Below are 138,922 nucleotides of genomic sequence, written 5' to 3'. Positions count from 1 at the left end.
TTGGCGACACTATTTGCTACCGCAAGAATTTGTCCTGTATTCAGACCATGAGGCTTTAAAGTATCTCAATTTCCAAAAGAAACTAAACCTTCGACACGGCCGATGGATTGAGTTTCTGCAAGCCTATACTTTTGTACTGAAACATAAAGCTGGAGTTGAGAACAAGGCTGCTGATGCGCTCAATCGATGGATCTTTCTCCTATCCGTGATGAGCATTGAAGTAATTGGTTTTGAAAGGATCAGGGAACAATATACCACATGTCCCGATTTTAGTGATGTATACCTGACCTTACGAGATGGAGTAGAGAGAGAACAAGATGATTTCTTTTTACAAGATGATTATCTCTTTCGCTCCGACTGATTGTGTATTCCTCGAACCTCATTGAGAGATTTTCTAGTACGGAAAGTACACACTGGAGGACTATCTGGGCATTTCGGAAGAGACAAAACCATTGAAATGGTGGAAAGACATTTCTTCTGGCCGAGTCTCAAGAGAGACGTGGCCAAAATTGTCGGTCAGTGTCGCACATGTCAACTAGTCAAACAACGTAAACAGAACACTGGTCTTTACACTCCACTATCTGTTCCTGATTGTCCGTGGTAAGATGTTAGCATGGATTTTGTGTTAGGGCTTCCACGTACCTCGACCAAACACGATTCCATTTTTGTAGTGGTGGACTGATTCTCTAAAATGGCTCATTTTCTTCCATGTTCTAAGACTTCCGATGCTTCTAGGATTGTGAAACTCTATTTTGACGAAGTCGTTAGACTCCATGGCCTTCCAAAATCTATTGTGTCCGATAGGGATGTTAAATTTATGAGCTATTTTTGGAAAACTCTTTGGCACATGATGGGTACCAAATTAAAATTTTTCTCGGCCTATCATCCCCAAACTGATGGCCAGACAGAAGTTGTCAACCGAAGTCTAGGAATCTTTTAAGATGTCTGGTAGGTGAGCATGCTAGAACTTGGGATCTTGTTTTACCAACCGCCGAGTTTGCATATAATAGTTCGGTTAATGGGACCTTAGGCATGAGTCCTTTCGAAGTGGTGAACGGATATAAACCTAAGCAACCCATAGACTTGATTTTCATGTCTCATCAACATAGAGTCTCTGAGTCTGCACATTCATTTGCTTCACACCTGCATTCATTGCATCAAGAGATCAGCTAACATATTCACTCTAATAACTTAAAATATAAATTTCTTGCTGATTTGCACAGACATTATAAAGAATTGAATGTAGGCGATTATGTCATGGTAAGTGTTGCTGGTGGTCCAAACCGTGAACGATTGGCACTGCGGTGTGAACGGGGTTCCGTCTGAGTTGTCTTGGTTGGTGTTGGCTGCGCTCCACCTTCCGCCAAGAAACCTGCAAACAAGCCTTGCACCACCACCAGGGTGGTGATGGCCCTCCGACGGTCAAGTCAGAGGAGATTGGAGGAGGAGGAGAGGTGATAATCGCAAGTAAGAGAGTGCTCTGGGAGATATTGCTCACCTCCCCCCTTTCTCCCCCCAGCCGCATATATACCTGGCTGGGGGGTCTCTCAGGGGGGTTCGTTATCGTGGGGCACGATGGTGTGGCCACTGACATGGCCGTCACAGGGCGTCGTGGAGCAGCACCGGGTACGGCCACGTCAGGGCATAGTGGGGCTCCGCTTTGTACGGCTGATGCAGGAGATCGTGGAGCAGCATCAGATACAGCCGTTGCAGGGAGTAGTGGAGCAGGAGGCCGCGGCGTGCCTCTGGGGAATAGCCTGTCGTTATCAAGAGATCTCCGACTCGGGGTCGGAGCGCTGGATCAAGGGGCAGCCGACTCGGGGTCGGGCTGCGGAGCCGAGGATATCCGACTCGGGGTCGGATCGCTGGATCAAAGGGCAGCCGACTCGGGGTCGGGCTGCGGAGCCGAGGATATCCGACTCGGGGTCGGATTGCTGGATCAAAGGGCAGCCGACTCGGGGTCGGGCTGCGGAGCCGAGGATATCCGACTCGGGGTCGGATTGCTGGATCAAAGGGCAGCCATAGTCTTCCTGGGCGCGCGTGCCGGTCACGTGGGGCATGGCGGCTTATTTCCCCCGTAACAGTAGCCCCCCACTTCCGAGCCTGGAACCAGAAGGGGAACAGGTGAAGGGAGTGATGTTTCGGGATTGCCGCCGTTCCTCGGAGAGGCGCGCGCGCTTCGAGCTCCCCGCCCTTTTTATGGCGTATGGCGGTTATTGCTGACCCGGCAGTCTGAGGATTTCGGCGGACATCCTTCCTTAATGGTGTCGATTCGCCTTTGGGGCGCGAGCGACCCTTCGGCAGCCAGGCGTCCTCTGGCGTCATTGAGGCGTCACTTGCCTTTCCGCCTATTTAATCGGGGGCCTTTCCCCATCCGTCTTCTTCTTTACAGATATTTTCAAGTTTTCCCTTTGCGCCGCTGTTGCTGCCGTCGGACTGTTCACTCGTTTCTCCTCTGGCGCTCTCGGAGCCGCTCTTACCTCTTTTCCGGTGAGTTTTCCCCATTCTTCAGCTTAGGACTCTCCATACTTTCCCCTCTTATACTAGTGTACTCCAGTCGCTCCGGTCTTTCCCCCCTTCCTGTCCCCGTCCTGACCGTAGGTTTATTGGCCATTAGGAATGGGCGAAGTGAGGGCAGACCAAATTAAGTCGGAGCTGGTCGCCACAGACTTAGACAGACTCGTGGCTCGGTACCACCTTCCCGAGGCCTGCAACGCCACGCTCCCGGGGCCTGAGGAGAGGATGTCCCATCCTCCTCCAGGGAAGATCGCCATCAATGAGGGCATTCTCCAGGCCGGGTTCCGCTTTCCCCCTTCGGACTTGGTCATGCAGGTGCTACGGGGTTTAAGAGTGGCACCGACGCAACTGGTGCCGAACTCGTGGTGGGCCCTGACGGTCTTCCAGGTTCTCTGCCGTATGCACGAGATCCCCGCCACCCTGAATGTTTTTTGGGAGTTCTACAGCCTGAGCGGCCACCCCCAGGACAAAGGGTGGTGGTGCTTCGCAGCGCGGCGAGGATGCGGCCTTGTCAAGGAGGCTCCTACCTCCATTCACAAATGGAAGGAGCGCTTCTTTTTTGTTGATGCAGATCCCTCTTGGGAAATCAGGGCGACCTGGGAGACCCCGATGAAGTCTCCGATCGGCCTATCGAGACTGTCAAGGGAGGAGTCCGATGGCTTGGCCGCCTTGAAGGGGTTGGTTGCCGAGGGCCAGCTCCCCCCGGTGGCCCGCCTTATTTCCGAGGATACTTTGGTGAATGTCGGTCTGAGCTCGGTCCCCACCGACCGTGAGTCCGCCACCGATTCTTTCTTGACTTTTTCCCTTCTTTCGTCCCGTTCTTTCCTTTGGTTTCTCCATCTCCGACTATCCCGTCCTTTTTGCAGAGATCGACGACGTCATGCGGTCGGTGAAGACAAAGGCTGTTGGTAGGGCGTCCCTGCTGGAAGCAGCCCAGAGGAGGAAACGAGCTCTTCCGAGCGGGGCCCCACCGGCGAAGAAGTCCCGTAAGGAGGTGCCTCCGACGCCGACCGACGAGTCCGGGCCCACCGATCAGGGAGACGTCGTGGGCACGGACCGGCAGCTGACGCTGTATCAGCCCTCCGGTGGTAAGATTGCCGCTACTCCGGAGGTATCACCCGAGCCTGCCCGAGACGGACGGGTCGGACGTGATCGGTCCCCGACCCGGCCTTCGACTCGGTCGGCTCCTGATGACTCGAGGAGGGACGCGCCGAGGCCCCGACCGAGCGGGACCCTATCAATTCCTGGGGTGACCCCCGCCCCGAGCGCGATCGGCCGGACTCTTCCCCAGGCGATGGATAGGGGTAAGGCTGCAGAACCACCGTCCGGCTCTGGGGAGAAATCGGGGTCTGCCTTCACTACCGATGGCGCCCGAAATCTCATCGAAACAGTGCTGCTGGAGAAGGACCGTCGGCGGGTCCGGGAGTTGGAGGTCTCTGACGTTGGGGCTGCCAGCTGTGTCTGTCTTATGTCGGTGAGTGTTCTTCTGGCCGCTTTTCACTATTTATTGGCTCTGTTGTTCTCCGCCTGACTCCCTTATTTTTCCTATTTCTTAGCTCGCCCAGTACATGATCCGTCTGGAGGAGTGCTACAAGGAACAGGCGGGGCTTCTGGCGAAGGCCGAGGACCGGCTGAAAGCAGTGGAAAAGGGAGGCCAGGCTGTGGCAGGCAGGACAACCGGGGACTTCGAGGCGAGGCTCCGGGAGGCCGAAGAGCGGGCACTCGGCTTTGCTGCCCTCGAGAGGCAGCTGTTGGAGGCTCAGGAGCTTGCCTCGGGTCTCGAGGGCGAGGTCAAGAAGGCGGATGAGCGGGCCGAGAAGCAGTCCCGGAAGGCTGCCGACTACCGGGAGAGGTGGGAGAAGGCCCAGTGGTCAGCCGACAACGCCCGCGACCGAATTCGGTCTCTTGAAGCTAAGCTGGGCGAATTGGAGTCGGCCTTGGAGAAGTCCCATGCGAGCGATCAGGAGCTTCATTCGCGCCTGACGGAGGCTGAGGCTGCTCGCATTGCTGCCGAAGCGAAGCACAAGGAGGCTCGGGCTGAGCTGCTGAGGGTCTCCACCGAGGCGGAAGGCCGGATTGTGGCGAAGGTCTTGGAGGCGAAAGCCCAGATTATGGAGCGGGCAGAGGCGGCACTGGCCGAGAGGAGTGCGGAAATCGGGCGTCAGGCGGTAGAGGCTTATCGCCAGTCCGCCGAGTTCGCTCATGATATGTCGGAGGCAGTACAGACCTATCGTCAGTCCGACGAGTTTGTCCGTGACGCGTCGGACGCGGGGGCCGAAGCCTTTATCTTAGGCTTCGAGGAGGGCCTGGCAAGGGTGTCGGCTAAGTACCCCGAAGTTGACCTGAGCGAGATTTCCCTTCTCGACTCCTCTCCGGCGCCGTTGCCTGCTGGTTCTCCTGCTGCTTCCCTACCTCCTGCGGACGAGCCCGACGTTCCCGACCCGGGAGTTCCTCCAAGCTGACCTCTTGTACCTTTCGTTGTCTTCTCTTTTTTTTTTGTATACCGGGGTTTTGCCAAATTGTATGGGCCTCGGCCTTGAAACAATGAAAATTAATGCAAGTTGAATGTTTCTTCATCTCGGCTTCGTCCTTCTTTTTCTTTTAACTCTCGGTAGCGTCTTGCTGACTCCTGGCTCCCGAAATTCTTCCGGCGCTAGGCCAGGCATCCGAGGGTTAGGCCTCAGGAAACTCTTCCGGCGCTAAGCCAGGCATCCGAGGGTTGGGCCTCGGGAAATTCTTCCGGCGCTAAGCCAGGCATCCGAGGGTTAGGCCTCGGGAAATTCTTCCGGCGCTAAGCCAGGCATCCGAGGGTTAGGCCTCAGGAAACTCTTCCGGCGCTAAGCCAGGCATCCGAGGGTTAGGCCTCGGAAAATTCTTCCGGCGCTAAGCCAGGCATCCGAGGGTTAGGCCTCAGGAAACTCTTCCGGCGCTAAGCCAGGCATCCGAGGGTTAGGCCTCGGGAAATTCTTCCGGCGCTAAGCCAGGCATCCGAGGGTTGGGCCTCGGGAAATTCTTCCGGCGCTAAGCCAGGCATCCGAGGGTTAGGCCTCGGGAAATTCTTCCGGCGCTAAGCCAGGCATCCGAGGGTTAGGCCTCAGGAAACTCTTCCGGCGCTAAGCCAGGCATCCGAGGGTTAGGCCTCGGGAAATTCTTCCGGCGCTAAGCCAGGCATCCGAGGGTTAGGCCTCGGAAAATTCTTCCGGCGCTAAGCCAGGCATCCGAGGGTTAGGCCTCAGGAAACTCTTCCGGCGCTAAGCCAGGCATCCGAGGGTTAGGCCTCAGGAAATTCTTCCGGCGCTAAGCCAGGCATCCGAGGGTTAGGCCTCAGGAAACTCTTCCGGCGCTAAGCCAGGCATCCGAGGGTTAGGCCTCAGGAAATTCTTCCGGCGCTAAGCCAGGCATCCGAGGGTTAGGCCTCAGGAAATCCTTCCGGCGCCAAGCCAGGCATCCGAGGGTTAGGCCTCAGGAAATTCCACTCGTTGGTCGACCAAGGCTGACGCATGCCGAGGCAACTGGTCGGGGCTTCAGGCTAGTCTGCTCCCGGGATGGTCATCGGGTTAGCCTGGCATCCGAGGGCCGAGCCTCGGGACCTTCCACTCGTTGGTCGGCCAAGGCTGGCGCAAGCCGAGGCGACCGGTCGGGGTTTCCGGCTAGTCTGCTCCCGGGATGATCATCGGGCTAGCCAGGCATCCGAGGGCCGTCAAGCCTCAGGAAATTCCGCTCGTTGGTCGGCCAAGGCTGGCGCAAGCCGAGGCGACCGGTCGGGGCTTCAGGCTAGTCTGCTCCCGGGATGATCGTCGGGTTAGCCTGGCATCCGAGGGTTGTCAAGCCTCAGGAAATTCCGCTCGTTGGTCGGCCAAGGCTGACGCATGCCGAGGCAACTGGTCGGGGCTTCAGGCTAGTCTGCTCCCGGGATGGTCATCGGGTTAGCCTGGCATCCGAGGGCCGAGCCTCGGGACCTTCCACTCGTTGGTCGGCCAAGGCTGGCGCAAGCCGAGGCGACCGGTCGGGGTTTCCGGCTAGTCTGCTCCCGGGATGATCATCGGGCTAGCCAGGCATCCGAGGGCCGTCAAGCCTCAGGAAATTCCGCTCGTTGGTCGGCCAAGGCTGGCGCAAGCCGAGGCGACCGGTCGGGGCTTCAGGCTAGTCTGCTCCCGGGATGATCGTCGGGTTAGCCTGGCATCCGAGGGTTGTCAAGCCTCAGGAAATTCCGCTCGTTGGTCGGCCAAGGCTGGCGCAAGCCGAGGCGACCGGTCGGGGCTTCAGGCTAGTCTGCTCCCGGGATGATCGTCGGGTTAGCCTGGCATCCGAGGGTTGTCAATCCTCAGGAAATTCCGCTCGTTGGTCGGCCAAGGCTGGCGCAAGCCGAGGCGACCGGTCGGGGCTTCAGGCTAGTCTGCTCCCGGGATGATCATCGGGTTAGCCTGGCATCCGAGGGTTGTCAATCCTCAGGAGATTCCGCTCGTTGGTCGGCCAAGGCTGGCGCAAGCCGAGGCGACCGGTCGGGGCTTCAGGCTAGTCTGCTCCCGGGATGATCATCGGGTTAGCCTGGCATCCGAGGGCCGAGCCTCGGGGCATTCCACTCGTTGGTCGGCCAAGGCTGGCGCAAGCCGAGGCGACCGGTCGGGGCTTCCGGCTAGTCTGCTCCCGGGATGATCATCGGGCTAGCCAGGCATCCGAGGGCCGAGCCTCGGGGCATTCCACTCGTTGGTCGGCCAAGGCTGGCGCAAGCCGAGGCGACCGGTCGGGGCTTCAGGCTAGTCTGCTCCCGGGATGATCATCGGGTTAGCCTGGCATCCGAGGGTTGTCAATCCTCAGGAGATTCCGCTCGTTGGTCGGCCAAGGCTGGCGCAAGCCGAGGCGACCGGTCGGGGCTTCAGGCTAGTCTGCTCCCGGGATGATCATCGGGTTAGCCTGGCATCCGAGGGCCGAGCCTCGGGGCATTCCACTCGTTGGTCGGCCAAGGCTGGCGCAAGCCGAGGCGACCGGTCGGGGCTTCCGGCTAGTCTGCTCCCGGGATGATCATCGGGCTAGCCAGGCATCCGAGGGCCGAGCCTCGGGGCATTCCACTCGTTGGTCGGCCAAGGCTGGCGCAAGCCGAGGCGACCGGTCGGGGCTTCCGGCTAGTCTGCTCCCGGGATGATCATCGGGCTAGCCAGGCATCCGAGGGCCGTGCCTCGGGAAATTCCGCTCGCTGGTCGGCCAAGGCTGGCGCAAGCCGAGGCGACCGGTCGGGGCTTCAGGCTAGTCTGCTCCCGGGATGATCATCGGGTTAGCCTGGCATCCGAGGGCCGAGCCTCGGGGCATTCCACTCGTTGGTCGGCCAAGGCTGGCGCAAGCCGAGGCGACCGGTCGGGGCTTCCGGCTAGTCTGCTCCCGGGATGATCATCGGGCTAGCCAGGCATCCGAGGGCCGAGCCTCGGGGCATTCCACTCGTTGGTCGGCCAAGGCTGGCGCAAGCCGAGGCGACCGGTCGGGGCTTCCGGCTAGTCTGCTCCCGGGATGATCATCGGGCTAGCCAGGCATCCGAGGGCCGTGCCTCGGGAAATTCCGCTCGCTGGTCGTGCGCTTGTCGCTCGCTGCCCGACGGGGTTTCTCCGTGGCCAGCCGCGATCATGTTTCTCCTTTTCTCTAAGCGTTGCCTGGGGGAACACGAGAAGGGCATTAAACGCTAATTAATGCGTTACCTGGGAAATCGGATCACCAGCTGCTGCTTGCGAGGAGTGTTAGTTGAGCGGCCGCGATACGCGGGTTCTTCGAGGAGGATACGGCCTGGGCGCGAGCGGAGATATGTGGACCTAGGGGTACATGACACCCGGATTGTCCTGCACAAAGAATGCGGTTTAAGGAGAATGACGCTTAGGAAATCGCGGGGAGATACGCCTCGGGAGTCGGAACGGCTCCGGTTTCAATGCGCCTGCATTTATTGGAGCCACCCGCATCGGAACGACCAGGGGGCCGCAGTTTCGGCTATAAATACAGGTGCAGGTACGATGGAGTTTGCCAAGCCGGAGCTGTTCAGGTTGCCATGGATCGCGGACCTCCTCCTTGGCATATGACTGAGAGACTCCTGTTGAAGGAAAGGGGAGACGCTCCCCTTGCGACTTCAGCCAACTAGCCGTTTCATCTGGGATCAACAAGGAGGGTCTTCCCGGCGGAGCTCCGCTCTAGGCGTTTCATCCGGGATCAGATCTCCCCTCCTTGAAGTTCAGCCTCCCGATTGAGCTCTGCACCAGACGCTCAGTCCGGGACCGCGCCTCCATATGCTCTTCCCCCTCGTATTCCTTCTCTTTCCTACCACTGGGGAGGATGGGAATATCCTTTGGAGGCGGCGTTCCCCTGGGGGCAGCGGGAGCTTCTTCTGCGGCGGCTCCTCGTCTTTTTGGTGAGGTGCTGGATGGCGCCTCCGGTTAGAAGCACCCACTTCCGGTGGGATTGCAGCTGCTTTGGGTTGAGGGTTTGGGATCCTCGGTCCTCAGCTCCACAGATTCTCCACCTCTTCTTTGCTTTCTTTACTCCCTAATTTCCCTCTGGGAATTCCTTGTAATCACACGAGCATGCCATTGTAACCAGAAATTATTGAAATGAAAAGTGTTGCACCTTTTCAAATTGTCTTTCTGGCCTTGTTGTTCTATTGGTAATACATCCGCAGGTTAGCGGAATTCCAGCCCCTTGGAATTTCTCGGCCGTCTAGGGCTTCCAACTGGTAGGAGCCAGGTCGGTTTACCCAACGAACTTTATACGGGCCTTCCCAATTCGGCGCTAGCTTCCCACCTTCCGTAGGTTGAGATGCCTTAGCTCGCCTCAGCACCAGATCTCCAATTCTGAAAAGCTTCGGTCGGACTTTGGAGTTGTAATATCGGGCCACCCTCCGCTGATACATTGCCATCCGAACCTGCGCCATTTCCCTTGCTTCTTCCAAGAGATCCAGGTTCCCTCGGAGTTGCTCCGAGTTGGCCTCGGGTCGGTGTGCGGCTACCCGAGGTGAGGGAAGTCCGAGCTCTACGGGGACAACGGCTTCCGTGCCATAGGTTAGGCTGAAAGGCGTCTCCCCGGTAGGAGTCCGATGCGTGGTCCGATACGCCCAAAGGACATTCTCGAGTTCCTCGACCCAAGCTTGCCCCGTCCGTCCGATCCGCGCTTTGATACCTTGGAGGATTGTCCGATTTGTGACCTCGGCCTCGCCGTTGGTTTGGGGATGCGACACGGACGTGAACCGATGTTCGATCCCGAACTCCTCGCAGAAGTCTCGGAAATGCTTGTTATCAAACTGTCGACCGTTATCCGAGATGAGGACCCGAGGTACCCCAAATCGGACGATGATGTTCTTCTTTACGAACTTCCGGACTTGCGCCTCCGTGATGGTGGCCAGTGGCTCTGCCTCCACCCACTTGGTGAAGTAGTCGATGGCGACAATCAAAAATTTCCGCTGGGCCGAAGCGATGGGGAATGGTCCGAGGATATCCATTCCCCACTGTGCAAAGGGCCAGGGGGCGGTGATTGGCGCCAAGGGAACAGAGGGGACTCTCTGGATGTTGGCGTGGCGCTGGCAGGCGTCGCATTTCCGTACGTGATCCTTTGAGTCTTCCAATAAGGTCGGCCAATAGTAGCCTTGCCTCATGATCTTATGTGCCAGGGACCTAGCCCCTAGGTGCGATCCGCAGATGCCTTCGTGGACTTCGCTGAGGGCGTAAGCCGCTTCCGAAGGGCGGAGGCACCTTAAGAGGGGGGCGGTGAACGAGGTCCGATACAGCCTCCCTTCGTAGAGTACGTAGTGGGCGGACTTCATAACAAGTCGCCGAGCTTGATCTTCATCTTCGGGGAGGATCCCTTCGGCGAGGTAAGCTACAAGCGGGTCCATCCAAGATGGTTCCGGATCAATTGCCATTACCGCTTCAGCCTCGCCGATGCTCGGGGCATCTAGGGTCTTCAGGTATATCGCCCTTGACAAGTTGTGTGCCTCAGCGCCCACCAAGCGGGACAACCTGTCGGCCCTAGCATTTTCGCTCCTTGGGACCTGCTGAATGTCAATACTGCCGAGGTCGGGAATGAGTGCTTGCACCTTCCGGACGTAGCTCTGCATGGTCGGGCTCCGTGCCTCGAACTCCCCTCGAACCTGCCCGACCACCAGCTGGGAGTCGGTGAAGACCTTCAGACGCCGGATGCCGAGCTCCTTGGCGAGTTTGAGTCCCGTGACTAGGGCCTCGTACTCCGCCTCATTGTTGGTCACTGGAAATCCGAACCTCAAGGCATACTCGGCTATCACTCCATCGGGATTGGTAAGGACCAGCCCAGCCCCTCCACCTTCAGGGTTCGACGACCCGTCAATGTGGAGCGTCCAGATCGGGAGATCGAGGCTGGGTGTTTCCGGCGGCCTAGGTTCCGTCTCCTGCACAGTGCACTCAGCGAGAAAGTCCGCGAGCACCTGGGCCTTGATGGCGGGCCGGGGCTGGTAGCGGATGTCGAACTCACCAAGTTCTACTGCCCACTTCACCAGCCGTCCCGCATTCTCAGGATTGCTGAGGATCTGCCGCAGTGGTTGATCGGTCAAAAGGGTGACAGAATGAGCCTGGAAATAGGGGCGAAGCCTCCTGGTCGCAGTCAGCAGCGCGAAGGCGATCTTTTCAGCCTTCGTGTACCGCGTCTCGGCATCCCGGAGGATTCGGCTGGTGTAGTACACGGGCTTCTGAAGTTTTGCCTCTTCCCGAACCAGTACTGCGCTGACTGCGGTTGGGGAGACCGCCAAGTAAAGGTAGAGCATCTCCCCCTCTTGCGGCTTGGACAGCAGGGGAGGAGACGCCATGTACTCCTTGAGCTGGTCGAACGCCACTTGACATTCAGCCGTCCAGAGGAAGTCTTTCGGGCGCTTCAACACCTTGAAGAACGGTTGGCAGCGTTCGGCCGATTTTGCCACAAATCGTCCGAGCGCGGCGACCCTCCCAGCGAGCTCCTGAACCTCCTTCACTTTGGTCGGAGGGGACATATCTTGGATGGCCTTGATTTTGTCCGGGTTGGCCTCGATCCCCCGCTGGTTGACAATGAAGCCGAGGAACCTCCCGGCCGAAGCACCAAAGGCGCACTTCGCTGGGTTTAGCTTCATACGAAACTTCCGCAAGGTGGCGAAGGTCTCCTCCAGATCCGCAATGTGCTGATCCGCATGGCGGCTCTTTACCAGCATATCGTCCACGTACACCTCCATGTTCCGGCCGATCTGCTCCTTGAAGATTTTATTGACGAGGCGCTGGTAAGTAGCGCCAGCGTTCTTCAGACCGAAGGGCATTACCTTGTAACAGTACAGCCCCCTGTCTGTTATGAAGGCCGTTTTCTCCTCGTCCTGTGGAGCCATCATTATTTGGTTGTAGCCGGAGAAGGCGTCCATGAAAGACAGCAGCTGATATCCGGAAGTCGCGTCGACCAGTTGGTCTATTCGCGGGAGCGGAAAGCTATCCTTGGGGCACGCCTTGTTCAGGTCGGTGTAGTCGACGCACATCTTCCACTTCCCGCTCGCCTTCCGGACAAGTACGACGTTTGCCAGCCACTCGGGGTAGCTCACTTCCCTTATGAAACCTGCCTCCAAGAGTTTGTCTACCTCCTGGTCGACCACCCGGATCCGATCCGGGGCACAGTGTCTCTTCTTTTGCTTTACTGGTCGATGGGTCGGGTCGACGTTGAGGGCGTGAGAAATGACCTCCGGGTCGATTCCAGGTACATCGGCCGCCGACCAGGCAAACACATCAGCATTGGCTCGGAGGAATTCCACTAACCGGAGCCGAGCTTCCAAGTCGAGGTTGGCACCGACCCGGACCGTGCGGTCCGGGCGGCCTTCTTCGAGGGGAACTTCGATTACGCCCTCGGCCGGCTCCCCGTGCCGCAAGGCCACTTCGTCTCTGGCGTCAAGGGACTCGACGCTTAGGGCCTCCATGGGCTTCTTCCCTTTGAGAGTTGCTAGGAAACACTGCCGTGCGGTTGGTTGGTCACCTCGGACCTCTCCAATCCCGGCCGCCGTGGGGAACCGCATGAGCAAATGGTAGGTAGAAACCACCGCGCGAAGGGCGTTCAGTCCGGGTCGTCCGAGGATAGCGTTGTAGGCCGAGGGGACACGGACGACCAAGAACCCGAGTCGCACCGTGGCTTCTGCGGGTGCAACGCCCGCAGTCACAGGCAGCTCAATGACACCTTCGGCCGAGATAGCGTCTCCAGTGAATCCTATGAGGGGGGTGGATGTTTTGTGCAACAATTGTCGGGACAAGCTCATCTTTTGGAAGGCCTCGTAATACAAAATATCAGCTGAGCTTCCACTATCCACAAGAACACGCCTTACATCATAGTTCGCCATAGTGAGAGAGATTACCATGGCGTCATCGTGGGGAGTCTGAACCCCCTTTACATCTTCATCGCGAAAAGTGATTACATTTCCGACCCGCTGCCTCTTCGCGACGGCCACTCCTGATGCTTCCGCCGAGCCCCCTGCGTTCCTCACGGGCCGAGAGCAGCCCCCAGTGATGGTGTGGATCACTCCCGCAACGGGTCGATTCTGCTCCCGAGGCTCCTGAGGGGCCGGGTCGACCGGACGCGGGCCTGCCGGGGGACGTCGGTCGTTTACATATCGACCGAGACGCCCTCGGCGAATGAGAGCCTCGATCTCGTCCCGAAGCTGGAAGCAGTCTTCGGTATCGTGGCCGTGGTCTCGGTGGTACTCACAGTACGCCCGAGAAGGCCTCCTCCCAGGGATCTTCTTCATCTGCCTCGGGACCGGGAGGTCCTCCCGCCCCTTGACCTCCATGAGGATCTGGGCCCGGGGGGCCAGGAGTGGGGTGTACCGGTTGAAGCGTCGGTGCGGAGAACGAGGGCGTGTGGCGCCGTGGTTCCTTGCTGGTGACGGGCTTCTGCGCCGGCGTTGAGGCGTCGGGCTCCTCCTCTGGGGTGCCTCTTTTCGCCTTTTCTTCCCGGGCTTTAGAGGGGCCTCGGCGGCCTCCTTGTTCCGGTGGGATGCTGCCTCCTCGGCGTCTGCATACTGGTTTGCCCGAGATAACAGCTCCGGGAAGCTCCGCGGCAGGCGTTTGTCCAGGGAGAAGGTGAGTCTGCCCTTCCGGAAGCCACGCTTCAGGGCTGAGAGAGCCACTTCCTGGCTCAGGTTCCGGACCTCCAGTGTAGCCTTGTTGAAGCGGGTGAGATAATCCCGCAGGCTTTCTCCCTCGTTTTGCCGGACATCAAAGAGGGAGTCGGAGACCAGTCGCCGCCTGCTACTAACGGCGAAATGGCTGATGAAGAAGCGGGTGAACTGGTCGAAGGACTGGATGGAGTTAGCCTCCAGGCCGGCGAACCATGCCCTTGCCGGGCCACGGAGGGTCGCCGGGAAGGCCTTGCAGAGGAGCGGATCCGATGCTCCATGGAGGAGCATAAGAGTCCTGAAACTCTCCACGTGGTCCCGCGGGTCCGCCGCCCCGTCGTAGGGTTCGATCGCCGGCATTTTGAACCCCGGCGGGTTCGGGGTCCGCAGGATCCTCGAGGCAAGCGCCGGCTGGGAGGAGATCTCCAAGTCAGCGAAGGGATCTTTGGAGTGGCCCTTCAGGACCTGGAGTTGTCTGTGGAGATCGTCCACCCGCCGGTCCAGAGAGCGCGACCGGTGGGTGGGGGACAAGGAGCGGCGCGAGGGGGACCGACTGGAGTGCGGGCCCCTCGAGGACTGGGGTGTCTGAGAACGCGCCCGGGTCCGCCTCTCGTACCCCGCACAGCTCCGATGAGAAGGTCCTGGCAGAATGGACCGTACTCGAGAATCCTCCTCGCGCCGGCGCTCCTCTCCATGGGAGAGGAAGGAGCGCGGGTTGTGAGGAAGAGGCGAGTGCTCGGGGGGCAGCGGCTCCTGAGCCCGTTGCGGCACCCGAGAGATCACACCCTGCAGATTCTGCACTGCCTCCGCGAGGGTGCGAACCTGCTGGGCTAGCTGGTTGAACTGAGCAGCTTCGACCGTCTGAATGGGAGAAGGGGCGGTGGAGTGCTGCTGAGAGTGCGTTGGGGACGCAGCAGCCTCTCGGCCGGAGGCGCGAGAGGCTCTGCGACCGGAAGCATTGGAAGCTCCACGACCACCTCGCCGTGCCATTACGATCGTTCTAAGATTCGGGCCCTCCTTCTAGCGCCAACTGTTGCTGGTGGTCCAAACCGTGAACGATTGGCACTGCGGTATGAACGGGGTTCCGTCTGAGTTGTCTTGGTTGGTGTTGGCTGCGCTCCACCTTCCGCCAAGAAACCTGCAAACAAGCCTTGCACCACCACCAGGGTGGTGATGGCCCTCCGACGGTCAAGTCAGAGGAGATTGGAGGAGGAGGAGAGGTGATAATCGCAAGTAAGAGAGTGCTCTGGGAGATATTGCTCACCTCCCCCCTTTCTCCCCCCAGCCGCATATATACCTGGCTGGGGGGTCTCTCAGGGGGGTTCGTTATCGTGGGGCACGATGGTGTGGCCACTGACATGGCCGTCACAGGGCGTCGTGGAGCAGCACCGGGTACGGCCACGTCAGGGCATAGTGGGGCTCCGCTTTGTACGGCTGATGCAGGAGATCGTGGAGCAGCATCAGATACAGCCGTTGCAGGGAGTAGTGGAGCAGGAGGCCGCGGCGTGCCTCTGGGGAATAGCCTGTCGTTATCAAGAGATCTCCGACTCGGGGTCGGAGCGCTGGATCAAGGGGCAGCCGACTCGGGGTCGGGCTGCGGAGCCGAGGATATCCGACTCGGGGTTGGATCGCTGGATCAAAGGGCAGCCGACTCGGGGTCGGGCTGCGGAGCCGAGGATATCCGACTCGGGGTCGGATTGCTGGATCAAAGGGCAGCCGACTCGGGGTCGGGCTGCGGAGCCGAGGATATCCGACTCGGGGTCGGATTGCTGGATCAAAGGGCAGCCATAGTCTTCCTGGGCGCGCGTGCCGGTCACGTGGGGCATGGCGGCTTATTTCTCCCGTAACAGTAAGAATTAGACCTGAACGACTCCCTTCGGAAACGTTCAAAAAGTTGCAATCTCGTAGTGCGGGACCGTTCAAAGTTTTAAAGAAAATCAGTTCGAATGCTTATGTTATAGATCTTCCTGAAGACTATGGAATTAGTGCGACATTTAATATTGAAGATTTAGTCCCATATAAGAAGTCCACATTCATTCCTTCTGATCCTTTTGTTGATACACCCGTTGTTGTTGATCACTCTGACCCAGCACATAAAACATATATTAGATGACCCGTTGTTGTTGATCACTCTGACCCGTTGTTGTTGATCACTCTAACCTGCTATTGAGCCTCCACTTCCAAAGTTTCATGCACGCAGAGAACACATAAAACATATATTAGATGAGCAGATTATTTCTACCAGGAGAGAAAGCTACCAACGTTACCTTGTTAGGTAGAAAGGTTGACTCGAATCAGATGTGATATGAATTTCGCGAGCCGAGTTGCAGCGCCTTGACCCTGATCTTCTGGGGCAGTACGACAGCCGACCAGGTCTGCACTCAACGGGTTCGAGTTTTTTCCATCCGGAAGGAGTTGATGGGAACATCAGCTAGGCCACCATTTTATTTGCATGTTTATTTTATTATTTTATTTTTGGGTTTAATTGCATTTTAGGGTTTATGTGTGATTTATTTGTGCTATTTGTGGACTTATTAGAATTTATTTCTGTGTAAGGGGATTTATGCAAATTGTGTATTTGGGCCCTATATATAGGGACCTATTTTCATGATTAGGGTTTAATGAAGGTTTAACAATTTTTTCCCCACATCTTCTCCTCCTCTCTTTCTCCTTCTTTTCTTCTCTTTCTCTTCCTCTTCCTCATTCTTTTCTCCCTCTTCTTCTGTTTCCATCTTAAAGCTACAATGTACAGCAATTCCAACAGTACATTCTCATCACTGCAGCCATTTCTCCCTTCCGGTTCGGCATCACAACATTAAAGTAGTCTGCAGACTATTGCTTTAATGTTGCATGGCTTTTGCTAGTGTTTGGATTTTTTTTTTTTTTTAAGTAGATGGCTCATATGATGGATTGCTTAACTTTAATGAATTATAAATCATACCTTGAGTCGCTATATCCATCTTGGATTGAACTCTGAGAGGCGTGCGCAGCCTCGATCAACCGAGATTGCTCTGATCTGGACAAAGATTAGCGAGAGATTTTATGAAGAGAGAGCTCTTAATGCGTACATTAGAGAAGGGGTCTAACAGGCTATCTATAGCCCTCTCCAGGGACCAAACGCCGTGATTAGTTGCACCCGTGAAGAGTCACCCCCCATCAAGGCAACCTTTCACTGTCATGTAATTACCTCAATGCCCTTATGATTATCAGGATTTACAAGTGACACTTGTCAAGATGTGGGTTCTAATTAAATGGGATCAGGGTTTAATTAAACGGGATCCAACATCATACACACCTAGATGCATCTAAAGACGTAAAAAAAATGCAAATCTCGAAGTGCTCTAGATAGCCCCCTTTTTCCAACCCATAGAGCCCTCTAGAGTGGTCGAGCCATGTACGAAGCTACCCAATCCGCAATCCTGTTAGCCTCTTTATAAATATGTTTGGCCTAGAAATCAACATTGCCACTCACCATGGCTCGGATGCTCCAGAGCAGTGGGTGGTATCCATCCGCGCCATCGGTGCCTCCTATATTTAGCCAATCACCGTGGTTGAGTTGTCCTCAAGAAGAACTGTTCTGGCTCACAAAATATGCAGTGCATAGTCCAAACCATCCCATGCCATTTTCGGCTCCGTTCTTTGAATAGAAATGTCAAAGATCTGCCGCCCCCGAGTAGTAATCATCCTAGAATTCGGATGTCCATGACAAAGTCTACACCCTTGAGCATGCGTTGACTTTGAAGAAGCACGAAAATACTGTTTTGGACCTTAAATGCCAGAAACGAGAGAGTAAAATGGAGAAATTAGTGGAGCTCGGATTCCGATGGCAAGGAGGCAGGCGAAAAAGGTGATGACAATGGGGTCTCGTGAATCGGGCTCCCCTAGTTATGAACGGGGCAGCATTTCACGTGGGCTGCTAGGATTTTGCTCCTGGCCCTTGTGGCGCCCCATGTGAGCGCGTCAGCATGCGAAAGGAACTATTCCTCCCACTACAATCGCGTGTGGACGGCAAAAAACACCCGGTCCAACAAAACTCCTTTGATCGTCCTTCTGCAGCCATGAAAATATACTCTGTGTATTACATAAAAATAAGAAAGCTATGGAATACAGGCGAGTTTGGGCCACCTACAACCATATGATGATCCTGTGATGCTATCATTCAGTTCTCTCCTTAGCCTTAGGAAAAAGAAAAGAAAAGAAACGCGACTCTCAAATAGTTCATGGCATCGTTTCACTGGCCATCCATCTGGAATCTGGATTCGGGGCAATGGACCCTAACACCAGACCAAGCTCTTCTTTAGCGAGACTGCTGTAAGTAAGACTGGTGTTGGAAACATAAAAGCCCAGGGCCTATCAATCTAAGGCCTCAAGCCATAATGATATGGGCCAAGCTGCATATATACCATATAATATCTATGTTCCCAAAGCGTAATGGAAATGATTGAAAAAAAAGAAGAGAGAGAGCAGGCATTTCGATCCCGAACCAACACGCGATCCATCTGAACATACACACACACACACGCACACACCAAAAACAGTGTTCAAGGCAACCTTTTTATTTCCTTGGGGGCCAACCCAGAAGCGACGTTCTTCGAAGGAACGTAGATTACGCGCCACAGAAATTTTATTATCTTCTCTAATCTCAGCATTTTTTATGCTAATTACGGGGTAACCCAACCTTAATTGAATCGGAGGGGTTACCTTCTCCGATCGAGAAGAAAAGGTCCACCACTCCAACTAAAATCCTGCCGGGTACAAGGTATTTGTCGTTTCTTCTCATACTTGGACATGCGCCTATTGATTTGGAAGGAAAAGAAAAGAAAAATGTGTGATGAAGAAGAAAATAAATAAAAATCTTTTGTTTGATTGCAAATGTTATAGGAGAGCGATAAAAAAATAAAATTTTTATATTTTATGAGAAAGAAAAATTTATAGTTATAAAAAAACTATTTTTCTACTGGTTGGAAATTGAAATCTTACTATTAAGCCATCGAAATTTATGAATTTTTTTTTCATAAATCAAACTGAGTCCTCGTAGATACATGCGTACACGCGATCTCGTGCTTTTGAGCGACAATGGTAGTTGCATTGATTTATATCACGGGACAAGTCGGCGTATACGATAAGTTGTATGGTTGGGGTTGAGCCTCCCGGACTCGCGAATGAGAGGTAGCGCAGGATCTCTTTATTAGATCGCAGCTACGTGTTGACTAATTCTCGCTCCCACCAAAAGCTACAAATCTCTCTCTCTCTCTCTCTTCTATCGGTCCCATGGATATTGATCTTTCCATGATTCGGAAATAGCAGTATTCAGTTAAGATCTTCCTATATTGGCGGCTGAGATCTTCATAATAGCAGCTATTACCTCCGTGGATGCGAACCAATGCGAGATGGACATCTCTTCGTATTCTTTATGTTATCTATCTCACATGTCTTTCTCTTTGGCGTGGTCCGGATCTAGATTCTATAGAATTTGGCGACATTCTTTGCATATTGCTTGCCCATTCCTTCACCGTCACCATGGGACGGTGCTGTTTATCTTCCCCATCTTCCTTCTTCCCTGCATTTATCCGACATTGTTTTTATTAAAGAATGGTTATCTTCTTTTCGAGGTCTGTTTCTAAGCCAGCAGTCAAGCAGCGATTAGACTTCGTTTAGAGGCAACCACAGCATGGATAGCAACCTCTCATAAATACTTGCATTTCGAGGTGAGTTAGCCAAAGAGACGCGTCTCCTCCGGTTACCCAGCAGCAGGGGCATGTGCATACTAGTGAGCTGTGTTTCCTGTTTCCGGACGCTTCTCTCCTCTGCAACTACTACTGCTCTCTGTTTCACACGGACATGCTCTCTCTCTCCTCTGCCCTTTATATAGGAGCCGGTGCAAGAACCAGAACCTGGGGAGGAGGAGTGGAATCCGAAGAGGCCAGCGAGTGAAGAGTGAAGCAAGAAAGGTACCATCTTTACCGCTCCGGTGGGTTTCCTTTCCTTCCCTTTCCTTTTCTTTGCGCTTTTTCTTGGGCGTTCGAGCGAGGGAAGCTGCAAGCGATCCTTGGATTTTTTGGAGTCAACTGAATCCTAAATCGCGTGGGTCGGTCGGCTTGTAGGTGTATCGCCCATGGCGGTGGCGCTGCCCATGCACACTCTGGCGCTCGGGTCGGGCGGCGGCGATCACTGCTTGCCGAGCCTCCCTCGGCTTCGGGGCAGAGATCTGGGGTCTGCTGGGTTGTCATCCTTCCTTGGACGGAGAGTTTGCTGCCCGGGAGGGTCGCCCAGGAATCATGGAGCTGGTCGACTCAGAAGGGACCTTGGCAAGCCGCCCGCTGCCGCCATCAACTCTGTTCTTGCTGACGTTGCCAAAAATTTCAAGGTAACTCTCTCTCCTCCTCATCTTTTTTAGTGCTTGATATCTAGTGGCTACTCCATTTTAAGACAGATCCTGCGCTGGAAACATCTTATTTTGGGTCGGTTTGCTCCTTTGCACGATTAAAGTTGAGTCAGTGAACTCTCCTTGTATATGTGTTATAAATCAGTGTTTATACTGTTTCTTTCCTTCGATGTTTCCGCAGGAAAGATTGGATTCTTATGCATTTTTGATACAAAACCAGCCACATGGTGCTTAATGGGGTCTCAATCCCTTGAATATTTATTAGTTGGTAGAAGATTTACTTTGTTCTTTCTTGAATCAGGCACAGCCCCTTGAGGCACCGGCGTTCGAAAGGCCGTTAGCTGATCCGGGAACCGTTGCCTCAATCATATTAGGTGGAGGAGCCGGAACTCGACTTTTTCCTCTCACTCGAAGAAGGGCCAAACCAGCTGTAAGCATTCTTGAGAAAGTGAAGAATTTTATTGTTTCTTATGCTGACTGGAGCATAAAATGTTGCTTCATTTAGTATTTTTGTTTTTTTTTTCTTTCATTATTTCATGAGCTCATTGGATTCGAATCACTTATCTAGCGTCGAAGTCATGGTCTATTTAAATTGCTATCAGATATTATTCTCTGTTCCTGCTATATTTCCGGAGATTTTAGACCTTGACTCTCTGATTTATGTCTGTCAAGGAATTATCAGAAGAGAAAGCCAGAGATAGGATAAATTAACATAAGCCTGGAAATCTATAAAAATTGTCAAGCTTTGATTGGCATGAATTTGCCTTTATTTTGGCTTTTTGCTGATAATTGCAGAAACTTGGCCCCTTGTTTCCTTAATTATAAACCTATTGATTTGGAACAGCACAGACTTTATCGATTTCTGTTGGAGAAACAACCAAGAACTAGTTTTCATGGGACACTTAGACTGGAATCTATCTATTTCTTCTGTATGCATTATTGTAGCAAACGTGGCAATGCAAATTATGCATATGTATCTCTTTTATAACATGTGTTTATGGCACTCAGGTACCGATTGGAGGTTGTTACAGGCTTATTGATGTTCCAATGAGCAATTGCATCAACAGTGGAATAAATAAAATTTATGTTCTAACTCAATTTAACTCTCAGTCTCTGAATCGCCATCTTGCTCGGACATATAACTTGGGTAATGGCGTAAACTTTGGTGATGGATTTGTAGAGGTATGCTGCATCATATCAAGAATTTGAAGCTAGCTTCTTTTCTCTTTGCCAGACTAGGGTTGAGTTGCTAAATTAACCTTTGTTTCCTTTGTCTCTGTTTAGGTACTAGCAGCAACACAAACACCTGGAGAATTTGGGAAGAGGTGGTTTCAGGGAACAGCAGATGCTGTTAGGCAATTCGGATGGCTATTTGAGGTTTGCAATTTGAGTATGCCACCTTATTTAATTTTTACTTTTTCGTGCTATTTTAGTTTCCTCTCATGCTCTAAATCCAGTATGCAACCAACACCTCTAAAGCAGATGCCATACGACCGGTTTTGCATGCTCGCACATAATGCTGTTGCCATCATTTAGTTCTTAGTTTTCATGTTATTGAGTGTCCCCTCATGCTCTAAATCAAGCATGAAACCAACAACTCTAAACCAGATGTCTTATGACTGGTTATGAATGCCTGCACATAATGCTATTGCCAACTTTATTTATGTTTTTCTGCTTCCATGCAGGATGCCAAACTTAGACATATAGAGAACATGCTGATTTTGTCTGGCGATCATCTGTATCGAATGAACTACATGGACTTCGTGCAGGTCAGATTTAAGTTTCTAACTGAATACAACATTGGTATATGGCATGTAAATCTGCATGATTGGGCACTGATTCAGAATTTGTACTCTTTTGCAGAAACACATTAACTCTGGGGCTGATATATCCGTTTCTTGTGTCCCAGTGGATGACAGGTAGCTTAATCTGAGCTTCAGGTTTACTTTAGTCACTAACATTTTGAATAATTTGGTCTTTGTCAATAACAATGCACCTATTGGAATAGGTCCTTTCTCTGGGGGCACGAATCTGACATCATACATGAAATTTTGTGCACTTCTCAAACCATATCCACACAAAAAATCTAGTTTCTATTGGCAATCACAAAGCTTATACCTTTGTTTCTGCACCACCTTGCTTCTACATGTGTATATTAACTGTATATCTAGGTCTGCGCATGATAGCATGCATGTACTCCAAATGCAATTTTTTATATGAAGTTGCCTCTCTTTCTCTCTCTCTCTCTTTCTTTCTTTCTTTCTTTCTTTCTAATTGAGCAGTCAACTGTCAAACTTGTATGGGCGACATTTCATATGACAAGCCTGTCTTGTACATATTTCCCTCATCTTCTAATAAAAATTGGATGGTGTAGCCTCCACTTGTCTCAAAAAAAGGGGCCTGTCTTGATTTTCCTTTTTATTTCACCCCTGCAGTCGTGCTTCGGATTTTGGATTGATGAAGGTTGACAAAATGGGGCGCATCCATCAGTTTCTTGAAAAGCCAAAGGGTGAAAATCTGAGGACTATGGTATATTCCTTTCATCTGCATAAGTTTTTTGCTTTTATATTCTAATTCACCAATTGATAATTCAACTTTCCAACTAAAATATAGGAAACTAATCTTAAAAATATTTTGGCGAGTATATTGTTGTATTAGGGAACTCATGTTTAACTGAGTCTTCAATGTTGCAGCAAGTGGACACAACAGTCTTAGGATTGCCTCCTGAAGACGCAAAAATGCATAAATACATCGCATCAATGGGAATATACGTGTTCAAGACAGATGTTCTTCTGAAGCTATTAAGGTAATTCTTAGTCATACTTGCTCATTTAACAGAAAATGCTGAGTGTTTCACCATTCGATCATGCTGTCAAAAATATGCACTTTTTGAGCACCAGGAATGACAAGAAACATGAAAGTGCGGACAATTTAAAGTATAGAAATGGAACTTAGTAATAGGTTATTCCCGAACTAGGATATGGTCTGTAGTTTCCTTAAAGGTTGTCTCTAAGATGCCTGAGAATGGTTTTATTGATGTCAATAAATTTCTGCAATTATACCAAACACACAATGAGACACAGAAATATCATAAATGCAGTGAGAGTGCAAAGAATCAGATAATCAGATTTAACGAGGATTCTTATTTAACATATTAATTTCTGTTTGAGATTTGATTTAAAGTATTAATTTCTTTCATGGTTGAATGACGATGTTTCTCATCTCTTCTAACACTTCTTTTTTCCTTTCCTTCAGATGGCGCTATCCTTCTGCTAATGATTTTGGCTCCGAGATCATACCAATGGCAGCTAAAGACTACAATGTGCAGGTATTTAACATCCCAAAGTCATGATCCTGAATGTGGATATGCTTACTATAAACCTTCAGCTGGTTTGGTGCATGATAGTGATTCTGTCAAATACAAATTTCTATGCGAAAAGGGGCTGAATTTTTTTCAATAAATGAAACCCAGCTGAGTATCCTCTAACTAACAAAGCGGGGCATCTGTCTTTGATAGGCATATCTATTCGATGGATACTGGGAGGATATTGGAACTATCAAATCATTTTTTGATGCAAATTTGGCTCTCACCGATCAGGTATATCTCAAGATAGCTAATCTTGGTATAACTTTAACTTAGTCTACTAAATAATGATCTTAATATCTTTTTCTAACTGATTGTGCAATGTTCTTTGAAGCCTCCCAAGTTTCATTTTCATGATCCTAAGAAGCCAATCTTTACATCACCACGGTTTTTACCACCAACCAAGATAGAAAAATGCAGGGTATGAGACTCCAATCAGTTGAGTTTTTGGCTGCAAGAGCTTTATATGGAATTTCTTTGACCATGATTATGTATGTTCTCTACAGGTTGTAGACTCTATAATTTCACATGGATGCTTCTTGACACAATGCAGTGTCAAACATTCCATTGTTGGTGTTCGCTCAAGATTAGAGTATGGGGCAGAGCTTAAGGTAACTTCTTTCTCATGCATAAAATTCAGATCCTTTGTAGATGTGGAGCTTGTTACCATCTATACTTGTAATCTGTGCTATTAATCAAGTTAAGCATGCGGTCAGAACAATTATTTAGGAGGGTTTTACGACATTAATATGTTAATTTCCTGAAAAACACAACTCATTCTGTAAGTGAGAAAATTAAAAAATCAGACAGGATTCTGTCTAACCAATCTTGTAGGAATTATCCTACTAGTGCAATTTTAGGTAGATTTGATATGATGCTCTTTAAATCTTTGACATTCTGATTTTGTTTTTATGTAATTTTTCACTTTTCTTCTGTTCCTGAATGTAGAGATTTTATTATTCTTTTCTTCTATTCTTGAAAGGGTTGCATGAAAGTGTTTTTTTAATTGTTCTTTAGTCAATACAATCTGTTCTGATACTTAGCAGTGATCATGAAGATTTGATCTCCTGTTTGAGGAATAGAATTATTTTCTTTATCTTCATGTTAGGATAGTTTTGTAAGTTTTGTTTTCATAATATTTCGAATTTCTTTGTTGGAAATTGAGAGTTGGAATCTGTTTTGTCAGGATACCATGATGATGGGTGCAGACTATTATCAGACTGAGGCAGAGAGAGCATCTTTCTTGGCTGAGGGGAAGGTTCCAGTTGGTGTTGGAGAGAACACTAGGATTAGGTAGGCTTTGTGATAGACTTCATTCTGTAGTCTGATTCAGATAACCTTGACATCTGCCTAATCTTCTCCTTTGCAATAGGAACTGCATCATCGACAAAAATGCCAGGATCGGAAAGGATGTGATCATCGCAAATGCAGATGTAAGATTCTCTCGAGCACACTATATATGCTTTAGTCATGCAGAAAACAGTTAATTCATTGCATTGTGATGTTAAACCCAAACTTTCGATCTCATCCAGATACATTGTCATGCACTGTTTAGATTTGATAAGAATCAGTTATATGAAGCAAGGTTTTAGGCCAGCTCCTCTGGGCAAGCACCAGCACTGGCACACATTAAGTCCTTCCAAAATATAAATCAATTAAATATAGTTTTTGTAATTTTTAAGCTTTTCTTTTTTTGGTTCAGCACCGAGAATGAAACTGAACTGCTAATGTTGGGTTGGTTTGGTTAGGTTTCTGACAAGGATTGGGTCGGCTGCAGTTTTGATCTTTTATGGGGGTTGGGGAACCTGACTCGACCCAACCCAATCCATATATAGTATATACATATTTATAGTATATATAATATATAGTTATAATTGTATATTGTGCATTAAACGTTTGATCCTTGTGTTCTCTCTCTACCCCCTTCGTTAGTCTTTACTCTCTCTCTCTTGATGATTGGTATGTATAAGATATTCAGGGTTAAATTTGGACTTAAATTTTTATTTTCGTTTGTTAGATTTTAATATATTTTTAATAAAATTAATATTTTAATTATTTTTTTCCAAAATTTTGAATAATAATCACTGAACAAACATTAATTGGGTCGGGTTCGGTTGGTTTGAATATTGATCGGTCTAATTCTAGTTCTAAAAATTGAGAACTGATTAGAATTGGGTCGCTTCTGTATTAGATTCCTAACCCGAACCAACCCAACCTATGTGCACCCCTTCCTTCTTGTGCATATAATATAGGAGCAGACATTATGATATCGTTCCTTCTGAGTATCAGGCTAGCATTGGCCCCCGATAGGATTTTTTGATATCTTGGTGGTCAACTCATGGGGAGTTGTTTATTTAAAAGAACTTCAGAATGATGTGATACTTTGCAAGGAAGATGCTCTGCTATAAGGTGGTAGTATAGTAGATAGAGAATTTCCTCTCAGTTTAACATTGCCAATTGAAATGACGATCACTTTATGCACCCATCTTTGACATTTTGAAATATGGTAAGTAGTATTTCAGTATGATATAAGTACATGACTGATGGATTCCATGTGGATAAGAAGGCATCTGAGCAACATAACATAGTGGTATCCATGGAAAGGCGCTTGTCAGCCTGTACGTTCAAAACAATGCCCTTTTTCTTAGCCTTGAAATGAAGAGAATTTTGAAGTAAACATTTTATCTGGTTGGTGAGCAGCAACAAATGAAATCGTTGCCTAGATAACATCAAACTGGCTTGAAGCTTGAAAAAGAGAAGAAACTCAAGCTAAGTGGATGATGGTCAAAAGAGAGCATTAGTTGATAATGTTACTGATATGCTGACTAGTTCAAACGAACACATCATAACAACTTAGAAGGAAAAGCAATGATGAATCAGGCTGCCACATATCTGATGTAGGAAAATTCTGTTTTGAAAGAAGGCAGTAAATCGTTGGCAGGAGGATTGTAGCAAGTATAATCTGTGGAAGGCTTGTCATCATGCATCGAAATTTCAGATGAAGCAGAGTAATTTGATGAGAAGTTTCAGTGTCTGTATTGCAAGTCAAGAATACCAATTCAAATCATACACTTCTACCTAGATGCTTATGTGTCCGCAAGTAGGTTTCACAATGGTTTTGCTAACTGAAGGCGTCAAGACACTACAAAGTCAGTGATCTATATTATTATTATCTGAATCTGTTTGCAGTGTTCGGGATTAAGACCTTGAGATGCTTGTGCGCAGATAGCATGGCATTTTGCAGTCATCCATTGCTCTGTTGAGGATTGAACATAGTAAATGTTATTACTTCTGAATACATGTTGGATGCAAGTCATTGTCACACTCTGCTGGATGTTGAACTCTTTGTAGCTTCCTCTTAAACAAGAGAATAAAAATAAATCTTTGCAGCTAGAGCGGTTTGTAGAGGGGCTAACTTAACTGCAGGAAAGCAGGGGTCAACAAAAAAAGTTTAACTGCAGGAAAATAAACACTTTTTCGAGCTTTATTTTTATAGAGTCTCCATAAGAGTTTGGATTTTGTTCTCATTTCTTGTTTAAAGATGTCATCAAAACATTTATAGCATAAACAGGGAAGAAGTTATGGTACACCATGTATTCAGTCAGATATGCATAAAACAAAGTGCCTATGGTTTTAATTGTTGTTTCCCTTATATGTTTAGTTCCCTTTTCTTCCACTTATCTGATTGGAAGCGAACTTCGCATGCTAACCTGCTGTATGTTTTATCATATTTATGATACCAGAATGTGGAGGAAGCTGATAAACCATCAGATGGTTTCTACATTCGTTCTGGAATCACTGTGGTGCTGAAGAATTCTGTTATTCCAGATGGGACCATTATCTAGAGGTTTTTTGCAGCAATGGTCAGCGAATTAGAGATACATGTAAATATCCATCGTCAGCTATTCATAACGCGTGACATGATGGAGGCTCATGGATTTACTATGCTAAGCTAATAGTAACCTTTTTTACCATTTTCAGATGGAACAACAGCAAATAAGAACTCCACTGCTGTACCATCAACATAGCAGCAGCTATATCTCCAGCTATGGCAAATTGGAAACGACCGCATTCTGCTCAGTTTGTGGGAATGCGGTATCTAATCACCACCCATGGATCTTTTTCCCATGCATATACCTTGATGAATAAACCATCCATGTAATGGTGATTCCAGGCGTATCCTAAATAAATGAAAATGTGTAAGAACGACAGACATCAAGGCTAACCCATTTGCTAGGGTATCATGCCTGAGAACAAAATAATGAAATTTTGCATTACGGTTTTTCTTGCTGTTGGTTTGCAATTTTTCTTTTTCTTTTTTGCATTATTATTATCTCTGCCCAGAACATATGCAATGGAAACACAATTAAATCTGCATACGTATATGTGATGCAATTGTTGTTACATAAGTATCATAATTTGTAAAGTCTATGTTATCTCGAATTATTTGATTATGGAAGTTAGAAACATAGGGAAATATGAGAGAGACTGTTTTTGATAAGGTTTAGTTGGACTGCGTCTTCCACCAAAAAGAAAATAAAGATGGATTGCATCAGAGAAATCATGCAAATGGTCAAGGGAGCTAAAAACTATTTTAGTTTTAAATGGAATTTGGATACATTAATACCAAGCAAAAATAATAGATTCAACGTCATCGCAATAGGTACACGAGGAAGGAAGCTTATACTTTCCCTCCTTATTTTCTCACAGCACCCCTGTAATCCTTCTTTTATTCCGAACAATAAATTCGTGGAAGCTTACACCTCCCTCATTTACACTCGAAAAAAAAAAACATCGGAATAGGTATACCCTCAATAATATATTATTTCCGATGTCAAGATCAAAAAGATTTGATAAATAAACGAAATAAAAAAATAAAAGTGAACCCTAACCTGATCCTTGCATAGTAGAATGTGATGCTCAGTCCCAGAGCAACTGATTCAAATGCTTAGAGCAGGCAACAAATCTCTAAACTCTCTATCCTTGCAGTCAGCGAGGACTGGTTTCTCACATGTACACCTTAAAAAAAAAAAAAGGGAGGCAGAAGTTTCTCACGTGGTCTGCTCATTTGCTGCTACTAACAGCTCCCTTGCTGTCGTTTCTGAATGAAATATTCCCGTCTTTGATATATGGTGTGTTTATTAGGCTTGAGATCCTACGGGAGTGCCGAGAAATGATATTTTCGATCAGTGGGGATTCAGAAAATATGATCTCGTAGCCATCTCTGAAGCCATCCATCCCCTGAGCCAGCAGCTGCCAGAATAGGCCACCTCTGCAGGGGCCGCCGCTGCTGGCTGATGCATGGATTGCGCTGTACACAGTCCGATACATGGCGTCTCTCTTGCAAACGGTGTAGCCTGAAAGCCTGGAGGACTTGCCGAACTCCGTAATGACTAATGGTTTCCTCAGAACTGCATCTGCATCTCCAATGTGGGATTGCATCCAACGCTGGAGGAAAACCAGCTGAGCTAGCTCGCTTGATCCTGGGATCCTGCATGCAAGTAGTGCAACAACTCATGAATCTCTCTCTTTTTTCGTCATCCTCCGTGGCCAAAGTCCGAAGAGTTGAATTTTCGACATAAGATTGACTTCTTTTAGATTTGACAGCGAAAGAAACTTGGAGGAGCCAAGAGGGCTCGAATGGAAATGGGTAGAGTAGGTTGAGGATTTGCTTGATCAAGTAGGCTGAGGATTTTCTTTTAGAGTTGGTGTGTTTGTTGGCTGGAGGACTGGTGCTGGGGTTTGGGGTTGCTCGTGGTGTGCTTCTACGGGACGAGAATACCATCTATTCATAACCAGGCAACCCATCTACACCCTACGGTCTGTCTTCATTCCATTCTAGCTAGTGATCATATGGTCAGGATCGGCTTATCGATTGTGGATGACATATATGTATCTATTCAACGTATGAAGCAAGTAGAAGCTCTGGCCAAGAAGAGTGAGATTTACCACTGATCAGGGTACGCATGAATGGTGGCGAAATCAATCTCGGGGATCTCATTGTTGGCGATGAAATCTGTACCAGCCTCGTAACCCCCAGGGTTGAATTGCTTCCTTTCAGAAATCGAATCTCCATAGAACCCTTCAGTTCCGACTTCAAGCAGGTGTCGGCTGTCTATGGACTTGACGTAAGCAGCCATCTCGGTAATCCAAGCCTGTGGAGGCAGTCTAATTATCGAATGCTCGACATTCATCTCTAATGAGATAGTTATGTGCTAATGCCCCCAGTACATCTTTTGCTATCTTTCGATCGGCATATATTGACAAGCTATGAATGAGTCGAGAAATGATGCATTAAACTCAAACCTGTAGGATTCTGCCAGAGAGATCACTTTGGCACCGGGGCTCGTTCATGAGTTCCCATGCGAAGATGGTTGGATCATCCCTGTACACTATTCCTGTCATTGTGTTGTTCCTAGTGAGGATTGTCTGATTCGAGCAAGGGGAATCCAATAGTCAGACTTATAATTAACAGTGCAGGCAAATTTATAACAGCAACACGATCTTGCATTATAAAAACGTAGATATTCACGAATTCAGTAAAATATTTTGGCCATACAAAAAGAGAGCGTTACTGATTCAGCTATATGTGGACGTTTTGATATTACGTGCATGGTATTGTATGAAAATTTTAGGCGTAGAAACTCAGCATATACATGTGGGTACATGTGTGCATAAATAACTTATATATGTTTTATGTATATGTGAACACTGGTATTCTATGTGTAAATGCATATGATATTTCGTGGTATTGTATGAAAATTATGGGCGTAGAAACTCAGCATATACATGTGGATACATGCGTGCGTAAATAACTTATATATGTTTTATGCATATGCTGGTATTCTGTGTGTAAATGTATATAAATATATATATGTATGCATGCATGTATAGATCTATATATTATGCATGTTTTTTATTGACATATATACATACATACATTATATAAATATGTTAGACATATTTTTTGGTAAGAACTGCAAATAGGTTTCTGAAATTGGAAGCCTCAAATTCTATGAAGCAGGTGGAATATTAATGCTCGCTCCTTTTCTCAAGAGAATAGTCTTAAAACCTTAAATAATGATTCTGAGCAATATATCAAGTCGATATCATCCAAAAAGATTGTTAAACAGATGATACATATATTATTGCTTAAGTTTCATAAATATGCCCGGCCAACATTTTCGAGTGTTGCTAATCACATGCATGATACTAATATTTTGCATCAACTGACTATTTATGAGAAAATTCGCATTGGATACCAAAGGTACGTACGTCCCATAGAACAGTAAGGCTACAATATTTGAAGAGGATCGACGAGAGCACTACAAATACAGGACAAAGATGAATGCAGTAGTAGCATTTACCTTGACGTGGCTTCTGTAGAACGTCTTGACGACATCATTCCAGAAGAAGTCATCATCAGAACCCGCAGCCTGGCCCATGTCCCTCGCCCACTGCACGTACTGTTTCTTCCCCCCATAATCTTCATGGTTATTGACCAAACTCAGTATCAGATAGACCCCGTACTTTCTGGCCTCAGAAATCACAAAGTCTAATCCCTGAAACAGCATTCAAGGAAAGAAATAAGGATGGAATTAAGAAATCCTTTCATTGATGTACTATAACAATATCCGCCACATACATGCTCGCAAACACGTTTCCCTACCTATGCATGCATGTGTGCATGATCAAGACGTATATATGAAGCATTAATTCACGGGACGGGTAGATGCATACCTCGAACATATCGTCATCGTAAGAGCCAGGAGAGCGCTGCAGGGCTTGATGCCCGCCATCGCTAAAAGCCCAAGTCCTAACCACGGTCATCCCATGGCTGGAGGCCTGTTGGAAAGCAGAGGACACCTTACTCCTTCCCGCCGGCTCGGACGCCATGTCCATTAACCAATAAGCATTGAAGCCATTCGCGTAGAACGGCCGCCCGTTCACGACGAAGCCTGTTCCGTTGGTTGTCACGAAACCTCCATCACCATGAGCTATACCATGTCGAAAAGCTAGCAGAATCAGGAGAAAGACGCTGCAGAAGAATCGGTTTCCCTGCATCGCCGGAACCAGAGCTAGCCAAGGAACCGAGATATGAATCGCCTGCTATTGGCGTGGATGGAATTTTTTGCAAGGGAAATTTATTCAGGGCCTAGAAGGCATGCTATACCACGGAGAATCTTCCTGATTAGCAGCCAATTAAGATTGGATGCAATGAATCATGTAAACATGAACAGAGAGAGAGATAGCGATGTATTCCTGAAATCAAGGGATTTCGTTAAAACATGGCTTTATATATAGCTTTCCTTAACCTGCGATCCTTCTTCGGGTCTGACTGATACACGTACTTTTCAGCGGTGGCCGGTTCCGTTGCGTGCCACGGAGTCTATCCGAAAGCTAATAATAATCAGCGAAACGGAATGCGTTGGCGAAGCCTCCGCTGGCCGACGCTCGCGCGAATTCCCTTGCCGGGTGGGACAAGGAATTTATTCGGACCTGGCATGGCGGAATTAGTCCATCACGCTATCTTGAATTAATCATGTACATGTGTTTGACTTCCCTTTCTTTACCCGTTCAAAATATTAGTTTTTGGACGATACAGATGTCATTATTATGATGAACAAAGTTTGCGCCACATGCGCTAGCTGCGACAATGCTCCAGAGAGAGATGAGAACTACAGCAAGATTAACTATCTAATTAGTCTTAATCCTATGGATAAGTTCTCACATTGAGCGCGGTAAATGACGGCAGGGTGCCTTTTGGTCTCTCACACCGTCCGTACGAGAGAGCTAGATCAAACTTTGTTTAGCTTAAAGAGCCATGAATTTTTTTTTATTGAATGAGCTCAATATGTGAAATTTTTAATAATAAAGTTAAAGAGTGAAAGATAGGGTTTGAATTCAGAACTTCTGCTCGGATACCATGTTGAAATCACCACTTGTCCCAAAAGCTTGAGCTAATAAGATTACTCCATGTACTTAAAGATGAAAGCAGGAAGAATAAGAAGCTTGTTCTTATTCGTGCTATTTTGCCGAAATTTTAAGCCCCCTCTCCTCTTGGTTTTTCCGATCTATCCATGTCTCCGGCTGCGATTGAGTTCTGATACCCTGCGGGAGATCTGGGAAATAATGCTTGCAGTGGAGCGGTGCTGCGTCAGTACGATCTCATAGCCGTCTCTTAGGCCGTCCATTCCCTGGGCCAGGAGCTGCCAGAAGAGCCCACCTCCGAGCGGGCCCTCATCCCTGGCCGAGGCAAAAGCGGACTCATAGACTTGCCCGTAGAAGGCGTCCCTCTGATCCGCCGTAGACCCTCGAGGCTCCAAAGACTTGCCAAACTCCGTAAAGAGAAGTGGCTTCTTTAGAATGGCAGATGAGTCGGAGACATGGATTTGAGTCCAGTTCTGGAGAAATCTAAGTTGCTCTTCCGAGGTCCAGTTCGCTAACCTGCGGATCTAAAAAGTCATGATCGTCCCTCCCTCACTCCCTCTTATTAAATGCCAAGTTACATAAAAAAAAAAGAGATCATGTTACCATGTATCTGGATATCCATGGATCGTGGTGAAATCAATTCCTGGGACTTGATTGTGGGAGATGAAATCAGATCCCTCCACATAACCATTGGGATTGAATTGCCGTCTCCCTTGCATCGAAGCGCCGTAGAATCCTTGCATCCCAACCTCTAGCAAGTGTGCATTGTCTATGGATTTCACATAAGCGGCCATTTCTTGAATCCAAGCCTATCAAAGAGACGGTCTGATTGGCTCGAGAGAATTGGAACGAGTGCATGCAGCAAATTAAAATTGGAGCTCACCTGCAAGGTTGAACCAGAGAGGTCGCTTTTGCAGCTCGGTTCGTTGATGAGCTCCCAAGCAAAGATGGTTGGATCATCCTTGTATGCTATACTAGTCACCGTGTTGATCCTCGTTAGCACCGTCTGATCCACCAAAAGTTGTTACAGTGTTGATGCTGGTATTGTTACATGCATCTAAATTACATAGAATGCAATCTCGTCAAGCAAATAATTCCCCTTCGATCTCCCATTTAGGCCCTTTATTTCCACCGATAAGAAAAAGAAAAGAAAAGAAAAAAAAAAGCGGGGAAAAACTCAGATGTTCGCTATTAGCTAGGCCTATGACCTGAACATTGCCTTAAGAGGACATAAATGTTGGCTATTCTAACATAAATACTTCTACATTACCCACTTGTTGGATTAGATCGGGTGGTGATGGATAATTAGTGGTTAATCAATAAATATTAGATGGTGGAAATAATTTGACGCTACCAACTTATCAAGCTAGTAAAGTTCTTGGCAGTGGACCAAGCGATCTGGACACGAATCCTGTCCTCACCATAATTTGGAAGGTTAGGGATATTCCTGGGAGAGCTTTACTTTCATTATGTAGCTTATTGCCTATGGGCCCTTCTGTCATAAAAAAAAAATGCAACATTATTCTTAGTTCATCACATGATGTATATAATCTAAAGTTCCCATTTAGTTTCATCTAAGCTAGCTAGCTCAATCCAACCTAACCTGACATCAATTTGACTAAACTCAGGTTTAGCTAAAAATAGAGGTTGGTGGAGCTGGGTTGAAGAACTGAGTTCAGCTTGGATTTGGTTAGGGAGGCATGCAGCTAGTGCAGCAGCCCTGCTGGAGACGTGAGAAAACAATGAGGAATATAATCTCCAAGGAGTAGTCAATGTGGAAACTTCTCTCCTGCAAACTAGCGACGCATAAAAAAGAGTAACCAAATGGGTGCAATCTACTACCATACCTTGACATGGTTCTTGTAGTAACCCTTGATAACATCATTTGTATAGAACGCATCATCCGAGCTCACATCCTGGCCCCTCTCCCTTGCCCATTGAACATACTGTTTTCTTCCTCCAAAACCGTCGAAGTTGTTCACCAAACTTAAAATAAGATAGATCCCATTCCTCCTGGCCTCGGAAATCACAAAGTCTAACGCCTGAACAGAACATATCAAACATATATATAAAGATACAAAAATAGACAGTATGTCCATGCGGTCAACATTTTTTGAATGCCAGAGTTGACAATCCTTTACCTTGAACATATTCTCATTATAAGAACCTGGAGATGACTGCAGCGGCCATTGACCGCCGTCGCTGAAAGCCCATGTTCTAGCCAGAGTCAATCCGTAACTCGAGGCCTGTTCCAAAGTGGTGCTCACCTTCCCCCTCTCTGATGGAAATGATGACTCCAACATCATCCAGTATGCATTGAAACCACTAAAATAAACAACGTCTCCATTAACAATGAATCGAGTTCCATTTGTTTGCACAAAACCACCAAGCTTTTGACTCTCGACCTGATCTGGACCTTGTTGCAGCAGGATAAAAGCCAGGAAGAAAGAACTTCTGATAGTCTGCCTCACCACCATCGATCTTTGCCTGACTCTCGACATGATCTTTGCCTCACCAGTACCATTTGTTTGCACAAACGGGTTCTTATAATATTCAAGCCTAGAGAAAAGAGAGAGATGTCAGCCGTACAACTCGGGCAACCATTTAAGAGGAAATATTTGCTTCCATGTTGAGTCGAACCGATTCAGATCACCGATTTACTTCCATAGTCAGTCAACCTTATCCCGAGCACACATCTACTTCCTTACAAATTGGTGGAAGGGAAGCTACTTTCTTCGTGAGCATGAGGTTGGGCCTGGGAAGGAAATCAAACCCCCATATGCTCTTTTGCACATACATGCTGCAAGATTCAAGTTGGAGCTCACCCGATTTATTTTTGCCAAACAATCTGAACAAACCATCCTATTCCCATCATTTTGGTTCAATCCGGATTACCACCGGGTACTTCTTCTTCCCTCTTCTGGAAGGCCAGCATACGACTAGCGCCATGCACGTACGGGATACGGTTTTTTTTTTTTTTTAATTGCCAATGAAATGCAATATAGAATAGATACAATAAAATACATAACAAAAATAAAATATAATATAATAGATGTAAGAGTCTAATTATTTTCTAAACTAAATTTTTAATATTAATATTATGACATATTATCACTATATAAAATTCTAGTAGTATATATATAATAAAATAATTTATTATAATGAAATAATAAGATTACAACTAAACCTGCTATAAAAGAAAATAGAGAAAGTATTACATCCAGAGAATATTCAAATGAATATAGCAGGGTCATTATTGATTGTACTTTCACTTTTAAGTAAGGCCATAATTATAAAAATATAGTAGAAATTAATAAAATGTCAAGTTCTAGATACAAGAGTCTAATATAACAAAATGGAATAGATATAACAAAATATATAATAGAAATAAAATATAATATAATAGATACAAGAGTCTAATATTTTATAACATAAAGTTTGATATTAATATTATAATATATCATCCCTATACAAAATTATAGAGTATATATATATTGATATAGTTAAATAATTTATTACAATAAAAATAATAATACAAAGGTAAAGAGATGGTGCTATTTCGTGAGCTTTTTTTTTTTTTTTTTTTTGCGCTAAAAACGGAAGTATCATACCAAACGTGTATTAAAAATATGAGTTTTCTCCAAACTAAATGTTTTAGAAGTCCCTCCCTGCAAAATGCTTCTACATCGTGTGCGTTTGTCGGCCATATTTACTCTTTATGGCTATATTTATGTTGTCAGTCATGTTCCCGTCGATCAATTCCAATTTCGAATTTAGCCCTTCTTTCTTTTCCAATCATTCTACTAAACATGGTTGTCATCATCTTCTTCTTTCCTTCTAGTAACAAGCTCATTATTCGACTCATCATCTTGAGTAATGGGTTATGGCCTCATGATTATGGCATAACCCCTCAAAAAAAGAAAAAAAGAAAAAAAAAAAAGAATGCATCATCTGGTGCCGGACTAATGGCAACGAGTGGAGAGACGATGGCGTTCGGGAAAATGAAATAAAGTGGGCCTACCAACCAACCAACCAACTCCAGCCCAGTAATAATAATTGGAAGAAAGCAGGAGTGAGTGAAGGGGAGAGATTGTAGTTCATAACCCGTGATGGGGGCGTTCTTTACAGCGACTCTCTTTTTCTTTTTTTTTTTTTTTTTTTTTTTTTTTTTTTTTTTTTTTTTTTTTTTTTTTTTTTGGTAAAACGGCTACTTATTTCATATAAATCTAACGTGAGTACAACCAGCCATATCACGGGAAAGTAAAAGATACAAAGGATGAGGGGCATCTGATGCCTCCGTCCAGAGAAAATCTTCAGAGTGCCGAGCAACAAAGGAGGCGACCCAGTCAGCGGACCTGTTCGCCTCCCTAAACACGTGACCAATCTGACAATCACCCATCAGCTGGATCATCCTACGGGTCTCTCGGATGAGAGGGTGACCATCCCCAAACCGATCCGCCCCTCGGAGCCAGTCAATGACCACGGATGAGTCTCCCTCGAAGTAGACCCGCTCCACCCCCAAAACCTGCCATACATAAGATATACCCTCCCACGCAGCCCGTAGCTCTGCCCCGACCACAGTAAGACCTGGCGCCCGCCTACCACCTGCTGCTATCATCCTGCCCAGATGGTCCCTGATCACAAACCCAACACCTCCAGTCACACCATCCAGAGACCGACTCCCGTCGAAGTTTACTTTGAGATAGCCAAGGGGTGGGGGAACCCAAGAAACATGGGCAAACCGGGGCGCTGAAACAGCGTAAGGGGTACCCCAGATGTCCCTGGCAATCCCAGAAGAAAACCCAACGGAAGCCGCAATAACCTCCCTCGCGTGTAGCAACGCTCTATCCACCACCGTCCTCGGATGCGACCTCCTCCTCTCAAACAGACTGGCATTCCTATCCAACCAGATATAGTAGGACAAGTATGCCACAAAAATCCCTGCCTCGACCAATCTAGGACTCCGCATGGATGCTCTCATCAACTGAATCATATCCTGCACAGAAACCACCGAGTCGGGTAATGGAACCGGTGACCTCCTCCATATCTCCCGGGCTCTAGGACACTGCAAAAGGACATGCTCGGTCGTCTCCTCGATAACCGTACACTCCTCACAGCACTGAGACATCATCATGCCGCGTCGCACTAACAAGCTCCTCGTTGGAAGGCAACCCCAGGCCACCTTCCAAATGAATAACGCCACCCGAGGATGAATCCGCAGCCTCCATATCCAACCAACCTCAATCTGGCGTGCTGGCTCCGACCTGAACAAGGCAAGAAGATCTCTAGCTCGAATCCGCGACCGTCCGGACGGCAGCCACACTAGTCTGTCAACCCCTCCCCCAGAGGGAACCGGAAGAGCTAGAACCGACTCCGCCAACTGCTCCCCAAAAACCTCCTGAATCAACTCCACTCTCCACCGTCCCCCCTCTGAAGACAACAAGTCACTGACCCTGCAGCCCGCTAATCTCGCCGAATCCACCATAGTCGGCAACCGACAAAACGGCAGCTCCGTCACCCAGCTATCCTCCAGCACATCAACAGAGCGTCCGTCACCTATGATCCATCTGATCTCCGGAAGCACCACCATGGCTCTAGCACACATCTCCCTCCAAACCGGGGAGTGGTGCCGACCACCCCGCGCCCCGGGCACCAAGTCGCCATACTTGGCCCTCATCAATGAGGACCACAAGCTCTCAGGCTCGAGCACAAATCTCGCCGCATGTCTCGCCACTAAGGCCTCCCGCCTCGCTACCAGAGACTGCACCCCCAAACCTCCAAGACTAGTCGGCTGGCATACAACATCCCAAGCCATCAGGTGGACCCCACCTCTACCACTGTGCCTCCCCCAGATAAAGTTCCTGAATAACTGCTCCAGGGACCTCAGAACAGTAACTGGAATAATGGTATTGGAAAGCAGATATATGGGAATAGAGGTAAGAACTGAACGAACGAGAGTGATCCTACCCATCATAGATAAAGAGTGCATCTGCCAACCCTCCAATCTGCGCCTGATACTGAGCTCCAAGAAAGTACAATCCCTGCGTCGTAACCGCTGGCCCGACAATGGGACCCCCAAATATACCATCTTGCCCACCTGCGCACCCACTCCCAGGATCTCCAATATAGGGAGCCTCACCGCCTCCTTGGTCTTCGGGCTAAAAGTAACAGCTGACTTGGCCAAATTGACCTGCTGTCCCGAAACTGCACAATAATCCCGAAGAATCTGACAAATAACCCGGGCCGCCTGCCGCGACGACCTGGCAAGAAGCAAGCAATCATCAGCAAAAAGTAGGTGGGATATCGGGGCAGCCCCCACCGTCGGTCTATAAACCTCCAACTCCTGAGCCGCCACTGCCTGGTGTAGGAGTCTGGACAACGCATCTGCACAGAGAATGAATAAAAGAGGAGATAGAGGGCAGCCCTGACGTAACCCCCCCGAAGACACAAAGAAGTGGGACGGTGAACCATTCACCAAGATAGCAAAAGAGGGAACACGAACACAGCCCATCACCCACCTGATCCAAGTCTCATGAAAACCAAATGCCTGCAGGGACTGCTGCAAAAAATCCCACCGAACCCTATCATAGGCCCTCTCCATATCAAGCTTGATCCCCATCAAGCTCCTCCTCATCGGAGCCCTGTCAAGATCAAACATAAACTCCTGGGCAATCATCACATTATCCGAGATACTCCGCCCACTTAAAAAGGTTACGGACGGACTGCCGAGTTCTTTTCACGGAACCATCACAGAATATTTAATGCCGTACTGCCTACCTACTTCTCCGGAGCCCAGGCTTGGCTTACTACAGCCGGCCATAAAATCAAAAAACAAAAGACTACATAAAACCTCTGGCAACGACGCATGATCCGCACAGACAAAACCTTTCGAATGGTGAGCAGTAAAGAAAGCAACCCAGTTCAGAGACAAATCAAATAAGCCGCTTCTTTATTAGAACATTGATGCCCACGAAGTCACCAACAAGCCTTCCCTGGCTGGTCCTTGCCAGCGTAGAATTCCAGGAGTCCGGGAGCCTGCAGGGTCACAATCCAAAACGAGTTGCAACCCAAATGGCATGAGCTGAAGAACTATAGATTTGGCCATTGGAAAGCACCGGAAACCAATGGATCAGAAAACGTCAAAAATTTCAGCAATTCTATTTGGGATGATAACAAAATGAGACCTTAGTATTGCCCAGGCATCGTCACCGCCCACCGTGATGGAAATGGCATCGCCAACTAGATTCTATTTGCCGAGTCCTGTCTTTCTTTGATGGTTACATATCTGAGTCAGGTGAAGAGAACACACGAGTAGCAAGTCGGTTCCCACTCTTTTTTGGTTGACATATGAGAAATAAAAAAAAAAAAAGTTTCGATCGACAGCAACATTTTTCAACTATCGGCAGCTCAAAATAAGTCACCATGCACTTCAGCAAGGATTTCTCCAGAATATTTTGGATGCAGGTCTCTCACTCACACATAAAAAAGTTTGCAGACAAACTCCACTTCTTTAGACTCAAACAAGCGGGAAAATATCATGAGTGGTCTCCATGACACATTATCTGATTGAATCTGAGCCTGACTCGCAGGGTAACACCTACCATTCTGGCTCCTCTGATTTTATGAACAAGAAAGAAGACATTCTGGTAATCTTCTGAAGATTTACTTGGATTTAGAACTGAAGACCACATTCTCGTGCAGCGTTAGCAAGTGCTTCTATGCGCCCGTGATATAGGTAACCGCCACGGTCAAAAGCCACCTTGCTGATCCCTTTTTCCATGCAAGACTTGGCAATGGCTTCACCAACCTTCTTTGCCGCCTCCTGGTAATGAAGAAAACAGGAACATGAGCTTTTGTTAGAAAACCATTTAAAGCAATAATAAGATCGTGTAATCTGCATTTCCATTGCTCAAACATATGATTTCCAGTTAAAAAGCATTTAACTTTTTTACAGTACAGGGATGCTATCATTATGGGATTATCTTTTTAATTGGTCTGTGGAACATCTGGTTTCAGATGAATTTTCACTAAATCAGAAATCAACTTGCTCCTTTGTTAATACTATTTTCAAGTCCAAAGATTGACCATGATTGCAAGAGCTACCCAACAAAGAAGGTTATCCTATTTTCCAACCAGCCTCCTAGCTTTCCAGGCAAGACTCCCTTTAGTACAAGGATGCTTTCTGGAACCAAATTGAAGGGTTGATGCTAGGTAGAAAGCTCGCCGTACTCAAACTTCTGGAGATCAACCTTGGCCTGTAGACTAATTAGGAGAATATAGTTGGATCAGCGTTGCTTTGTTATAGTTTGAGAGCCTGGTGATGTAGCCTTGGCTTCCCTCTTGATACCTGATTGGATGGTTTATTTTAAGAAATGTATACCACCATGCGAGTCGAGCGATTGAACAGCACTTCGGTCAGAAGTGGTGAATTCTAGGCATTTGTTTCCTTGTAACCAAGCCTTAAGTAGAGGAACTTGGCTTCCCACATCAGCAAAAATGCTGACCACGGGAGCTCCAAAGTAGAATTCGTACGAGTCGGCTTTAATGCCAGCTTACTCATTCCTTCCTTACAAAATGGGTCATTTAAGCAGTACTTAAATGATGGTATCACTACTAATAATTTAATGATGATCTTAATGCCTAAAATTTTTTCACCTACTTCTTAACACTAATATGGAAGCAAACACACCCTTAGTATAGGCAAGAGTATTTGTCTCTTACAACTCTCAACACTGGCTATTGTGAATTGCTCTGACTGCTGTAACTTTTGCAATCTAGACATTATTAAAAGATGTGGTTATTTATAAAAAAGAAATGTGCAGCAGAAAAAGAATTTAAAGAGTACACTATACATTCTAACAGCCTAAAACAAAGAGACTACATAGGATATAAATGCTTTTCAGGATTACTTCAGAACTTACAATTGTGGGTCCAGAAGTGTAATCAACTTCCTCTGATACAGGTTTCTGCCTTGTTGAAGCGGAAGCCAATGTATGCATCTTAGTATCATCAATCACTTGCACATATAGATGCTTACTGGAACGGAAAACACTCATCCTTGGCCTTTCTGGGGTACCCTCAACCTGAAGAGTAGAAAGATACAATTATTTAGGGGAAAATACAGCATCATCAATCCCAGCAAGGGGGGAAGAAAAACAAAAAAAGAAGCAAAGTCTGGAGAGGACATTTGGGAAACGATACATGAGTTTATCCTATGTAAAGAATTCGAACATTAAGCACACTAGGCATCATAGGAAACATTTAGCACACTGAAAACATTAACAAAAGTAAAACTGAATTGTTGACGTGATATACAGCAATGAATGCATGAAGCACAAATCTGAGGAAATAAAAAAAAAACTGTACCAAGTGCACAATTAAAAGAAAATGGAAAGGAAGTTAGAAATGGGGGAAAATGGCTTTAGTCTTCAGAAGACTCCACCATTTTCTTTAGAACATTGTCACATCATAGTCAGCCTCATGCTATTTCAGCCTTTCTAGATCGATATCTCCAGGAGGTAGGATCTGGATCCTGCCCATTTGAAGCCATCTCAATTCACATATAACATCAATCTAAAAATGATATGAAACCTGGCATGATGCCATACATGGTTGATGAGACGAGCTTAGGGAAGTTTATGATGACTCTTGAAGATATATGCAAATTTGCACCTAAACCCAGAATATAACAGAACCAACTATGGCTCAGGATTGTGGAAGATTGATGGATTAACAGTTGATGGAAGTGCATCTAAGATCTGCATTTGCACATGAAAGAGACAGACAGACAGAGAGAGAGAGAGAGAGAGATGATATGCAAATAGGAAGTATTTGTGAAGCATTGTTATACTCCAACTGACAACAAGAATAACAAGATGTTTTTTTTTTTGGCATATCTCCAATGAACTGGAAATTCGGCATGTTGTTTTCAGGGTACAGCCATTTAAGCATAGAAGAATGCTATTGTTACAGTAACTTCTACTGCAAATATTTTGCAAAAGCAGAGAATTTGCTCAAGATTCACGCAATATAGAAAAAAAAAAGGTGTCCCAGTTTATGAGGCTCCTGCCATTACGGAGTCTCAGGAGGATCAAATGTACACAATGTTGCTGTCGGACATGGTAAGTTGTTTCCATGTGTCAAACTTGTGACACCCAAGTTACGATGGAACAATCTTATCATTGTGCCAAGGCTCACCCTATTAAGACCCACCCAATGTGATTGTTTTTCTCTGAGGTAACAATAGGCATGGAGTGCCTAAAGAATTTTGTTGATTTGCAGTAAACAAATTACAAAATGAAGAAGATAAAGAAGAGAAAAAATAATAGTAAATTACAAAGAACTCCACTCGTCCAGCATTAACTCCTTTCACTCCAAGCATCTTAAGAACTTTCTCGTGGGAGTTCTTCTCCGAGACAAGAGGTACCCAAGCCTTCGACGTTCTCTTCACCTTTCTGATCAGATCCATCTTATTGGCAGCCGCTCCTCTAAAAATTCGATTGTTCCTCTCTAGCCAAATTATCGGAAGTTATTGCGGCTATCAACATATCCCAGCCTGACCACCCACATTTCTTGATCCTCTTATTTCTCCAATGACCCCAAAAGCCTTCCACTTCCTTCAGGACAACCCCCATCTTTAACAGATACCAGAAATACTTCCGTATACCAGCAACTGAAGGACACCTCAGGAACAGATGATAAACAATTGCCTCCTCCTTTCCACACTAAACACAGACATGGGCCAATTCAATCTTCTCTTTATACCATTGTGTATTAGTCTATATACCTTTGCGTATTTAGCATTACGCTGACTATGTTTAAGGAATGACACTTTTCAATCCTTTGATCATGTCAATTACATATGTTAGGTACAAGCATCTAATGCATAACTGTATTACATGTGTAAGAATCTTAATTCTACATGTAGTTGTCAGTCTAGAATCCCAGGCTTACAGGACAAAAAATGTCTGATCAAGTGTATCTAAACATTGTTTTGGCCCAAGCAAAGTAGTCTCTCTCTCTCTCACACACACACACACAGAGAAAGGGAGGCCAAAGCCCAACTATGCTTTATTAGGTAAGCAAGGAATGAAAAAAATACAACAGCCTCCATAGAGGCAAAACAAAAAACTAGCAAATGGTTACAACTCAGGTACCAGCTGAGAAACTCTAGACCACCCAAAATTACACCATTACAGCAGATACACCATTACTTCGAGAAAGAAAGAGCCTTAAAAGGATACTTTTCTTGAGTGCAACCTGTATCAAGGTACTGTTCCTATCTTTCCACAATCTCCATCATAACACCATCACCAAGAGTTCCCAGAAATCATGAAGATTAGCTGGGACCCTCGGCTTTCCAACCCACCAAAAGGAAAGAGATAGAAGGAGAGTTGGCATTAATAGCTATGGTACTTAAAAAACTTCCTCCAAATCCCTCTAGCAGAGCTACAATATATCAGAATATGCCCTATTCTCTCAGACCGAGCCCCAAAGAACCTACATCCCGCATTGATGGCTCATCAAGGATTTCACGTGTATTTATCCTATTTTTTTGTCACCAACCAAATAAAAATTTGAATCTTCTGAGGAACCACTTCTTTCCAAAGGCCAGCAAAGGGAATTTAAAGCCACCCAGCGATTTTTTTTTTTAGTTGAATGAAAGTAGAGAGAGGTAAGGATACCTCCCGCCTAAAATTTATTTAGAAAAAAGCAAAACAAATTAAGAGCACCAGTATTGATGAAGTGGTAGGGAGATTTCGCTAAGAACACTTCAATCCTGGCAGATCCTTTCCTTCAGACGGAGCCATTCAATCAGCTCAGCAAGTTTAGAATATTCCTCCTCGTGAGAGCGTACATAGTGGCCTCTACAACTCGATATACTAAGCTTGCGAACGTTTCCACAACTGGGAGCTAACAGAAGCATTGATCTTCATACACGACCGGTACAAACTTTGGAAAGCCTATCGGGAGCGGAGTATTGCTTAGCCTGGTATCGCCTGTGGTTTCTTTTTGAGCCATTTTGTCAAACACCGATGGGCATCAATCAGCTCTAGATCGAGCTGAAGGCGCTAACAACTTTCCTCTTAAGAAATACAAGAATCGGAAATCGCTCGCTTTGTTGAATAAAACCAGCTTCAGGCAATAGGGTTACGAGGCCAGGAAATGACGGCTCTTTCAGTTCAGTTCAGTTCATTCATCGCATTCTCTCATTAAACAATTGACTGAAAAGAAAAGGAGCACTTCTAGTAGTACGCGTTACCTTCTTTCGGACGCGCTGGTGGCGGGCGGTGCGGTTCTCTCTGGGGGTCGCGGCCTTGGCCTCGATGACCGGACGCCGAGCAAGTGCCCAGGTCCTCGCAGGGAGGGGGAGGGGGAGGGGGAGGGGGAGGCGCTGCCCGCAGAGGAAGGCGCCGCCGCTCTCCATAAGAGACGCTGCTGCCGTCGCCGACGAAGGGGAAGCAGCAAATGGCGAAGCAGAAAGGTACATCATGGAGGCCTCTCTCCGCCGTCTTAACTTGCTCTCTCACTCTGTTTTGCTCTTCCCCAACCTCCGCAAGACCCACCTTATCCATCCCACTCCTTTCAGTGTCTTCCTGTGGGAGCTGAACCTCCACTAGGGCATGCCACGTGGAGCGATGGACGAGATCAACGGCCAACAAATCCCTACCCCTTCTCCGTAGAAATTCGAGGTGCCATCACCTCAGGTAAGCTGACCTGCACTTTGCCTTCCTCTTAATAGTAATGTCGGCTGCTGGGCGCCGGTGCTCCCGCCGCGCGGTCGGAATCCTATATATACCCCACCTCTTTCTCTCCAGTTCAAAATTTAAAGAACCAAGCCGTCTCTCCCCCACGGTGAGAGAAAGAGAGGGATCGCAGTCGTCCCCTGGTGATTTGCTCGTCTCTTTGCTGCAAATTTGATCTGAGATCTCTCGGAATTCGATTCTTTTACAAGTTTCTGATCTTATTCTACCGTAAACTCTTTTAGTTTTTTTTTTTCCGTTCTTGATCGATGGATCGATCAAATTAATTGTAGATGAGTTGCTGTCAGGTAGATTGGATCTGAGAAGCAATCGATCGAAGCGATCACATCCGATCCCTCATTTGCCGCTGCTGCTGGATAGACAGTTATTCGCAATCGATCTCCAAGTTCGTTCCCAACGGTACTATCCCATCGTCTTCTCCGTTTTCCGCTCCGAATTCCTTCATTTACACTGTCCACTCTGCGGATCACGGGAGAGAGACACAGCGATGATCGGTCGTTGCTCTCGACCGCATTCCGGTGATAGGATCCGGTCTTACATCTACTTTCCTCGGCATCGTTCTGGAGAATTGATCTCTGCCTTCTGTTTCCCTTTTTGACAGCAGCAGTGGGTTTCGAGGCCTGCAGGCACGCTTGCGGGCAGGCAGGTGCTGGATAGCTTGCACAAGCGCTTGAAATTGACGGTAGCGATCTATATATGCCTTCTCTGTCTCTCCCTGGACTTCGTGAAAGAGATAGCTGGATCTAATTCGTTTCTTTATGTTAGGAGGAGGGAGGCGGAGAGGCGGCCGCGGAGGAGGCGGAGAACATGGCGGCGTCGGCGGCCGGATCGGAAGAGATGGAGCTCAACATCCAACGCATCCTGGAAAAGGTCGACCACTTCACCCAGCAGGTATGTGAGTAGGATTTCCCGGACGTCACGAGCCGATTCAGATCAGACGGCTCTGCCGGTCTTCTCTCATAATAGATGGGGACGCTTCCCGCCAATCAGTATCCAATTCCCGCCCAATGACTTGCCATCCATCCATTTGGATTTGGGTGGTTCCCGCCCGTATTTCATGGTCCATCGTGATCGTATTATAGCAATGGTCTTTTGCCGATTGCATGTTTAATAGTTACGGTAATTTTAATTTGTCTGACCATCGATGCCACAAAAAAGTTTTTTTTTTTTAAAAAAAAAAAAGTTGACTCTGTCGCAAAAGCGAATCATTTTCAAATTATCATCTTTTCATTCTTTTTTAAAAAGAAAATGATTGGTCATGTCCAGTTTGGTATAGACCTAGGATGGCTAGCTGTGCAGCATTTAAAATAAGGTAGATGTGGTCTTAAGATGCATGATTCTGTAATAGGTTTCGGACTTGCTAGAAGCGGCGAGGACATTATTCAAGGATCTGAGCAATGAATTCGAAGAGCGTTTGATCACGTGAGTGCGACGTGTCGTTCTTTCGCTGACTCTGTTCATACTCCAAAGGGCTCTGAGCTCTTGGCGTGCGAAGTCGCTAGCTCACAGCCTTTCCCTGGCGTTCTTTCTTCGGTTGCTTTCTCTTTCTTTCTTTCTTTCTTTCTTTCAGAATGCACAAGGAGCAGATGGCCAAGTGGCAGGAAGAGATCAACGAGCTGCGGTTGCAAGATGCATCGAACGAGGCAGCTCGAAATCTTCTGCAGAACGCTCAGTACCATCTTCTTCAGAACGTCCGTGAGGACACTTGAGGTGCGGTCATACGCACAAGAAAACTAGTTTTTATCTTCCCTTAAGTACCTTAAGGTGGTTTGCCTACGCTGTAATTGGTTTTTCACCATGCAGGTGCAGCCAGCCCAAAAAGCATCCTAATCCTGCTACTCCATCAGACGACCCCCATGAATTGGCACCGTTTCCTGCTAGGATAGTTGAGACTGGAACAAATATAGCACTGAAAATAACTGAGTTTCTGAGACTCGATCTATCATAGAATATAATATGCTCTCTTTGCAGATACACTTGCAAAAATCAAATTCAGCACTTATACAGAAGGGAAGAAAAAAGGGAACTCTTCTTCTCTGGTATTTGGGAGTCTTGAGTCTCTCGTTGTTTAGTGATACAAAGCGAAAGTATACAAATGTCACTACAGCGGCTAGAGTGCCGATTTCTCCAGCTCATATGCACAAGGGACGTGATGCAATGGATGGCCCTTTCTGTTTCTTTCCATTATCCTCCGAGCCAGCGAAACCTGCTTGCCAACGACAAAAATATATGCCTTGCCTTTGCCCCCGGCTCCACGAGCTGTCCTCCCAACACGCCGCACATACTCACTTGGATCGCGAGGGAAGTCAAAGAGTATCACATGGTCCACATTTGCAAAGTCAATGCCTCGCGATGCTCTGCAACAGGATCAGTCGGTTCCAGTTAGTAATATGCCCACGAGCCCTCATCCGTAATCAAAAGAAAGCATGATGATCAAAAGACCATTAATCTTTTGAATGGAACAGGATGAAAGGGTTGGGTTCGGAGCATGATACAAAAAAGGAGAAGTGAGAAATATGAATGGCTTCCGATAGTCATGGAACTGAAGAGTGTCCTAAAAAAGTGGTAACAGAATGCAATTTATAACAAGCATAAGCTAATGTTTATTCCCTAGTCAATTTTATAGTGTGCTCAATAATGGCAATCTATTCTCCTCTATATTTTTCAAAATTTGATTTCCAGAAAGAGAATGAATTCTTGGTGATCAAATCAGTGAGATCTACCCTCTCTTCTTAGGTTTTGAAATTAGCCCGTCTGGACATTGGATTTTTCAAACTTGAAAGAATGGCTTAAGTGCACAGACCAAGGAGGAGGCAAAAAAGGTTTCAAAGTACATGTCCATAATATAAATATTCATGCCAGTTTACCGAAAAGGACAAATATGCATGACAGTATCCGGGCTGTTCCTATGAAGCCATGGGAAAATCTTGTGGAGAACATCTAATCGCATGCAACTTCTACGTCAGGGTAAGAGCCGCTGGTATCAAAACAAGATGCAGCTATGAAGGGATGGAGAAAGAGAAAATTTAACAAGTTTCACAAAGCACCATCACGACAAAAGATTATACAGCTATTTTACCGAATGCTATTTTCCAACCATCAATCTTCCTCTTTTTGACATTCTCGAGACAAGCAGAATGTTCTTCAATGAATAAACTCAATTTTGCATAATATTAGTATAAAAGTCTGGCTAAATTGCAAGCCAAACACAACCGCATTTCATGCAATTTAGAAAGTGGATGAACTGGGGATTGAAGTATTACAAACAACATTCAGTGATGAAAAGAAGAGAACCTGTAAATGACAGCACACGACTTCATAAAACTGATGCGTACCATAAACTTATAAATGACAAGGGAAAGGCAATGCCATAATGATATTTATATGTCAGACTGTGTTCTATTTGCAAATTAGATTGTTGTAAAAGGGATATTAAGAGAAATAGCTTGTGCCTTGTTTCTCTTACCTGTCAGTGCAAATCAAGAACATAGATTCTTTTGACTGTGAATCCAGAAACTCCTTCATGTTCGATAGTCGTATTTCCTGAGACAATGCGGCATGGAATGGCAAGACTTTAATGTGCAATCCTTTCCTATCAAAGCGTTGCAACACATTCTCCACTTTTCTGCATGTCTCAATCTGCAAAATGAAACAACGAAACAATTGTGGAGCGGGGGTACATTGTTGTGACAAGAAAAAACAGGGATATCAATTACAAAGTTGTTTAAAGGGTTTGACAATATTTGGCTTGCTTGGTTGACATAGAGACAAACAAGAGATGGAATAAAAATCAGGTCTGGATTTTATTTACCCTGGAGCAACACAGATAGTAAACATTTCAAATAAAAGATATAAATGATAGTTTTTCTCCCTCTCATCCATTTGCTGTTTAATTATCTAGTCATTCTACAATGTGTTAAGCCTGAAGCTAAACAATGCTTGGAATTGACTCGTATATGAGCTTGATAGTTATTGAATAAAAAAGAAGGAAAAAAGTAACCAAGTTAATGAAAAGAAAATCACCAATAATCTGTGCAATATTGGTATAGGAAAACCGAGAGAAAGAAATAAATTCAAATTAATTTATATTTTCATGTATCAATAAAGGAAAAAAGGAATGCCTATGCAGGAGGGAGGTGAGCATGTGCGTTCGTGCACGCGCGTGTGAGTGTGAGAAAGAGAGAGAGATTACCTTGTTGCAGAAAACAATAGTTTTAGGAACCGAAGATTCTTCTACAAGCTGCAGAAGAGCAGATTTCTTATTTTGAAAAGCTGTATCTGGATTTTTTTCCTCCCCATCATCTCCACTGCAGTCTACAAGAAACTGCACGTAAACTAACCCAGTCATAATCATATAAAATGTTCCCAAACCAGGTATGTGCTGTCAGTGCATTGGTTGATAAGTTAGTGTAGGCAGCATTCCTTGTGACAAAGAAATCATGGTGATTTTAGAAATGTGCATGAAAAATGAAATCTGAACCATCATCAGATGTATAATAAATAAGGATTTAGGAAAACCCAGGCAATGCTCAGCTGAGAAACAAAATCAGTCCCCTGTACTCTCAGACAAGTAGGGGCAAGTCTGAACGAGTAAATTTAGCAATCAGCATACTACAAATGAGTCCTACATCACCAGAAAGGTAAAAGTATATATGTTTCGTCAAATTAATCTGCTTCTGATGATTCTGAGATTTACTTGTTCTTATTTCAATTGCTTCATGTTGGGCAAGATCTTGGTTTCCATTAGTATCAGGGATTCACTGATATGAGACATGCAAAATCCCGGCCCTTATTATATCAGCTGATATGAACCTCCAAGATATATCCAGTGCAATATGAATATATCAGCTGAGATTTCTGATCACCTTTCTACTATCTTAAATAGAATTTCTAATTAATATTATCTAAAAAATAATGTTAAAAATGGTTGCTAAACACCATATCAGCTGAAGTTCTGTATTTCAATCCTAGTATAGCAGTTGAGATTTTGGAAAATCTTGACGCTTTCCAAATTTCTCCACCTTCCATCTTGACTTAGATAACCCAAGATCTTGGTTCATCTCAGTCTGGGCAACCTACGATTAACGGTACCACACCTTTAAAAAAACCCCTGCTTATTATGCAACTAACTACAGGGTTGATTGGGAATGGATTTTTTTTGTCCACAACTAAAAAAATAAGCAAAAAAGGCAATTTGTTTTAGAATAATCATAAGCTACAGTTTGGTAGGGCCTGGTTATTGCATCACAATTTCTGTTAATATATGTATCTGCATATGTCTAGCAACCAACACAGACTTCCTACATGCTTGTCCAAACCATATTATTTCTGTCATCAAAAGAGGAGATATCTACGAAATGAAGCACCCAAGTTTTTTCTTTTTGGTACACAAAAAAAAAAGAAGCAATCTAGTTGTCTGTTGCAGCACTTGTAGTGACAATGGCATCCTATGGTGACCCTGATGATGATAGCATTAGGCACATGCAATTGGACACTGGTGTATCACAAATATTGTGGGACTACTACTCATTTAATAATGGCATACCCTTATTATACATGAAAATGCTTGTTTAGGGCTTGGCTTGCCTCACATCTGAATGTAAGGTTTTCCAAGAATGCCTTAAGCTCATCACTGAGGCTCCAAAGTGGGAAGAATATCATATTAGAATCTGAAAATGATTCTAAGACAAACTTGTATCAGAAATCAAAAAGCGTATTTCAGCGTATAAGGTAATTCTTTTCTATCTGATAAGATTCGTGCCAAATAAATTTTAGAAATGGACATAAATGTGTTTTATCTAATTTTTATTTCCCTGTCTAAAATTAATTTATATCATTAATTATTTAACAACATTCTCTCTCACACACAAGCATATACGAATATATTAATGTATAGAGATGATGACATATAAACCCCTCCCATGCAAACAATGAGTTTCAGGGTTCATAAATATTGCCTTGATAAGACCCATATCCATAATGCCTTACAACATCTGTACCTATGTAAACCATATTATGAAAATAAGAAACATTATTAAGGCCTTATTTGGATGTCCTGAAAAAAGTTACCAGAGATAATAATACACTAGTAACTGAATGACCCATCATCAGAATACTTCATGAAATTATTACCCTGGTATATAATTCGTTAGCTGTTCGGCTTCTCACGTTTTTTATATGATATTTTTTTTAATCATGAGACCAATGCCCCCAAACCACATCTGCCACCTCCCCCAGAACGGCACCTCTTCTTCCATGGCCAGCCCATGCTGAACTCCAACCATGGAATCTCCACTACCCCAACCCAAGCAGCAACTCTCATTCTATGGTAGCTGACCCTCAGGCCAGGGCATGCTGAATGCATGGAAGGCACAAGCTGCCAAAGTCTCTTGGCTAATCTTTGGCCTTTGACCATCCATGTGGTTCATTCCTCAATGATCTCGTCCTTGAGAAACGCAACAGATCAAATGAGCCAAAGTCAATTCGAGTTGGTGTGAGGCAAAAGAGGTGAAAGGCAATGAGAGTGATAATAGTGACAGTGGTGGTGGTGGTGGTGATTATGATGATGGTGGTGGTGTGCTGGTGAGGTAATGCTTTTGGTGTTAATGCTAGTGGAGGAGGATTTGGTGGTAGCATGATAGATTCAAAGAAGAGAAGGCTTATGATTGATGAGAATGTGCAGTCCTTCATAAAGCCATGGCTTAAGTTAAATATTTTCAAATAGAGAATGCGGTCACCATGGTGCGGATACCACATGGAGAATATAAAAAATAAATTTGACTACATATATATATTTAGGGGTGGCAATTTATGACCCAACCCGTCAACCCGACCCGATTTAAGCAGGTTTGAGTTCGACATAAATAGATCTGGGTCATAAATGGATCGACCCATCTAGACCTGTTTATTAAATGAGTTGGGTTCAAGTTTAGACCTTTAACCCATTTAACCCATCCGTTTAATAACTGGGTCGGATCATAACCCGACCTATTTAACCCATTTAAGACCTGTATAACCTATTTAAAACTTACTTAATATGTTTCTATCCTATTTAACCTCGACTCGCTTAACTTGTTTAAATCTATTTAATCCATTAAAAACCTACTTAACTTGTTTAACCTGACTTGACATATTTAATAAATTAGGTTATGTGGGTCGGGTTAGGTTATCTGTTTAATGAACAGGTCGGGTTCATATCTGAATTTTTGACTTGTTTAATAAATAGATCGGGTTTGGATTGATGAATTTTTTATCTGACCTACATCCGACCCGACCTGTATCTAATCCGACCCGATTGCCATCCCTATACACACTAACAATGATGGTGGTGGCAATGAAGTTGGAGGAATTAGGATGGGTGGAGGTGATGGCTACACTAGTTGTGGCAGTGGTGATGACGTCAATGTGGAGGTGATGGTGGGTATTGGAACCGCCAGAGGAGGAGATAGGGAGGGCGTGACAAGGATTGGAGTTGGTTGGGTTGGGATCGCTGGCAGGGACATTGAGAGGGGATCTCAATTCACCCAAGGGGGTCAAGGTCAGTAGAAGGAGTCAAAGACGCCAGATCCATTACTTGAATATTGAGAACTAAGATAGTGTTGCAGGCCTTGAAAAACAAAATTAGCATCCATCTTCTAGAATCATGCATTCCATTACAAGGAAAAAGAATGGAAAAAAAAGCAGATAACTGGAAGCCAACCTCTTCAAGCCCAGAGCTTGTACGATGCATGCCAGGTCCCATGATTACTTGGCAGTCAGGAAATACTTCTACTAGCTTGTTGTAGATATCTACAGGAAGAGTTGCAGTGACAAAAAGATATTGTGCTGACATGGGTGCAGAACTAATTAAGCTTTGAAGAACTTGTTCAAATTCATCATCACCAAATAGGATGTCTGCTTCATCTAACACAACACTGGAATATCCAAGCAATAAGAGCATCAGAGCAAATGAAAAAAGTAACTTCTGCTGCATGACAACCTATGCAAACAATAACTCTAGTTTCCTGAAGAAATTAAAGCAAGAAAAAGAAAGTCAATTAGCAGAAAGTAAAAATTCAACTAAATGTTAGTATCTCCTCATTCTCAAGACAGCAGGAAAGAGGAGCAAAATAAGTCTTTCCTGCAGTAAATTACATAATACTCCAAACAGCATGCCATTCTTTCTGGACCTATACAGCAAATACCGACTTTTACTGTTGTTAATCGAGCTCCTGACCCACAATAAAATAGAAACAAACTCCTTAAGATTGGTGGACTTTATTAAAGAAAGTCAAGGAAATAGCTAAAAAAGGCAAGGATATTCAGCGTAACAACCCTCAAGTTTTTTCAATGCGCATGACTTAAATATCCAAGTCAGACAACTACAAGTAAAGTTGGTTGTAGGCATAAGCCTCATGAGGGGCTCCAAGCCACCAGTCATCTTCAAAAGCTGTATAGTGGTAGCCTCATGCTCAAGCATGGGAATGTTAAAACATCAGACTTTAAGGGAGGAAACTAGCAGCATGATTGATACCTATAAAGCAGGAGTAATTGTCAAATTAGCAACGAACTACAACCATTCTTTTATTAATTTTATAGGGATATTATAGAAGAAAAAAAAATTATGAGACACAATTCCCTTAAAATATGCATTCAGGCATTCATACATACATACTCTTCAAAAGTTGCTTAATTGCTTCTCATTTCTATCAAAAATGAAAATTAGATGTATGCCATTAGCACGGAATTTCAAATATGCCCATTAAAATTTACAAAATTTGTATGTAGTAAGGATAATAGCAGTCTGTGCCAAGTTACTGTCAATACAACCAAATTAAGCTTACAGCGATGAAAGTTAACACAACAAGGTATGAAGGATATGCATGCAAAAGTTTATAGACTTTTAGAGAGGTATAAACTCTTTGAAGGGTACATACACAAATTTGGCATTTTTGTGGGATTTATAAAAAATACCCAGTTAAAAAATGATAATGCCCAAAAATTAAAGCTTCCTTCCAATGTCAGCTTAAAGATAAGAATCCTAATAGAGTGGAGAAATTTAAACATGCCTTACCATTTGAGGTTAGTCAATTGCAGATGTCCTTCATGAAGTAAATAAATAAAGCGACCAGGTGTTGCTATGAGTACATCCAACTCCTGTTCAAGATTTTCCAACTGAGTTTTCTGTCGAAAACCACCAGTTGCAGCCATTGATCTAAATGGGACCCCAAATTTTGCTACGGCTCGGCAATTATTAAGGACCTGCAAACTTGGAATGCAGCAGATAAAGTAAACAATCACCTCCAAAAAGGTTCATAAAAAGACAAATTCAAATAGAATATCTTAAACGCAGATTCAAAATTTGGTGATATACTGTAATGAAAGCTCTGTAGATGCAAGAACTTTCCTTGCTCCAATTTCAGTACAGAAAAGTATGTGAAACCAGCCATCCACATGGGGGCTTCTACCATTAGACAACTAGCAAATGATGGTAAACATTGTATTAAGGTTCTTTAAAAAAAAGTTAACTTGTCAATATATCTGATCAATTTGCATGATTCATTTTTATTAAGTAGGAAGGAAGAGGGCATAGTGAGGCTAGTGCCTTCAATAAACACTGCATTCCCTTCAATAAACACTAACGCATTACTTATTATAGAAATTCAACAAACTTGATCTACAAGACCCCAAATATTCGTATTTTATACAATTCTTTTCCTCAACATTTTAACTGTCTCCTTACTAGGCTTTGGAAATTCTACTTTTAGTAAGCATATTTGATATTTCATTCAAACAACAGAATAGACTAAAACAGGTCCAATATGATGACTAAAAGATTGGCTTTGTGAACATCATATTCCTGTTAACAATTATATTTTCTCCTGATGTTAGGTTTCCATTTGATCATGACAACTTTCTATGTATTCCAAGGTATTGACGAACTCATCCCCTTTTTTGCAATTTTTCCAAATTAATTAAAAGCCTCCAGTCGTTGTTGAACATGGCTTTCCATCAGCAGAATGAAAAGAAGCTAAGAAAGAAAGAAAACAACTAAAAATTGTTTGCTAAGAAAATGATAATGAAAAAAGAAACTAGCTCAGACAGAAACATAAAATATAGAAGACGAGAGTATCTCCACAGTCTTCATTGCAAATACCAATAAAACCGATATGACTAATACAAACTTATGCTAAGCAACTAAAATATAGGCTCTAAGAATTAAGAGGCATATGAAGAGAAATAGTAAATACATTATCTTCATAGCCAGAACCAACCTGGGATGCCAGTTCAGCAGTAGGCACCAATATTACTACTCTAGGACTCCTTGATAAGGATTTCCCAAGCCCTAGTACTTCTTCTTGTCTTAGATTTTGTATAATTGGAGCAAGATATGCCAGCGTCTTACCAGATCCACTTTGATCAGCAATAATGCAACTTTTTCCTTCTAACACAGGCCCATATGCCATGGCCTGCAGCATTCAAAATACAAACAAAAGTTATACTAGAGTAGATATTGAAGCAAGTATTTTGCTATCTAGGTTTGGCATATTGTTAAAGAAGAGTTACTTTTAAAGGCACCTACCGAGTGCAAAACAAAAATAATTTGTATATTGATGCAATATGTAGAAGTCAAGTGCACAATCAAAATACTTGATCCATTATTTTCTTTTTCAGAGGTAATGCAGCATAGAAATTCTCCGCGACCAACATTTCATGATCAACCAAAGTTCTGATTTTTTAAATCATTCTAAAAATGTATCTTTCTTGGCCAAAAGGATCTTGAGCCAGAAGTATTATCATTCTATAAAAAATGTAAACCAAAATCATTGAAGCATATAATATTGGTCATGTAACGATAGAATCAGTGTTTCCACAGGCATAAACCAGTCGTGCCAACAACATGCAATATCATTCTGGGTTGTGGAGCACCTGAATATGGGATGGGCGAAGGAACATCTGACCCCTCAGAGATTCTATCATAACATCGGTGCAACCCAGATCCTTGAAAGATTTCCTGCTGAAAAATCCACCGTCAGTAGAGGCTTTCCGGTGCCGTTTTAGCTGGCCAGCAGCAGCGCTCTGTAGGGAAGCAGCACCTCCCCAACCCCTCGAGGAAGAAACGATCCTTGGAACAGACACATCTACCTCTTCATCCCTTGCATCTTTTCTGGATATGAAGTGCACAGAGTTTGTATTCCCAACCTTTTCATCGGTTAGAACACTATCATTCGATTCCTTAGGCTGGAGCGAGCCCAAACTAGTCTCTGCGTTTCTGAATTCGGATGAATCCATACGGTCAGCATCATCCGGACCCAAGATCCTATTACTAGGAGCATTTTCTTTACTGTTTCTCTGCGAGGACTTCTTCATCAACGCTTTCACCTTCGGGGCCTTTAATCGACCAAAACCTCCAGTGGAGCCACCAACACTTGCCGTGGGCTTACAACCGATCTCGGCAACCGGTGCAGTCGCCTCAACTCCTGTGGTATCAAGAAAGAAAACCTCTGCGACCTTAGGATAATTATTTAGGGGGGAAGAATCTATAATCTATCAAAAATAGAGACTTGGGGAAAAAAAAAGGCCTCACCCTTCCGTGGCCTCTCCTCGTTCCCAATCCCGGTTCCTCCCTTTCGAGGAGGCCTCCACGAGAGGACCTCCGCCGAGGGGATGGGCGAGTCGGGGCCGTTCTCCGCTCCCCCCCAGACGATGAATTTGTCGCCGGTCTCCTCGTCGATCAGCTGGTAGGCGCCGGAGGTCTCCATCGGGATCCGCTTGTAGGCCGCGCTCACCTTCCAACCCCTGCTCCCTCCACCGGGAACGGTGGCAGCGGCGCTCCAGGTGGTGGCGGTAGACCTCCGGTGGCGGAGGAGGAGGAGGCGGCGGGAATGCCGAGGGATCCCATCGAAGTTTAGGAGGGTTTGAGGGGCTCTCGCGAGCATTTCTCTTTCTCCTGGACAAGATTTCTTTTTTATTTGAATTTTAGGGTTTATTGAAGGGTTTAAGGAAGCGAAGAAGACGAGAGAAGATGCCCCCTGTCTCTGCGCGCTCGGATAAGGATTGCATTATCTTTGGATCTACCATAAAAAAATTCTTTTTATCTTTTTGATCAAAAAAATTCTTCTTAAAAGTTCTCTGTCTACCACCGGCCGCCGCATATTTTTTGGCATGGTAAAACTCTCTCGCTTCCTTGGCGCAGGGCACTAGTTTAATTCATCTTTTTGATTTCCAATAAATAAATAACGTAGCAAGAAAATAATAAAACTACTAGATTTTAAAAATTACTTGATTCCTTTTTTTGTTATTGAATTTGATAAAAAAATTATTTGACAAGTAATCCATTTAGACCACTTTATAGGAATCTGACAAGGGTTAATATCCTATTGTGCATGCTACTTCTTGATGTGAAAGCACAAAGCAACTAAACAATCCATAATGTATGAGGACAATAATGTTTCAACATTCAACTCTTCTTAATTAAATTTAAAAAGATATCATGTGAAAGACGATTTTAGCTGATAATATCATTAATTTTTCATCAACATCCATATTTTTCTATTACAATAGTCATTTGCAAAATATCCAAAAAAAATGTATGGACAATAATAGAGAAAAAAAATAACAGTACTTGCTCGGATCACTATTCATTCAATTAAAAATATTTTTAGCCAGCAAAGTTATTTGAATTCCAAATAATATTATTTTATTTAGATGATCCAATAGTGATTATCATTTTAGTTAAATATGCAATATTTTTAAGAAAATAATAAATATATAGTTATTTTATTTAAATTTTCATTATTGGTATGATACAACGTAATGAAGGCTTTTAAAATCTTATAGCAACTATTATGAAATTATAATAGTTGAGAGTGCAAATTGATTTCATCATTAATGTGAATGGGTCTGAGTTCCGTAGGTGAACATATAAGCCCTGCCTTCTCTGTAATTAATGGATAATTTGCATGTTTTTAAATAATAGAATTTAAACTTTAATTCAGGTAATTAATGGAAAATAGTAACCATGTAAAGCTGAACATCAAGATGGACAAATTAGCAGAGGTAACAATAAAACTTCCTGCTTAGTGATTGTTTTTCATGTACCAAATGCTGAAGTATAAAAGTTTAGCCAAGATAGAGCATAGAATTTAACATTATAATTAATCACATGCTTTATCTAGAAAATCACTGTAATCATTATATAGATGATGCTCGCATGCATGCAAGCGCACACATCTAATGATTTCCAAGTATCAGCCCTTAGTTATTATTTTACTACATTGTAGGTTATATTCTTTATCATTTTTACTATTCAACTATTAAATAATATTTTCAAACTAACCTATCGCATCACTAAGAATGATGATACAATATATCACTTTTCATGCATATTCATTTGGCATCTAGAAATTAGCTACTCAGTGTAGGGCCACACACTGTGCGCATGGCCCTGCTTTTTTCGCCACTTCACTCGCCGATCACCCTTATTTAATGAAAATTTTGTCAATTTGATGTATGGTGTCACTTGGAAGAAAATATTCACAATAATAGCTTGCTCAATATAAATATATATATATATATATATATATATATATATATATGATCTTCAGGGCATACAACGTTGGCTACTCAATAAGAGCTGGGTGCTACATGTGGTCTTGCTCATGGCCCCATCTTATATACGGGCTAACTGTACGTGCATGACCCAAGCACGGCACAAGACAATAGTCTTAAAACAACAACCATTGTAATGGTTTGGATCATCCACCATCTTCACACACACACACACAATCCTCTGTAATGGAATATCCACGTTGTTGGAACTCTGTATCGTAGGGAACTCGTGCTGTCCAACGGAGCAGAGCGGGTGCCAAAAAGTAAAATGCTTCAGTTAACTCAAGAATAACACAAAGTCGCTCGATCGGTTTGTTGCATTTTAATAGCTGCATGGGCATTGCGAACCGTGCGAGATAATGAAGCAAGGTGAACGGTGCACCATATATAACTGAGGGATTTTTTTGAGCAATTTTTTTCCGAGTTATTTGCTCGTGGCACAATATAAGCTGGGTCTAATGGTTGCTTGACTAATTACCATGGGCTCTGCTCTTGCCCACCAGTAGAACTACACGTAAGGTTTTTTTTTTAAAAAAAATAATTTTTTATTTTTTTACGTGCATCCCGGAAGGCAAGTAATGTTTTCTAACTTCGCTACACAAGGGCACGTATATATAGAAACTCTGAAATCTGGCAACAAAGTCGGTATGCACTTCATGGCTCCTATTTGTACTTCGCGATGATGTCTTGATTTGGCCATCCTTCTTGTGGCGGAGAAAGCAAGGCCAAAATGAGCAAGGGCAGAAGTGGAGTCCAAGTCACCACCTAATTAATATCGTCACCTTTGTAGAAATTTTTATAATGTTCAGACGGGAAGACCCAATCAACATGCAAATTAACTAACAAGGAAAAATTAATAGATCCGAGATACGTAATTATTTCTGCAAAGACAAGCTATGATTCCCTTTGCCGTGTGGGGGGGGCAAAAGAAAAAAGAAAGAAAAAAAAAGTGAAACACAACAGCATCAGCTGAAGAGCATAGCTGAGTGAAGTGATAACGAGGGACGTGAAGGGAGGCTATTCATGCTAACGGCGGCATTTCGGAAAGGACCATCAACCATCAATACAAATCGTCATCGGTGAAGAGGGCGTAACGCTGGAGCATGGCCCCGCACTTGGGCAGGGGTGCATCCCTCAAGAAGCCGATGGGGTTGGCCTCTCGCCACTCGGAGGATATGCCATTGTTGCTGGTCAGCATGACACGCGCACGGATCCCGTGGTCGGCCGGAATCTCCTTGCAGTCGTCGCGCGGGCTCTCCACGAGAACCACCTCGCAGGTCTCTTCTTGGTGATCGTCCGTGATGTCGATCACGTAGTTTCCATTGCCGTCGGTCACTGCCTCCTCCGACCGATGAGCTATTTCACCGCTTCCATAGTGCTTGCATTCCAGCCTCACCTTGGCCCCTGCATTAATTCATACATACAATAGTCCATACGTCATTTACATGCATGCGGACACCTTGGCTCCTCCAGTTCACCGGATCGATCGATCCTCTTTAAACACTAATATAACGGTGTAATTAATTAAAGACCTCAACAACCAAAACTGATAGCTAAACTGGCTGTGCTTAGGCAAGATGCAAGTATTGATGTACCTTCGAGGTATTCGGTGTATTCATGAACGAAGCCAGCACGGCAGGTGTCGCAGTAAACTCGACCGCGAACGTGAAAGGTTGGAGTTGGGGTGGTATCAGCGATCCCGAGGAGGGCCGAAATGAGGCAGAGAGCAGCGAGAACAGGTCGGAACTTAGCAGCCATGGTTTCTTCGTATCTTTCTATCAATCGGAAAGGAAGTGAAACGGGGGGTTGTTGGAGAAGAAAGGAGGAGAAGGGAGAGGAGGCAATTAAGGAAAGAGGAATGGGAGTTTTAGGTGGCTTTAATGTGGAGTCTGCGCCCCGAGAGAAGCGGTGGGGAAAGAGCATGTCTGGCTCGCATGAAATGCCGGACTCCGACCGTTTTCTCTACGACCGCTTCTCAGTGGTCTGTAAACATCCCATCGCCGGACACGCACAAATCCTGTGACAAGTGCTGTTAAATCACAGCCGTCAGCCTTAATTCCATAACTCCTCTGATAAAATTACGTCTGGTGAAAGGTCTTGAGACTGAGATAAATGACAAGGGGACCGCGTGGAATAGAGTCCGATGAATTCCACGACGATCGATCTCATTCTTGTAAAGATTAACCTATGGCACATCAAGCTTGAATTGAAACTTCTAATGCGTTCAAATTTTCACAAACATTCAAGCTTGGAAACAACCCTAATACTATGGACCATGGATCTCATCTATACATACATATTCAAGCAAGATTTCCATCCCATCCCTCTTTATCTCAATCGATATGAACTGATATAATCCAAAATACCAACTGATATGGTACAGACAACCATTTTTCTTCTTTAAACAAATTTTAAATTAATAAATCTAGAAATCGATGGTTTAGTATTTGTAACTTGGATTTACTGTCGGCTGAGATCTCAACATCTCGATCCAAAATCATCAGTTCAAATCTCAAAAAATCTAAATTCCTTTCAATTTTGTTGCTTACCATGTCGGCCTAGATCTCTGTTCATCTCGGTCTTGGCCATTTACTAAGATAATTCGTATATGGAGATTTAAAAATCTTAACTGCAGATATAAGTAGTAAAAAAAAAATTACACATGAGCTGCTTATTTTTAAAAGAAACTTCAGAGAAAATCAAACTATTTTTTTTTCCTCGGAGATTTCTGTGTTTCCAAAACGTTTCGTCAGACTGAAGTTTCTTGCACCCTGACATTCCGATAAAAGAACTAGGCCAATACCAACAGCTCAGTGCAATGAACACTATTTCGATTTCTAGAACAAAACATGGATGAACCACGTAACTCAAATCAACAAGATGCAGCAACCCAAAAGGAGATCAGGAAAGAAAACAGCTAGAAATTCTACAACAGCAAACAAAAATGCTAAAATATGATAACCGCAAAGAAGCCAGCTAAAAATCTTTGTTCAACATTTTGCTGTCTTGTTGGTCACTATAGAACTCCATCTGCAGCTATAATTTAAGCTTTAATTCGAAAGACCGTTCACGTATTAAGCACCCAGGGTCCACTGTTATACCACTTTTTTTTTTTAAAAAAAAAGTAACTTTCATCTCTTAGAACCTACGGCATGAACCTTGGCAGTCAGTTCAATGATGTCTGCTGTCGACCATCTGGAATTGCAAAAAGAACAATGGGCTTTGAAGGTCTAAGGAATGGTACGTCGCATCTGTAATAGCCTTTCCTTTCAAGCTGAAGTATCTCTCCTCGCTTCAGATTACGCATGTTGGAATCCCCAAGGGCTGCAGTTTCTCGTCTGGTACAAGGATTAAGGTTATCAAGAAAGTCCTCTCCTTCTTCCAGCTGTTATGCAGCCACAGCAATCAAACAATCAAATCAGATGCCATTGCAAAAGAATTTTGAGTTCTTCGATAGTTGTAAATACTCACGAAAGATGCAAGGAAAGAAATAATAAAGTAATTATAAACAATACAAGTAGAACCATGACCTTTGCAATTAACAAGAGTTGCTGCCAATCAGAGATGAACTTTCATGTACAAATAAATAAGTCTACTTGCATTAAGAGATTAGAAGATTGAAAGTTTCTTTAGCAACAGAAGGCTTCTTCTGAAACATGAATGAGAGAGCACTAGCACATCGAACTATTGATTTTTTCCCCCTCATATTTTCAAATGTTGGCTCTTCATGCAATATTTTTTCATTAAAAAAAGAAGAAACAAAAATGGGGATACCTGGTTAAATGGTCCTTTTTTATCTTTGCTTGAAAAGGTAAAAATACACAAGTTCATGCATTTTCAAATGAGCAAGTGAAAATTTTACATACAAGTAAAGCCTTGTTTAGGTAGTTAGAATAATATGTCTAGGGTTTATAGGTGTGGGTTGTCTCTTTGTATATCCTGCACAGACTGATGTAACACAACATCATTAAACACCATCCTTGGTATGTATCGATCATTTGCTCATAATCTGTAATAATTTTTTGTAGGAGCAATGACTTGAAAGCATCTTAAAATAAGGAAAAGGATTAATCAGTTACACATATATGCTTCAGGAGTCTTTTCCGTAACAATTGAAGACCACCAAATTGAAACAAGAATAAAGTGGAGCACCAATAATACATGTTCTCAAAAGCACGACCTAACTGCCTAGGCGGTCTACCTAGGTGCCTAGAGGGCCTAGGCATGACCGACAAGGCACACTCTATTAATATACATAGACATAAATACATATACATACATACATACATATATATATATACACTCCTTTTTTATATTTGTAGTTATATTTTATTTTCACTACTTGACTGAAATTAACTTGCTTTAAAGTAAACTGAAAAGGGAATCAACATAAATCATGTTTGTTACTTCTCTTGTTCGTTCTCATCTCACCCAACTCAATGCCTCCTTTATCTCTTGATACTTGGACTAAGGAGCGGCCCTCCACCGGCCACCATCTTTCCATACTCCTTTGTGCCACCATCCAGAGGCTCTTCTGGAGTCTTCTGGCAGCCATTCAACCACTAGCAGACTCCAATAGGCAGCCAGCAGTCATGCAACTGCCACAAAGGTCCCCAAAGATATGGCCCCCCTTGCTTCCCCTTCTTTTCTCTTCATTCGTTCCTCTTCCTCTTTTCTTCTCTTCTTTTTTGAAAAATTCTTCTTATTCTCTTCTCCCCTTCTCATGTGAACAATCCTTCCTCTTTCTTCTCCTCTTATGCCTCTTACCCCACCCTTTTCTTCTCCTTTTCATCCCTCTTGTTTTGGTTTTTCTTTTTTTTTTTTTTGAGTTTTTCTGTTTGTCTTTTCTCCTCTGTCCATTCTTTATGTTCCCCCTGTCGCAATCTTTTCATTTTCCAGAATAAGAATATGGTATTTTAATTAACTTTATGACCAACGAGCTATTTCCGAGACTTGTCAAATTTGAAATTTTCAGAATTAGCTTATCACCTATCATCCTTATATTAACATGGTGGATTGATGTGTGATGAAATCATGCCTTGATTTTGATAATCTTACCTCCTATCAATCTACAATGGCATATTTATTTTTTATGCATGGTTTCAAAAAAATAGGATAACTATGTTGTTTTTGGACTTTATATATTCTTTTGCCACTTTAAAACATGGACTGCCAAAGTCACTAGGTGGTTTGCTAATGCAGTCTAGAGGTACCTACAGACTAGGAAAGCCTGGTCACTGTGACAATGTCACAAACAGAGATGATATGTACATGAAGATATTTAAGTCAGACCTGATAAGGAGGTGGCCTTGGATTTGTTTCCAGTGGATAAGGAGCAGACAGTTAAGTGTAAGAAAAGATCAAATGCATCCAGATGAAAGTAGTTAAGGGGAAAAGAAAAACCTAAGACAACTAGCATTGAAAGAGCTGAAAGCCATATTAAATGACACGGAAGGAAATCTAGCTGCTTGAAGGCTATCTGGTTATTGTTATGGCCTAATTTAGGCCAATTTGTGCATTGCTTGTTGACTTCCTAAAACTGTTTCAACGAGTAAGCCACATATAAGTACTACCTACTATTGTGCATCCAAATAGTAGGTAAGATGGATAATCCAATATATAAACTAAAATGGAGGCTCTACTTGCTCAGAGCTCTCCACCTGTCACGTGGATACTAATATTAAAGACGAATGAAATCCTTCTTGCATTCCATTACTAATAAGGTGAAAGCCACGTATTAAATAAATAAATGTATGTATTAATTAAATCAATATATTAATTAATTGTAGGCTATATAATAATGTTATTAATCACTTGCCATGTGGCAGGATTTAAATCTTTCTCACATTCCACATTATTATTAATAAGGTGAAAGCCATCTATTAATTAAATCAACGGGACAAGAGAACTGATATTGAAAATGTTTGCAGGCTATAGAATGATGGTTTTTAATTTGTATAAACATCATAACAATTAAAAAAAAAATCTAACATTCATAATTTATTTAATATAATATAATAATTATATATAATAAAATAAAATATAAAAAATAAATATATTTTAATTTGTTAACATATATATTTCATATCATATAGAACAATTACATTTTCATAATTTAGTTTTAACTCAAACTCAAGCCAATCAACACATCTATAACCTTTAAACTGAGTATAATCTATACTCTAACCTACACATATGTAATTTTTACTCCATGGCTTCAAGTAACAGCTATTGCAATGTTATAACGGCACTATGATAGTTTTGACAAACCGACATAATATTTTAAATTAATTTATTACAAGAGATGAATGAAGTGAGTATACAAGATATTTCCCTTATACTCATGAATGCTCTTTCCCTGCTATCCAAGGTCAGTGCTTAGAGTGGCTAGCTAGGTGGTCCAAACTAAGGTCTCATTATAGCTAATAACACAATCACTATTAATGATAAATCATTCAGATTATGAGAAGTCTCATATGGTCTAAATTAAGGTCTCATTATAGTTAATAAAATAATCACTATTAATGATAAATCATTCAGGTTATGAGAAGTCTCATATAGAAAGATACCTAAACCACAATTCTAAAACTCCCTTGCCTTAAAACAAATTGAAGATTTTAACTTTCTAATTCTACTAAAGTTAGGCCTCCAGTACACTGTCGGGACACTTTCCAAACACTTGACACAAATACTGGGCCCTAAAATCCTCCCCATCTGAACACCCAGATTCTATTAGGATCTATAGGTAGCAGCTAATTAATGTTATAACCACTGTTTCTTTAACCTGTTCAGGTCCTTCTTAAAGGAGTCTCCCATGTGCGTGTGAGTGGGTGATTTTTCAGTTCACAGGCTTAACAGCCCCTTCAGTTGGAGTCATGAACCAACCTTCTTGCGCAGCTTTTTGCATTCAACCCCCACCCTTTAAAAAAAATCATCTTCCACAAATTAATTACTATGAAATGAAATTTCCTTCTTCAAATCCTCTTAGTATTAATGTTGATCCACAGCTTTATATTTTGCATCGCTCTTTTCAAATTTCAATGTGATTCTTCATCCAACAATCTGGTTCTCTCAAATATAGCCTCAGCATCATCAATAATATGCCCAAGATTTGGCAGGCATTCTTTATCCAGAGTAAAAGTCAGATGACCTCCATTCACCCTCTAAAGTATGGAATCCTAGATCTATTTCACAAATTGCCTTGGATGATGATTACAAAGACTAGCAAGACTCCTGACTAAATTGTCAAGGCTTTTAATCAAGCACTGTTATGTTTAACTTTGCATTCAACCTCCCATCCTTTGAAGTGTCTTATGAAACCAACAAAATCCATTAGCACATCTTCCTCAGTCGAGGCATACATAAGCTGGTCTCATTTACACATCCTTTGGACACCGCCACACTCTGATGGCATAACACTTTTTCTCCACCGAAGCAACAGACTTTCCATTGCATAAGTGACCAAGACTTCCCACATGAAGATCAAGAGTTTGCTTTCAAAAAAATATGAATTAATACAGTCAGGTAGCTGTTTAGCTTCAATAGTAGAGATATCCTCATCAACCATATATAAATCCCTGAGCTTTTCAAAACATAAAGATAATTTTTTAAGGAATTCAGTTCAACCCACACATCTTTCATTTTACTAAGAATGAACTTTGAAAACAAGTACGTACATAAGCATGTACATACGCACCTACACACACATACCTACAGACACACATACACACCAGATATATACACAGACATACAAATATGCATACATACATACACACACACATAGACATACATGCATACACACACACATAGACATGCATGCATACATAACATACGTATGACTGTGCATCTAATATACACGTACATATGTACATACACACATACATCCAATGTACATGTATGTATGTATGTTTGTATGTATGTATGTATGTTTGTATGCATGTATGCATGGATTGATGGATGGATGGATGGATGTATGGATGGAATTAACTTGAAGGTGAATTAACTTCAATTAACTTGAAGGTGATGTTTTTACTTTTTACATACCTTTTTCTTCTTTATCAAGTAGTCAAATTCAACCAACGAAAGATGAACTAACTCATCCATTTCAGGAAGCCACGTAAGCTTCAGCTTTGTTGTTTTAACAGAACCTTCAAGGTGTAAAACTCCAATCAGATGCGTGATCTTCTCATTGTCCTTCTTGATTTCTTTTATGATAGCATTTCCCCAATCCATTAACGTTACCTCCTCACCCTCTGTGATAGATAATGCATCAGCATAATCAATCCATATTCTCTTTGTGTATGTTGTAGCTTTTGTCCCAGCGCCCTCAAATTTCTTATGCCTAGGAATAATGCGGACAAATGGCTTCTCTGGACCATCTATAAGAAGCAATATCACACGATTTTCTTCAAGGACAGCTGTATGTCTTGGGCATATTGGATCAATTATCTTCTTATTGATAGTCCAAAGCTTGTCCCACTCCATAAGGTTCAGATTTTTAGAAGCACCCTACAAGTTAGCAGGATATAAATGTTAACCAATGGACATTGTACATATTGAAGAGTCAAAAGTTGAGTATTAGAAATATCACCTGTTGAAGAATGAACTGTATTAATGCCTCAATTTTCAAACCCCTGCGTACTATGCCCTGCACGGTAGGGAACCGAGGATCATCCCATCCCTCAACTTTCCCATTTTGAACGAACCACAGAAGTTTACGCTTGCTAAGAAGCGTGTATACCATATTCAGTCTGCTGAATTCATATATTTGGACTTTCCGGAGTCCCATATCCTCAAGAATCCGATAATACTGTGCATTGCGATCATGATATTCACTCGAGCGAAGGGCATGGGTCATACCTTCAATGGAATCAACAAATGGACAAGCAAAGTCATAGGTTGGATAGATTTTATACTTGGATCCAATACGATGATGAGGATCTGGATTGCAACGGTAATAAACAGGATCTCGAAGCGACTTGTTTGGGTCTTGCATGTCCAATTTACCTCGTAAACAGCACTGCTTACCTCTCTCAGACCCTGCAATCATCTCTTTCCACAATGCCAGATTCTCACCAACAGTATTATTCCTGCACCTTGACTCTATGCCTTCCATCCTCTCTTTCTGCATCTGCTCCCGAGGTGTATCATCCACATATGCTTTTCCCTTCAGAATCAAGCTTTCAGCCATTTTCATCAACTGAGGAAAATAATCAGATGTGTAAGTAACAGCATCATATTTGATGCCCAATGTCTCAATATCTTTTAGCAGATTCTCTACAAACTCATTGCTTTCTTTTGAAGGGTTTGTGTCATCAAATCGAATAAGTAGCCGTCCTTGGTATCTCTGAGCAAAATACTGGTTCAGAAGAGCAGCCTTTGAGTGCCCAATGTGGAGGTACCCACTAGGCTCTGGGGCAAATCGCAAACACACTTCCCCAATCTTTGCACCAGGAAGATCTATTTCAAATGCAGCAGCATTTTCCTTTGAAACAATTGGCCCATTTGTCTCCTTTCCCTTTGAAGCAGGATTACTGCCTGATACTCCTCTAGTAGGCTTAGCTGCAGGTAACTTTCCTAACCCTCTTCTCCCAACATAAGCAGCTGTGACTTCATTGAGAGGATCACCATATTCCGCTGCAATGCTATCGAACCAACGAACTAGATTTTGGTATTTCTTTGATTTCCTAAGGCTTTCCCATCTCTGTCCAGTACCTGCAGACATTAGCTTTCAGAACAAGCAACAAAGACAGCTATAACATGATTGTTTAGTGGAAATTAATGTACGTAAGTTAAGACATTACCTGCAAGACCTGACCATACTGCTATGTCAGCAACAGACAAACTATAGCCAACCAAAAAAGTCCGCAGAGTAAGATAGCCATCCACACGGGCACAAGCACCCTCAAATTCTGGGCCGGAAAGAAATATTGGAGCAAACTCAAGCCATTCATCAATCTGCGAAAAACTTAGAGCAGTTTAGTAAAGTATTTTGGTGAGGCGAGGAGGAAAGGCAGTTCAATCAGCATCCACACAAAGTGCAATATAACATACCTGTCCTGATTCAAGCGCATCCTGGCCATAGAAATTGGGAATTGCTGCAACCCGCCCGATATAGCGTAGGAGTGTGTTTGTTCCTTGCAATTTCAATCTGTAGATTTGTTCTATCAGTTAGATTTCATATCGAGTAGAATAACAGCAATTGCATCAAAAACATTTATCCATTTTATACAATGAAACTTATATATTTAGCAGCAGCAAAATAGAATAAGACAGTACAGAACCACAACTAGGATGGAACATCTGGTTGATTTTAATTCAACCTTTAACAAAGCAATAAATGGGAAAATGGATCTACCCAGGTGATTAACGATAAATCAACTACCCATCAAAATCCCTACCAAACAATCACTCTTACTAGCCACGATTCATAACCAGCAAGTTTTATACAAAACGACCTAATAATTATGATCAGCCAACTATTTTTCACATAAAGGATAGAGGAAAAGAAAACTTATTAAAACTCCAACCTAACACATAGATACTGTACTACTCATATGAGCACATTCCCAAACACACCAGATGAATTAAAAGGAAAGGGAAAAGAAAAGTAGTGAAACTGCAAAACAAACCACAGATATTAACCCAAAGAAAACCTATAAAAGGAATCACAGTTTAAAATAGTTATCAAGCTTCCGGAAGACAGAAGCTCGATTGCTCAGCGAATTTTACATTGATCACCTAACTCATCATCGACGGCAACCACCAACATTGCTAATACTCTGTATTTCTCCAAAAAAAAAAAACTTTATTCCAGAAAATAAAAATTATCTCCAATATCGCCAGTTCCAACAAAGCTCCTCCAACAGATTCAAACTCCAGATCACCAACTTCTACGATCAGAAACTAACTATTATTTCTAGAAGATCTAATAAAACCAAGGAGAGGAATAGAAAAAAGAACATCAACTTTCCAGAAGGAGCTACACGGCGAAGAGATCTCCATAGATTCGAGCGGAAGTTATAATCTAGGACGGTCGGCGGACGCCGACTGAGCTGAAAACTAGACAATGGGCGGAAGGGGAATAAAAAAAAGAACCCGGAATCGAAGCAGAAAATAGGCGCGAAGCCTGGCGGGAGGCTGGGGTCGGTGGAGAGCGGCACGCCGGCGACCCTCGCTGCGGCGATGACCGGAAGCGGCGGGGAATCGGCGGAGAACGCGATCGTTATCTCCATTCTGCCGCGGAGCAGCCTCTAGGGTTTTGGGTCAGACGGCAGAACAAACAATCCGACCCTGCGGGCTAGTGGCGGCGGCGTAAGGTTGGGTTCGGACTTCGGAAGGCGTGCTTTGATCTTCTAATCTTTAAACTGATTCGCTTCGCCCAATGGATGCCGATCCAGGGGGAGCCAGGAAAGTCCGCCACAGCAGCCGAGTTACTTGAAGCAATTTTCCGGACACCATTAGGTCAAGTTCTGCGGGCAGGGAAACGGAAACTGGAGTAGGGAAGGAATCACATGCTCATCTAATTCTCCAACTTGTACCCTTTGTATCTTTATTTCTTTTTCGTAACTTTTATTTATTTATTTATTTTTGCTGGGCTTTCGTGACTTTTTTGGTGATGGAAGAAAACGGACGGTTACAGTGCTATGGCACACCAGTCAAACCACCGCTGCCTGAGAGGAGGGACAAGCCCACCCCGCGTAGCAACCCCAACCGGGCCCCGCTCCCGCCAGGACTATGTTCGATTCGGGCAGAATGGCCGTTTGGTATAGGCCTAGCTCACCAGACCCCGACCATATATTACTCATACCCTCCCCACCCGTGACCTCGGCTCGGTTACCCCTCTGGGCCCCGACCCGAGACCTCCGTGTGAGTACGTCACACCTGGCACCACCAAAGCAGCCAGCCGACCAGTAGCACTTCTAGACCCCGTGTCCAGGCTAGGGGCATCCGGTCCCCACATTTAATCGACGCCCGCGCGTTTCGAACCTGGAACCACTTGGTTAGAAGCCGAGCTCCGTTCCAACTGAGCCCCGCCTGAGAGGGCATTTTCTTTGTCTGGCGGATATTGAGCGTGCGCTGGCTCATTTTCGAAGGTGGCTCAGCCACGGGATCGATGGAGTCTAGAATTAAAGTCACGCAAGTAAGACATTCGCAGACTATTGCAGAAGTATAATACCCATCAGGTCATACATACCTATAGAGAAATAAATGAGACAGCTGATTGGGTTGCATCCTATGCGGCCCACTACTTCGGCGGATTTGTATGGATGGAGCGTGACCGAATGCCAGATTTTTTATCTACTTTATTATTTTCTGATTTTGTTGGCCGCATCCACATTTGCAGAATGTAAACCACCGTTGCATCCAAAAAAAAAAAAAAAAAAAAAGAAAACACCACCGTTGCGCTTCTCGTTCGATGTGGCTCGAACATGGCACTTGGCCGATGGCCCTACTCATGAACACGTTCCTGTTTTGACGTTGGATTGAAGAATGGTTGGGAAATGGAGCAGTTAGCATGGCGGTGCAACTTATTAAGTATAGAGATCAACTCGATTTCCTGTTTCCCTGCCAGGTTCTCATTTGCCGCTACCTACCTAATTAAAATGGATTTCAGGACAAACTCGTTATAAAATACTAAAGCAACGGTGAAGAAGAGACATGGCAATTGATGTGTTTGGGAGCAGTAGCTTCCTTATTTCTCCATTGATGGACTCTAGGAATACCACATTGCTTGGAAATAAGCGATGCATCGAAAACTTCTGCAAACTTGTTTAGAGGTGAATTGGAAACAGTTTCTCCCAAAGAGAACGAAATGGAAAAATAAAACTCTACTGTCTATTGCAAGATTGACATCATCCGTGCATGCTGCAACATTAGAAACAAGCATTTCTTCCATGAAAACTTGATTCCAGCAATTTGGTGTACTTCTCGGACTGTAGATTGCGTGGTGCGAGAAGCAGCACCCAATGAAACAGGAGATAAGAGCAAGATCACTAATCCAAATGGCATTCAGCATGGCAACTGCATCAGCTTCAGTTTCTAAATCAGACTGTGCGACATAAATGCAGACAGGAGGACAAAACAAAAATCATCAAACCATAAGGAGCGATTAACAAGCTTCCAGGATTAAATAGTTTTTACCACAGGCTCTTAGTGAAATAGAAAGTTTACAAGCACGGTTAAGTGGGTAGAGGAGCGTCTAAAGTATGCCCTGAAAAATAGTACATCGATGAACTCCATAGTGTGAGAAGTGAACCCTAGGGGGCGGTCCTTACACCCGAGCCCACTTGCCTTTGTTCTTCGGTGCTGAAGCAAGTTCGACGGAGATGATGAAAGCCGACTTGCTGGCTTCCCTCAGGTAGCGGACATCTCCATTCATGAGCCTCAGCAGTTTCCTACAGACAAGAAGGCTAAGGCCCTCCTCTGATGGGTCATCATCATTTCCAAACATTTGAGAAAGCAATTCCTCTGGTACTCCGCTGCCTGTATGTATTATCCTGCATCAAAGCAAGGGAAATTATGGATAAGAACCTAAGTCTAATATCAAAATAGCAGAGCAGATATGACCATTAGACTGGTAAGCATTCTGCGAATCGTACTGCAGTCTCTCTGTAATACTGAATTGTAGGTAACAGAAGACAACTGAACTTACAGAGCATCTAGACAGTATATAAGCAAAAAATCTATGCTTAGAGAAGTACAACACAAGGTTACAATCAAAATCCATACAAGTCGATGTGAAAACATGACCATCCAGTGGGCATATATTATGTCGGAGCAATGCCTGTGGGTGCCCAAAAGTGAATTGTATAAAGGTGCCCCACTTGAAAAAAAGGATTGAGATTTTATTTGGTGGATGATGTGATGCAGCATTTTCATGCGATTCAGTAACTTTAATTTTCTAAAGCTTTACTTTCATATACTATTACTAACAAGGCATGTACGAAGAAAAATCACAGCAATTGAATGGCAGCTGAAAGATATGGTCAATTTCGAGCAACCCAACCAATAAAACAGAAAGATCACAGACACGGAGCTATGTGAAAGAGAAAATATGCGCAAGCAAACGAAAAGGGAGCCTTGAGGAGACGTGAACCAGTCTTGAGATGAAACATCTACTCAATCCACAATTGCATCAACATAAAAAAAGAACACCTCGGTCAAATTCTCTTCTTGGTAAGGCAAGCTGCTTAATGGTTAAACAGCCACCTCAAACAAATAAGTCAGAGCTGAAGTAAAAAGGATGATACACTATGGATAAGAAGTAGCATGGCTATTGTATGAAATTTGTCCAAAAGTTACATATAAGGACTCTCCACATGAAAGGTCCTCCAAATCCTAGGCCTCACCAACTTGAAACTGCAATCCAGTCTCTGGAGCTTAACTACTTTGCTTGTCTCTTCTCAAAAACCAAATTCCACTAACCTCAACAGACCACTAAAAACTCAAGACCCACCACTGAAAACCACATCGTACTGTGTGCCTTTTCCCAAAGTCTTTGTCACCCATACCATTTCAGAGCTCCAACAAGAACCCTACAAAACCTAAACCTCCTATTGCAAATAAATTGGAGCTTTAGTCAGCCTCATCTCCCTAAAGAAATCCTGTATCATCTTCTCCAGCTCTTCCAACCATCATTTGGGGACATAGATGAAGCTATGTCATGTCATGCATACCAGTTAATAATATACATGTCATGCATCTATGTTGCCTTTGATGGAGCAAAACTTTACAAACTCAAAGGTGAAAAATCAATGTAAAAAATGTCTATAGTAAATGGAATTTATACCATATGAAAAGATCAAAATAAATATGGACGAATTTTAAAGAGATGCATGTTATACCGTACGGAAATAATCAACATGGTAGCAACTGTAAAAAATCCATAGATGTCGCCTAGCCATGGGCAGAGTAGGAGAGCGCATGTGCAGGACAACGAGACTCAACTGAAGTAGAGGAAAGAAATATCCAGCTTGACCAAAACATAAACTGGCAAAATACCAAATAGCATACAAATTGGACAACTGAAACCAGCAACAAAGGGAGGTAGCGACTGAAAGATTAGTTTCATTTCGTCTAAGACCATTTAACTGCACCACATATGATCACACGAAATAAAGTAGGACTATGATGGATTTTTTGAACATTTATATAAAAGGAAAATACCATTTTGATGCAAAAAAATACCCTTTTAATGCAATGGCATGCTATAGATGTTAACCAAGATTTGCTTAATGCAAGTGAAGATACGTGGGGAGATCATGGTGTTCTACCTGGTGATGGACCAGATAATCCTTCATACAGCTGCATAATAATTTACACATAGATAAACATTTTGTCACCATGTCTTCATTATTTTATTCAAGCAAGCCAAACCACAACTATTATATATTGGTCTAAGACTTACCCCTCCATCAAGATGGCAGCCACTCAATACATACCCATGCACAACCCTCCCAAACAGAACCGCTCGTTAATGACTGAATAAGATAGATCCTTCTTTTCAATGGGTGGTCAGTATGGTGACCATACTGAGAGTCACTGGTATTCATCAAAGTTCCACAATGATATTTCTCTGCAAAGGATGCTTAAGACAGTTTCCTTACAAACCCTCCTGCATGAAATGCATATGATCTCGGAAGATATTATTAAATTTCTTCCATTTTTTTTTATATCCAATGTTTTTCTTAGGTCAACCAGAGGAGACAAGTAGGAAAATAGCTATCCAGATTTTCCAGTTTAGAAAGAATATTTGAGGCAAAACCCAAAGATGAAAATAATATTCTGGAAAATAAATGTTATTCGAGGATAAAATGAATTTATCTCTATAGAATTACAAAAAATTTCTTCAAAGTCATACTTCTCGTAACTTCAGGAAATAACTTACAACCTAGGCTATTAATCTCTCCACATTCCATATGAGTTTTTTAGTGGAGTTATCATATTTTCTACCATCTAACATACTTTAACAGTACAAAACTAGTATAGAAGCTGACAAATGTAAATCTCTGTAGGTATATAGAAGCCACTCTGACCATAATGCTTCAGGACTACGGCATCTACTTCAGTAACATGCATCAACCACACTAGCTCTTCCACTTAGGCTTATGTGCCCCTTAAATTTCAATACAGTTTTGCACCCCCACTGACACCCCCCCACCAGAAAACCGAGCCAGAAAAATTCAGCCTTGTTTTCCTTCTCTACATTGTACCATAAGCAATGCTTTGACATATATGTTTGAGGGAGTACTAGAATAAGCTGCAAAGACTGTACAAATATGAAGATAGGCTCTGTTCCTTGCTTAAAAAGCACTAAGATACATTAAATAGCTTTTTGTTTACCTGCACACATATAACAAGTATATAAAAAATGTTTAGCTGAGGAAATGCATCTTGACTTTGTAGATATTACATAGACATCATCCCAAATATATAACACGAAGAAAGGCTCTGATCCTTTATTATAAAATAAGATATATCATGTATTTTCATTTTGCGTGCATACATGATGACAGCATACAGAACATGTATTGGTCGTGAAGCGAATCTTGATTCCGTAGTTTGTATAAGCCACCAGAAAATCATTGCTTATATATTTTGGTAAATAGAACAGACCAACTTGCTGGAGAGAGAAATTCAGCCAAGCTCAAGTAGTTGAGTCAGCATTCAGAGAACAGAGTACAAGAAAAGGCATCAAAGTACTTTTAGATCCTGATTCAATTGTAAGCAAAATACAACCATAATCATAGAATATATACATACATACATATATACATACAGATACGTATGCATGCCTGCCTGAGCTCAAGAATAGGAAGCAACATACATCTGCATGCATACATACAAATATCCTATAGAAAGCAGCACACATCTATATTGTACTAAGAATAGGAGTATAGATTAGATGACAATAATTTCTATGCAGTACCTGAGCTCAAGATGTATGATAGACTTTCTCCCAACTGATCCTTTATCAGACTAGCAGTAATTTCAACATGGTCTGCGTGCGTGCGTGCATGTGTGTGCGAGTGCACGATTGCACGCATGCCTGAGCTCACGAATAGGAAGCAGCACACATCTACGTACGTACATACAAATATCCTATAGAAAGCAGCACACATCCATATTGTACTAAAAATAGGAGTATAGATTAGATGACAATAATTTCTATGCAGTACCTGAGCTCAAGATGTATGAGATGGAGACTTTCTCCCAACTGATCTTTTATCAGACTAGCAGTAATTTCAACATGGCCTCCATTAGGAGAGAAGTTCACAGATACAAGCAAAAAGTCAGCAAGAATTTGTTGAAGCCTAAGATTGTCACCATAAACTACTTCCGTCATGAATCCTTCAGATAAATCACAGATTATCCTAATTCCCTTCCCCTGGCTGGGAATCATGACTTGACTTACAGCACTAACCACGACATCATGCAGAGCAAACTCATCCATTTCCAGATCCAGGCAACTGGAGATAACAAAATGAAGCAAGTAAAAAAAAAAAAAAAAAAAAAAAAACAGAATGATTAGGAAGAAACTGTGATAAAGAGTTGTGCAGAAAATAGCATTACTCAGACTACAGAAAATTAAATTTTTAGAAAAGGACAAGTAAAAATAACGAGGCATTTTTAGCTAAAAATTAATACCTGTCCATGATGTTCTCTAGGTCCAAGTCATCGAGAATCCTATTAAGCTGATGGTGACACTTTGCTGCAGTACTGAGAACTTGTGTCTGTTGTTCATCCAAATCAGTGCCTTCCAGCATTTTCCTAGAATACTTAATACCTGAAAGAGGATTTCTAATCTCATGTCTTATATATGCCAAAGCCTTCAATCGCTTCATTGCTGTTTGCTCTGATAGTTGCTGCACCTGGAGCGCCTGTTGCAGCTCATGACTGGCGATATGAAGGAAGCAGAAGACTCCAGTGACCACGCCCTCTGTGCCCACCTTCTTGCTCACTGATAATAGGCACTCCACATGCTTACCGTCACGGTTGATAAAACTAAACGGAGTCTTCTCGGTTTCTTGACCCGTCATTGCATTGTTGATTACAACGCTGAGATTTACAAATGCATTTTGGTTCTTCAGACGACAGCAAGCCATGGGACCTCCAAAGACCTCGCCCAAGAGCATCTTATCTATCACTTCATCTCTCTGCCATCCAGACAACTTGGTCATGGCTGCATTCCACTCAGAACACCAGCCAAATTCATCTGCACCAAATATAGGAGGGATCAGGGGGCTGGGGTTCTGGATTATGGCTTTGTAATCTCCTTCAATCTGGGTAAACTTGTCCATCACCATTTTGTGACCAGTCATATCTTGTGCCACAAAACACACCCCAACAACCTGATCATTGATGTCACGGCTGGCACAAGCATTCACGACTAAGATGACAGGACCATCCTCCATGCGAGGGCCATGAGTCTTCATCTGAAATTGCACATTTTGCTCTTCTTTTCCTGATCATAAATGAGAAGACAGCATTACATTAAATACTTTTCCTTCCTGATTACTCGACCTTGTTAGCATGTGGCCACCTAAATGTGAAACTCAAGACCAATGAATGAAGGTGCGGGGTAAAACAATGCATAAAATGAACATGCAGGACCCGTGTGGGGAAAAAAAATGTGCCTCAATATCGAAAACCAAAGCAATTCAAGACTAAAAGACCAAGTGAGAGAAGCATAGGCATACCCTGCAATGCCAAGTAAAGCATCTTCTTGACAGCATCAGTGGAACAGTCTTCGACAAGGGTGAGCAAATCTCTGCCTATGGCTTGGTCGACTGATAGACCAGTCAGTTGAGCAATTTTGAGATTCCACCCATTTACGAGCCCATTGACATCCACTGCTAAGATCGGCACCGTAGCTGTCTCGATCAAACGGACCATTTCATTTGTAACTGCTTGCAGCTCCACCATCCCTTCAAGTTTAAGGTCATGGAGCTGGGAGTCCAGCGTGGCAGCATTTCTGCTCCCACTCTCAGTATCATTGAAAGTTCCTCTAAGTATTAGCTGCAATGAGTGAATCGCATCCATCTCATAGTCATTCCAAGGCAAACCTCTCATCTTGACAACTTCAAGGAAAGCTTTGAATGAGGATCTTGGGTGCATTCGCCTGCCATCATCCTTATCAAAAGGGTCATGCTTTGCACCTCCCCATCTAATTTCAGCAGCAGTATGTGACCTGAACCAGAAAAGGATGTCCTTGGAAGTTATCCTAGCGGCAGCCATTCCGCAAACTATGTCACCAAGAGCTTGAGCACCCGGGTATCCAGCATCATGTAGGCTATCAGTACTTAAGCCAGTAGAATCCATGTGACACTCCGAGAGCCAGTAGGCGATGTCGCGTATCTGGGATTCGGTTGGAGTCACTCCCAGTCGCCAAATCTTATTCTGGTACAGAAGGGCAGCACCATCGCATCTAACCAGGTCCATGACATTGGGAGTCTGAGATATAATGCTCAGAGGAGCAGCTTCTCGAAGCAGCATATCGCACAATAGTGTCTGGGTTCGTAAGATGTTCTTCTCACGCATCTGATTCTCTAACTCATGCTCCTTGTTGACATGGATGGCAAACACTTGCATCAGAAACTCACAGGCATATCGTAAGGGGAAAGGGACGAACCTCGGGCTCTCATGATGGCAGACCACAAGCCCCCAAAGCCTCTTCCTTTTCTGCTGCTGCTGTCCCGGCTCTGCATCATCATCTGCTTCACCTTCATTCACCACCACTGCCATAACTAGCGAAGCGATGGAATTCATGTTCTCCATGTACTGCAAGTGGCAGCTGTGCGGAGCTCTGAGGGTGGAACCGCAGAAGGTAATATCAAAGGGGAGCTTTTCGTCTTGGTACACCTTCACAGGCTTTGCTCGGCAGTCGCATATCATTCGTACCTTGCTCTTCATGAAAAGAAATCTGGCAGCTTGAGGAATGTCCGTAGCAGGATAATGCAACCCCAGATAAGGTTCGAGGCCTGGCTTTGTGATCTCTGCGAAGACTTCACCATGATCGTCCTCATGGAACTTGTAAGCCATGACCCTGTCATACCCTGTAAGCTCAAAGACCTCTTCTACAACAGTGTGGCATAGCTTCTCCATGCTCCCGCCAGGCAGCGATTGAAGCTTCGATATAGCCTTGGCAGCGAGCTTGTATGATTGGAGAGCCCCGGCAGCAGTCATAGGCACCTCGCTAGGCTTTACCGGTTCGAAATCTACGATCAAACAAGCGGTGACCCTGTGCACAATAGCATAGAAGGGCTTACCAGAGGTTTTGCAGTGGACGAGAATCGGATTCAGCAGAGAAACCTCGGGAAAGCCTAACGCCTTCTGCAGCGCCGCGGTGCTGGGGGAAGTGAAGAGGGTCCTCGCATCGGTGCCGATGCCGAGGGTCGGGTGGTCGCCGACACTCGGCACTGCATGGCTGACCATGGTGAGAATCTCCGGAGCATTCTCGCTGTAGGCAATGACCTTAAAGGTCTTCTCATCAAGAGCTAACAAGCATCCGAAGGGCTGAATTAGCTTCCCTTTCTGGATATGCTGCAGGTAAGCCGTAACCTTCTCGGACCGCTGGTGTTCGGGATCCGATGCTTGGTGTGCACGAACCGACTGCGAGTAATCAAAAGAATCGCCATGTTCTTCGAACTCCGCATCCAGCTTCGCATCCACAGTGGTCTGGGCTATTATCCTCGCACTGTGTCTACTTCTGCTAGAACTGGTGGCAGACTGTGCAGGCCTGGACGAAGACATCTCTGCGACCCTGCTGATAAATCTAGAACACTAGGCCTCCTCTCAACAAGGTGATGTTTTGTGCATAGATAAGAACAGGGTGACACGAAATCAAGAAGAAAGGCCCTTGTTTGTGGGATGGGAACTCTCCTTGCACTTACTTCCTCAAAGCTTCTAAAACACACAACTCTTCTTCTCTGTGATGCACAAGATTCTATCCTATACTGCGTTGGTTGGGGAATGCTCGGAGAGCTCGGCATCAACCAAAGGCAGAGAAGAGAAAATAACAGGTGAGGAACCAGACTTCGCCCGTCACAAACAAGAGGGCGGAGACCAGAAGAGAGTAAAAGACATACCCGACACCGATCAAAAGCTCTAATATCTGATGTCTCTAAACTTCAAAGTTTGATAGAGCCAGCCCGGCTTGCAAACCGACTTACTGATCCGATAGATCTTTACTCCGAAAGGAAAACTTCTAAAAAAAAAGAAGAAGAAGAAAAGCACCCTTATAGAAGCAAAAGAGATCCAAAAAATCCAACAATCATAGTTTCGAGAAATGGCCCATCTAATTATCTGACCGCAGGACAGGAGCTACGTTCCACCAGCGAACTAAGTAGCTCCAAATCCCAAATTGAGAGGGATAAGAAAAGAAAAAAAGGCCCTTTCTTCTTAACTCAAAGAAGAGCCAGAGGAAAGAAAAAGAGAATTCAACTCCAACGTTCCAATCCCAATCCCAAACACGGAGCCGACTTCACTCGCATCAATCCCCATCCAAGGCAACATCTTTATAGCTCCAGAAGCAGCTCACCTCTCTGAAACCCATAAATAATTGCAAAACCGACTCTTCTTTCTCTTTCTCTTTATTTTTTTTTCTCGTTGGCAAAACCTAGGAGGAGGGGAAGGAGAAGAAAAGGAAGCAAGTGGAGTGGGATGTCAAGGGCGAAGCCCCTTGGAAGAGTTGCACAAGCAAAAGCTCTCGGACCAAAACCCCATCTCCCAAACCCCCAAACGACTCACTCACTCACTCGAGAGTAATAAGAAGAGGACGAAGAGGAGAAGCGTCTAGGGACCCCCCGCATTCGGCCGTCACTCGTCGGGGACCGCAACGGCAGTAGGAGGCGGCCTGGAACCCACGAGAGCGCGCGGCCACCTCGACCGCTGTCCCCCGGCCGAATCCACCGCCCCCACAACCCACCAATTCCATCCCAATGAAGTAAAGCAAAATCAAATTTTGGAAACTTACAGCAAACAAATAAAAAAGATAAAACCTCTACTCTCCCATTACCGACTCAGGTCCGATTTCTCCGTTTTGTTTTTCATTTATTTTTGTCGGCTGGGCGAAGAGGATATCGAAAGAGAGAGAATAATAAACAGCAGAGAGAGAAGGTGATGACCATTCTTCGAACTTGGAGGGCTCTTTTTTTTCCTGGATAATAAGGAGGATGGTAAAAGCAGCCACTTCGGAGTTGGCAGTCGCGTTTTTTTTGTTTTTTACTCCATTAGATATTTAAAATCGAGAAAGATTTGTCCATGACAACTGCAAGTGGATCAAGTCACGCGCACTTTCACCAGAATCCAATCCGCAAACTTGCTTGTGCTTCGACAATTAGTTTTTTTCAGTGAAAGGGAAATATCCAGTTGAAAACAAAACCTAGACTTTCCAATACTCACGTAGACGGGCCTAGACTTTCTAATACTTACATAGAATGGGCTGACTATTATTATTAAGGGGTGAAAGTGACCGGGCGAGCCATCTTTCTACTCCAATCCTATCCAAATATTTTTTTCGGACTTTAAGCCAAACTTAAATTCCAAATTTTTTTAATAATTCAGATTCAAGCCAGGCCCAATCAATTATCTATTTGCACCAATAATAAATTCTCTAAACCCAATTAAAATTTTATTTTTTATAATATTAATTAAAAAATAAGCTAATTAAAAATTAAATTCCCTCCTATAATATAAATAAATAGTCTATAATATATTATTTTCTTCTAAATTTATTTAAATTTATTTAAATAGTCTGAATTGAAAAATAAATAGACTTCATATTTAAGTTTAAATTTGATTTAAATTTTTCAGTGCCCAGCTTGAAGCTCGCCAATGGGCTCTATGTTCAGCCTATTGTTGTACTATTTTCCATCTACTTTTCAAGAAAAATCTAAGCTTGAGGTTTTTCCATCTCCGATGCAAATGATTCATGGATAAAATGTTTGATTGATCAACGTGATGGTTATAGAAAATAAAAATATTAAAAAAAACAAGGAGTACGACAGTATTAAAATCTAACATTAAATTAAAAGAAGCAGGGAGCGCCGCGGCTCGGGGGTGGGTGGGTGTGGGGTGGGCCCGCTTCGGTATGGGCATCTAAAGGGAAGGGAGACATGGAGTGCATTGATAAATGGCTTGGTGTTAAATGTAGGATTAGAATTGATTATTAAAATAGTAATTCGCAGGGTATGATGGGTCCATGCCTGACATAGCATAAGCTGGACCACCTTCAAACCATGTTCCCTGAACGGATCTAGCCTACGGTCAAATATAGATCCACTCAAGCCACTTGCCCTGAGAGAAATCTAATTTATTAAGTTTTTTTTACATAAATATCTTTTTAAATATCAAATTTTGCATAAATATTTTTTTAATTAATATTTTCATGTATATCCTCGTAAAATATTTTTTTTTGCTATTCTATGCTTTTCTCTTTTTTTAATTCTTAATTTTGCATATTTACTTGTTGTGGAAATAAAGGGTCCGAACTTAGTCCCACATCGACTAGATAGCGGAGAGGTCTGTTTGGAAGGGGCAACCCTTTTCTCTTTAAAGACGCTTTTTGCAGGGCAAAACCGTACGTTGGGAAGAGATTATAAAACCCCCTTCAAAATAGATAATACCTATGAAGAGGAGCAGTCGTTTTTGCTGTCTGAGCCCGGTGGGGACTGAGCTCTAGGATTCAGGGGAATACCCTCCGACCTCATCAATGGTGCTTTCGTTGAGAGCCCTTGACCCCGGCACAGACCCCTCCATTGGGGGGCTATGTTGTAGGAATAAAGGGTCCGAACTTAGTCCCACATCGACTAGATAGCGGAGAAGTTTGTTTGTTAAATGGAGGAGGGCAACCCCTTTCTTTTCAGAGGCGCCTTTTGCAGGGTAAAACCGTGCGTTGGGAAGAGACTATGAAACCCCTTCAAAGCGGACAATACCTCTGAGGAGAAGCAATTGCTTCCGCTGTTTGAAACCGATGAGGACTGAGCTCTAGGGCTCGGGGGATACCTTCCGACCTTATCAATATCCATGTCATCTAATATTGTTAAAAAATTAACGATTTCAAATTAAAATGACTAAATATTCTTAATGGGTAGATATACCAAAAAAAATATTTATAAAGCAATTGCGATGGAAGTAAGAAAAGTAATTTCGAAATTTAATTTTATTTGTAATCAAAATAAATATGGTTTTTATTAGATGTTAGAAGAACCGCTATATTAGAGGTATTTGTGTAAAAATAATATTTTTATGAGGATACAAAAATAAATATAAATTTTAAGAGGGTATTTACCCACATTTCAATTTTTTTACAACTCGATTATGCAAAAAAAAAAAAAATCAAATTTATTTAGTTCAAAGGTCTTGGGGATGGGCATCGGAGGTGGCAGCATCCCATTCGCTGACGCAAGAAGAAAAGCCAACCCGGCACGACTACTTCACGTGGACGTCAGGTGCCTTGTCAGGCTTCCACGCCCGGACTCGAATGTGTGTGGAAATCGTTGCCTACACCGCTTCCAACAGCGCGGCTGTGCACGCAGCCAATGACGCCGCTGGTTTCTATTAACCCCATTCATTAAGCTCGTATCTTGGCGCATCGTCATTGTGAGAAACGGTTATAATTGGCTGGCGACGCTGGTGCACGTACTGCCGACGATAATTTCTCCAGTCGCCGCACCAACGAGCGGTATACCCTTCAAGGGCTGTCTATAGACGCGGTTTTTTTTTTTTTTAAACAATGAGACGGGAGATGAAGTAGCTTCTTAAAAAGGCCAATAAGGCTGCGAACTGGGTGACTACTTATATGGCCAACCACTCTGAGAACATCTTCTTGGTTGAAAAGGAGGAGCTGTTGAACACAGTGGTGTGGGGTACTTCATGTCAGTCTAGTGTGAGATTGGATGATCTTTCCCGTACTATCCAGCAGGAGTATGAGCCGGAGCTAGACTGTACTTGGATCTGGAGGTCCGAGCTCCACCCGAGGGTAGCCCTCTTCTTATGGAAGGTGATTTGGGATCGCCTTTCGACGAGAGCAATGCTGAGCAGGCATGGCTTGGGGCTTCCCATAGAGTGTGGGACATGTGGAGCTGAGGAGTCGATGGGCCATGTGCTTTTTTAGTGCACATGGGAGAGATCGACATGGCAGTGGTCAGGGATCCCCCAGGAGGCTTGGAGTGCGAGGACACAGTTTCTACAGGTGATGAGACAGTGGCTGGCCAGTTCGCGGACTTGTCAGGAGGCTATTAGAGTGACTTGTACGGCACATCAGATCTGGTTGGCAAGGAACGCTGGCATATTCGGTGAGCGCAGGGTGTCACCGAGGTTCGTTGCGGAGTTTCATCGGGCACAGGCCACGGAGATCAGGCCCACCCGCCCTTCAGATAGACCTTTGTTAGTTTGGGATATCTGGGGTTCCCCCTTTGCTTCGGCAGCTCCTCAGACGGTGTTTTTCACCTGGGAGCCCCTACCTCCGAGCCTCCTCAAGGTTAACTTCGATGGGTCGGTGTTGGATGGCGGCATGCGGGGCGGTGCAGGCTTTGTGATACGGGACCCACGTACATTCCAGAGTGGTGGCGGCAGGCGGTTGCCAGCTGTTTGACACGTCGGTTCCAGGGACAGAGTTGCGAGCAGCCTGGGTAGGCCTTCGACATGCGCGGGTGGTGCTGCAGACCTGATCGATCATTTTGGAGGGCGACTAGGCCATAGTTATCGGATGGATTCGGAGGAGGTCGAGGGGTGAGAGCACAGACCACCCCTTGATTCGAGACATAGGGATGATGATGAGAGATGGAGGGACCTTTCAGGCCAAGCATGTATTCAAAGAAGCCAACGGGGCGGCTGACTGGGTGGCTGCCTACGTGGCCCACCACTCATGGTTTACCCTTTGGTCCGGGGAGGAAGAGTTGCATTAGCACTCCACGAGTTGTTGTATTTTGACTTTATTTGGTGTATTCGTACACGTCCTATATGAAGTATCCGTTTTAAGTGGAAAAAAAATACTTTGTGATATATTATTTTTTAATTTTATTGGATGTATTGATATTCGTATTGCATAAAATATCTGCTTTAGTGGGAAAAAAAAAAACAAACTTTATCCCCAGCTGCCGTCATAGGCTTAATATATCATCAGAGACCAAATGTGGGTGTCAAATCCCATTAGGAAGGGAATTGATTGATAATTTTTCATTTAATTGGTTGCGCTACTTTTCTGTCTCTTTCTTTGAAGGACCTTTCTCGGGAAATCATATCAGCCGCAACCATCCAATATATCTACTAGGAGAAAAATTGATGTCCAGATCAGGAGCGCACGAGCATAAAAAGCTAATGATTCGTTAGCTTCACAAGAAACGGGTGGGGCCGTCCAAATCCCCTTTCAACATTTTGTTCATCTTTGTTGGATCCATGACTAACTCCATTTTGATAAATTGATTACTCCTGCATAACTTGGACAAAAAAAATCTCTAATGTCTGAAGATTGTTTCATTTAAAAAGAACGTTTATTAGGCTATTATAGTAGAATGTTTACATGCACCTTTGACCTCTATCTTGGAGATAGAAATTTAATAAGCCGATCCATCTTTGCAGTCCGAGAGTCTCAAAGCGAGGATGGAAGAGCCAACGGATCATAAATTTTCTTGAAAAAACTAACCACCTTTGTGTTTGCTTTCTCCACTAAGTATTAATTCTTCAAATTGATAAAAGCATTAATTCAGCCGATTCAACCAGCCTGATGTTATTTTGGATTGATTTATTTTAGTTGGATTTATTTTATGTCGATTGAGTTTATTTGCTTATTGTCATTTAGATTTATTTGCATATTGTCATTTTAGGATCTTTTTGGGATTATTTTATTTGTAGGGGTCTACTTGTTATTTTATAACCCTATATATGTGGGTCCACACTCATGTTTAGGGTTTGATGAATAATGAATAAAAATTAGCCACCTTGTCTTCTTCTTCCCCCTCCTTTTCTCCTCATCTTTTTCTTCCCCCTCCTCTTCTTTCCCCTTCCCTCTTCTTCCTGCAGTTGTCCTGCATTAGCTTTGGTATCAAAGCACCCGGTTTTACCTCTGTTGCCAAAACCCTCTTCTTTTTTGGGTTGCTGTGGGTTAGGCTACAGAAAACCCTTCTGTTGCCTCCTCCCTCTCTCTCAGATCTCACACCAGAAAAAAAGGGAACAACCCCTTCGTTGGTTGGCCTTTCCTTGTTGCCGCGCCCACACCCACCGCCGCCACCATCCCTCAACCCCGCCACACCGCCTGCGCCTGCCGACTCTTCGTCGTGCCGCGGTCTTCCTGTTTAAATGAAAAAAAAATGTTTTGGGCATCTTCCGGAGAATTCCTGTTCCCTCTCCTCTACTGTCGTTCCATGTTTCTTCTTCCGAAGCCGAACTCCCAAGCCTTCTGAGGAAAAGTAGGGGAAAGCCCTCTTGCCGTCTCCCATCGTCCGGATCTGAGGAGAGAAGCCGAGCACTGGTGTACGCCCTCATCGCCAGCTGCAGGACCTCACCAGACGACTCCGCGTCCAATGCGCCGTGTCGCCACAAAACCCGGTAACCACTTGCACCCTTCCCCTCCCCCCAAACTTCCACGACGAAGTCGGGCCATTAGCAGGTTACCGGAGTGGGTGCGCCCGCTAACCCGAACCCACTCAGTTCCACAAAAAAAAAAGCTACGCACGTGACTTGCACATGATGGATACCTAATGGGTTTTCGGAATGGGTCATGCCCAATAACCTGGATCCTAACGGGTCTGAGTTGAAAAAAAATGAGAAAAAAAAGAAACAAAAAGAAAAAAAAAGGTACCTTTCATCTCCTTCCTCTGGTCTTCCGCAACTCCACTGCTGTCTTTGCCTCTCCTCCCCCGATCGCACGCTGCTTCCGGTTCCACCGCAACGCTGCCTCTGACATCGCTGCTTCCCCTCCGCCCGCATGCAGCGCTGCCTTCTTCCTCTGCTACCCACACGCAGCGCCGCCCCCGTGCTGCGACCGCCTTCGCCTCCACTGCAGCACCGCCTTGTCTCCCCACCACTGTGCTCCGCCCCTTCCTCTTCCTCCTTCGTCGCCGCTCGTCGCTTCCATCTCCTCTGCTGCCGCCTGAGTCCGACCGCCCCGTCGCCTCACCCCACCGCCACCGCCTTCTCTTTCCTCCCTTCTTTATCTGTCCCGACTGAAAGTGAATCCTAGGTTTTTCGGTGTTAAGCAGGCTGATTTTTTTTTTTTAAAACCATGGCTGAACTTGATCGGGTTGCCTACGTACCCCTTCATAAGGGGGATCAAGCCATACGTAGTTCTTTTTAAGTTTTAAAACGCAGCGAAAAAATCGAATCAAACAATTTAATTCATGCATGCTTACAAGATCAAATCTAGAAATCAGCACCTTAAGAACACATAGGATTATGCCGGAATCGTTTAAACAATTATGCTAAAACTTTCATGCATGATTAACTATCAGATCTGAAACTTAAGAACTCTATTCTGATTAATCTCCAAATATCCATCGAATGGATTCTGGAGATAACTCCGTGAGGAGCCCCAAAGGAGGGTAAAACCTCGGAAAATCAGACCTAGACCCTGACTCCAAAATAAAATATTGATGTGGGATTAATACCTTTTATGATGGAAGAAACTTATGGATCTGATCCTTGACTTCGCAGCCACGCACACGAATGACCTCTATGAGAAATACACGCGAAGCCCTAGGTAGATCGTCTTCTGCGGGAGTGCTAGCTCGCGCAGGAACGCAGCAATGGCTGAAGCTTTCTCCTTCTAAACACTCAACCTTTGATTGTTCTTCAAGGAGATGGAGGATGGACGTGAGGAAGAAGGAGAAGAAGGGATGGAGGCCCTCAGGGAATTTTTTCAGAATTTTTTGAAACCTCTAAATATGGTATATATTGAACCAAAGGCATGGGGGTCTTTTATAGCCAAAAGATCCCCCCACGTATCACACCTAATTTAGCCAACTAATTTGGCTGATAAAATTCCCAAAAAATTCTGGTGGTTTGACAGCTAAGAGGAGATAAACATATCCAAATTTCGTGAATTTTGGATCCCTAAAAGATAGGAATTCATGCATCCAAAGTTCAGCCGCAGACCACCCTATTTCATGCACCATGCAATCCCTACAAATTAGGGAATTCTTCTAAATCTTTCTAGAAAGATTTAAGGCACCATTTTTATAGGAATTATAGCCCCACGCCTCCTCTCTTATCACGCCAATTTTTGGCCAAAAATAAAGAGGATAGGCATAGAAAATATTGGGAATAAATTAAGGTGTCATTCTTCTCCAGAAAGATAAGGATGGGTTCCTAAAATTTAGGGATTCTTCTCCTTATCCAATTCTGATTATTTGGACTCATAATCCTCATCAAATAAGGTCTTCTAATTGATTTGGATCAAGCCTAATCCAATTGGGTCAAGTCCCATCAATTGGGTCAAGCTCAATCTACTTGGCTTGAACCCAATCCAATTAGGTCAAACCCTGATGCAGCCCAAATTGAATCCTATTCAATTTGGCTCAACCTAAGCCCAATTTACTCAATCAAATTGAGTTCATTAGCAATCTAATTGCTAATTAGTCCTCCAATAGTTTAATAATTATTTTAATGCAACTTTTGCGTAGGATAATTTGTCAATTGAATTAACCAAATTATCCCTGAATGATTCTTAATCATCAATCAGCCATTTGATCAACCTAGAAACTTCTATGCGTGTGACCTCATAGGTTCGAACCTAAGCCGGTAGTATAGGAACGTCTTCCTATACTAATCGATGTGACCATCTAGCAATGGTACCCGACGTCCGGATAGGCCGAATATATGCGAAGCAAATATTCTGGAACCCTGGACTATGGTTAATGTATAATTCAATCCCTTTGACTCCTAATGCCAGGATGACTTAGAGCTTACTGTTAACCCTATAATTAGTACATCCATTATGTGATTAACTTTAGATATCCCGTGACTCCTCACTGGGATTACCCTGGCCAAGATTTTGCTAAATTAATCACAAGACATTATCTTCTGTTTCCAGGAGGCGTCAATTCCATCTCGACTCACAACTGACTACGCAAGTACTTGACTGCACCCAGTGACCTTCCGTCACTGAATTAGAAATTCAGGTAGTCCGGTACCAAAGTATAGTGAGTTGCTTACTAGTTACAGGTTGCGATCTCAGGTCAGAGGGCCAAACTTATATCCATATCCACTCGGAACATCTCTTGACAGTAGAGCATTCCAGAATTGGTCACGTTCAGTAAAATGTACTCCTACACTTCACCTGTATGGCATACCAGTGTCTCCACACTCCTTGGTTAAGAGGACAACCAATGTATATGTCACACAACGACCTAATCTCGATAATGTTGTCGTCCTAGTAACAACATATTATTTGGTCGCGAACAAGTTTAAGGACTCAAAGATAAATCCTCCTTTATCATAACATAAGTCCTAAGGACTTCATCATATAAGAGTTCATTTGAAGATGAAATGATGAATAATGCCAAATAATATTTTATTAATTTGTCAATTTATTTACAAAATTCAATCATCAATATGCTGACGATTGACATTTAGGATACAATTCCCAACACCGACCACTCCTCACAACATCTTGCCCATCGCCAACTCTCCCTCCCTCTTTCATTTCATCAAGGGTTTCACTGTCGAATCCCTCTCCACATTCATCTGGCTCATTCCCCCCCTCTTCCCTCTCTTTCTTGTTGGGCTCGAAGACCCATCAGGCCCATCCGGCCTCAGCACAAGCTGTTCTTCTTTATTTTTGGGCTCGACAGGCCCAATTTCATAGCAGACCCAATGAGTTGCTGCGCACAGATCCAATTGGAGCCCTTTAACGAGTCTACTTGCTACGCCGCACTTTGGTCGTCGTCTCAACCCAGGTCAGGTTTCTTCTTTTACTGAAAATTCTATTTGTTTGTCTAAATTTAGTATCAATTAACTCTTAAGTGCTCTATTGATATTACTTCTTGAAAATTTAACAACACCCACTCTAGACAACACCAAAACTCTAGTAGTGGCCTATCTTTGTTATTAATTGTAGGGCTACCTAATCTTTGGGAGTTCTGTGAGGCTCTGTATAGCCCTGCAACACACTGAAGACTAGTACTATTTGACTGCAACCAGTTACCTGAAGTTATTACGTAATTCAAAGCCAATTTCAATTGCTAGAGTTGGCTTCCGATTATATTGAGTATAAACTTTGCAATTTCAAATTACTTTCATGCATTGGTTTATTTAGGAACCTCTATAGTTTGTAGTATCATACATATCTTCATTCATTTCATGCACTACGTAGTGGTCGTATCGCATCTCATTCTGAGTCCCAATTAGACATGGATTCTAAAATCGAAGCTCTATTAAAAGCTATCCAAGACACTAATATTCAAGTCCAAGCCAATAATGTCCGACTTGGTTCAATTGAGCTTCACTTTAGAGGGTTATTGACTCCAAAGGCACTAGTGCTTTCCATTTACCAGATCTTGAAGGGGACGAAACCCTAGAACAAATTCTAGAACAATAAGGCTCTGTTCGGTAGGGCAATTTTAGTAATAGGTCTGTTCCAGGTCATCATCATGCCTACCCTCGCCCTAGAGGATCTGGTCCCTTTCCTAATATTGATAGAGGTTACCGACATAACGTAGAGCCCAGAGAACCTCGTGACCCTGATGAAGATGTAATGAGAGGCATTAGGGTTGAAGCCTCTACTTTTGATGGTCATCTTGACCCGAAGGTCTTCTCAGACTGGTTATACGAAATGGACCACTTCTTTGAGTGGTACAATTTGTCTGACAACAAGAAGGTCTGGTTTGCTAGAATGAAGCTCATTGGTCGAGCTAAGTTATTCTGGCAAAACACGGAACAACTGTTAGCTAGGAGATATCAATATATAATAACTGATTGGGTAGAGATGAAAGAGAGACTTAAAGAAAAATATTTACTCCGTAACTACCAGGACGATTTTCTTAATCGATGGAATACTAAATCTACATTTGTAAGATGCCTTACCATATGGAGCACTTCACGGGCCCTAATTCCTCAGGGCCCAAACCTTCTGTAGGGTCCACTACTCCTAGGCCCCTTCCTACTGCCCATGTCCCAAGCAGAGACATAACAACATAGGAATTCTTGGTGAGCTTGCCAAACCACATTCCAAAATTTGATGTTACAAATGCCAAGGTTTTGGTCACATTGTCTCCCAATGTGCTAATAAATCTTTCGTTATTGCTCAGCAAGAGCTGGGAGGTGACACATATGACTTAGAGGACCAAATCTTGAACCAAACTTCGATGACATTCAGGACATTGAGGAAGAGTGTGATGACAAACTTGAAACCCTAGGATGCACCCACACTACGCCTAGCTCGCTTGCACAGTCAGATAGTGAGTCTGACCAGTCCACCATGAGTGTAGTTGGATATGCCCTCTCACAACCCATCGAAACTGATGTTAGAATTTCTGAGTCTGCATATGCATTTGCACAATACATTCATAAGTTGCATCAGGAAATCCATAAGGGCATTCATGCATATACTGCTCAATATAAAATACAAGTTGATTTCCATGCTAAAGAATTTCAAACTTGGGGTTACGTAATGATCCGTCTTAAGAAATTGCAGTCTTTTAGTATTGAATCATTCAGGGTGCTGCACAAGGATGGCACTAACGCCTATGCCATTAACTTTCCATTTGATTTTGGTCATTGCCTTAGTCTTAATATTAAAGATTTGGTTGCAATCCCTATTGACTCTTTTGCTGCACACTCTCCTGCGCCTGATGTTTATCCTATTATTTATTTCATGCTATTTTCGTTTTCTTTTCTCCTCCATCGAGCACAAAAAGAGTATATTGATTCTATTTTAGCCAAGCAAATAGTTTTTGACAGTGATGGTGGTATCCAACATTTTCTAGTTTGTTGGCGTGGACGACCAAAGTCCGGTTACACTTGGATCCAGCACGAGGAGATACCACCGATTGACCCGGACTTGTTGGAGTATTACTGGGGCTTTACCAAGCCGCTTTCGTCGAGGTCGACTTCTTTCCATCCATGGAGAGTTGGTGCGGACACCGGTGCCAAGTCAGCCTGTCGCCACAGGATCCAGCCAGTTCAGCGGGTCCCAGCCGATTCAGCCAGTCTGATTTTATTTTAAATTAATTTATTTTAGTTGGGTTTATTTTATATTGATTGAGTTTATTTACTTATTGTCATTTGGGTTTATTTGCATATTGTCATTTTAGGGCCTTTTCGGGATTGTTTTATTTGTAGGGGTCTATTTGTTATTTTGTGACTCTACGGGTCCATGCTCATGTTTAGGATTTGATGAACGATAAATGAAAATTAGCCTCCTTGTCTTCTTCTTTCCTCTTCTTCTTTTCTCTTCCCTCTTCTTCCTGCAGTTGTCCTGCATCAATAGATAGAAAGTTTTTTTCTCTTAACACAATTCTCCAAAATATAAAATCCCCGGAATGCTGGTGCTACGCATTGACCAAGATTAGGCTTTGCACAATCTATCTTTTATGCTTTTGGTTAGTCGAACAGAGTAGCAAAATATATACAAGCATATCAACTTGCTGTACTCCTGTCCATCTCTACATTTTATGACCGTGGCGATCCCAGCTAAAGGTGTTCTATGTTTGAGATAGACCAGCCAATCAGCTTTCCAAAGATCAGCTTGTATGGAACACAAGATGAACCTTCCTCTTCTTCTTCTTTATTATTTTTTCTGTTTCTGTCTCGCAATGTCCAATATATATATTCTCGTCATTTAAACTATGTAGATGCACCCAAATGCAGACAAAAGAATAGAAATATTTTGACCGCAGGAACAGCTTTCTTCTTAAAATGCATGACTGATACGTGGAGAGTGGATACAAAATTCTGCAAGTCTTTCCCTATAAAGGATGGTGAAGCTCATCCCAGTGGTTTTGGTCTCGTTCCCACAATGAGAATTGGATATGTTAACGGATGAAACTATTAGCTCTAGCCCTTGTGGAAAATAAACCATTTTCTGTAAGATTTGTGGGACATTAGAGAACTCCCGATGCGTATCTTGAAGAACGACTTTAACCTTCATATTTTGCAATGATTATGAATTGTTAATCTATGTTAGAATTATTGTAGGATCATTGATTGTGCCAAATATAATCGGCCTCTATAAAAATTGATTATGTTTAACTTAGTCGGCTGTACCAAACTTTGTTAGCTTCCTAGTTTTATATAAAGGCTGCTTTTCACTACAGGAAAAATAGCTTTTTCCGACACATTTTTCCCGACGCTAGGTATAAGCGTCGGGAAAAAATTGAATGAGGCCAAGATTTGCCGACGCTTTAAATAAGCGTCGGTAATTCTCCAGAACAAACGACGCTCCTAAGCGTTGGCGTAATGTTACAAGAACAGCCGACGCGTTTTAAGAAAAGACGACGCTTATTAGCGTCGTCCTATTTGCATCCTAAGACGACGCGTATACGCGTCGTCAAAAGTCAAATTAATAACAAAACCAAGCGGCCGGCCCCCTCTTCCTCATTTAGCATCCCGATCGATCAAGCCCTAGGTCCTCTCCTCCTCCCTTCTCTCCGACGACGAGTGGCCGGCCCTTGTCCTCTCCGGTGCCGAACGACGTCCGACGGCAAGCTCCTCTCCTTCTCCCTCCTCTCCGGCGCCGAGCGACCGTCCGCATCCTCCTCTCCTCCTCCCTCCTCTGCGGCGCCGACCAGCCGACCCCATCTCCCTCCGCCTGAGACCGAGGTAATTCAAAAAATTTTTACCGGGTATTACTGCATTTCTTGAATTTGAGTAATGCTAATGGAAGTATGCTAGCAAAGACAATCAAATCTCACAAAAGGTTGGGATTAGAAACAAAGCAAGGTTAGATGCATACTTTTCTGTGTGTTCTTGGTAAGAACATCCATCTCTGTAATGGTAGTTTTCATGCATCATTCATAGCTATTTGAGGGAAAGATGCTTCATAACTTAGCATCTCTGTAATGGTTATATTGCTGCATAATTCTCATTATGGACAGACCAACTCGGTCAAGTAAACATTCATAACTTTTCTTGTTCAAACCTCTAGATTGTACGAATTGTCTACCATTGCAAACAAATCTCGTTGAGATGGCAAACAGATTGCTGATAAATCTAATCTCTTGTGTTAGTTTTTATCTAATCTCTTGTCTCTGGTTTGCGGCTGGATGCTGTACTCATCCGTCATCAGATGTCGTATTGCTGGTCCACCAATTGTTATTTAAATCCTCTGCAAATTTTGCAATTCTTTGAGGTTCTTTATGACTGCAAGGGAAGGGACATTGTTACTGATTTTGAAAAATAACAGCCAACTGCCTCAGTCCCATCCTGAGAGATGTTCTTTGATCCCATCCTGAGAGATTTTACTGTTTGGTGCCATGGTATAGAATGGAGCAATCATTGCTTCTTTTTGGAATCACCCAACTGAGAGAAAATAAATATATTTTGGTTGGTTAGATAAAATTCTACATTTTTAATTCTATTCTTTACCCAGTTATGAATGCTTTGCTAAAAAAAATGGACAGACACCATGCCAGAAGATTTAATCGATTGTATTGCTTAATTTTAACAACTGCTATATTCAATGAACAAAAGTTATTATTTGCAGCCACTCGTCTTCTTATTTCTTTTTTCTTCTTGACAGAGTTCAATTGACAATACAAACCATAGCCATTCATTCTCTTCTCCTACATATTCATTTGCACAGAGAGACCAATTCAGCATACTGCTGATAAATATGCTACTCTAATAATTAACTCAGACTGCAATCCACTGTGTGAATAGCACTCACCTTTAGTAATTGGATTTTTCACGATAAAGACCGAGTTGGTCTGTCCAAAATTGTAACCATCCCAAAGACATTAACTATTTGAGGGAAAGATGCTAAGCTAAATTTTATCATTTAAATTTACGTAAGGGGGATGTCGCTGCTTCGCTAAGTGAAGTAGAATATTCCTGTTAATGTTGCCCATTAATACAGCTGCAGCAAAATCTAAATCTTGACAGAGACAACCGGGACTGTTGGTCATTTGGATGAGCTTAGGAATGTTGATAACCTTGAATCCATAAAAACAATTGGTGAAAACTAAACAGCATATGCATTACAAGCAAAATTCGAGTAAAGAGTATTTGAACAACTGGTTTAAGTTGGAAGACTTCAGAATTTAAAGCAGCCAAAACCATGAGGGAATAGTTGAATGAGGCTAATCAATGGGAAATCAGAAAATGAGTACATGAGGATGAGCTCCACATAACTGATCCCCTAGCCCCTGACTGTGACTGACTTAGAAATGTAACTAAAACTAGCTGATCAAGCCTAGGTTCAAGCCAAGCAGAATATCGGCCTATTTCTAATGCGTTGATGCCCTTAAAACCATTCTGGGTATCAGACTCAAGGTCATCTTTACACAAATATTGACTATGATCTTTTACATTCTCTACGCCCTTTCCATTCTCTAACCTGCTGAAACTCCAACAGCACTTCCTGTGCTGTTCCACCTTCTCTACATTGTAATCTGTACATATATTGTTTCTCTCACTTAAAAAAATTTGGGTGGCATTGGCCTCCGTTAGTCAATGGTGTGGCTGGGGGGCATTCATTGAACTCGTCCTCAGAGGGTTTTTTTGAGGGGGGCCCATCTTTCCTTCGGAAATTCTGTTATTAAACTACATTTATTGCATATTTAATGTATGGGTTGGTTAATGTTATTCAACCATTTTTGTTTAGAAGTTTGAATGTTTGGTCATGCAGTCCTGCCATGGAATTTCCTATGCTAAAGATGTAGTTTTTCGTGCACCTCAAACTCAAGAGTCAAGACGACCTTGTTACTTGTCCACTGATGCCATACTGAATTTTTAGCTAGTCTATTTACTCTTGGTGAACATAGAAAATCCTTAAGGGCTCGTTTGGTTCGCGGGAAAAGAAAGGGAGAAAGTGTGGTCAACGGGAAAGTAATGAGATGCCTCTTGTTTGGTTGGAGTTTTCAAAGGAGAGAGAAGGGAAAGTAGTATTTCCATGGGAATGTGATTCCCACATTTCATGGGAAAGTCTTTCCCATGAGAAACATGGGAAAGTTACTTTCCCATGAGGCGGGAATCACTCCATTTTTACTTTTTCCCAAAAAGTCCCTTCAGCATTAAAGAAGCATTAAAGAGGCATTAAAAACTTAATTTTTATTAAGGGCATAATAGGAATTATATATAACTTTCCTAGGAAAGTAGATGGCCAACCAAACATAAGCACCTTGGAAATTTGTCACTTTCCCATGGTCAACCAAACATGCCAAAAGTACTTTCCTAGGCATCCTCTTCCTAGGAATTTGTTTCCCAGGAATCATATTCCTAGGAAGCAAAATGCTTCCCGCGAACCAAACGAGCCCTAAAAGACTAGGATAATCTCCATTTGATGAATGATGCCATGCCCACATACAAAAAGTTCTTAAGGGCTTTTATTTACTTGTGCACCGGCATACAGACACTGATCAGAAGCATAATCTCCATCTAATGAATGAAGTCACGTCTTGCCACGCCAGCATCTTTATTTAGATTTTATTTATAATTTAACTAATATTGCTTATTTTTGTGCATACTAGGTAACAACATGCTGCGAGGAAAACGATTCAGAGATGTTGAGTTTCAGCACACATCCGTGGGATCTTCTTCCGATCAGTCCCTGCGGTCCCAGCAACCCGACGAGCCCCAGCAGCACGAGTCCCATGCTCAGCATGAGTCTCATACTCAGCACGAGTCGCAGTCTGAGCACGTGTCACCTGCTGATTGTCCAGACATGGATGACGTGCACATCCAGAGTAATTTGATTTAATTTTATATATTAATTTTTTTTACAATCTAATTATATTAAATCATTTGCCTTTAATGTTTTAATTAATGGATATTTTATTTTTATAGATGGACTGGGAAGAGTGAGGAGGACACGAGGACCCACTCGAGCACGGGATGTGTGGAGCCTACGCGAGGATGAGAAGATCGTGTTACATTGCAATGAACTGGGGCAACCCATCAAGAGGGCTGCAAGCATTTTATCGACTTTTCTAGGATCGGTTGCGCGGAAGGGTCAGTTGTGTCCGCTCGAAATGGAATGAAATGCTTCCTTCGTATAAGGTTGAGCTTCTTAAAGTTATTGAGGTAAAGAATTGAATTTGCTTACTATCACAATTTTATTTTTTGATTTAACATTGTTATAATATTCTTTAATTACTTTGATGTAGAAAAAGTTTTTGCTCCCTAAAGAGAGTCATGATTGGGTGCTGAAGTCTGTCAATCGCAAGTGGAAAGAATATAGGGCCAAGTTAAAGGCGGATTGGAAGCACGATGGTATGACAGAAGAGGAGGTTGCCCGTGTTTGTCCTCCTGATGTAATCCCTCATCAGTGGAGGGAGCTTGTCCACTATTGGTTTTCCGAGAAAGCTCAGGTTGTGTATATTTTTTTCAATACCTTATATTGTATTTATTAATAATTTAGATTACAAATTTATATTGTTTATTCCTTTTTTGGGAAGACATATTCCAACATTGGTAGAGTTGCACGAGCCTCTCAGACTGTTCCTCATACTTCAGGTTCGATGAGTTATGCTCGACGTAGAGCTGAATTCGTAAGTTTTTTTGAAACTTTTTGAAATTATTTTAAACTATTCTATCATATAGCATGTATCATGATAACGAGCTTGCCAATATATCTTTTGTTGTAGATGGATGATAATGGAAGGGAGCCTGGTAAGGTGGAGTTTTATAAGATGACTCACACCCACCGAGATGGCAGTTTTGTTTGGGAGGAATCAAGAGATATAGTTGTATGTATTTATCTTTGAATCTTTCAACAATATTTTTATTAGTTATATTATTGGCATACATTAATATGACCTTTTCTTTTGAGAGATATAGGACAGGGCAACAACTCTTATTTCAGAGCGCGTCGGGGAGTCATCATCATCCGACGCGACTAGTCATGTCGAAGCTCAGGTGCTCGCTGAATTATTGGGCCCAGAGCGTTATGGTAGAGTGAGGGGTTATGGCGTTGGAGTTACCCCCACTCAGTTGTCTGCAGTGGGCATGTATACAAGAAATGCTGGAGAAGGTAGTAGCAATGCAGAAGTTAGTAGACTTCGGGCAACAATTGAAGATATGAAGGATCGCCATCAGGCAGAGTTGGCGGAGTTGAAGCAGAACCAACAAACTTTGCAGTCTCAGCTTGACAATATTTCATCTATGTTACAGCAATTCTCCCTCCTCAGGTAAATAACTATATGTATTTGATGACTTTACATATGTATCATTTATTTTGCATGAGTTAATGATTTTCATATTCTTAACTTCTAAAGTCTTTTTTTTTTTTGCAGATTCCTGATACTTCAACAGCTCGTAGAGATAATGATGGCGCTACATCCGGTCCGTGATACTTTTTAGACTGTTATTTAAGGAGTTTTCTATGTATCTTTCTTATATTTTTCAAAGTACATTGTAATTCTAAACTTATTAATTATATGACAATATGAATGTTTTGAATGATCTGAATATTTGTGTTGATGTAAATGTAATGCAGGTTCATATTGATGTAAATGGTGATTTATGACAAGCATGTGTTTTTCTAATTTTTTTTAAAAAAAATTCCACGGCCGACGCTTTAAAGCGTCGTTAAAAACCACATCTGGGACGGGCTGAAACGGTTTAGCCGACGCTTATAAGCGTCGGCAAAAACCACCCCAACAACACCGGCTCGCCCGAGTAGTGGTCTATGCCGACGCTAAATTGCGTCGGCAAAAGAAGATACACCGACGCTTTATTAAGCGTCGGTAAATCCTGGACTTTGCCGACGCTTTCCTCTTGCGTCGGCCAAAACCTTTTCCACTCAGGTATAGACAACGCATCTACGACGCTTGCTGTTGCGTCGGCTGGGTTTTGGCCGACGCTAATAAGCATCGGGAAAAATCAAGAAAAACGCCGGCAAATATTACTATTTCTGTAGTGTTTGTATACTGTAATTGGCATGTACAAATATAATTTTTTGTTCTTATTATTCTTTTTCAACAATCTATATGCGGAGAAGAATTTATTTCAGAAAAAATAAAATAAGATATCTTTTCTTTTGAAATATATATATATATATATATATATATATATAAAGGTTGGGAAGAGAAAGGATTGGGCTAGATTTTCGTGCAAACTGAAAATAATAAAATATTACTCATTTTCCTAAAAAAACAAAGGAATTAGGAGGCTGGAAACCACTAATCTGTGAAGAAGAAAATGCTTTAAATACCTAAAGTTATTGGACGGTTCAGATGTCTCCTAATTTTTTGTAAAATATTATAAAACAGTACCATAACAAAACTTTGAGATTGGCCATTATTATCCCACTTCTGTCCGCTCGAACAAGTAATAGCATAATGCGATCATCTTTTCGTCGAAAAGAATGCTACTCTAGAATCTTCAAGCACATCCTGGTGCAACTTTGATATTTACGTGCATGTCTCCAATCCATCAACTAATTTGCTGGCCCTAGCTATGTTCAATTACTTGCTTAATCCCTTTGGCTACCAAGAACTCCTGATGTTCTTGATATCGATTGCAAAAACAGCACGAAATAATATAAAAATAGATATTTTTGTTATAAACTATAATAATATAATGCATGGTATCGCGGATTTAGGCATGAGAACATCCACCTACTGCTGGGATTCGGTTCCTGAAATCACGAGATGGGCAAACAAAACCTATCCCAAGTGGGAAGACAGTAAGGATGAAGAAGAGGCCTTTTTCTTGACTGCTTCAATGATCCTATTTGGCCTTGTACCCAGCATTTTTTGGATTTATCACACTAGATTCGGTCTTATATATATATACATGAGAAAGGTAATCAAAAAAAAAAAAAAAAGATGAGTTCTTCTTTCTTTTACCACTTAGAAGCTGTGCGAGAAGAAAGTCTCATGCACGGTTTTGAATGAGAGAAAGAAGTGAGGAATTCTCTTTTCGACTCTGACTCTCCCACTCCAGTCGTTGCTTTTCTTTCTGTTAACTCGCAAACAACGGCGTAGGAGGCTTTCTCAAACTTCCTCTGTTTTCATTCAAACTGGAAGGTCATCGGGGGATGTCCCAAGCTCTTGAAAGATATGAACAACGGACCTCCACTATGGTGGAAGAAAAAGCGGACATCAACAGTGGAACTGGAAGTGAACCTAGAATTGTTCAAAGAGCGCGTCATTTTTTTTTTTTTTTGCTAATGCGGGTGGATCATACCTGACGGGACCGGATACACCCAATAAGGTCAAAAAATAGGATACCTCGGAGTGCTAAGGGCAACTCCCCATCGCTAATCCACAAGGTGCCTTCGGAGTGACAAGCTACATACGCAGCTACCCAATCCGCAGCACCATTACCTTCACGGTAAATATGCTTGGCCTGAAAGGCCCATCCATTCCTCGTCATAGCCCAAATGTCACGGAGCAAGGGATGATCACAACCGCCACGCCTTGGACCCTCTGGATCCAACTGACAACGGTGGCTGAGTCACCCTCCAGGATAATGGACCTAGCCCGTAAGACACACCGGGCATGGCGAAGGCCCGCCCAGGCTGCTGTCAACTCCGCACTCGGAACCGAAGTGTCAAATAACTGACTGCCACCGGCAGCCACAACCCTGGCACACGGGTCCCGAATAACAAAATCCGTGCCTCCCCGCATACCACCATCCAAAACAGACCAATCAAAATTGACCTTGAGGAAACTCGGGGGTGGGAGCTTCCAGGTGAAAAACACCGTACGAAAAGAGCGCGTCATTCACATGGAGGCTTCTTCTTGCAACTTGGTATTCAATGCATGAAATAATTTCACATTCATCAAGGCAAAGATATCAGCTAGCAGCAGCATCAATCGTTGTCATCATGTCTCACGTCGAAAGATCCAAGCGAGCCTCGCAAACTATTAGAACCCATGCAGTTCATTCTGCAAGGAAATGCACCTTCCCCGTACGTGCAGGCTGCTACATATTTCATATTGCATGTAGATGCGTTGCAGCAGTAATCTTTTTGAGCAGTTATTGATTTTTTTTTTTTTTTTGATTTGGTTCGGTTATTATGAATAAGTTATGGCCGACAATTAAACTGATGAGCAATGGCCAAGACATCAAGATGACAAATCCCCGTATCTTCTTTTGCCCAAGGAAAGTAAAAGAATGGCGATATGCATTGCTTAAAAGATAAGAGGCACTCAGATGTCTTTTATATATTGCAAATTGCACCTCTTGGATTCCTCCTCTTGCATCGTTAATGAATTTATTAAAGCACAAGTGGGCTCATGGAGCTAGCTTTTTCATTAGAAGGATGTGCCTACAGGATGATGATGTCGAGTCGTCCACATGGAGTGAAAAAGAAAAATAAAAGTTGTCTTTAAAGTGTACGTCCCGTTAGTGGGAGGTCCACTCGGGTCCAGTCGCGCCCTTCACGGACTGAGCTGAAGAAATGGACCATATTCAAGTAGGACCATTAATGAGCCGAGCTGCTCGGGCTCGGGCTCGGCTCGTTAGTCGAACGAGCTTGAGCCCGAGCTCAAAACGAGGACCGTTTAAATCCGAGCCCGAGTAACTCACGAGCCCAAATGATCGAGCTCGTGACTTAGTTCAACCAAATGAGTTCAAAATTCAACGGTTGAGATCATTTGGAAATCCTGCATCTAACGGGTCAAGGCCCTCCTCTCCAGCTTTTCTAGTCTCCTAGTCGGCTAGCCCTCCTCTCCAAGACTCCAACGGTCCAACCATCCTCTTCCCGACCTACCCCGACCTCCGACTTGTTGCGGCACTGCCCTAGCTCCTTCTCCAACCATCCTTTAGGACCTCGATCCCTCGACTTGCTCCTCCCCCGACCGGCCGACCCCAACCCCGACTTGCTGCGGCGCTGCCCTAGCTTTCGCTCTCCCCTTTCTTTCCGGTGCTGCCATTGTCTCTTCCAAAACCACCTCTAAAGCAAGCTGGGATTGAGATTGGGAATAAATCTAGTGGTCTCGGCGGGGGCGGCGATTTTTCGGCAGATGAAGAAGTGACGGAAGAGCTCGTTGGTGGGGAGCTCAACGGGCGGCACGGTGCTTCTCTTCTTTCTCATCGTTCTCCTCCTCGGCGCCTTTATTTCCCTCGGTGAGTTTCCTCTACTTTCCTCATCGTCCATCATCTCTTTGCTCCTCAGCTCCTCTTCTAGGTTTCTGGATTTAATGAGGTTACTTATAGTTGAATTAGAGCACAACTGTATTTCTTTTTTTTCTACACTACTAACATACAATGATATACTCGGCTGCAATTTAATCACACTGAATAAGCATATATCCCTACAGTTTATGAGTTGAATAAGCATCTTGGGACCCACTGAATAATTGTTCCTCATATAGAATGCATGTTGTCCTTTAAGCATATATCCCTACAGTTTATGAGCTGATGTGCAGAGTGAAATTATCTATCAAAGTTTAAGTACAGTCTTTAACCAAAATGATGTTTGATCCTAAACTGTCATTTTGTGTGGTTTTGTCCTTGAATAGGCTTTGTATGGCATGTTTATGTACTAAATATATAATTTGATTGGTTGTTTATATTTTTCAAGAAATGCCAGATGGCCAACCTCAATCCGATCAACATGCCTCTATAGCTTATAGTGCAAACGAAGTTGTTGAATTCGAAAATATTATTGATAAAAATGATGAAATGGACGAAATGGAAGAAATGGTTATAGAACAATCTTAGGATGACCCAAACAAGAGGAAAAGATCTGAGGTGTGGACTAAATTTGAATATATAACAGTAGATGGCAACACAAAGGCAAAATGCAATCATTGTAACACTAAATTGGCATGGAAGAAGGATGGTGCCACAACTCATCTTAAAAGACATTTAAAAGCTTGCATACCTTGAAAACTTTCTAAGTCTAGCGAAGACAAAGAGTTAAAACAAAGCTTATTGTCTTTTGAGGCTACTCAAGGTCATGCAATGCTAGCAACTTATAAGTATGATAAAGACAAGGTAAGAGAGATTCTTGCAAAGATGTTTATTGTCACACCCCGAATTCGGTTCATGACACGGCCGTGTTATCGCCAAGTTAAGCATACAATAACACGCAGCCACTTTAAAACTTAAATGTTTCATCAATAAAAGATTGATTATAAAGCATCTAAAAATAGCAACATTTAATGTGTCATTTTCTTTTTCCCATAACCCTGAAGCATGTCACGCTCCTTGTTCCTATCATCTCCTATTCATCTGTAAAAAAATAAATAAATGGGTGTGAGCTATAAAGCTCAGTAAGTAACAATGCATAATCTTATCAGATCAAGCATAATATTTTTGTATGCCAATGCACTATTTGAAGAACAAACAGTTGTAATAAAGAAAGCATTTTCCAAATCAAACCAGACGTAAACCTTTTGTCTTTATTCCCTGCTTTAAAAGCCGTACTCATCATTATTCTTGCTTTGAAATATGTACTATTATTATTCATGCTTTGAAACCTGTGCTTGTAATAAAGTAAACATTTCATATAATCAAATCTTTGCCATAATCAAACTAGTTATAAAACTATGCATGTCCATTCATGCAACTTCATAAATATGATTATGCATCATAAAATTTTTGCCATTTATGCATCATAAAAACTTTTGCCATATATGCATCATAAAAACTTTTGCCATATATGCATCATAAAAACTTTTGCCATTATTTCATACTTTGAAATTCATACTCTCAGATGGTAGTGTAGCTATGGCCGCTCTTATTCCCACGGCAAGGCCTTTACCACTGCAGGGTCATCTTCCAGTTACTATTACCCACTGGCGGGGGTCGTAAAGCCAAGTTACTTTTACCCACTGGCGGGGGTCATATGCCTAGTTACTGTTACCCACTGGCGGGGGTCATACATAGCGATCTGAGAGTTCTTAAAATATATCATGCTTTTCATAAATCTTTTCTTATAGATCCATTGGAAAGTGAATAATGGCATCATGCTAATAAAACTCATGATCATGCTGAAAACTTTATTTTTCCATGCATCTTTCTACATCATCATAATCATGTGTACATAATATAATAATAATAATCATGATGGATGCTATGTATCCAAAATCTTATAATCATTTGCTAACACATGCTTGATCCTAATTTTGTGAAAACATAAATAATCATATACAATTTCATAATTGAGTAATCACAAGTATTTGATGAAACATAAGATTATATCAGGTACTTTTTCCACAATTCTTATACATAATTCCAATTGCATAAATAATACTTTTTCATCTTATAAAACGTGATACATGATCCATAATAAGATTAAGACAGGTTACTTACCTTAATTTGCTCGCCAAATGCCAATTCTCCAATACCTAACAAGATCATTAAATTACATGTCACTTGCACATTTAATTTCTATTTAAATTACATTAAATTACATAGCTTTCGGGTTCATGCCCATGGCCCAATTCAATTTCTGGTTCAGGCCCATGGCCCAATTCAATTTCTGGTTCTGGCTAATTTACTTCCTAGTTCAGATTTGATTTAATTTCTGGCTCAGGTCTGATTCAGCTTCTGGTTCAGATCTGATTCAACCTCTGATTCAGATCTGATCCAACTTCTGGTTCAGGTCTGAGCCAATTCCACTTCTGGTTTAGACCAAATTGCCCTCTGGTTCAGGTCTGGGCCCATTTGCATTCAGGCCTGATGTTTAATTGGGTTCTGAATAAGGCCCTTGGCCTGATTTAATTACTGGGCCCACTTGTATTCAGGCCCAAAAACACTATTGGTTAATTTATAATTATACCTTATCAGTTCTAATTAATTTAAAGAGAACCTAGCCTCAAACTATATTCAATATAGTCCCTATATTAAAATTCGAGCTTTTCAGGCCCAGTTAGTTTTGGTTTTAAGAACACTGGGCTCGGACCAGGGTCCAGCCCGGCTTCAGGCTTCTAAATCCAAATCTATTTGAAGCCCACCCCGAAATTAGGCCCATTGCGGCCCACCACATTTATTTTATTTTATTTTATTTTATTTTTCTTCTTTTCTTTTCCTTCTTTTCTTCTCTTTCTCTTTTTCTTTCTTTTTCTTCTCTTCTCCTCCCTTCCCGAACCTTCCTCTTCTCCTTTCCTCTTCCCGTCCCGATCTCCCCCCCCCCTTCTTCTCTTCTCACATGAAGCGACGAGGCTCGTGGGATGCTCGGGAGGGAGCCAGGTCCGAGGTCGGCGGTGCCGGCGGCCGGCCAACATCACCCGCTGTTCGGCCTGTAGCGGCCGATCCCCCCTTCTTCTTCATCCTTCTTCTCTTGCGAAGGGAGGAGGGTGGTCACGAAAGAGGTCGGCCGCGACCGGCGGTGCCCGTGGCCGAGCCCGTGGTCGCGCCTGCGGCGGCCGGCCTCTATTCCTTGGTGGAAATGGGGGTCGGAACCACCCTCTCGAGAGGAAGGGGCCTCCGGCCCACCGCAGCTCCGACCGAGGCCCGACGGAGCTTGCAGTTGGAGCCGGCGGCTCCTCCCTCGTTCCCATTAGGGTAGGGGAAATAATCCATGGTCGTGGCCGATTGTGTCAACGCCGGCTCAAGGGCCGAACGCTGCAGGTTGAATCTCCCCCTTCCCTCCTCCTCATCTTCTTCCTTCTCTTCTTCACCCTTCGATTTGTTCTATTTCATTTTCCCTTTTTGGTTTTTCTTTCATGGCTAGACTGGATTCTACTTGAATGAAATATGAATGATACGAGGGAGAAGGGATCAAGACTTACCTAGCTCCAAAGCAGAGCCTTTGATGTTTCCTCCGGTGATTCGGATCCCTACTGCGATGATATTGCTCCTGCTTCAATTCCTTGTAGCAGAAAAATAGGGGAATGAGAAGAAATAAGAGGGTGATGGAGTTCCTCTGTGAAGGATCCATAAGCCTTAATAGCCCTCAGCTGGAAGAGGAGAGTAGTGGTGATCGTGGCTGTCAGGCGGTTGTAACCGTCTCAGCTGGCGATCACCGCCTCTAGGTCTCCAGATGGGCCAGCCATGTTGGGCTTGGCCCATTAGCTCACTGTATGTGGGCTGGTCCTCACATTTATAGTGCATGAGTATCTTTTTACGATGATGGAACATCAGTTCTTTGTTTTATTCTGTAAAGCTATTAACCCAAAATTTGAGCTAATAAAGCGGGTTACAATTAGCTTAACGACTGATCTATGGATGTTTTTTAGTTTGTTGGGGTTTCACTTAGACCATTTAAATTCCTTTTGATTGTCATTGCCTTTGTGCTTGGATGTGGTTAATACATAACTTGATCATTTTTCCTTTTCTAAGCATAACTCCATCCTTTTTTGATGATTGTACAAGTTTGTTGCGATAAGAAGCTGCCATGTTATGAAGAAAAGTATTACAGCTTTCCTCTTTGGCACGGTGGCACCTCAGATAGGTATTACAGCTCCTTCATTTTCTTTTCTTTTTTGTCTGGGAACCACAATTTCTTCTTCTACAATTTGTAGAAGCTCTGGGCAATTGGCTACATGACACTTCACCACCATGCTAATCTTGTAATTTTAACATCATCTTTGAATTTGTCACACACTAATGATGTGGTATAAACAATGCAAACAGGACGGAGTGTCGCTTTTCCGGGTCATCCTTTGGATTCTGTTCTGACGCATGAAGTCTGATTTCAATGGCAATGCTTTGAGATCATTAATGCGGTGAACACACATGTTACTGAAAAATAGGCCAACTATATAAATTGCTTATTGGAGGGTGGCTGTATGTCAAGTTGTAGTATCCACACTGCATCTCTTTTAATCCTTTTAAAGATCTTTTTCAATTTAGGAGCTAGGCCTATTAGCTGGAACACCCGTTGGAACTTCACTTATTGATGCCCATGCTGCTGGTGTTGGAGTTATGAAAAGTGTTGGGTTAAAAATGGATCACTCAAAGCACGTGATCAATTTGCCGGCACTTGATGACGAATGTGACGACAACAAGCATACTCTTAGAGCGCCCGACCTCAGAACACTCGGTCTCGGCACCAACGACCCCGGAGCTCATAACCTCGATTCCGGCTGAGTTAAGCTCGATCGACCTTAAAGCCAAGAAAGACCCAGTCAAAGAGAGAAGCGGACCTCCCCACTCCATTGAAAATCAAGTCCTCCTCCTCCATATCTGGGATCAAATCTCGCAATCTCCGCCTCAACGGCTGTCAACATTCATATCCGCACGATCTCAACGGATCGCCAGCTAGCCCGAAATCTCGAGCCGATTACGGTAACTCATTAACTTGCACGATCACGTCCGATCATAGGTAACCGCTACACCCCCTCCTTTAAAAAGGGGGAGAGCTCTAAGCAAGGGACTTCTTCTTACCCTCGGGCCAAAAAATAGATTCATACTTTGCTTATCTCCATTACTTCTCTCCACAAAAACCTCCTCTCTGACTTAAGCATCGGAGGACCTGTACCGGAACCTCCGGCTACAGATTTCTTGCAGGTCCGCCGGAGATAGCCGTCCGCCACCATACAACCAGCTGGAGCGCCTCCTCCTCGGTCCGCGGTCACCTCCGGGTCCAATTTTCAGCAACAGAAAGCACGCCTATATCAGAGTCCAAAGCTGATGGTATGTGTTACTGCCAGATATACTTCATTTTTTGATTATGATTATTTATACATAATGTCCTGGTCATTTTAAGGCTAGATGTGCATTCCTAATGGAAGAAGTTTCCGTGTTTCAGTGTCGGCTGAGGAAGTCATATGCCATCGCATGGCTTTAGTATGAGGAACATCTACTTGCCGTATGTCTGTCTCACAGAGCAAACTGTTTATACATTGGTCGCTATATCCTCTCTGCATTATTCTTAATGCCTCTTTGTTGGTGTTGATTTTCGAATCTATTTTCTTTATTTAGCAATGGTGCCTGAATACTGGCTCACTGAAGGTGGTCAAAGTGCAACTGGTGCCCTTCTAGATTACATGGTTGAGAACCATGTTGCTGCTCCTCTCCTTGCCAACCGTGCTGCTTCGCAAAGTAGGTTTCCTGGTTTGTATCTGAAGAGAGATGATGATACCAGAAAACTAATGTTTCAAGGGGCGACTTGCATGATGATACCAGAGGAACTTTGTTTACTGCATGACCGGTGCCTTGTGTCGGTCAAGCTTTCCAGTGGACAATATTAATTAGAGAGCTGGCTGAGTTGCTGATAATTTTCCTCCCCAAATCTCTTGGTAAATCAAATGTTGTTGTATTAATGGATGGTAACTCTGTTTCACTTGCTGAAGAAATACAATGACCATACCATTTCTACTTTTTTTTTTTAATAACTCAGTCTCACAAGCAGCCGCTGGCTCTCTGATTCAAACAAAACCCAGCTTGTTAGGTAGCACAAGGCAATACAAATAGAGGATATACTGAATTGCACACTTCCACAAGGGACTCTATAGAGGATATACAAATAGAGTTTCCTAACATACTGGATCATTGTTATCGAGCCCGAGCCCAGGCTCGGGCTTGAGCTCGTAATTGAAAGAAGCTTTACGAGCTCAAGCCCGAACCTTTGCTTTGCCTAGCAAGCCTAAGCTCGAGCCCGAGCCAATAGCCTAGAAGTAAAGAGCAAATAGCTTGCTTCTTAAATCATTTTAATTATTTTTTTACATTGATTAGACCTTACAACTCCATCAAATGCATTGTTCTTCGCAAGAAAATTCCATCAAATGCATTGAAATCATCAGCATTTTGCAGTAAAAGACCATAATGTTCTTTCTGCGCAGAGACTAAACAGTATTATGCCTCTGGTGGCCTAAAACAAAATAGATTGATATGCATGATAGCTAAGAGAATCCGATGCTGATAGTCAGCATTAAGATTGACAAAGCGACATAATCGGATGAGTACGACAGCATCCATTATAGGGAGGCTTCTGCCAAAGCCTAGTGGTAAAAGAAGAAGATGAGTATAATTGCAAAAAATAAAAACACACACGCAAACAGATATTATCGTCATTTAATAGGAATACTTAATGCGTTAGGGAATTGGCAGGTTAAGGGACTGGATCATTCGAGAACAAAAGGTAAGCAAGTTATAGCGAACAAAAGGTGATCATCTTCTTGGATTTTAGTACTGAAACAGGGACTCCAACCATCAAGATCACTTTCCCCGTGAAGACTCCGTAAGTAGCTCTGCGTCCTTTCTTCATAGTACGTACAGATAACTTTTGCTGCCAATCCAAAGCAAACCCAATCCCTCCAGCTTCCGTTTACCGATATTTCTTAACATTGGTTCCAGTCTCCATCTTCGTGCTTTGCAATCTAACGAGAAAGCACAAGTATTATAAATTTTGGCAAGAAAATAAAGATAATGGGGCAGGCGGATGATTGCAGATAAAATTGAAGGAGAGCCATGGTTCAATCACAAAATAGCATAGTGCAGGCGACATGCGAAGCAAAATAATTATTTTAAGGGCTGAAGTTCTCCTTTCAGAAAATGGAAAGAGTTGAAGTTGACCATCCATATCATACAAAAAAGACGATATCAAAGTAAGGTGGTCAGTAGTTGAGATGGAACCTGTGCAAGATTGTACCTGGCATGCATGCATAATATTCGATTGGGTAGCCCTCGACAAAAAACTGCTTCTGGATTTATTACATCTTCAAGCTAGAAGTTATTTGTAGGGAGGTGCGTGGACATTTGAATTTCCAACTCCAAAACAACACTTATGTACAACTGAATTCTGATGACCGGTAAATATTGTTGACTTAAATATGCAACTTAAAGGCCACAAAGATGTTGCTTGTGTGGCTTTACCACATGCATTTACATGACTGATAACTGCTATATCTTTTTGCTGAGCATCGGGCAGGAAATTCATGGCAGCTTCCTGTACATCTTCATATGCAAGAGCATGAAGGCCAATAAGAAACCTCATGTTCTTGGCAATTTTCTGCAAGGTAGAATGCAATATGAATGTTAGCAATCTGATCTAAAAGTTGCACTAAATTGGTGCTGATGGTGAGAGAAAAAATCACTCAATTCAAATAACCTAAGGTGGACGCTACCTACCAGCTTAACATAATAGGAAAAGATCGACTGAAGTTCAGAAATAAATAGAAGTAAATTCACATTAGGGCAGAAACTTACTCCATCGTTTGTGTCTAGAATGGCAATGGATGTGTTCCTTGTATAAAGAAGAAGAGAAAGAGAACATAGAGATAAAAACTCAATATGGTACAGATCTATGCATGCGCGCACACGACAGGTACACAAATTCTTATTCACTAACATCTATAAATCTGAACTTCCAAGTTCCTTCTCCAAATTCTGAAATTCTGATCTCTGCTGACCACCCTAATTTTCGTAGGCACTGTTTGGATCGGGCATGGGTAAGGATAAGTTATACCAAAGGTATTAAATTGTACCAGAATAAACAGCTATAAACCTTAAAATCCGATTGGGCAAAAATGGTGCTATACCAAGTAATGATTGCATTTATACTCATTATTTGTTTGGATACCGATGGGGGATGAACAAATGCTATTTGGATATTATTTGGGGAGAAATGGATGATAAAGGTAATTTTTTTATGAAATTGGACAGTCTGCCCTTCAAATTATATTATTATATAATGTAACAGTATATTATATAATAAATAATATGAGAAAATACTAGATAGCATATTTATATATATTATACTATGATATTGCATTATATATCATACCCTAATTTTAAATATAGTAATATAATATTAAATAGTATTATATTTTACAGTAATATCATAATAATAATACTTAATATTATATGATATCATATTATAATAGTTTACAATATAATATTACATGATAATATATTAATATAAGATGATATACAATATTAGTAACATTACATTATATTAAAATATTATAAAATATAATATTATTCCATTATTTCTTGACTTTCGATATATTGTATACTATAGCATAATATAATATAATATAATATTACACTATTAATTATTGTAAATAGATGGAGGCTAGTATCCGTCATTTCGCCCATTTGATGGGGGACAAAAGGATGGTCTAAAACTGGGTTTTACCTCGGGTTAAAGTTAGAAGGGTCTCCTACATGCAACTTTAACTCGGTTTAATGGGTTTCAGGCAGCATTGATCGGATAAGGAGGACCTGGTTAACAGCTCAAGGTGTTTGGGAGCCATCCTGTGTATTAATCGAGATAAACCCCATTTATTCCCCTTCCAAACGGTGCCTTAAGTTGAAACAGATAAGGCTTACCCTTCCAGACTTCCAGTCCTACCATTCAATATGTTAAGAAGATGAAAAGAAGGGGACCCACATTCAAGTAACCTTAAGAATTTTAAATTATAATCACCATGCCAGCTATGAAGCATGACATGGATATGGCAAGACATGGACACACAGATGGCAAATATAGGAAAAGTAGAACGGTATTGGTAAGCTACCAAATTGATATATTCCACACTTCATATATTAGCATCAACTTCCACAAACTCATTATCTAACCACCACTCAAGTCTGTACTCCATATTTTTAATATCAACATCACAAGCTCCAAAATTAACCATTAGCTAACATTCATGAAAAAAGAATGAAAAAAATCCACATTCTTCGAGGCATATTCTTAGTACTCGAGTGTATCTAAGCAATATCTAAAGTACTTTTTAAATTTGGAAAAAAGGATTCTTCACACAAGTGTCAGATAGATATTCTCAAAGTATCCAATGATATTGGTATGGGATACACATCCGATATGGTCATGCATTGTGATTTGAACTATTTGTGTTTCTTTGCTGCCAATAAGGTAAAAGACAAATTCCAACAGCTTTTGCAAGAAGAGAGAGTTCTCAGTTCTCAAGCAAAGATAACTATTAAAAGCTTCAAAGCATCACCACCCAAATTGCAATACACAAAATAATTCCTTGTGCAATTGATGAACAGAGATCTTCATTGATGACCTGATGCTAACTTTTAATAATGGGACAACCGTCTGATGTTTATGAGAGTACATAAAAGGTGGAAGGCCACAAATTGCTAATGGTTAGAGCACAGTTGCATTTGTTGTAGTACTTTGTATGACATCTTCAAGTTGAGGGCGATGGTGGTTTCTTGCCCAAATGTTTTATTTTTATTTCTATTTTTTTATTTTTCCACATAATGTTTATAAGATCATTATTGCTAATATGTGAAGCATTCAAGACATGCACATAAATTCATTTATTTACGCTCGAATAGAATAGGAATCAATGTTTCTATCTTAACGCATTCTTCATTGACCATTGGTTATGCAAATGTGCTTTGAGTTTTTAAAATTTCTTAACATTTTAATTGGATAATATGTTATCCTCAGTTGGATATTAAGATTCTTAAAGAAATACTATAATTTCATTTAATAGTTTTTTTTAACAACCAATCATAATAAATACTATTTGTTCAGATGGATTTTATTATGTGCATTCCAGATACCTGCTTAATGTTATAAAATACAAGCAACATTTTGAAGTGCAAAACATATAGAACTCAAATTTCAATGAAAAATTCTGCATAGGTTTTTGAAAAGTAATTTAAGATTTAGTATGGATTAATCGGATATCATATAGATCCAATTAGCGCTTTAGAGGTTCTGCACAGAGAAAAATCAAAGTTGCAAGTTGGTTAAATTTTCCTGCAGACCTGTAATTTGATTTCATTCTAAAAAACCAATGACAAATAGTTGATAGCATGGATGATGCAGTTAAGGTTAAAGACATAGGAATCTAAATTGCGGCTGGGTTCAAAAAAGTTGCTGTATTAAGATAGAGCAACAGTAACCGACTAACATCATGCAACCAATGGATCACATGATTCACAAGACATCCATGTCTAATTAACAAAGTCACAAGACAATCTAAAAAATCACATGAAGACGAAGCATATGTCAACTCTCTCACAAAAGCTAATCCAAAAAATACATCATTAGATCTTAATGCATAAATCGAAACTGTCAAGTCTCAAGTTAACAAACAATAACCCAGTGGTGAGACATAGGGGTTTTCTTCCACCTCAGAAACGGTAACAATAATGGGTATCTATAGGCTACCTGTTTTTATAACTGTGGAAAATGAGTAAGAGTTACGATCTTATCTTTAATTCCACGTTCTCTATTACAACTGTATAGTGATGCTTGTTTTCTGTATCTCAGAACACTTCAAATTTTTGATTAAACTAATTGCAGGTCAAGTGGCACATGGTGCCAAGTGCAACATGGTCTAACTTAGCTTGACCAACGCATACAACAAGCGATGAAATAGTGTAAAATTTCAAAGGAGTCAAACATCTAATCAGGCATGAAATCATGACACATACTTCTTAATTGCGGATATTATTGCTTATTCCCTTCAAGCGCCTAGCTTTCAGTTCATGCTCCTTTTCTGCTCCTTCTTAATTATAGCAGCTTTTTCTCTACGCAACTTCTTTGTCTCTACTTCCATTGCTTTGGTTAGAGTGTCAATTTTCCTTGAGAGCATCTACAGAAGTTGTTATGCTCGGTGATAAATGGACCCAGATAAAAGAAATCACAATCAACGTTAAAAGATTCTAGTCGAGAAAAAAGAATAGCAAACTTTGAATGAAATATACCTCAATTGAATTATCCTTGTCTTTCAAGCACTGGTCCTTCTCATGGCATGCTTTTCTTAAAGAAATCACCTCCTTTTGCAGAATATCATAAAAGACACCTGAAACAGTATCATCACTAACAGTTTCTATAGGATCTGATGGTTTGCCTCTGGTGAGCTCCTTCTCTGCATCAGTTGCTGTGTTACTAACAGATAATTGTTCAATCTCTTCTCCCAGAGAATTATCACAGTGTGGATCTCCAAATGACTTCGATCTACAACTATATTCATCTGATGACCTTCCTCCATCGAAAGACTTCGATACACCCTTTGCATATTTCAGCATTGTATGGGATGGGCCAGACATTGTTGACAATCTTCCAACAGGAGCAGATGATTTCCTCGTGGCAAACCTGCTTGATAGAGTATTTGAAGAAACTTCAGCTCCATTTACTGAACGACTTCGAGACAATCCAATAGGACTGCTTCGAGTTTCATAACAGATGCCAGAGCGGAGAGATGATTTCAGTCCATCCTCCACAACCTTCAGGCGTAGTTGCAATCTTTCCTATAGATGAAAAAAAAAAATAATACTCACTAACCTCCCACCACCAGCATGAGAAGACAAATAAATAAATAAATGTTAAAGAAACCACCATACTTTAAGTTGAACCTCTGCTTTGGCAGTACGTTCTGCTATTGAAAGCCTATCACGAAGCTGCTGCATTTCCGCCTAAAGAAAAGCACCGAATTATATGGTGGTTTTAGATGCTCACATATCAACCCAGACAACAAAATCAAATTTTGAAGAATACCATAAGAATACGCCGTTCTTCAAGCCACTGCTTTACAGGAATAACTTTGTCATTGTCACATTTCCATTCATTTGCCATTACAGCTGCAATGCGATTTTCTGTAACCATCACACGAGACAATGTTCTCTCAAGTGTTCTTTTCTCCCCCTACAAACAACAAAAACAGAATATTAGGAAAGAAGGGAACTGTATTATTAATTTTCCCGTTACAAGATCCATGTTATCAGTTATAGGATAAAGTTTGAGAATCTGTACCTTCAGCTCATTAACTTGACGCTGATAATCACGTACAGCATTTGCAGCAGCAGCTCCCGAAAGGAGAGCCTCCTCAAGTTCATGAACAGTCTGGCTCAGCTTCTCAACCTCTGTAACCTTTTGACGATGCATTTTATCTAATATTTTGTACTCTTCCTGTCATATCACATAGCTGATATCATAAGAAAGAACATAAACAATGATAATCATCAGCTATGATGTAAGTGATTAGCAGAATCGAGGTTGTTTTGTACTATTTTGCTCCTCCATTCCTCTAAGGAGAAAGAAGAAAATGGAGCAAAGGAAGATATGAAGACCACCCACCTGACATATTTCATTTTGTCTCATAAGTTCCTGGTTCTTGTTCTGCAAGTCATCAACAAGAGCAGCCTTAATCTTTGCGAATTGGACCTCTCTTTCTGCATCCAACAAAGCAGCTTCCTTGGATTTTGTTAGTCTCTCTAAGGCTCTGTTATCATCCTGAAGCTTTGAAAGCTGCAAAATATGGAAGAAAAAGCTGCAAGCTTCTTATGGTCCCCCATAAAAGAAGAAGAAGAAGTCCAGAGTGAATAATAATATTTCAATGTGAAAAGCTGCACCTCTTGCCTCAGAAGTTTAATCTCTGCTTCAAGTGGGAAAAGTATATCTTCTAAAGGAGGTAGGTCTTCATCCCTTTGAGCAGCATGAACACGCCGAAGAGTAGCCTCAGCTGCAAATTGTGCTGCCAATGCCTCTTTCTTTTCATCGGTAATTCTCTTTATTTCTAGGTTCTGAGGGTCCAGTATTCAAAAACCAGACAACAAACTCCAAACTATTATTTCACCTCTATTGGATACACGGTCCAACTTTGCAGAAAAAGGAAACAGGCAAGAAAGGCTGCAAATTAACAAAACAAATATGATGACCTAAAATTTAAGCCACACCTTGTTTTCAAGAGTAGCTTCTGATGCCTGGAGTTTCTCCATTATCTTTTCAAGCTCCTCGGTAACCTATTAGATCAAAAGATGATACGCATGTGAAAATTTTTTGAGCTGATGTAATGGAGAGGAAGATGGATTCACCAGAACAAGAATTCAGCAAGTCAAATTTTACATCTGCTAGAGCTTTATCCTTTGCTCGTTCTGTCAACTTTAGGCCCTTTATCTCACCATGAGCTTCAGCTAGCTCGCGGTCCTTTTCTGGGATGAGGGGAGCAAAAAAAAAAAAAATATTTCATGGTTTCCTTTTTAATCAACATATTTCTTATTTCTGTTCAAATGCACATAGATGTACAACTTTTTTGTTAGGGCACATCAAATATTAATATTTGCACTACGAATTTTGAAACAGGGGATTTCTCGTCACATAATGAATGCTAATAGATTCTATGACTAATTGCATTTCATTAATGCCCCATTGGGAAATTATTTTGTTCATCCTTCACCTGAACGTACATTGTTCATCCACCCTACCCGTATTTTCATACAACAAATTGAACCGATAAAAGGCATTGATTGAACACCAGGCTATCTAAAACACTTTGATGGACGAATTCCTGGAAATATTTACAGCCTATGGATGGCATGAGTACATCCCATTTTTCAATTCCTAAATAAACAACAATACAGCAAAATCTAGTTTTTCTTTTCCTTTTTTTCCTTTTTGGCATATAAACATGAGTTCCTTACAATAGCATCTCATCAAGAAAGAAAAAACGAAGACAGATGAAGAAAAGAAGTATAAACCTTTCATATCATTCTGAAGGCGATTGAGCTCAATCTTGACCGGATCGGAGCCATGCAACAGAAAAAGGAAATCCTCTTCATCAAGACTCGATCTTTTCGAACACTTCCTCCTCGCAGCCACCGCCGACCGGGAGAATTCCATCTCAGATCCGCACAGCCCCTCGGGATCCCCCATTTTTTCTTCAATTCCTCCCCAACCCTCTGCTCTGCGCCTACAAAACCCTAGCTTTCACTTCGCGGAGCAATCACGCCGAGGAACGGTACCCTAGCTCGGGATCCTCTCAGCCGATCGCCCGGATCGAGACGGAGGGGAGAGAAGGATAAAGACCCCTAAACCTCACCCTAGCCCTAGATGAGCTGCAGTGTGAGAGTGCCGAAATAGCTAATTTTTTTTTTTCGCTGTCTTGTCCGAAATCGTTTTTTTTTTTCCGTTCTAGCTTTTCCTTCCCGGATTTCTATCTCCACCGCCCAACTGTACATAACCGCCAGTCCCGCCGACGTAGCGCCTATTACTAATGAAATGACAAGAATACCCTCACCTGGTCCTTCTAAGAAATAACAATGACTTCAGCCTCCACGGCTAGAAACGGGAACCCCTGCGATAAAATTTTTATACCTTAGATTACGGTATCATTTTGGAGGGCTATCATATCATTCATTTTAAAAATAAATAATTCTTCTTCATCACCCTAACATGCCATATATCATATTAATTTTGAAAAAAAATGGGAGTTATTTATCTTCGAGATAGATGATGCGGTAGAAATTGCACTGCAAAGAATTCGGACTCAAATTAATAGAATGACATGTAAGCACCGACAAATGAATTGCATTTTTGTTGCCACACATATTATATCCTATATTTCATAAAATTGTATTTTATACAAATATTGATGATTGATATGCCTTTGAAATTATGAATGTATCACAACACAAGCAAGACAATGATGAGTAAGATGTATTTATATTGGAGCCTGGTATATTTCGTAAGTAGATTTCTTGGTCGAGTCTCGATGAGATGTAGTTGCTGTGATTTCTCCATACTTACTACAATGTAACCATAAGAAGTTAGGGTTGCAAGACCTCTAGAAATGGAACTCCAACCAAGGTGGCAAGGTCCAAAGTTTCGGGCTTCCAACAGCCATCCAAGGTAGAAGGAATAAAAACTTAAAATTTTTACTTGTCAAACATCCAAGAAAATACCAAAAGTGAGTTGCATGCAAGACTTCAACTATTTTGCAGCTTATACTTGAGCTCCCTTGAATGCAAAGAGGGTTACTTGCATGCAAGCACATTAGCAACACAAGCCTTTGTCAGAAGTTGTAGACCTCCACTAGCACCCTATTTGCCTCTTGATAGCAATTGCACATCTGCATCTCTTTTTATATTACACACTTGGACCCATGTATGTAGGGATTGAGACAAGTATTATTGGCAGCTGCACAACATTTATAATGCTTCCATCATCAACATGAGTAAGTTAGTAAAATGGATGCATCTTTACAGCACATATTGTGGCCTACAAGACTAACTTTTGTTGTCCTCACCTTCAAAGGGAGATATCAAAGCAGCAGTAGAAAAAGGCTATAGCGAAGGTTAGTTTAAACTTTAAGGACAAAGTGCCCTTTGTTAACGTCATTTGGATTAAGTGCCCAAGATTTTTTTAGATGCAAATAGTTTTCTATGCATCATTGTCGCTCTCCACACTGTCATGGGAAGGTGATGTTGGGTGATGCTCCAAATCCGCTTTTGAGCTGTAGCCGGGCTGCATGTCGGCCAAAATTATGAAGTTGGGAAGGGGCATTGAAGAGTTTTGATTAGAAGTAGGTGAGGCATGGGAACCCTGACCCCACGGTAAGGGATCTCCATCACTTTGTCCATCACTATAAACCAAGCTCAAGATGCCCATGAAGTGTGACGGTTGGGGGCTGAAACGGAAGGCACAAAACCTAAGCTGAGGGATGACAGAACAAATTTGGTTCAAACTACATGCCTACAATCATAGTAGCAAGTTAGTACCATTTACCTACTTGATTACTTTAAATACTCAAACTTCCATTCAACAAATAAGATTATAATATAACTGATTTAGAGACACTTGCAGTAGTATTTACTTACTTGATTGCCTCTCTTTCAAGAAGACTGATTACAAGAGTTTGTATAGATTCGATATGTCCAGTTGCATAATCTTGTGTAAATGTACTACTATAATCCAAAGGACGCAACAATTATACAAATACATAGACTCTAAGAGACAGAACACTAAAGATATTTTTAATTGGACCCGATTAACTAGTACAAATGAATACTTTGTTAAATTTAGTTTAGTTCCCAACACTCCCTTAAAACCAAATTTCCTTCATGTGCCATTTTAAGCATCACTTCTGGCTTCTTGTGTAATGTTAAAAAACGAAAAAAATCAAGGGGCTCGAAAACATGTAGCTCTTCAATTGGTGTTGTACGTCTGCCGCTTTTAAATGCAACCATACTCGTGACCATTTAAAAATATTCATCTACTTGCATATCATACCTTCACGAGTTCAACCTTGGAGCTCACTCTTCTCGATCAAAGAAAGCATTCATGCTAATCCAACCTGTATCATAGAAGAAATTCTCTGCTAATTGCTAGAGAGAAATGCAATGACCATGGAAGCATAGCTGATTTTTTGATAATAATGGTGGGAGCACTGTCAATATTTAAAACTATCAATTTTAAGTACTTGAGAGAAATCTTCCAAGGCTTAAATCCAGAACCTCCTCCTAAAAGGAAAAGAGGCATAGTTTAAGAAATAGCTTATCCATTCACATCTTTCCTCAGCTAAAATAAATCTATTTGGCACATGATATCCCCTTCCCTGTCATGGACAAAAAACATGAAACCTTAAGTCATGGCATTGGTTGTCCCATGTGCAAATGATTCAGGTTAGCTTGGACTTTTTCTTTTTCTTAATAAAGAAGAAGAAGAAGCAGGGGAGAAGGAAGGAGATGACAAAACAAAACAACCATCAGCACTTCCAAAAAGAAATAGATATATAACCAAGAAGATCAAGCAAGATCTGTATACGCGTCTAACTTAAATGAACGAGTAAGACAACCGAAATTGGGCCAGGCCTCAAAGCTGGCCCTCGCTAGCGTTTCTCACTGTCGACGACAGAGCTGAGCTGGCTGGGGAAAAGCAAAACGGGGAAGGAAAACTACAAGGAGGAGAGAACAGGAATCGAAGCCCTCAAACGACAAACACTGGAGTTATTTCCCTTATTCCACTGAATTATGCCACCAGGTGGGCTGGTCTTGGAATTTAGATCTCAGCCACAGCCTAAGGCAATTAATACACGGTTGACATGAAAGAAGATGCAGAGAAAGACAAGAAAAGATTGCAATGCCCAGGACCACCCAATCATGCATGCTTCAGGGGTCAAGCGACCACCCTTTCATCATGCCATCGGCTCATTTGCCGAATCACCTTAATTAATACACGGAGGTCCGGCAGCCCAGAAGGAAAAAAAAAAAAAAAAGATAAGAAAAGAAAAAAAAGCAGAAATTAAAAATTCGAAGACCGGTTGCTATAAGAACTGGATGGACGTGCTGTAGGTCTGGCCGAACTTCCAATTGGAAGGCGCGACGTTGTACGCCGTCTGGACGCGACCGTCGTCGAGCTGCACACGGAAGGACAGGCTCTGGCCATTGAGATAAGAATTGCTCTGCCAGTTCATGCCCCAGTTCCTGCTCATGGCTTCCCATTTCGTATTGGACCCTTTGATCCACATGCCAGAAATTACCCCACTCCCACCTACATTGCTTACCAGGACCAGCTCGAAGTAGTCCCTTCCATTGACGGTGAATCTGATGCCTCCACTCCTACGACATGAAACCCTGCATGCATGCATGCATGCAAATTAATAGCTTGCTTTATCGTTTAATTAAGCTCATGCAAATAAAACTAATCTCTTATCATCTCCGAGACAAAGACTGAAACGAAAAAACAACGGTTGCTCATACCTTCTGTAATATACGGGCACGATGCCTGCTCTGTAGATGGCGATCGTCTCCCAAGCAGGCTGCGACATGTCGAAGTGCTTCCTCGGCGGGTTGCACCACCCGCCGTTGTCGCTGGGCTGGTCGTAGTTTGGCGGGCAGTAGTTTGTGGCTGTCACCGTGATGTGCGCTCCCCTCCTGCACCATTGTGGTGCTTTCTTCGGATTGCACACTATCTGGAAGCACGCCCCACACATGCTCCCACTGTTGAAGAGCGCCGTGCTTAATGCCGTGTTCTTAATCCCATAGCCGTCGTTGTAAAGATTCCCATAACCACAAGCACCCCCTGCATATATTAGTCTCCCTTGGCTCAGAAATCTTATGGTTCTCAATTGCATTTTCAAGAATCATGGACCAAATTGCTCGACAGAAATTAAAAAGAAAAAAAAAAGAGAGAAGAGGAGGAATTAGTGATCGAAATCTTCACAAATTATGTGAAGCTCAGTCGCCGGCAACATTCTAATAACACAAACATAAAGCTTATCCATGTAAAAGAAATAGTTGGAGAAGCAATACTAATAGACCAGCTATATACTTTTGAGTTCGTGGATTCAGAAAATGGAAAAGCAAGATGATCGATTAGAAGACCGACCCATAGTTCCAGAAGCATCACTTCCTCCGTAGAAGGTTGCATGAGCCTCTTCCCACGCCGCTCCTGCTCCTCTGAACCTAGGGATGAACAACGCCAAAAATATCAGCACAGCACCTCCAAGTTCTGAAGCCTTCCCCATCTCTCTTCAAACTTCGAACTCAAAATAGAGCAAGTTCCTTGCAACTTAATTTGCAGAGTTGCGTCTCCTCATCCTCTATATATAGCCCTCAGTATTACCTCAAACAATAACTTTTAGGCAGGACCTGACCATCCAATACTTTATTAATACGATCGACCTAGCCTATTATTTAAATTTTCTCAAGAGATTTGAAGATGCTTGTGCATGTTCCAAAGCCTTGAAGTTTACGTAGGCCTAGTCATTGATGAAATCGAGGGTACGGTGTGGTACTTCTAGGGTGGTACGATAGGAGATCGAATCCAACTTACGATTATAATGAAAAATTAATAAAGGTCAACCAATCTACCTTTTTTTTTTTCTTTTTTCTTAATTTTACCTTCGCCAATTGCGTTCCATTTAGCAGCCCGAACGTGCCTTAGCGTGTAATAAGGTTGACAAGATGTGTTTTATATTGCAACCGCATCTCCTCAACCATTTCCAATGGCCAATACCATGGAGGCTAAACCATGGGAAAGGATGACTTTGGCGCTATAAGAACATGCATTGCGTTAGCGTCAATGAAGAAACATTTAGTTCGTACTGAAAATAGGACAATGAACAATATCCATGTGGTTGGTCGGGCGAAATATATGCAGTCTAAGATTAGAAAGGCAAAGCATGAGGAGTACGGCGAGTTTCATGGGACGACTTCATAAATTTATTGAGACTTGAGAGGGAGTTGAAATCATGGAGCACATTTGATCATGAAGCCTAGCACATGCTTTTCCTGATGAACTCTGAATTATGAATTTGCATGTGGATACGTCGGTGTCACATGGCAATGCTAACATTCGTCAACTTTTAAATCCAAATGTTGCATGTTAATGTGGATTTGTAAATAAATCTGGATTTACTAGCATTTATTTTCCCTGTTGGCATTGTTCTATCCGGTAATTCGGCAGTATTTTTTAGGGTTCACATAACAACTTATATCAGTCAATAATATTTTTTATTTTTAGTTTGATCCTACATCAGCCTATATTATTTTAATTCTTGTATGGAGTCTATATACGAGTATATATATATGACCCCTGAGATGTATCAAATATGATGGAATAGAGAAATAAAATCACTTTTTTCTTTTTTTTTCTTATTTGTCTCTTCTTCTGCAAATATTTTAACATAATATCAAAGCTACCGATGACGCAACCTTATGCCATCATCTCTTCCGCCTTTGTTGTGGCCGCCGTCGCCATGTCAAAAAGCTTTGAAGACCTCCATTGTTGATCTATCGATCTCTATTTTCGGGTCAATCAACACCCAAAAATCTTCTATTTTTCGGTGGATCTGTGAATCCTCTGTTTCTCTGCAGATTCTATATTTCCTAATGAATCAATATTAAACTCATTAGTAGATCTGCATATCCTCTATTTTTTATAGATTACTACCCGAAGATTTTTTGTTTTTATAGATCTGCAGCTCCTCTCCAGTATTTTTCTCCCCAGCTTTAGATCTTCGATCGTCTCTCCTCACCGTCACTCAGCCCTATTCTCTCCATCTCCAGTTTATTGCCTCCTTCGGCTCCTTCACCTCTCAATTTGAAGCCAATTACTCGTCTTCAATGGTACCACCGTCTACGAGGATCATTAAACTTTGGTTGCCTTCTCTCTGAACTTTGTTCTCACTGTAATTGTCATCTTCTATGTGTTTTTCCGCTACCACATATCAGACAAGTCAATCAGCCATATCGACAAATATGTCAGTCTATTACGTCGGTCAGATATGTATATCAGTTTGTCAAATCGACTTCTATGTTGTTATGTCAACTCCTAATCTGCTACATTAGTTTCTGAGCTACTATAATAGCTCGTATTCTGCCACATCAGGCTCTATGCTACTACTTCTGAGTTACTACTTCATCTCTTAATCTAGTACGTCAATTTTTCGGTCCATTTGTGATCTAGTTTTCAAACTGAAGTTGGCACCTATAGTACCATCTTGAGTTTGAGAGAGGGTATTAGTATAATTTTATTTATTACATAACGACCTGCATCACCAATAATATTTTTCTTTATTAGCGTGATTCTATATCAACCTATATTATTTTTCTTTATTAGTATGATCTTGTTAGAGTGATTTTAAAAATCACATAATAACTTATATCAGTTAGTAATATTTTTTATTGTTAGTGTGATCCTTCAATAGCCTATATTATTTTTCTTATATATATATAATGTCTGAAATATACCGAATATAATGGGATAGAAAAACCAAATTATATTTCTTTTTTTTTTCTTATTTTTCTCTTCTTCTGCAAATATTTTAACATCGAACTCACTCCTCCCTCCTTGACGCATTCCTTTCCTTCCTCCAATCCCCCTCATTCTCTGCCGTCGCCGCCTCTATCTCTCTCCGCCGCTGCCGTCGCCTTGGGTGTCCTCCCCTCCTTCTCCGCCGTCCCTTTCGCCATCATCACGATGGGCTCCGCCCTCGCCGGCCTCACCTCGAAGCCATCATCTGGCTGACTTGTATGTGAATCCTAGGTCGGGTCGGTTAATGGGTCAAACGACCTATTAAGAGGTCCATGTAGAGGGCAAGGAGGAAGGCAAGGCCTCAAAGCAGGCGAGGGAAGGCTGGTGAGCGGCGATGACCCAGGAGAGGTAGAGGCTTGAGAGGATGGGGAGGATGTGATGCAACGGAGTACCGAGATATTCAGTTAATTTGGGTTTCATGGCCACAACTGTCAACAGGAAGGAGAGGACAACGAGGTGGAGGTCGGGTTCAAAAGGCCTGGAAGGCCCAGCTGGGAGGTCGAGGCTGGTAGAGTTGACGAGGGAGTCAAGGACAGGGGCTGCGAACAGGATGGCGAGGGCGTTGAAGATGGACTCCTTCAAAGATGATTTCATGGGTTTCTCGCTGGGGTTAGGGTTTTGGTTGACGACAGACGCCGGCGGAGGAGACGATGGTGGTGGTGAAGGAGCAACAGCCACCTGCAGCCATCAGCATGGAGGCGGGGGACCAGTCCTCTCGAACTCCAAACCTCTCCGCCGATGGGTGGCGGTAGGGTTCAGATTGACGTCTCTTTTCGCACGTAAAGGAAATCCTGAGTTTTATTAGGGAGGAGTATTTTACAAACAACATTATCTATCATTATCTTATAATGGTCATGAGATAACCTACGCCAACTATTGTTTAAGGGAGATGGATGATGGGATTACATCCTAAAAAAATAATTTTGAAAGCAAATTGATGCTTTAAAGTTTTGGTGGTTAAGTATGTGCCATTGTTCCTTTCTAAACAGCCCATTCAACTCTATACTCTAATGTGCAACCATGGATACAAAGGAAATTTTAGGTATACTATTTCTACTTGTACAATAAAATAAGGATTGCGTCGAGTCAACTTTGTTCATATTCGATACCAAACTTTGAAGCGCATATGTAGGTCATAAACGGATATACGATGACGGCAAATGGTTAGACTTTTTGGATGGTAATCAAGTATTTGTTAAACAATTGTGGTCCAATAGTTTTAATTTTGAAGCAAAAGATAATCTAAAATAGCCTTTGGCATCGCTTTCAATTTCATATTTTCAAAATAAAGTATAAATTTTATATTAATTTTAAAAATATAAATATAATTTGTTGTTACCAATTATTTTTGAAATATAAACGTTCGAGTTGTTATAGATGTAGTGGCCCTAGTTGTTGTAGATGTAGTGACAGCAGAGACGAAGAAAGCATGGATAATGATATTGTTGCTGATATTATTGGCGGAGAGGCAATAGTAAAATAGCAAAGGTAACAACAATAGCAGCAATATGGTGATAGAGATGGACGAGGTAGTTGTGGTTGTCCTGGTGGCAAATTGATGGCATGAGTGGTGGTGGCATAACGACAATATGGTAATAACAATGTGCCACAGACAAGAAGCATGGTGGATACCACAACCTCCATGCTTATTTTAGAGGTCCTTTCATCCAATTCTTGTGGTTACGGCTTCAGACCGAGGGAGAGAGATGCATACAAGAAAACCATAACTCCAATTGGGCATCATTCTTTTTTTTACAAAAATAATTTGAAAGGTACCCGATACCGGAGACCATGTACTCGCCAAAAAAAGAAAAAAAAAAGAAGCTTAAGATAGACGCAATAGACAAAACACAAGCACACCACTATTCCCTACAGATTCTGTACAAAAAAAAGAAAAAGAAAAAGAAAAAGAAAAAGAAAAAAGCGGGGTATCCTTTCTTCCCCTCCTCGAGACCCTTCAGGAATGAACAAAGAGCAGCAAAGATGGCAGTCCATGACGATAGAAAACCCTCTTTTGCGTATCTCCAACCTGAGCTATATTAAGCATCTGGATCTCCATCACTAAACTCATAGCAACTAAAATGCTTCACTCTGAACTTCCACTCACCTTTGACCGCGTCATATGATATAAACTCGGCACCCTGCTCCTGAGCTTTCTTCATCAGCATTTCCTTGTACTTTTCAATCTTGGGCCCTTCCATGTACTGCTGGCCCGTTTTCTTATTCATGCACTTGATGTTAAGCAGCGTAACCTCTGCAGGCTTGTTAAGCCCCTGTCCTACTGGAGGTTTCTTGCTCTCATCCTTGTACACAATCACCTCACGGTTGTTGAACTGGATGATGGACTCCAGGTCAAGCCTCCTGACATCTGTTTCTCCATAGAATTTGATGCTCCCAAAGCCAAGCCTTCCTACCACAAAATTTTTCACACGACGGCAGAAGCCTGGCTCGGCCCGTTCTTTGGCCGCCAGCTCCTGGACCCGAGGCTCAGTGTAGTAATCAGCATGGCGCAGCTTGGGCATCAAAGCCTCGATGTCTGCGCCATGCTCGTAGACAATCGCAGCTTGGATCCCCTTCTGTGTATGATCATCCTGAATGTCATATGCCTTATGGGCAGGTTTGGATGGTGATAGAGTGCTATTTTGCTCCCTGGTGCTGCCATTCTCAGTTGGCCGTTCTGCATTATTGATACCATTTCGGAGGTTAGCAAGTAGTAGCAACATAATAATGGATATGATCACGTCATCATTATCAATATTTGCTACAAAGAGCTACAATTAGAGTCAAGGTCAAACAACCTCGCTAGTAAGACAAAATCCACTGCAGCTAAATTCAAATATTTTGTGCATTCATCACCTGAGTCTATGCAAATGAGCAATCTAAAATAGGTTTTTCCATGTAACTTATCTCTAAATTTGTTCCTTTATATATTTTCTCTGGGTTGATGAGCCCTTAATAGTTAAGATTTTATTTTTCCTTCTTTCCAAAAGTCATTACCTACCCATCGCCCTTAGGCAACCTTCTCTCTTTTCCCGCATGAATGACCACCAGACAGAAGTTTATTTAAACCAAACAACATCATACAGCAACACGTCTACAATGGAATTGAGATCATTCTTCATTTTGGCTGATTAAGGTACATTTCAAGCTAACAAGCCTATTTTGTTCCTTATCTTGAAATGAAAACAAACATCTTTTGCATGCAACAATTGAAGAACTATTCCATGTTCTTGAACGTCAGAGAAGTATCACTAAGTAAAATGAAAGAAAAAATAGTGGATATTGTGGTAGAAAACAAACTTACCATCACGATACTCTGCAAAGGATTCATTAAGAGCTGGAGCAGATGGCTCTCCTGATACCTTACCTGAAGAAAAAACATTAATCATATCATAAATAACAGAGTAGAAGAAATCATATTACGACTTGATTCCAGGGCAATAGAATAAACAAAAACTCATTCTGAAATCTAGAAGTTATTGATGACAACATAAACAATGCATCAGCAACCAAACCAAAGGTAATACGCATTTTCAATGGTGACAGGTAATGTGCTTCTGTAATTGGTAAGCAATTGGGAGTGGTTTGGTATGCATTAGCACCAGAAAGATACTGAAACAGCCCAGGATAATCAAAAGCCAGAACAGTTTGTAGAACAAGATTTCTTGAAGCCAGTTAAAATTATTATCGGAGAACTTAGCACCCGTGGCTTTGTTTAATTGCCACTTTACGTTTAGCCCATAAGAAGTTGCACTTTACATTTAATCCCTGTAAACTACACAGTTAGGCTTGTTTCTGCTACAGTTACCCTGTTGTGTGTGTACACTTATGAACATGCCAGCGGTTAAAAATAAAATGGCTATCGAAATTTAGAAATGGATATTAATTTTTCATATAACAGTCAATAAACATAAAATGGCAGTAAACCAAGTGGGCAGACTTCACTTATAGCAATATTCTTTGTCAGAATGATCTCAATATTCATATAGGATGCATGACACACTATTTTCAAGGGTTCTTCCTTGTGAAATACCACTTCGCTTGGGTGTGTCGCCCCAATAGAATTGTGAAACCACACCAATGCAAGGAGCGCATAACATGTTGCTAGAACATTATATTTTCTTTCAAAAAAAACTAACCTTTTCTAAAATTAAACAAGATTTGCTGTCTATAGTTAATACATGAAATAGATGGAAGCACCAAAAAGAAGAAATAGAATAATGCTTTGAAAAACAACTTTATGTTTTGCACATAGGCAGTACTATCATATCTGAAATCCAGTAACAGTCCCAGAACTCTCAATCCTCATTTTCCTTTCTGCAACCTTTGCCTTGCAAGCTCACATTGGTAAATTGCAGTCATTAAAGGGGAACTCCTACTTGGTCTTGGCATGGTACATTCAATAATTGCTCGTGAGTATCTACGAAACTAGTTTCATCATCATTCAAATGAATTTCCTATAACTAACAGATTTACGACTCCGAATGCTTCTTTTGGCAAAACAGTACAAATTAACAACATTGATTAGTGACAGTTTTACTTATACAGCAACGATTCATGTGATTCACAATTACAGGAAAAAAGAAATTGATGAATAAAATTATTTTACATAGACAAATGTCACGAACTTTTCTTTTACTTGGAAAATTTTTAACAAAGTATATAATCCTACATAAAAATTTACAATAAAAAATTCCATTAACAAATATATTATTCTAAAACTTCTCTGTGGTCAATAAATTCTGAAAACATATCTTCCTTCAAATTAAACCGTATTCCAATTACTATTATACACATTTACATCAAATTTGCATACTGAAAACCTTTGAGGATATGTGTTGGACAAATCCATCTCAGACCCATCCCGATTCCAATTTCACAACCTAGAAACTAGAGCATGTTATAACCATTTGTCAAAACACCATGTCATAAACTTAAGCAGTGTTACTAAGCTCATTATTATTCAAGCTCATGCTTCTTTCATCCATAATGAGGAAAGGACAAGAAGGTTGAAGTAGCAAATAAACTTTGATTCAACCTACTATACAAGCTCTAATTCAAAGGTTCCGATATCAAAAGAACATGAATTGAACAAATTTACCAAGTACATCATGAGCTTTATCTTGTTATTTGTGCCTAAAATGATGGTCCAATACAATGAGAGAAATAGTTGGAGAAACAAATGATGGCAGCACATCTAGGGCAGTAACAACGTCAAACAATGGTTAAGTAGGCCATGTTATTTAACAGAAAAAACAATAGTTATTACTCTGAACTCAAGCACATGTATAAACACTAAATGACAATTTGGGTAACTTATGATAACAACCATCTGCAAAAATCTTCTTCACAGCCATCATCCAATACAAGTACTTTACTTGCTATGATACCTTTTACTTCACAAACAGGCAGAGCAATGCAACTAGGTATCAAGAAGCAAAAGCAAAAGCAAAAGGGCAGAGTAAAAGATGAAAAATAATAACAAACAACATGCTGAAATTTGTCTGTGTAGTATTGCTCCTTTGAAAGGGTGGGCAACAATATGTTCTGATTCTCATTAACTAATTTTTATACTTTGGTATCCCAAGAGCCCATATCTAAGGATACCTAAACCACTCCAAAACAATCTGTATGACTTCTCTTAACCAAACCAATAACATAAGACATCGAGATACATATCCTACTCAAATAGAACAACAAGCATTACCAAGACAGTCCTTAAAGACCTCTTTAGCAGCAAGCCCTGTACACATTCTTCACCAAAGTCCACATGGAAACACAATCATTAAACAGCAATGAAGAGCCATTATATGAGACAATTGACTGGTTTATTGACATAACATTTTACAGAAGCACCAAAATTATGTGGCTATCTCATCAAACTAATAATAGAGTCCTTCCATGACTTGGATATGTTACCAACTTTTCTAGAAGCAGTTGAAGTGTCTACTAAGCTCCTGAAAAAAAAAAATGCCCGGACTGCAATTGACTCAGAATCTTAGCTATAGATTAAGATGAATAGTGAAGACAGAAACCTCAGCTTTGCTACAAATCCTCCTTAGTGAAGCTTTGAAGAAGCACTACACAGGGACTAAAACACCATGACAATGTTTCAGCTAAAAAGATACTTGAAAAAACCAAAAAAACAAATATTTCGTTCTCAATTATCTCCAACTCATGGAAGATAAACCTCACCTAAGATCTTTGACAAGGTTAGAGGAATTCTTCATTACAAACTTCAATTTAGAAGCTACAATCCACACAATATTACCAGCAGCGCTCTGCTCCCAAAGCACTTTATTAAAAGCAAATCACCAATTGACACCAACTTCCAAGAGTGGAGTCAGAGGTCCTTCAGAAGTAACTGACGTACCCATCTATTCTGCCACATACACATCCTATCACCTTTCAAGCAGTGAAAGGACAACTATCTGGAATACTTCAACCCATCATTAGTCAACTTCTCAACAGATGCATCTTGCTTCCTCTCAACTTCCATTCCATCACTTCTTCCTCATATCCACACTTAGCCATTAAAATTTCCTCCAAAAGCTAACCTTTTCCAATTCTGAAAACACAAAGTTATCCAAATTGCTCTTCCAGTTAATATGACATCATCTCCAGGCACCATTACTCCATTTCAAAATAAATCATTATTGAAGCTCCTTCGACAATTACAGTAAGAGACAGCTAAAAAAAAAACATAAAAAATGAAAGTGGATTTAGTAAGGACAATTTTCCCTCTATTAACAAGAATCTTTTCCATGAGTGGAAGGTAAAAAACGATGAGGAGGTTGAGGCATATAAGAGGAGCAGCATCCACTCAATAGTCACCAGTACACCAGTTTCTATTAGTCATGCACTCCTTGAATCCTGATACTTCATCAAAACATTGTTGTGCAAGGTCAACAATTCATAAGATGTTTTCTGTTTTACAATTTAAGATGCCATTTTCTGAAAAACAAAGATAAGAGGTGAAACAATTATGCTCCCCAAAAGCCCCCAAGAACACTCAATGGAAAGGATGACAAGTTCTACCATCTCAGTTTTACAAGACTTGAAGCAATGGAAATCGTTGATTTACTGTTACAGACCAACTCATGTCAATACAACACAATCAGCCAGCTGACTGGCTGGAAGGTGACAGTTTTCACTACAGATGCTGTGATATGGACTTTAAACTTTCCTTTGAACTTAATTTCCTGGTCCACTGGGATTTCAAACTTTCCCAACTATCATAAAAAGATGGAGAACAGATTGTCTTGCTGAGACTTCTACCTGATTTGTACCATCCATTAGTTGCAAGAAGAAAAAATTTGGCCTTCAGTTCTCTCAAACACAAATGATTCAGTGGAGTCTTGCTAGGATTGCTCTAGCTGAAAAGCAGTCAATATAATTAATTATCTTTATTCTTTGGATTTTGGTGCCCTATAGGAGAAATAGAGAACCTTTTTGCACATCAATATCATTTATCGGAGAGATTCCAATCATTACTAATGATGAGATGTCACCTGTGACAGATGAAGCCCATGTCCCTATATTTCCTCTTGGGTCATCAAAAACAATTAAATTTTGTATCAGATCCCTGCAGACAGCTATAGGATTAGACTTCATGGTCTCAGAATGTGGTTCCTTAATCCATCTCCCCTTCATTATCTTCTTTATTCCAGCATTTCAGTTTTATTAATCTATCAGTGTAGTTCCCAGCATTTTGTACTTTCCATTATCATAAAAGGGCACCCCAATGCATGAGGCTCCCGCCACTGTGGGGTCTGGGGAGGTTTGGAAGTATGCAGCCTTAACCCCACATATAAAGAGGCTGCTTTTATGTTTCAAACCCATGACACCCATGTAATGATAGAAAAACCTTACCATTGAACCAAGGCCTGCCCTCTACTTCCCACTATTGTCAGACCTAAAAAGAAATACTGCAAGAATGCACAAGTTTCCATCATTAACAACTTCATGAATACAGCAAAGCATTACTGACTCTGAACAAGAACACTTTCTTATTTAGCAAATCACGTGTACTACAAGCATTAGATGCCACAATAAGCTGTAAAAGAACATAACAAACAATCAATATCAAGTATCGTAACAGAACCATATATTACCATTTTCATTAGTTGGACTTGGGACGGGTTTGTCTTTTGGGATAGTCTGTTTCTCCATGCTATTTCTTGAGGGCCATTGCTCAATTGGATGAATAATCAGTGTTCTGGGATTCTCCCTTGGTATGAAAAGAGCATCTGCCTTGGGTGTTGAGGGTGCTTCTTCATCATCGCTAAAAAATGGAACCTGCATATAAACCAAACTGTTAGCAAGTGATCTGCTTTAAACATTTACATAACAGGAGCATACATAACAAGGAGAAAATTTTATGAGCGCTCTTAAAAATTTATATGTTCCTTTCTCAGGACAAAATATGAGAGAATTGAGATATAGGCTGGCCCTATAGTAATTTCTCACCCTTGGGCCATCAGTTTTAGGATGATATTTCCTGCCTGGCAACTTAATCCTTCTCTGAGACAAGTGTCTTGGAACCAACAAAGAGGAAGTTCTTACTGGAGTGGGCTTTTCAGAAACCTGTAGTGCAGTAAGTTAGCATTTTTATTAATGAGCAAAGCTAACACATTTGTTCTGTGCTGATAGATTATTGGTCATATAATAAAATAACTTCAATGTCGCAAATAGTTAGTCCCCACTCTTTGGAGAAACATCTAAAAAAAAGAATAGAAAAATTGCAAATAGAGCATACACCAAAAGAACCATGCTCATATAGTATAGACCAATCATATATTGAGGACCATGGTAGAAAAAATGTTAAACTTACAGGCATGCTAGAAATTCCATACTGAATTGAAGGGGCAGAGCCAACACGACCAATGGACATCTGAGGCATTGCTGGAAGAGTGCCAAAAGGATTTGTAATAGGAGCTGGTTGCATGACCATATTAGACTGACTAGCAACTCTGCTTCGTAAGGCACATTAAAATGGATAAATCATCAGATATTAAACAAACAGGGATGCATAGTAAAAAAAAAGGCAATGAGGCACAGCTATGGTAATGCCATTGAATTTGTCAGTCTAGTTATCAAAAAAGAAAAACAATAAATCTAAAACAGATTGGGTATTGATTGGATATTGGTATTATCCATGTTAATATCCACTTATATTCAGCAAATATGAATACAAGTATATTAAATCAAACTATATATTTTCTTAAAAGAAAATATGGATATGAATCAGGCAGTATCCATATTTTCTATATACAACTAAAGCTATATATTGAATATTTAAAGTTTCTGTACCATTTCAAACATATAAACAAATGACACATGATATGACAAGATCCTAAAAAAATTTTATCCACTGAAAGGTAAGTCTTCAAAACAAACAACATAAATTAAATTATATAACTAAATGAGTATGCCATTAAGATGAGTAATCATCTTTCTAATATGCAGAGATCCATATCTCAATCCAAAAAAGGATAACCAAATATTTGTATCATCAATATCTGTATCCATATTAAGATTCAAAAAATATTTCATAAACAATTTATATCCGTATTAGTATGGGATACAGATGTATGCAAGTGCAAATGGATATCCGTATCCAGCAAACTGGATACCGAAATGTGAACATCAAATTATTTTTTTGTTCACCATTTTCATAGACGGTAACTTTTCTATGCCATCAAACATGATGTCAATATCTTTCCAATACTCAAAACATCAAGACGGGTTTTCCATTTCTCAGAACAAGAAAAGAGGCTGCAGCATATCAATTATTTATCACTAATTGCAAAAGTTACAGTACATCGCCTGCAATGTCTGCCAAGTATTAATCCCGCAATCTTAAAAATTAGTAAATAGGGTAGGAAATGGAGCATACGGTTGCCCAAATGCGCCCTGGCTGAAGATATTAGACATGCTGCCAAAGCCACTCGAAGATGCTGAAAAGTCAAGAAAACATCAACACAAAGTGCTTGAAGAATTAAGTAGAAGCAGAGAAAGGGAAACATATTAGAGCAACCTGGCTGTGTCTGACCAAAGCCACCAAAGGAAAACGTACTTGCTGTCTGAGTTGGGGCAGCCGGTTGAAAAGGTGTTGAAAGAGAAGGCTATACAGAAAAATAAGCAATAATTCAAATTTAAAACACCACCAGGCATTAAAATAAAACCATACATGGAAAGAACAACACAAATTGCTATTATACTTTATCAGGTTAGCATAAGTGGCAAGGATGACTATGATAATTTACACAGAACAACAGTTCAAGGGTGGCTTACAGTTGATTGACCAAATCCTGCTGGAGTGCTTGAAGGAAATAATGAAGGTGTTGGATTACTGAACAAACTTCCCCCGAACCCAGTTGATGGTGAGCTAAACAGATTTGAACCAAAAGAAGGGGTGGTCTGCTGAAACCCTGCAGACGGCTGTCCAAAAGGGGATGGCGTTTGCGCAAAAGATGGAGTTGAGGACTGAAATAACCCAGATGATTGAGTGTTACCAAAACTCAGGCCAGTACCAAACGATGAACTTGATCCCGTCATTGAAGAACCAAAAATCGAGGGTGATGAACTGAAAGCAGGTGTGGTAGTTCCACCAAAAATCGATGGTGAAGAACTTGGACCAAATCCGGCACCAGTCGGAGCCCCAAACAGTGAAGTAGTAGAAGACGTTGAACCAAAAGGGCTTGATGAGGAAGAACTAAATGGTGAGCTGAAAATCGAACTAGATGAAGGACCAAATCCAGATGAACCAAAAGTTGGTGTTTTAAGTGCAAAGGGGTTAGAAGATGTGGAGGATGAAAAAGGGTTAGCAGTAGGTTGACCAAATGTGCCTGTGGAACCGAAAGGGCTTGATTGTGTTGGAGCAGAAAAACCAATCCCGCCTGCAGGCTGTCCAGAAGGGTTGGGTCCACCTGAAATTTAACATTAAAACCTCATAATGTGAATAGATTAATAGAAAAGGGCAATGTGAGAAATAAATCTAAACAATAAGATAAAAACTAGACATGCTGACAGACTGCAAACTACATGAGTTCACATAGACAGTGCAAAGTATAGAACCAAAATAAAAGGAAGAAACCTGCTTTCCTAAAGTGTGTCTCAAGTAATACATTGGTTATTGAGAGAAAATAAAATACATTAAGTTACTTACCAAGAAAGCAAACTCACATTAAGTCGTCATTTGTAATCCTATTACACTCTTACGAAGCGCTAACAAAAAGGGATCTTTATGGCCACATGCAAAATACTGATGTAAAGTTATAATCCTATCACATACGAAAAGCATGCTCACACAAAATAAAAAAGAGTCAAAAACAAACCCCCTTAACCTCAAGAATTTTCTGTCACAATAATGATATAGAAAAAAGAAAGAAAAGGTTTTTCAACTATGCGAATGAAAAATGCTCAGAATAATTCATTTTTACCTTTATCTCCACGTTGATAGTCCTCCCATCTCAACTCCTCATGACTCTTATCTTTATACACAGGCATAGCGGATATGGACTCCAGTTTTCCAGCAGGCTGAGTACTACTGCCACCATCAGCCTCAGGTGTTGGGGTATAAGCTGCTATTCTGCTTCCTCCTAGTTGACCTCCAAAAGCTGATTGCCCAAAACCTGGGCTACCAAATGTTGGTGTTGTTGCCTGAGCACCTGCAAGGAATTAATACACAAAGACAGGAAAAAAAATAAGAGAAAAAAATAATTAAAAAAAAAAAGAAATGCAGAAAGGGAGCTAAAATAGGAGAGAAAGTAGAAGAAGAGATGTGGTAGAAGACTATATAATACTTCAAGCCATATGAATGTCATTAAAAAGAAAAAACTGCTTAAAAAACTAGTTTCAACCTCCTAGTAGCTGCACAACCAGCAAACAGCAATCATCTCAGACTGTGTATGGAAGCATGAAGTAAATTATTATGGAGGAAAAAACTCACCAAATGGCGAACTCTGAGCGCCAAAAGGAGATGGAGTTGTTCCAAATGGGGCGCTGCCAAACGCAGATGTTGACTGACCAAACGAAGGTGTGGAACCAAAGCTGAAAGAAGGAGTACTTGATGCACCAAAAGCAGGAACATTTGAAGATCCAAATGTCGTACTGGATGCACCAAATGCTGGAGTGCTTGACGATCCAAACACTGAGGTACTTGGCGCACCAAAGGCTGCTGTGCCTGTAGAACCAAAAGCCGGGGAACTCGAAGCCCCAAATGCTGCTCCTGCACTACCAAATATTGAAGTTGATGTGGACCCAAATGCTGGCGTAGTTGTGGCACCAAAGGCTGGAGAAGATGTAGCGCCAAAGGAGGGGGCGGTTGTGGCACCAAAAGCAGGGGTGCTTGTAGAGCCAAAGGCTGGGGTGCTTGTAGCGCCAAATGCAGGTTGACTTGATCCACCAAATGGTGTGGAGGAACCAAAAAGATTGCTGCCAAATGCTGGTTGTGATTGCTGAAATGTGCTACCAAATGGACTTGATTGGCTAGGTGATGACCCAAAGCCTCCAAAGGCTGGCTTCTGCCCAAACATAGATGATCCTATAAAGCGGAAGGGTGGTTCAATGTCAGAGAACATTCAAGAGTAACAGAAGACATAAGTTTTATATTGACAAAATTGACTGATCAATATCACAATAATATGCTAATGGCAATAAAGAAGCAAAAACAATTAATTCTATTTGTAAGAACTGCAGTTCAAATATATAATAAGTTTCGATATATTACAAACATCAATAGGTAAGTAGGATTTAGGAATTAGATAGAATAAAGAGGAAGGGTTTGCAATGTTGGCTCCTTCATTTATATAGTAACTATATTTTAAACCTGTTGCTGAGAACACTCCTCTTCAAGAATGATAAGCACTTCCCCATAACTCATTTATAACATCTTAATATTCTCACCTGCAGTCAATTAGTCTGTTACAATTAAATCACATCTTATGGTTGTAGCTTTACAAGAATGTGTCTATTAAGCTAAAATTTCTATCTAGTGAACAATCTCCTATTGGAGCCAAGTCGTCACTAGGGGTGACCATCAGAAAGCAAAGACATTTGAGATAACAGCAAGACTTTATTTATAGCAGTCTGAATGCACTTCCAAGCAACCCATTGAAAACCCAGTACCAATTACTTTCTCAAAAAATAGAAATATATAGTAATTAGTAACTGAAAATAAAGATGAGTATTTGTTTCTGCATGTTAATTAATCTGTATCTTGAACAACATATTGCCGCAAGACATGCTTCCCATCCTAAAAAGCTACTCCTTTCAAGAATAAATACTAATAGCTCGTACAAACCACTTGGCTGCAAAAATGCATGATATGGTAAAAATAGCAATTAAGTATTGACTGACAGTTGACATAATATAAATGTACAACACCGAAACAGAAAAACTACTTGCATTAGCTAGCAAAATTATGATTGACAACAATAACTCCATGAATTGGACCAAAACAAAAATAATCTGAAAATGATAGCACTGGTATATGTGCAAAATATACCATATCATGGTTTTTAGACTATAAAAATAATATCGACAATAAAGACTGTTGATAACTCATCATAGTTCATTTTCAGGGAATACTAACCACCAAATGAAGGGGAAGAACTGCCAAATGCAGGAGTAGTTGATGCCCCAAAGGCAGGCATAGAACTTCCAAACGTTGATGCTGATGAAGCGCCAAATGTAGGTGTTGAAGATAAAGGCGAGGAAGGCTGCCCAAAGACACCGGTGGGTGTGCCGCCAAATATTGAACTCCCAGCCTGTGAGCCAAAAGGATTTGAACTACCAAAGGGTTTTGGCGCAAATGGATTAGTGCTAGAGCTGCTTGTCTGCCCAAACACTGACTGGGAACCAAATGGGCTACTCGAAGAGTGCCCAAATGCTATACAGCAGAATAGCAGCCATCAGAAGTAGAAAGGAGGTGAGATAATACAACACACAAGCCGAGAAAACCTCAGTATATAACATGACATGAAAATTTGTAACTATACTTCAGAGCAAATCGATAAGTAAAATAGCTAATGCTGCTCATCAGCAGCAAATACCATATTCATATGTGGACGTAAAATCAAACTGAAAAAGGTAGAACAAGCCATCAAGCAGGAGAGATTTCAGTCATAGCATTCGAACTAGTGGTGACCACGTGCAGCAAAAGGCAGCAAGATCAAGAGCAACTATCTCCAATTCCCATCAAGACTAATAAAAAGACCTAAGACCCTAAATCTCGAACATTGAGAAACAAAACAATCTACCAAGATTCCTACTGATTGAATACAGACATGGAAACAGCTCGGCATACCGTCGAAATCAAACCCACAGAATCAAATCCGAGAAGATCTCCCAAGAAGCAAACAGGATATGCAGTAGGGCCATGAGAGCATAAAATAAGCAAAACCATAAAGAATCGAAACAAATTAAGAAATTCCACACACCGATCTAATACTCTCACTGATAGGAACCATAACTCAGAAAGAACCCATAAAAACCAAGAATAAAAACGAAAGAAAGAAAGAAAGGGGGGGAGAGAGAGAGAGAGCATACGATTGCTGGAGCCGAACATGGCTGCGAACTCTCTTCGATCGCTGAGACGGAGAGGATGTGGATCTGCGACGATAGAAGATACGCATCGATTAATTTCGTGACAAGTCTTTTGCTATATATATGCGGCAGACCAAGGGTTTTCAGCCCCTATTTTAGCTTTAAAAGAACGCTGGATTGAATTAAATTAAAAGATAAACTCCAACAGGACATCGAACTTCCAATCCGTACCTTCCTCTACCCCGAGATAGGCGGTGGGTTGGATCCAATCAGAAATCAGAGAAAAATAGGCGCAATTCTAAGAGAGAATTAGGGCATTCAGAGTGGGAGGGGATGGAGGTTTTTCTTTTGTCTCGGCCTCTCTTCTGTAAGGTTCTCGTCGGAGGCGCTTTAGATTTAGAGGGGTTTACAAAGGGAAGGGGAGGATGGAGACCTACACGCAGGACGGAGATAATAACAAGGCCTTTTACATCCATAATACGCCACCGGAGATAGGCCTTTGCGTGACCGGCAAGTGGGTCCCACTTGAATGCTCATGTGGCAGGTAGTGGGAGGTCGGTTACTTAACAATCGGTGTCAGGACCTCGTACCGGATCCTAATCATCTAGGAGCTCGTTTATCCCCCTAACCTCCGCCAACTATTCACCATCCCGTCTTGGATAATTACGAGCAGTATTTTTTCTTTGTTTTTTTCATATGAACGGACAGCAATCTTCTCCATCTGCTCATGTGGACCTTTTTCTCTTTTTTTTAAGTTTTATTTTAGATGCTGACAAGATTGCAATAATTAGGATAGATTAATTACGAGGATTAGGATTCTTATTTAGTTGGTGATTAGTTTGAATAACTTTGGAATTTTGTTCTTAATTTTATTCGGCTTAGTTATTCCTCCTAAAATAGTTATTTTTATAATTTATTTAGTCTTACCTTTTAGTGCGTGCTGAATTTGAGTAGAAATGAAACATCTCACTCATTGATGCTCTATTTAAAAAAACTGTTGGTGGCATAAGAAAAGAAAGAAAAAAAAGGAGCCCGATCGATTTGCTCCGCTTTGGTGTGGTAGAGATAGCAAAAATGGACTAAATCCTGCCAACCCACAAAAATTCATTTGCAATAAATAGGTATAGCTTGGCTACTTTTATATTCAGGTTGGAGAAGGGTTAAGCCAAATCCAACTTGTTTGTAAATGGAAAGATTCGGGTCCAAGCTGAAGAGTCACTTAGGTCAAAATATATCAATTTTTTGAAGT

The 138,922-nt window shown here is 42.4% G+C and overlaps 12 protein-coding genes, 3 long non-coding RNA genes and 1 pseudogene across 26 annotated transcripts; 5 read left to right on the top strand and 11 right to left on the bottom strand.

The window, feature by feature from the left end:
- The first annotated feature begins 3,738 nt into the window (after positions 1 to 3,738).
- LOC149768473 (uncharacterized) lies at positions 3,739 to 4,432 on the top strand. Its single transcript, XM_089928564.1, has 3 exons — positions 3,739 to 3,991; positions 4,074 to 4,387; positions 4,429 to 4,432. Exons 1-3 carry the CDS (start codon positions 3,812 to 3,814, stop codon positions 4,430 to 4,432), a joined length of 498 nt encoding a protein of 165 aa, XP_089784690.1. The 5' UTR covers positions 3,739 to 3,811.
- A 14,411-nt stretch (positions 4,433 to 18,843) lies between these two features.
- LOC103714474 (glucose-1-phosphate adenylyltransferase large subunit 4, chloroplastic/amyloplastic-like) lies at positions 18,844 to 27,661 on the top strand. 5 transcript variants are annotated; one of them, XM_088717185.2, is made up of 18 exons: positions 18,893 to 19,397; positions 19,500 to 19,578; positions 19,732 to 19,994; positions 20,314 to 20,442; positions 21,021 to 21,194; positions 21,297 to 21,389; positions 21,698 to 21,781; positions 21,876 to 21,931; positions 22,448 to 22,541; positions 22,706 to 22,818; positions 23,268 to 23,340; positions 23,530 to 23,610; positions 23,711 to 23,797; positions 23,883 to 23,987; positions 24,563 to 24,669; positions 24,749 to 24,809; positions 27,120 to 27,260; positions 27,358 to 27,661. In XM_088717185.2, exons 3-17 carry the CDS (start codon positions 19,743 to 19,745, stop codon positions 27,219 to 27,221), a joined length of 1,611 nt encoding a protein of 536 aa, XP_088573311.2. In that variant the 5' UTR covers positions 18,893 to 19,397; positions 19,500 to 19,578; positions 19,732 to 19,742; the 3' UTR covers positions 27,222 to 27,260; positions 27,358 to 27,661. The 5 variants fall into 5 exon arrangements, with proteins under 5 accessions (XP_008799959.3, XP_088573311.2, XP_017700082.3 ...); XM_017844593.5 differs by having other exon boundaries at positions 19,069 to 19,335; positions 19,500 to 19,598; XM_039118870.3 differs by having other exon boundaries at positions 19,074 to 19,335.
- A 630-nt stretch (positions 27,662 to 28,291) lies between these two features.
- LOC103714500 (mannan endo-1,4-beta-mannosidase 1-like) lies at positions 28,292 to 31,577 on the bottom strand. Of its 2 annotated transcripts, XM_017844588.5 has the most exons (5): positions 31,117 to 31,577; positions 30,744 to 30,938; positions 29,683 to 29,805; positions 29,326 to 29,531; positions 28,292 to 28,867 (listed from the first exon to the last, which is right to left on the bottom strand). In XM_017844588.5, exons 1-5 carry the CDS (start codon positions 31,438 to 31,440, stop codon positions 28,441 to 28,443), a joined length of 1,275 nt encoding a protein of 424 aa, XP_017700077.5. In that variant the 5' UTR covers positions 31,441 to 31,577; the 3' UTR covers positions 28,292 to 28,440. The 2 variants fall into 2 exon arrangements, with proteins under 2 accessions (XP_017700077.5, XP_089785429.1); XM_089929303.1 differs by lacking the exon at positions 28,292 to 28,867 and having other exon boundaries at positions 29,184 to 29,531.
- A 723-nt stretch (positions 31,578 to 32,300) lies between these two features.
- LOC103714499 (mannan endo-1,4-beta-mannosidase 1-like) lies at positions 32,301 to 34,995 on the bottom strand. Its single transcript, XM_017844587.5, has 5 exons — positions 34,449 to 34,995; positions 34,155 to 34,349; positions 33,191 to 33,313; positions 32,911 to 33,116; positions 32,301 to 32,823 (listed from the first exon to the last, which is right to left on the bottom strand). The coding sequence occupies exons 1-5, from the start codon at positions 34,806 to 34,808 to the stop codon at positions 32,451 to 32,453; spliced, it is 1,257 nt and encodes a 418-aa protein (XP_017700076.4). The 5' UTR covers positions 34,809 to 34,995; the 3' UTR covers positions 32,301 to 32,450.
- Positions 34,996 to 39,667: 4,672 nt separating this feature from the next.
- EMB3105 (Ribosomal L18p/L5e family protein) lies at positions 39,668 to 45,037 on the bottom strand. The gene is made up of 3 exons (XM_039123067.3): positions 44,570 to 45,037; positions 41,229 to 41,390; positions 39,668 to 40,129 (listed from the first exon to the last, which is right to left on the bottom strand). Exons 1-3 carry the CDS (start codon positions 44,798 to 44,800, stop codon positions 39,980 to 39,982), a joined length of 543 nt encoding a protein of 180 aa, XP_038978995.2. The 5' UTR covers positions 44,801 to 45,037; the 3' UTR covers positions 39,668 to 39,979.
- Positions 45,038 to 45,841: 804 nt separating this feature from the next.
- LOC103695591 (knotted 1-binding protein) lies at positions 45,842 to 47,741 on the top strand. Its single transcript, XM_039123123.3, has 4 exons — positions 45,842 to 45,962; positions 46,420 to 46,493; positions 46,642 to 46,781; positions 46,875 to 47,741. The coding sequence occupies exons 1-3, from the start codon at positions 45,879 to 45,881 to the stop codon at positions 46,778 to 46,780; spliced, it is 297 nt and encodes a 98-aa protein (XP_038979051.3). The 5' UTR covers positions 45,842 to 45,878; the 3' UTR covers position 46,781; positions 46,875 to 47,741.
- LOC103695587 (DEA(D/H)-box RNA helicase family protein) lies at positions 46,982 to 57,226 on the bottom strand. 2 transcript variants are annotated; one of them, XM_039123027.3, is made up of 8 exons: positions 56,638 to 57,226; positions 55,980 to 56,530; positions 55,325 to 55,519; positions 54,124 to 54,311; positions 52,771 to 52,984; positions 49,264 to 49,395; positions 48,538 to 48,710; positions 46,982 to 47,428 (listed from the first exon to the last, which is right to left on the bottom strand). In XM_039123027.3, the coding sequence occupies exons 1-8, from the start codon at positions 56,987 to 56,989 to the stop codon at positions 47,182 to 47,184; spliced, it is 2,052 nt and encodes a 683-aa protein (XP_038978955.3). In that variant the 5' UTR covers positions 56,990 to 57,226; the 3' UTR covers positions 46,982 to 47,181. The 2 variants fall into 2 exon arrangements, with proteins under 2 accessions (XP_038978955.3, XP_008775176.4); XM_008776954.6 differs by having other exon boundaries at positions 55,980 to 56,554; positions 56,638 to 57,190.
- Positions 57,227 to 59,569: 2,343 nt separating this feature from the next.
- LOC103695590 (pollen-specific protein C13-like) lies at positions 59,570 to 60,725 on the bottom strand. Its single transcript, XM_008776958.5, has 2 exons — positions 60,257 to 60,725; positions 59,570 to 60,065 (listed from the first exon to the last, which is right to left on the bottom strand). The coding sequence occupies exons 1-2, from the start codon at positions 60,582 to 60,584 to the stop codon at positions 59,722 to 59,724; spliced, it is 672 nt and encodes a 223-aa protein (XP_008775180.3). The 5' UTR covers positions 60,585 to 60,725; the 3' UTR covers positions 59,570 to 59,721.
- A 750-nt stretch (positions 60,726 to 61,475) lies between these two features.
- Positions 61,476 to 70,214, bottom strand: LOC103695586 (Glutamyl/glutaminyl-tRNA synthetase, class Ic). The gene is made up of 6 exons (XM_008776953.6): positions 69,759 to 70,214; positions 68,715 to 68,811; positions 68,465 to 68,618; positions 67,252 to 68,375; positions 66,705 to 67,169; positions 61,476 to 62,046 (listed from the first exon to the last, which is right to left on the bottom strand). Exons 1-6 carry the CDS (start codon positions 69,893 to 69,895, stop codon positions 61,828 to 61,830), a joined length of 2,196 nt encoding a protein of 731 aa, XP_008775175.4. The 5' UTR covers positions 69,896 to 70,214; the 3' UTR covers positions 61,476 to 61,827.
- Positions 70,215 to 71,786: 1,572 nt separating this feature from the next.
- On the bottom strand, positions 71,787 to 81,093 carry LOC103695585 (phytochrome A). Of its 3 annotated transcripts, none has more exons than XR_015975919.2 (4): positions 77,363 to 80,867; positions 76,311 to 77,127; positions 75,592 to 76,132; positions 71,787 to 72,160 (listed from the first exon to the last, which is right to left on the bottom strand). XR_015975919.2 is itself a non-coding variant. In XM_008776952.6 (4 exons), exons 1-4 carry the CDS (start codon positions 79,413 to 79,415, stop codon positions 71,935 to 71,937), a joined length of 3,387 nt encoding a protein of 1,128 aa, XP_008775174.3. In that variant the 5' UTR covers positions 79,416 to 81,093; the 3' UTR covers positions 71,787 to 71,934. The 3 variants fall into 3 exon arrangements, 2 of the variants coding, with proteins under 2 accessions (XP_008775174.3, XP_026656386.3); XM_008776952.6 differs by having other exon boundaries at positions 75,842 to 76,132; positions 77,363 to 81,093; XM_026800585.4 differs by lacking the exon at positions 71,787 to 72,160 and adding an exon at positions 74,473 to 75,005 and having other exon boundaries at positions 75,842 to 76,132.
- Positions 81,094 to 102,717: 21,624 nt separating this feature from the next.
- LOC148714979 (uncharacterized) lies at positions 102,718 to 105,585 on the bottom strand. Its single transcript, XR_015975918.2, has 3 exons — positions 105,449 to 105,585; positions 104,028 to 104,062; positions 102,718 to 102,944 (listed from the first exon to the last, which is right to left on the bottom strand). It is a non-coding gene; the product is annotated as an uncharacterized LOC148714979 (long non-coding RNA).
- Positions 105,147 to 106,652, top strand: LOC148714978 (uncharacterized). 2 transcript variants are annotated; one of them, XR_015975917.1, is made up of 4 exons: positions 105,147 to 105,287; positions 106,032 to 106,110; positions 106,293 to 106,384; positions 106,512 to 106,652. It is a non-coding gene; the product is annotated as an uncharacterized LOC148714978 (long non-coding RNA). The 2 variants fall into 2 exon arrangements; XR_015975916.1 differs by lacking the exon at positions 106,512 to 106,652 and having other exon boundaries at positions 106,293 to 106,432.
- Positions 106,653 to 107,152: 500 nt separating this feature from the next.
- Positions 107,153 to 107,978, top strand: LOC103695584 (uncharacterized). Its single transcript, XR_005510582.3, has 3 exons — positions 107,153 to 107,294; positions 107,410 to 107,469; positions 107,583 to 107,978. It is a non-coding gene; the product is annotated as an uncharacterized LOC103695584 (long non-coding RNA).
- A 5,043-nt stretch (positions 107,979 to 113,021) lies between these two features.
- On the bottom strand, positions 113,022 to 116,536 carry LOC103695582 (microtubule-associated protein 70-1-like; annotated as a pseudogene). Its single transcript, XR_015975915.2, has 10 exons — positions 116,067 to 116,536; positions 115,435 to 115,520; positions 115,266 to 115,331; positions 114,942 to 115,112; positions 114,667 to 114,837; positions 114,343 to 114,498; positions 114,088 to 114,234; positions 113,934 to 114,005; positions 113,295 to 113,840; positions 113,022 to 113,182 (listed from the first exon to the last, which is right to left on the bottom strand). The product of XR_015975915.2 is annotated as a microtubule-associated protein 70-1-like (transcript).
- A 2,976-nt stretch (positions 116,537 to 119,512) lies between these two features.
- On the bottom strand, positions 119,513 to 120,859 carry LOC103695588 (putative expansin-A17). Its single transcript, XM_008776956.5, has 3 exons — positions 120,694 to 120,859; positions 120,066 to 120,387; positions 119,513 to 119,939 (listed from the first exon to the last, which is right to left on the bottom strand). Exons 1-3 carry the CDS (start codon positions 120,830 to 120,832, stop codon positions 119,630 to 119,632), a joined length of 771 nt encoding a protein of 256 aa, XP_008775178.4. The 5' UTR covers positions 120,833 to 120,859; the 3' UTR covers positions 119,513 to 119,629.
- Positions 120,860 to 124,834: 3,975 nt separating this feature from the next.
- LOC103695581 (nuclear pore complex protein NUP98A-like) lies at positions 124,835 to 138,119 on the bottom strand. Of its 2 annotated transcripts, none has more exons than XM_039123495.3 (13): positions 137,905 to 138,119; positions 137,677 to 137,739; positions 136,721 to 137,017; positions 135,077 to 135,670; positions 134,568 to 134,795; positions 133,420 to 134,054; positions 133,163 to 133,250; positions 133,022 to 133,082; positions 131,957 to 132,095; positions 131,593 to 131,709; positions 131,238 to 131,421; positions 126,428 to 126,490; positions 124,835 to 125,800 (listed from the first exon to the last, which is right to left on the bottom strand). In XM_039123495.3, exons 2-13 carry the CDS (start codon positions 137,693 to 137,695, stop codon positions 125,163 to 125,165), a joined length of 3,063 nt encoding a protein of 1,020 aa, XP_038979423.3. In that variant the 5' UTR covers positions 137,696 to 137,739; positions 137,905 to 138,119; the 3' UTR covers positions 124,835 to 125,162. The 2 variants fall into 2 exon arrangements, with proteins under 2 accessions (XP_038979423.3, XP_088573305.2); XM_088717179.2 differs by having other exon boundaries at positions 133,202 to 133,250; positions 137,905 to 138,114.
- Positions 138,120 to 138,922: the final 803 nt, after the last annotated feature.

Source organism: Phoenix dactylifera, chromosome 2 (assembly GCF_051530095.1).
Source record: "Phoenix dactylifera cultivar Ajwa chromosome 2, Ajwa_hap1_PhDact_Kaust_v1.1, whole genome shotgun sequence".
Classification (NCBI taxonomy): domain Eukaryota; kingdom Viridiplantae; phylum Streptophyta; class Magnoliopsida; order Arecales; family Arecaceae; genus Phoenix; species Phoenix dactylifera.
The sequence above is the reverse complement of the archived record's forward strand: the minus strand, read 5'-3'. Positions and strand labels throughout refer to the sequence as shown.

What these genes read in the sequence shown, in the direction of transcription:
- LOC149768473 (XM_089928564.1), top strand. Translation starts at nt 3,812, where the DNA reads ATGGATAGGGGTAAGGCTGCAGAACCACCGTCCGGCTCTGGGGAGAAA. An exon ending in GCTGTGTCTGTCTTATGTCG is followed by an intron (nt 3,992 to 4,073) that starts GTGAGTGTTCTT and finishes CCTATTTCTTAG; the next exon opens with CTCGCCCAGTACATGATCCG.
- LOC103714474 (XM_008801737.6), top strand. Translation starts at nt 19,743, where the DNA reads ATGGCGGTGGCGCTGCCCATGCACACTCTGGCGCTCGGGTCGGGCGGC. An exon ending in CCAAGATAGAAAAATGCAGG is followed by an intron (nt 23,798 to 23,882) that starts GTATGAGACTCC and finishes TGTTCTCTACAG; the next exon opens with GTTGTAGACTCTATAATTTC. An exon ending in AGTATGGGGCAGAGCTTAAG is followed by an intron (nt 23,988 to 24,562) that starts GTAACTTCTTTC and finishes CTGTTTTGTCAG; the next exon opens with GATACCATGATGATGGGTGC.
- LOC103714500 (XM_017844588.5), bottom strand. Translation starts at nt 31,440, where the DNA reads ATGCAGGGAAACCGATTCTTCTGCAGCGTCTTTCTCCTGATTCTGCTA. An exon ending in TCTCTGGCAGAATCCTACAG is followed by an intron (nt 29,532 to 29,682) that starts GTTTGAGTTTAA and finishes CTGCCTCCACAG; the next exon opens with GCTTGGATTACCGAGATGGC. An exon ending in CATGCGTACCCTGATCAGTG is followed by an intron (nt 28,868 to 29,325) that starts GTAAATCTCACT and finishes ACTTGCATGCAG; the next exon opens with GATCCCAGGATCAAGCGAGC.
- LOC103714499 (XM_017844587.5), bottom strand. Translation starts at nt 34,808, where the DNA reads ATGTCGAGAGTCAGGCAAAGATCGATGGTGGTGAGGCAGACTATCAGA. An exon ending in ATAATGAGAATATGTTCAAG is followed by an intron (nt 34,350 to 34,448) that starts GTAAAGGATTGT and finishes TGTTCTGTTCAG; the next exon opens with GCGTTAGACTTTGTGATTTC. An exon ending in ACTACAAGAACCATGTCAAG is followed by an intron (nt 33,314 to 34,154) that starts GTATGGTAGTAG and finishes TTGGTGGATCAG; the next exon opens with ACGGTGCTAACGAGGATCAA.
- EMB3105 (XM_039123067.3), bottom strand. Translation starts at nt 44,800, where the DNA reads ATGATGTACCTTTCTGCTTCGCCATTTGCTGCTTCCCCTTCGTCGGCG. An exon ending in ACCAGCGCGTCCGAAAGAAG is followed by an intron (nt 41,391 to 44,569) that starts GTAACGCGTACT and finishes TCTACTCTTCAG; the next exon opens with GTTGAGGGTACCCCAGAAAG. An exon ending in ACACTTCTGGACCCACAATT is followed by an intron (nt 40,130 to 41,228) that starts GTAAGTTCTGAA and finishes CTTCATTACCAG; the next exon opens with GAGGCGGCAAAGAAGGTTGG.
- LOC103695591 (XM_039123123.3), top strand. Translation starts at nt 45,879, where the DNA reads ATGGCGGCGTCGGCGGCCGGATCGGAAGAGATGGAGCTCAACATCCAA. An exon ending in TCGACCACTTCACCCAGCAG is followed by an intron (nt 45,963 to 46,419) that starts GTATGTGAGTAG and finishes ATTCTGTAATAG; the next exon opens with GTTTCGGACTTGCTAGAAGC. An exon ending in TTCGAAGAGCGTTTGATCAC is followed by an intron (nt 46,494 to 46,641) that starts GTGAGTGCGACG and finishes TCTTTCTTTCAG; the next exon opens with AATGCACAAGGAGCAGATGG.
- LOC103695587 (XM_008776954.6), bottom strand. Translation starts at nt 56,989, where the DNA reads ATGCTCGCGAGAGCCCCTCAAACCCTCCTAAACTTCGATGGGATCCCT. An exon ending in CTATTGTTTTCTGCAACAAG is followed by an intron (nt 48,711 to 49,263) that starts GTAATCTCTCTC and finishes TTCATTTTGCAG; the next exon opens with ATTGAGACATGCAGAAAAGT. An exon ending in TTCTTGATTTGCACTGACAG is followed by an intron (nt 47,429 to 48,537) that starts GTAAGAGAAACA and finishes ATCCTGTTGCAG; the next exon opens with AGCATCGCGAGGCATTGACT.
- LOC103695590 (XM_008776958.5), bottom strand. Translation starts at nt 60,584, where the DNA reads ATGCTCTTTCCCCACCGCTTCTCTCGGGGCGCAGACTCCACATTAAAG. An exon ending in ATACACCGAATACCTCGAAG is followed by an intron (nt 60,066 to 60,256) that starts GTACATCAATAC and finishes GAATTAATGCAG; the next exon opens with GGGCCAAGGTGAGGCTGGAA.
- LOC103695586 (XM_008776953.6), bottom strand. Translation starts at nt 69,895, where the DNA reads ATGGAGATAACGATCGCGTTCTCCGCCGATTCCCCGCCGCTTCCGGTC. An exon ending in AGTATGGTCAGGTCTTGCAG is followed by an intron (nt 68,376 to 68,464) that starts GTAATGTCTTAA and finishes TAATGTCTGCAG; the next exon opens with GTACTGGACAGAGATGGGAA. An exon ending in TACAGTTCATTCTTCAACAG is followed by an intron (nt 67,170 to 67,251) that starts GTGATATTTCTA and finishes GCTAACTTGTAG; the next exon opens with GGTGCTTCTAAAAATCTGAA.
- LOC103695585 (XM_008776952.6), bottom strand. Translation starts at nt 79,415, where the DNA reads ATGTCTTCGTCCAGGCCTGCACAGTCTGCCACCAGTTCTAGCAGAAGT. An exon ending in GCTTTACTTGGCATTGCAGG is followed by an intron (nt 77,128 to 77,362) that starts GTATGCCTATGC and finishes ATTTATGATCAG; the next exon opens with GAAAAGAAGAGCAAAATGTG. An exon ending in CTAGAGAACATCATGGACAG is followed by an intron (nt 76,133 to 76,310) that starts GTATTAATTTTT and finishes TGTTATCTCCAG; the next exon opens with TTGCCTGGATCTGGAAATGG.
- LOC103695588 (XM_008776956.5), bottom strand. Translation starts at nt 120,832, where the DNA reads ATGGGGAAGGCTTCAGAACTTGGAGGTGCTGTGCTGATATTTTTGGCG. An exon ending in TGATGCTTCTGGAACTATGG is followed by an intron (nt 120,388 to 120,693) that starts GTCGGTCTTCTA and finishes TAATATATGCAG; the next exon opens with GGGGTGCTTGTGGTTATGGG. An exon ending in GTGCCCGTATATTACAGAAG is followed by an intron (nt 119,940 to 120,065) that starts GTATGAGCAACC and finishes GCATGCATGCAG; the next exon opens with GGTTTCATGTCGTAGGAGTG.
- LOC103695581 (XM_039123495.3), bottom strand. An exon ending in CTAAAACTGATGGCCCAAGG is followed by an intron (nt 131,422 to 131,592) that starts GTGAGAAATTAC and finishes GTTTATATGCAG; the next exon opens with GTTCCATTTTTTAGCGATGA. An exon ending in AAGTCCAACTAATGAAAATG is followed by an intron (nt 126,491 to 131,237) that starts GTAATATATGGT and finishes TTTTTTCTTCAG; the next exon opens with GTAAGGTATCAGGAGAGCCA.